The following is a 144,179-nucleotide window of genomic DNA, read 5'->3' as shown; positions in this document are numbered from 1 at the left end:
TGTCTACAGATACATTCTGTAACAGAAAAGTGCATTTTCTTTTCCTGAGTTTAGATTCAATCATTCAAGAGGTTGTGTATTTGCAAGTAATTTCAAAAAAATCAAATTAATTTCAGATTGTAATGAATGAAATAGAAAACTAGCACAGGGGATTTTTTTCCAACATCTTTATTGGAGTATAATTGCTTTACAATGGTGTGTTAGTTTCTGCTTTATAACAAAGTGAATCAACTATACATATACATATATCCACAGGGATTTTTTTCATGCATGATTTCCCCAAATGGTTATCTGACTTGGATGAATTTTAAGGGCAAAATATTTGAAACAATTAACTTTACCTCTATTTTTATTTTGGGCTAAGATGAAGATATTCAACTCAAAGTAATATTTCAAGTGTGGAGTTTTACATAATATTTACGCTTTGAAAAGTGTGTCTATGTCCCTTATTATCGATTTTCCCCATGTAGACCATGGCACTTGTTTTAAAAAGTCCCACACTTGGGAGAAAGTCTTCAAATAGTTTTGATGGCTTACACCTCCCTCTTGATTGCAACTTCACAAACAGTATAGAGTTAGCTACAGGACATTTGCATTTATACACATGCTGGCTGATTTGGGATGTCCTATTTTGGGATGTCCTATTTTGTGTAAGAGAACAGAGCAGAGGTACCTTTAAATGATGTTTTGTAGAGCTCCTTTAAACTTTATTAAATCTTTTCATCAACAGGAGGGAGACATCCTACTGTGATAATTTTTTTTCACCATCTCTCTCTCTGTCTCTCTTCTCTTAAATCTGAAAGCAACAGTATTCTGCAGAAAGCAGATGCGAACTGAAAAGGACTTTTTAAAAGCTCATACATAAATAAGAAGGAAGCTGTCATCAATGTGTAATGTTCATTCACTTAAAAATGTATATTAAGCCCCTACCACATGTCAAACACTGTGTTAGACTCCGGTGTATACAGTGGTGACAAAAGCAGTCATGATTCTTGCTTTCCAGCAGTTAAGACTAAATACAGTGGAGAATATAGCATTGATTAAAAAAAAAAAAGTCATAAATACATAAACTTGAGACCTGTCAGGGTTAGCTTCTAATATCAAGCAAGTGGCCTTTTATTTTAGAGGAATTTTGGGTATGGGAAAAGCCACAATTCCACAGAACTCTTGTTGCCGTAGCTGTTTGGAAATGCATCATTTGTTTTAAAACAATTTGTCCGGATCAAAGTTGTTGAAAGAGAATATAAATCAAAGGAATCAGTGTATAGAAAAATAATATTTGCAATTATTTTGTGCCATTAGGGTTTTGTTTAATTTTTATAATCTGAAGGAATTTTGTTAACTTTAACTTTTGGATTAAGATACAATTATACAGTTTATATGTATTTTAATATATTTACCCATTTTCCGGATCTCAAATTTATCATTCATTTCATCATTTATCATTCATTATGTTTGCTGTATATGTTGCTGGTATTAATGAATTTTAAAACTTTTATCTCTGACAAAATTATATTGTATGAACACAATTTTATAATTGGTAGAAATTTTGACATTTTAAAAATCTGAATAAAGTCAAAATTTTTTTTTTTTCACACACACACACTGTATTTTATTTTTACAAGAGATAAATAGACTGACACCAAGCATTGTACATGGATGACCACAACAAAAGCAACAATGATTGCAATTACCAAACATGAAACACACTCATACTATGTCATAATATTGACATTCAGTCCAGTAATCCTCCACTGTAACAGCTCCTTTACTTTGCAGTGAAAATTGATTTGTATATTCTTTGCCTCTGAGTCCTTGTGGGATTATATATATATATATTTTTTTTTTAATTCAGACAGAAAGTCACAAAAATTATACTCATCCTCATCAGTTCACTCAGTCCCATGTAATTAATTTTTTTTTCATCTTGATCTTTTGTTAGCACTTTTATGAGTTCATCAGTTTTTCATTAGAGTTCTGAAAATGCTTATTCATTCAGTTCAGCAGTACAGTCAGTTACCAGAAACCTGTACTTGTCAGAGTCTTTTCCATGAATTTCTTGAAGATGAAACCCTTTTATAGGAACATATTTGCAAAATCCTCAGAGTACACCCAGAACTGTCTGTAAATGACAAAAGACTTAAAAATGACCATGGTTAAAGATTTGATGAAAGTTCATAATAATGCAGTTGACAAGAAAATTAGTTATTTCTGAGATATACATTTTAAAGTAATAACTAGGATTATTACTTATAACATTATACCAGAACATATAAGATTTTTAGAAATTTCATGTAATGTCTGAAACATTTATATTAACATATTTCCATACATATTTCCATATAAATACAAATATAAGATTTTTAGAAATTTCATGTAATGTCTGAAACATTTATATTAACATATTTCCATACATATTTCCATACAAATACAAATATAAGATTTTTAGAAATTTCATGTAATGTCTGAAACATTTATATTAACATATTTCCATACAAATAACCCAATGAAAGTTTAGTATTAGTTGTTTTGTTTGTTTTTTTATACTGCAGGTTCTTATTAGGCATCAGTTTTATACACATCAGTGTATACATGTCAATCCCAATCGCCCAATTCAGCACACCACCATCCCCACCTCACCGCAGTTTTCCCCCCTTGGTGTCCATATGTCCATTCTCTATATCTGTGTCTCAACTTCTGCCCTGCAAACTGGCTCATCTGTACCATTTTTCTAGGTTCCGCATACATGCATTAATATACGATATTTGTTTTTCTCTTTCTGACTTACTTCACTCTGTATGACAGTCTCTAGATCCATCCACGTCTCAACAAATGACTCAATTTCGTTCCTTTTTATGGCTGAGTAATATTCCATTGTATATATGTACCACCTCTTCTTTATCCATTCGTCTGTTGATGGGCATTTAGGTTGCTTCCATGACCTGGCTATTGTAAATAGTGCTGCAATGAACATTCGGGTGCATGTGTCTTTTTGAATTACGGTTTTCTCTGGGTATATGCCCAGTAGTGGGATTGCTGGGTCATATGGTAATTCTATTTTTAGTTTTTTAAGGAACCTCCATATTGTTCTCCATAGTGGCTGTATCAATTTACATTCCCACCAACAGTGCAAGAGGGTTCCCTTTCCTCCACACCCTCTCCAGCATTTGTTGTTTGTAGATTTTCTGATGATGCCCATTCTAACAGGAGTGAGGTGATACCTCATTGTAGTTTTGATTTGCATTTCTCTAGTAATTAGTGATGTTGAGCATCTTTTCATGTGCTTCGTGACCGTCTGTATGTCTTCTTTGGAGAAATGTCTATTTAGGTCTTCTGCCCATTTTTGGATTGGGGTGTTTGTTTCTTTGATATTGAGCTGAATGAGCTGTTTATATATTTTGGAGATTAATCCTTTGTCCGTTGATTCATTTGCAAATATTTTCTCCCATTCTGAGGGTTGTCTTTTCGTCTTGTTTATGGTTTCCTTTGCTGTGCAAAAGCTTTGAAGTGTCATTAGGTCCCACTTGTTTATTTTTGTTTTTATTTCCATTACTCTAGGAGGTAGATCAAAAAAGATCTTGCTGTGATTTATGTCAAAGAGTGTTCTTCCTATGTTTTCCTCTAAGAGTTTTATAGTGTCCAGTCTTATATTTAGGTCTCTAATCCATTTTGAGTTTATTTTTGTGTATGGTGTTAGGGAGTATTCTAATTTCATTCTTTTACATGTAGCTGTCCAGTTTTCCCAGCACCACTTATTGAAGAGACTGTCTTTTCTCCATTGTATATCTTTGCCTCCTTTGTCATACATTAGTTGACCATAGGTGCGTGGGTTAATCTCTGGGCTTTCTATCTTGTTCCATTGATCTATGTTTCTGTTTTTGTGCCAGTACCATATTGTCTTGATTACTGTAGCTTTGTAGTATAGTCTGAAGTCAGGGAGTCTGATTCCTCCAGCTCCATTTTTTTGCCTCAAGACTGCTTTGGCTATTCGGGGTCTTTTGTGTCTCCATACAAATTTTAAGATGATTTGTTCTAGCTCCGTAAAAAATGCCATTGGTAATTTGATAGGGATTGCATTGAATCTGTAGATTGCTTTGGGTAGCATAGTCATTTTCACAATATTGATTCTTCCAGTCCAAGAACATGGTATATCTCTCCATCTGTTTGAGTCATCTTTGATTTCTTGCATCAGTGTCTTATAGTTTTCTGAGTACAGGTCTTTTACCTACTTAAGGTAGGTTTATTCCTAGGTATTTTATTCTTTTTGTTGCAATGGTAAATGGGAGTGTTTCCATAAATTCTCTTTCAGATTTTTCATCATTAGTGTATAGGAATGCAAGAGATTTCTGTGCATTAATTTTGTATCCTGCAACTTTACCATATTCATTAATTAGCTCTAGCAGTTTTCTGGTGGCAGTTTTAGGATTCTCTATGTATAGTATCATGTCATCCACAAACAGTGACAGTTTTACTTCTTCTTTTCCAATTTGTATTCCTTTTATTTCTCTTTCTTCTCTGATTGCCGTGGCTAGGACTTCCAGAACTATGTTGAATAATAGTGGTGAGAGTGGACATCCTTGTCTCGTTCTTGATCTTAGAGGAAATGCTTTCAGTTTTTCACCATTGAGAATGATGTTTGCTGTGGGTCTGTCATATATGGCCTTTATTATGTTGAGGTAGGTTCCCTCTATGCCCACTTTCTGGAGAGTTTTTATCAGAAATGGGTGTTGAATTTTGTCAAAAGCTTTTTCTGCATCTATTGAGATGATCATATGGTTTTTATTCTTCAATTTGTTAATATGGTGTATCACATTGATTGATTTGCGTATATTGAAGAATCCTTGCATCCCTGGGATAAATCCCACTTGATCGTGGTGTATGATCCTTTTAATGTGTTGCTGGATTCTGTTTGCTAGTATTTTGTTGAGGATTTTTGCATCTATATTCATCAGTGATATTGGTCTGTAATTTTCTTTTTTTGTAGTGTCTTTGTCTGGTTTTGGTATCAGGGTGATGGTGGCCTCATAGAATGAGTTTGGGAGTGTTCCTTCCTCTGCAATTTTTTGGAAGAGTTTGAGAAGGATGGGTGTTAGCTCTTCTCTAAATGTTTGATAGAATTCACCTGTGAAGCCATCTGGTCCTGGACTTTTGTTTGTTGGAAGATTTTTAATCACAGTTTCAATTTCATTACTTGTGATTGGTCTGTTCATATTTTCTGTTTCTTCCTGATTCAGTCTGGGAAGGTTATACCTTTCTAAGAATTTGTCCATTTCTTCCAGGTTGTCCATTTTATTGGCATAAAGTTGCTTGTAGTAGTCTCTTAGGATGCTTTGTATTTCTGTGGTGTCTGTTGTAACTTCTCCTTTTTCATTTCTGATTTTATTGATTTGAGTCCTCTCCCTCTTTTTCTTGATGAGTCTGGCTAATGGCTTATCAATTTTGTTTATCTTCTCAAAGAACCAACTTTTAGTTTTATTGATCTTTGCTATTGTTTTCTTTGTTTCTATTTCATTTATTTCTGCTCTGATCTTTATGATTTCTTTCCTTCTGCTAACTTTGGGTTTTGTTTGTTCTTCTTTCTCTAGTTTCTTTAGGTGTAAGGTTAGATTGTTTACTTGAGATTTTTCTTGTTTCTTGAGGTAGGCTTGTATAGCTATAAACTTCCCTCTTAACCGCTTTTGCTGCATCCCATAGGTTTTGGGTCGTCGTGTTTTCATTGTCATTTGTCTCTAGGTATTTTTTGATTTCCTCTTTGAGTTCTTCAGTGATCTCTTGGTTATTTAGTAACGTATTGTTTAGCCTCCATGTGTTTGTCCTTTTTATGTTTTTTTCCCTGTAATTCATTTCTAATCTCATAGCGTTGTGGTCAGAAAAGATGCTTGATATGATTTCAATTTTCTTAAATTTACTGAGGCTTGATTTGTGACCCAAGATGTGATCTATCCTGGAGAATGTTCCGTGCGCACTTGAGAAGAACGTGTAATCTGCTGTTTTTGGATGGAATGTCCTATATATATCAATTAAATCTATCTGGTCTATTGTGTCATTTAAAGCTTCTGTTTCCTTATTTATTTTCATTTTGGATGATCTGTCCATTGGTGTAAGTGAAGTGTTAAAGTCCCCCACTATTATTGTGTTACTGTCGATTTCCTCTTTTATAGCTGTTAGCAGTTGCCTTATGTATTGAGGTGCTCCTATGTTGGGTGCATATATATTTATAATTGTTATATCTTCTTCTTGGATTGATCCCTGGATCATTATGTAGTGTCCTTCCTTGTCTCTTGTAACATTCTTTATTTTATGGTCTATTTTATCTGATATGAGTATAGCTACTCCAGCTTTCTTTTGATTTCCATTTGCATGGAATATCTTTTTCCATCCCCTCACTTTCAGTCTGTATGTGTCCCTAGGTCTAAAGTGGGTCTCTTGTAGACAGCATATATATGGGTCTTGTTTTTGTATCCATTCAGCCAGTCTAAGTCTTTTGGTTGGGGCATTTAATCCATTCACGTTTAAGGTAATTATCGATATGTATGTTCCTATGACCATTTTCTTAATTGTTTTGGGTTTGTTTTTGTAGGTCCTTTTCTTCTCTTGTGTTTCCCACTTAGAGAAGTTCTTTTAGCATTTGTTGTAGAGCTGGTTTGGTGGTGCTGAATTCTCTTAGCTTTTGCTTGTCTGCAAAGCTTTTGATTTCTCCATCAAATCTAAATGAGATCCTTGCCGGGTAGAGTAATCTTGGTTGTAGGTTCTTCCCTTTCATCACTTTAAGTATATCATGCCACTCCCTTCTGGCTTGCAGAGTTTCTGCTGAGAAATCAGCTGTTAACCTTATGGGAGTTCCCTTGTATGTTATTTGTCGTTTTTCCCTTGCTGCTTTCAATAATTTTTCTTTGTCTTTAATTTTTGCCACTTTGATTACTTTGTGTCTCGGCGTGTTTCTCCTTGGGTTTTTTCTGTATGGGACTCTCTGCACTTCCTGGACTTGGGTGGCTATTTCCTTTCCCATGTTCGGGAAGTTTTCGACTATAATCTCTTCAAATATTTTCTCTGGTCCTTTCTCTCTCTCTTCTCCTTCTGGGACCCCTATAATGCGAATGTTGTTGCGTTTAATGTTGTCCCAGAGGTCTCTTAGGCTGTCTTCATTTCTTTTCATTCTTTTTTCTTTTGTCTGTTCCGCAGCAGTGAATTCCACCATTCTGTCTTCCAGGTCACTTATCCGTTCTTCTGCCTCAGTTATTCTGCTATTGATTCCTTCTAATGTAGTTTTCATTTCAGTTATTGTATTGGTCATCTCTGTTTGTTTGTTCTTTAATTCTTCTAGGTCTTTGTTAATCATTTCTTGCATCTTCTCAATCTTTGCCTCCATTCTTATTCCGAGGTCCTGGATCATCTTCACTATCATTATTCTGAATTCTTTTTCTGGAAGGTTGCCTATCTCCACCTCATTTAGTTGTTTTTCTGGGGTTTTTTCTTGTTCCTTCATCTGGTACATAGCCCTCTGCCTTTTCATCTTCTCTATCTTTCTGTAACTGTGGTTTTTGGTCCACAGGCTGCAGGATTGTAGTTTTTCTTGCTTCTGTTTTCTGCCCTCTGGTGGTTGAGGCTATCTAAGAGGCTTGATGGGAGGCTCTGGTGGTGGGTAGAGCTGACTGTTGCTTTGGCGGTCAGAGCTCTGTCTCAAAATATTTTTTTAAAAACAGATGTCTTCAAGAATAAATATAAATAAATCTCCCAAATCAAAAATCTTAAAAAAGGATAAATTCTTCTTGAAAATACTAAACAAGTTATAAAATTGTTTTATTTTATATAAAAATTAGACCAAAACCCTTACAATTTAATAAAAACACTGAAAAGTTTATTTAAAACTTTCAAGAATGATTGATAGGACGTCTGGTCTCTGGTTCCACATGTAAGTCACCACTCTGTCTTAACAACAAATAAAAAAGCTTGAACAGATTGAAAAATCTACAACTCTTCTTGAATGCATAAGACGGAGGACATAGGGCATTGAAAAATAATCAAGGAATACTACTGAACAATTCTATACTAAAAATTTTATAACCTTGTTGGAATGGACCTACTCCTTGAAAAGCACAACCTATCAGAACTTACACAAAAAATAGAAATTTGAATAAGCCTATACCTCTTGAAGAAATTGAATCAATAATTAATAACACTCCAAAACAGAAAGCACCATTCCCAGATGGGTTCACTGGTGAATTCTATTATATCAAACATTTCAGGAAGAAATTACACCACTTCTCTATAATCTCTTTCAGAGGATAGAAGCAGTGGGAATACTTTGTAAGTCACCTTATGAGGCTAGCATTACCTTATTACCAAAACCAAAGGCATTACAAGAAAAGAAAACTACAGACCAATATCTCTCGTTGCACATAAATGCAAAAATTCTCAACAAAATATTAGCAAATTAAATCCAACAGTATATAGAAAGAATTATATCCCATGACCAAGTGGTTTTTATTCCAGGTACGCAATGTCCTAGTTCAACATTCAAAAATCAATTAACGCAATCCAACACACTGATAGACTAAAAAAGAAAAATCACACGATCCTATCAATAGCTATAGAAAAAGCACTGACAAAATCTAACACCTATTCATGATAAAAACTGTCAGTAAACTAGGAATAGAAAGAAACTCCCTCAACTTGATAAAAAATAACTTAAAAAAAAAAAAGAGAAAAAACACCACTAACATACTTAATAATGAGAAACTCAAAGCTTTCCCCCTGAGATAGGTAAAAGGCAAGGAAGTCCCCTCTCACCACTTCTTTTTAACATCATATTAGAAGTACTAGCTAATGCAATAAAACAAAGAATAGAAATAACATGTATACAGATTGAGAAGGAAGACATAAAACTGTCTTTGTTCACAGATGACATGGTTGTCTATGTAGAAAATCTTAAAGAACTGATCAAAACACTCCTATAACTAATAAGCAGTTATGGCAAGGTTGCAGGACATAAGGTTAATATACAAAAGTCAATCATTTTCCTATATGCCAGTAATGAACAAGTGGAATTTGAAATTAAAATCACAATACCATTTACATTAACTCCCTCAAAATGAAACACTTATAAATCTAACAAAATATGTGTAATATCTATATAGGAAAACTACAAAACTCTGCTGAATGAAATCAAAGAAGAATTAAATAAATGGAGAGATATTCCATGTTCATGGAAAGGAAGACTCAATATTGTTTAGATATTAGTTCTTCCCAAATTGATCTATAGATTCAATGCAGTCTCAATCAAAACCCAGCAAGTTATGTTGTGGGCATCAACAAAATCATTCTAAAGTTTATACGGAGAAGCAAATACCCAAATAGCCAACACAGTATTGAAGAAGAGCAAAGTTGGAGGACTGACACTACCCAATTTCAATACTTAGTATAGAGCAACAGCAATCAAGACAGTGTGGTATTGGCAAAAGAAAAGGCAAATAGAACAATGGAACGTAGTAGAGAGCCCTGAAATAGACCTCGATGAATATTGTCACCTGATCTTTGGCAAAGGAATAAAGACAATACAATGGAGCAAAGATAGACTTCTACAAATGGTGCTGGAACAACTGGACATAAAAAAAATTAAGCTAGATACACACCTAACACCCTTTAAAAATTTACTCAAAATGAATCACAGTAATAAATGTCAAATCCAAAAGTATAAAACTCCTAGAAGATAACACATGAGAAAAACTAGATGACCTTGGGTATGGTGGTGCCCTATTAATATAACACCAAAGACACAATTCATGAAACAAATAATTGATAATCTGGACTCCATTAAAATTAAAAACTTCTGCTCTTGTGTGAAAGACAATGTCAAGTGAATGAGAAGACAGGCCACAGACTGGGAAAGGATATTCGCAAAAGACACATCTAACAAAGGATTATTATCCAGAATATACAAAGTACTTATAAAACCCAAGAGTCAGAAAGCAAACTACTTGATTAAAAAATGGGCCAAAGCCCTTAACAGACACCTCACCAAAGAATATACGCAGATAACAAATAAACATATGAAAAGATGATCCACATCACATGCCATCAGGGAAATGCATATTGAGATACCACTACAATGAGATACCACTACACACCTATGAGAATGGCCAAAATTCAAAACACTGACAATACCAAATACTGGTGAAGATGTGAAGCCACAGGAAGTGCGATTGCAAAATGGTACAGACACTTTGGAAGACAATTTGGCCATTTCTTATAAAACTAAATATACTCTTACCATTTGATCCAAAAAATGTGCTCCTTTGTATTTACCCAAAGAAATTGAAAACTTACCTCCACTCAAAAATATGCACATGGATATTTATAGCAGCTTTATTCATAACTGCCAAACTTGGAAGCACCAAAGATGTCCTTCAGCTGCCAAATGGATAAATAAAGTAGTACACCTAGACAATGAAATGTTATTCAGTGCTAAAAAGAAATGAGTTATCAAGCTATAAAAAGAAATGGAGGAATCTTAAATGCATATTACTAAGTGAAAGAAGCAAATCTGAAAAGCATTCTGGAAAAGGCAAAATCATAGCAATAGTAAAAACATCAGTGGTTGCCAAGAATTGGACACAAGAGATGAATAGGCGAAGCAAAGAGGAATTTTAGGGCGGTAAAAATACTCTGGATGATACCACAATGATGGATACATGTCATCATACATTTGTCCAAAACCCATAGAAGGTACAGTGCCAAGAGTGAATCTTAATGTAAACTATGGACTTTGGATGATTATGATGTGTCAATATAGGTTTATCATTTATAAAAAATGTACCATTCTGGTAGGGGATGTTGATAATAGTGAAGGTCTATGCATGTATAGGGGCAGGGGTATATGGGAAGTCTCTGTACTTTCCCTCAATTTTGCTGTGAACCTAACACTGCTTAAAAAATAAAGTTCTAATAAAATGAGGAAAACAATAAAGAGCAAAGAATTTATAAATTCATGAAAAATGTATCTTTTCAGTAAATATACTTGGAATTGGCCACAGTTGCCAATGGATTTGCCAATGGGCAATTGTTTCTTCGATTGCCAAAAAAAAAAAAAAAAAAAATCCAAGTGTAGTGGACATCTTTCTCTCATAAGTCACTGTCATAGTTGGCTTGCTCTCAAAATATATTGGGAGTCATTGCTCCTTTTGCCAGCACCCCTTACTTAACAACTCAAACAGCAGCAACTTCCAGGTAAGTATATTGCTTTTCTTAGAATCTTAATATTATTTAGTTCCATATGCATTTCACCTAACCTAGAAAAATTCTTCAATTTTTGTGGCGTATGTGTGACATCTTTTTTTGTTTGTTTCTACTTCTAAATTCACATGTTTCTTCCTTAATTGTGTTTTCTGTTAGTCCTTTCCTTAGCTTTCAGTTAATGGTGACTGGGGATGGGAAGGGCAGGGGCCAGGAATAATGCCTGTGCTTACATCATGCCCTGAAGACTCTTGTTTATGTCCTTCATGGAGAATATTATATCAAATTGAAGAGCCAACAGAGTGCAAAAGACAAATCAGTGTGATATTGAGAATGTCAGTCTAAATTTGATTCTTTAAGTATCATATCTTTAGAAAGCCTCCCTAAAGTTTGCAGCTGGGTTAAGTACGCTTTATATGTTTGCACACAATATTGTGTGTGAATGTGTGTGTTTGTATACTTATATACATATGTATGTGTATGTGTGTGTATACATATATACGTGGGAATAATTTAATTTACTACATTGCATTATAATTATCCCTTATTAGACTGTGAACACTCTGGAGGCAGGGAATATATGTTAGTAATATTAAAATCCCCAAGACCTGATATAATACCTGAACGTAGAAAAATTTCAAATGTATATTAGTTGAATTAAGTATGGCGTCTTTTACACATACAAGTATGAATAAGTATTCTATATTGTTATGAAGTATTACCACTTATACACTTATTCTAAATTTATTTCCTATTTACGTAACTGTCCATGTTTTTGCCTGATTGTTTAGTGTGATTATAATCAGTGAGAGGACATTACGTGTGAGATACAACATGAATTTACCACCTTTTCAGTGTACTTTGGAACTATATTTTGATAAGGGGCATCAGTACATTGTTATTTAACATTAGTATTTAGTTTTAAAATTGCTTATGTTTATCTACCATTGCTTACATATAATAATTGTCTATATTTGACACTTGTTTTATAATCAGAGGTTAATGGTACTAACTACCATTTATAACCTTGCTGAGTAATCTCTGACTTCAAAGATAGATTTGAATGTTATATTTAAAATACCTCATGTTGATGATTAATGTGTAGTAATGTATATAGGAAATTAATTATATAATTATGTTTCCAAATGCTGAAGTCATGCTAAAATTATAATGACACTAACTAGAAATGGCTTCCTAGGTTATTTTCACGTATTATTAAGTAAGAAGATCAGGGGAAGTTTTTAATTGGTTTAGTAGCTTACAATTCAGCTTGAATTTAATCTGACACCCACAACCGATATAAAATTGGATTTGTTCATTTTCGAATATGATACCAAAAACAATCTTAAAATATCCATGAAAAAAACTATGACACTGGTGATGAAGGATTCAATGTGTACCAGAGTGTGCATAGAAGTAGTCTCTGTACATCTGCTAAGTTTTCCTAAAAATTAATGCGTAAGGTGCAGAAAAATGGATTAGAATGGGGGTAATAAGGTATAATGTATAACTACAATAAATAAGGCCTATTCACATCATAGAAGTTGTCAAAATGGCCTTTCTTATGCTGCTAGTTCAGGCCTTATAGTACACACAGCTTCAGTGGCAAAGAAATAACTGAATTCTGATGGATCAAATCCACCCCTCCTCCCACCTGATATGTTTTCTACTATTTGTGAGAACAGATATAGTTACAGCAGCAACCTCAAATATTTCTTGACTAGCCACTGTTTAGAACAACCTCTGGTAGTGATTTAAGATGTAAAAAACTTAGAATCTGTAGGGAAAACCAAGCACACATAAAATATAAGTGGTAATAAGAGCTCAGGATTGGTAGAAATTGTGCTTCAGTCAGATTGATAATAATGTTAGAGAACTTTATTGAGGCCATAACAATCTCTTCCTAAGCTTTGGATAGGCTTTGTTATAGGAATTAAATAATAAAAGTAATGTATGCTATTATTTAGTATCATGATACTTTCTAGTATTGTTAAACATCTACCCTATGAAGTGGCTCTTATTATTCCCATTTTACCCCTAGAAAAACCAAATAATTTGTACAGGAGGCACACAGTTGAAAAGTGTTAGAATTGGAATATGAATTCAGGAATCACTGATTCTAAATCCCAAGCCCTTTCCATTATACCATGCTGACTGCTAATATCACCTCAAACTCTATTTTCCCTATTCAAACAGCATACTTTCATTTGGAAAATAGTAACACAACCTTCAGGTAATATGGAATTGTGACAAAAGAGACAAAAGATCAGAGCTGAAGGATGAAGAGGTCAACTTCCTAGACATATCATTCCAGACATTGCTTAGATGACCTTTTTTTCATTGAGCACCAGGTGGCCCTAGACAGAAAAGACAATGTATCAGCTTGGAATTGCATTTGGCTGCAAGTGGCAAAGAACAGAAATAACAGTTGCTTCAATATGAGAGAGGTTTATTTCTCTCTTACAGAGTAAAAGTAGAAATATGTAGTCCAGAGCTATTTTTTTTCTTTTTTTTTTAAACATCTTTATTGGGGTATAACTGCTTTACAATGGCGTGTTAGTTTCTGCTTTATAAGAAAGTGAATCAGCTATATGTATACATATATCCCCATATCTCCTCCCTCTTGCTTCTCCCTCCCATCCTCCCTGTCCCACCCTCTAGGTGGTCATAAAGCATTGAGCTGATCTCCCTGTGCTATGCGGCTGCTTCCCACTAGCTATTTTACATTTGGTAGTGTATATATGTCCATGCCACTCTCTCCCTTCGTCCCAGCTTACCCTTCCCACTCCCCGTGTCCTCAAGTCCATTCTGTAAGTCTGCGTCTTTATTCCTGTCCTGCCCCTAGGTTCTTCAGAACCATTTTTTTTTTTTTTAGATTCCATATATATGTGTTAGCAAACGGTATTTGTTTTTCTCTTTCTGACTTTCTTCACTCTGTATAGTCCAGAGCTATTTTGACTGCTATGTGGTGATTCAATCAAGGACCTACCTTTTTTTCCCCTCTCTTTCCATTTCATCATTCTTTGCAAAGTCTTCCACCTTTAGAATCACCTCCAGATCCAAAATGGCTGATGGAGTGAACACTCTTCATCATAACCTGCATTTCAGAGAAGCAGCAGGAATAAAGGGGAGGGCATATGCCAGCTCTGTCTGCTTCTAAAAGAGCTTTCCCCCAATTCTACCTACCAGCTTCCACTTATTTCTCATTAGTCAACTCCGGCTTCATGGAAGATTGGAAATGTAGTTATTTAGCTCGGAAAATTGTTGCCTAGAATAATACCTGGATTTTGTTACTAAGGAAGAGGGGAGAATGGATACTGAGTAGCAGTCTGGGCCCCAAGCACTAAGGAAACAAAATAGTGAACACATTCCAGACATGCACTACCCAAGCAATTTGAGTAGCTTGGCTCTCTTGTTAAGGTGAATTGGGAGTTTGTGGAATCCCCATTGCGAGAATTTCAAAGGGAAAACTGAGTGATCAGGTAATTTATGCAGCTCAAATCAGGTGAAAAATTCAGTTAAACTCTTATGATGGGCTCTGCGTCACAAAGCTTTCTGTCTGCTTACATTTTCTCTCAGCCCATCAGCAGGAATTAACTTAATCAGCAGTACAAGATCAAACTATTATGTACGCAACTCTATATTCTAAGCAACTTTCCATCAATCTAGAAGCCAATTACATGATAGATCATCAAAATCCTGTCTATATTTTCATGGTCAATTTTTAAATTTTCATAATTCACATTCATAAATATATAATATATAACATTCACATGCCCTGATCATATTCAGATATTATATCCTCCAGGAAACATTTCAAATGATGCAATTCACAACATGGAGAAAAATTCTAAGTCAAGTTTAAGATTGCTTCTATATTTTTCTTAGATCTAAAGTAAATTAATTCCTTAGTTGGAAAAAAATAAGGAACAGGGAAGCAGTGTAGCACTGCAGAATGAGCATGGACTTTGGACTTGAATAAATCTCAGTTTCAATGCCGTCTCAGACCATAATTCTCTTGATATTTGACTTTGCACAAGCTGTGTAAACTCCTTGAGCCTCATCTTGAATTGTAAAATTGTGATTCTGGTACATAGCTAGGCCTGAGAACCTCTGTAGTACAGAGTATTTAAGAAATGTCTATTTATTCTCTAATCATCAGCCTACTGAAAAGTCAGCCTTCCTTGGTTAACACAAGGTAGACCAAATTCCAAGAACTGGGCGCCTGCTTCCTAAGTCACCAGTTCAGAGATGGAACATGGGTAGCAAATGTGTGGGACCGCATGGCTGAGCATATTTTATGGGATGGAGTCAGCAGGTTGAGTTTTTGTTACTAATTCTTGTTGTCCTGAGGGGGGACAGGCAGTCTGGACACAGTCCATTGTCTGTGAACTGAATTTGTCCTCAGGCCAGCCCTTTAAGTCCTAGGAAAAGAACAGGCTGTGAGGAAAAATAAAAAACAAAAGTAAAAAAGCCAAGCAAAAAACTGTGCTACTACATCTTGGAACACAGAAGCTCCTGCTTTGAGATCTGTTGAAAACATTGTAACCCAATGGGGAGAAATGCACTTTCTCAGTTTTGCTGTAAACTCCAGTTGCATCTTTTGCTTCCCAAATGCTGACTTGAATACCTGGAAGTTGATGTGGAATAGCTGTAATACTCACTGTAAAAATAGGATAACAGAACAAAGCAGGTGACCATCCCCCAGAACAGAACAGTGCAGTACAGTGGATATGCTCACCATGCTCAGCCCAGCGGACATGGCTCCTGGCAGGGAGCTGCTCAGGGGACTGTTTAGGAGGAACTGGGGTTCCTGATACTTGAGTGTGGAAACATTGGGAATGGAGTACCTGTAAGTCATCCTTCCAGAGCCTCCCAGAAATACATACAGAGGACAAGTAGTACAAAGGAGTAAGAATCCTGAAGTTAAGCAGATGGAGATATGAGTCAACAAAATGTGGTTATATACGCTATAGTAACTAATTCATTTATGTTTAAGCTTGTATTCGGAGTCTAGCAGCCTGTTCTCTGTCTTATTCACAATGTATGATCTCGTTTGTTAATGGGCAGAAGCTGAGTGGAGGTAAATCCTGATTATTTGTACTCTGGGACAGAAAGGAGAGTAAGGTTACCCTAAGGAGCAGCAGTGATGTGTTGGGACCCAGGACTAGATACCACGAGGTTAAAACAGGTGAACCCAGAGTGTGCATCAGGAAACGCACATAAAGAACGGGCTGCCAATTACGGTATGGTCAACAGATGAGCTAAAATACTCAGGAAATCAGCACTGAGTTCACAAATTCAAGAACTCTTGTGGACAAGAGAAACTACACTTTGGGTTGAAAGTAGGAGGTTGAGAGACGATGTGGTAAACAAATAAGAAAAATGAAGTTATCCGTTATAGGACAGCAGATAAATGTACAGATATGGCTTTTGTTTGGTTCCTCTGACCATAGTAGGAACAAATGTCAAAAGGCATGACTGGATTTGTAAACAGCATGTGAGCATGAGCCTCGAATCTACTTAGAATCTTGCTTCTTTTTAGTTGGGGACCCTATATGACTATGGCCAATCCTTTAGGATGCTGGAGTTCTGTAACTTGGGCCCCAGTCCCATTTACCCTAATAATTAATTGCCATAGATGTCCTTATTTAATGATAACCATCTCTCACCTGTCTGATACGTCCTTCTTCCAGATTCTACTTTGGTTTCTTTCACGTATCTAAAACCATCCTCATATAACCCATGCTGAAAATCTCTGAAGATAACAAAGACTTGCCTGAATCTCTACCTAGTACCATACTTAGATTATGCTCTATTTGCCTACTTGACTGTTGTTGACAGATGCTGAATCTGCCTTTAAATACCTATTCCTTTGTAGTAACATATAGGTTCTATGCCCCACTTCTTAATTGGTCAACTAAGAACCACTGCTGAGAGAACCTTCTCTTCCAGGTTGGTTCTTACTGCCTGTCAGGATGATGTAAACACAATTAAAACTACTAGCCCGGGACACAAAGCCTTAGCCCTAATAGAAACTTTGTTCCAAAGAGCAAGTACTATTTAAAATAAACTGGATGTCTTAGCTTAAAGGGCTTGAAAACAAAACTAAAAGGTAAGGTCGTGCGGCGTCAAAAGGATCAGGACTTGGGGTCCTACCTCAGGGTAACCAATCTGCCATCTTATTAGGTTTCTTTGTACGTGGTAGTGATTGAACAGCCCTGTTGCTCAGCCACATAACAGAATCTTTTCTCCAACCTTTGTCTGGAGTTGAACAAATCTTCTAGAGCTTTTCACCTCTTTTTAGATAGTTTTCCCAGATATAGCCTGTGTCTGTATTGGACACTCCTAGATTTTAAATTTGCATCCAAAGCTACCCTTTCCTTTTTTATTTGATTTTATCAATCACCTCACCTCCTAAAACAGGAACTATTCTAAAATTAGATTTGAAAGGTTATAGATCTCCTTTAAAGATGTTAGTTTTGGTATTACAGTCACTCCTACTCAGATAGAGAGGCTATCTTTTCATCTGGGGTTTTCTTTAGAACTCTCACTTCCGTTTTTGAATTTCAAAGTAAGTACAAACTATGTTTTATACAAAACCTCTTCTGGTAGCTCATTATGTCAGTAAAGAGGAACAGATGAGCTGGTTCAGCTGGAGTCTTCCACCAGTAATGGTGTGGGGTCACCATGGCCCAGGATCTGGTCCTTAATATTTCAGGCCGAGGAAAATACTTCTATCATTTTATAGTTTCTCAGTTTGTGAGAGATAAGCTCATAGCAATGTCATAGACCAAATGATATGCCATTAGGTGATTTGGCTCAAGAACGAGGGCTGTTCCCCTGCAAAGAGCTCTTCCCTCTGCCACTCAGGAGACTAAATTACAAATCTGAAGGTAGCAATATAAGCTTGGAACAGGACAAGGGATGCTGGCCATGTTCAAGGTATTTTTATCAAATTATGGTACATAAATGACTTATCCTGATTTATATTAAAAATGTTTATGATGAAATAAAGTTGTTCTTGTGGAATCAGTCATTAAGATTCTCTGCTGAACAACAGAAAACAAATTCTACATCTTTTAAATTTCTCATTTTAGATTTTATTTAAACTATATTAGAAATGTTATGGAAGCACAGTTCTTAACTCATGCATTTGAATATGATAGAGTTTGGGGGGTGATGCCTATGTCTTCTTGGTTAGATCCAGGGGATATTTGGGTCCCAATACATTTATAAACCTTCCCTTTGCATATGTGATCACTGCTCGTTTTACTTTCAGGATATTTGTCTGAAGTTGTCCCCAATTCCTGAAAATTAACATTATAATCCTTATCACACAGATAACATACTATACTCTCTAAAGAAGGACAAGCTCTATGTGATGGCCACTTTCAAGGTTATCTATCCATTGCTCATATATTTAGTTTTTACTTTAAAAAGTATAGTAGCTTGCCTTGAAGTTTCAAGTGTATTGGCCTCCCTTCTGAAAAAGAAAATGCAGTGCCCTGGCAGAATAAAAATGTCCTTGCCTCTGTGGCTTAACACATGGTAAACTCTGAAGCTGAATATTTTAATCCAAGCTCTGGGTCATTCTTTTAAAAGTACATAGTCTATGTACATAATCTTAAATTTTATTATTGGATAAATTAGAATTAATATAAAAATTCTCAGACAACAAAGCATTAGAATAACAAAGACCCTGTTAATAATAACTTGACTTACAGAAAGACTCATTGCTGAGCATAATATGACTCTGCACAATGCTGTGTCATAGCATGTGCTCCAACTGTATATGAGAGACATAAAAGCTATCTTACTTAAGTACATTTTTAAAAAATGTCATTTATTTTTCCAATCCATGGGTGGCCATTTAGATGTATTTTAAGCATATGAATTTTTTCTAGTTAGATTACATTCATTGAGATGAAAATGTTGGCAGCTTGTAAGTAAACAATTTAGATATGCCAGGTGCACTGATATTTTATCATGAAGTAGAGATGTTTTGTACCTTTGCTGCAATTATTTTTTTATGAGATTTGGAAAAATATGGAGTATTTAGTATTAAACATAAATTAAATCTGAGCATTTTCTGTAATCTTTTTCATTCTTACACAGTTTTGATGATTGGCCTTATTTTAATACCAACCACCTGGGGAACAGTAGTGCACATGTATCTTGACAAACACAATCTGAAGCCTTATTTCATTAGTCCCACCTGTCCTTAAGCACTAAATTGCTTTCCATTTACCAAAGACAGTCTGAATTAATTTATATGAGTTTTCTCTAAGGTGCTTTTTACATTTGTGTGCATTATTCTTGTAATCCTGGTTATATTCCTAAATCAGAGGAAGGAATAGATAGCATTCACTCATACACTTGATTATTTGTTTATTAATACCTAGTACTTGTCAAGAGCAGAAGAGTTTGAGATTTTATCTTGCTTTAAGCTAACAGGCTATCCTGCTACAGTTTCTATACGTAGAAGCTGGATGTTGGTAGAAGACATGATACTCTTGGATCAGAGATGAAGGACTTCAATTTACAACACAGCAAGCAGCTTAAGTTTCCGATTGGCTTCAGTTCCCCTTGCCCCCAGATTCCACAGTGGCACATGAAATGCCCTTAGTGGACGTCACGCACACAGTGGTTTTGCTACAACTGAGGAGACTTAAACTTAGGCTACTCAAATGGTTTATAAAGCAAACTCTCCACACTTTCTCCTGGAGGCTCACATTAGCTTTGATGTACTCAGTTGCAAACACTTGTGCTCCCCTCTGGAGGGGGCTACTATCTATATCTTCTAAGGCTCTTCCTTATACAAATATCCTTGAAAAATAATCTGGAAAAAAAGATGTCTACGCCTCTGCTTACAAGATGTGCAGAAAACACAAGAAACTCAGGGAGAATTGCCTCCTAACCATACTTTATAGAGATATATTTTTATGGTGACGAATCTGCCAAAGACTGTTTTATTTTAGATATAACACTGAGAGACTGAATATTCAAAGGAACAATGGTCAGACCATTATATGAAAATAGAGCTCTCTCTGGCTCCCAACCTCTGCAGCAACCAGCCCTAGAAGCCAAATCACAACCTCTGTATAAACCAGACCCAAATGGACAGAACTTGGTCAATGACTGCCAACTTTCCTATTTTGCCTCCTGCTTCCAACTCAGGACCAAATAGAGAAAGCCAAATATGTTCCCCAGACCTATCACACAAGAGGCCCTGCTTCTAGTTAGCCATCCTCCAGCTTCCCCTGCCAACAACTTCCAATCAAGCATACCTGAAGCCTTTCCTTTTTTTTTTTTTGCTATGAAACTTTCCCACTCCTCTGCCTGCCTTGAGTCTCTGCCAAACACAGGTGATGGACTAACTCCCTTGTGATAGCAAGTTCTGAATTGCCTCTGTTTTCATTTCAGTGGCTTTCATTTATTTCCACAATATACATATTTAAACAAATATGAAAATTAGAACCGGATCCAGCAACAGTTTAATTTCTATAAAAGATACCAAATTAAGACATTACGGCTGTATGTGTGTGTGTTTTAAAAGATCTGAATAGAATTCAGGGAAAAAAATTAAATGGTTTAATCTTTGTGGATTTGTATATATTTTTGATGTAGTGTGAGTGCTTAACACTAATGAAAAAAGCAAAAATCTCAGTTTTCTTAAGTTACAGATTCAGTCTCTAGATACTTATAAAATGCCATGTAGCTAGAGATACTAAGAATAGCTTAAAAAAATCCCTCTACCATATAAATATTTAAAATCTATTAAAATTATATTGCTTTTATAACCTTACTATCCATGAAATGGTTTAGATGAGATAACCTTCCATGCTCTTCTTTAGTGCAAAGAAAGAAGGAATTTTGCAAGCAGTAGCTGGCCTTATCAACACTGGGGACATATAAAATGTGTAAACTGAAAGGTAAAAGGCACCAAAATTCTAAAATATGCCTTGCTATAAAGACCAAAGAAATGTGGTCCAGAATCTGCTGCTTTTTATATTTTGGCTGTGCCTAGCAGATATTAGGCATTCAAGCATGTTTGTTTAATACATGAGTGAGAATATTTTTAGAAGCAGAATCTCAAAGCCCTCAATTTGTCCTTGTAACCTTGACCACTGAGGGGCCAAGGAGAAGGTACATGGCTGGGGATTTGTACCTTATCTGTAGCCCCCTGACTCCAGTATGCAGTTCAGTGGAGATTTCATAGATATCAATACGATCACCTCTTTTAAGCACAAACACAGGTAATTCCATTCTGTCATCTGTAAGTGCTCTCACCCCCAAGCAAACATTTCCATGGGAAGGTAAAGCTACTAAGATAATTGGGCTGATTATTGACTCAGAATAATGACATTCTAGCTATGCATTGACTAAAAGTGGATTGTTAGAGGAAAGAGTGAGATTAGAGAGAGGACATTGGTAGAGAAATCTGACAGGAGTTGTTTCATTTGAGAAGAATTTGGGTAGCTGATTATGGGTAGCCAATGATGGAACTGGATATGGTACCTAGGAAGGGACTGAATGATTCCTCCCCTGGCTCACCTGAAAAATAACATCACATAGGGCCGCTGTTAGAGACTGTGGCCTATGGTGTAGACAAAGATGATTCTGTTTCTGTATTAAGGCAATTTTTGAAATTCACCTAAAACACCTAAAGTGAATCTAGGGTAAAGTTTGTTTTCATATAATTTTATTTTCCCTTGTTTCTGTGTTATAAAAAGAAGGAAAGCTTTATCTTGAACAAATGACAGTGTAGGAAATAGAAGATACACTTAGAAAACTAAAGAGCTAAAAAAAATTACTGATACAACATGCAGAAATAAAAATATTCATTTTTAAACTTCTAGAAGAATTCACTGCTATTTTGAAATCTTGTTCTAGAGTAATAAATGTCCAAGTGGCCAGATGAAAATGCTAATTAAATTGGCTTTTAGCTTCAGCACTGTGAGGTCTGAAATAACTGTACCATTCTCTGTCTCATCAAATGAATGAGGCTTAACCTTAAGACTATCAGAGGAAAATCAACATTCTTAGGAATTTGCTGCAGCTTCTCTTCTAATCTTTTTTAGATTAGTCATTTTCAAAGGACTTCTGTTTGTCCTCTTGCAGGATACTCAAGTTTTATTCAGTAAGTTGGCATCTGTCATTTAGTTGCTACCATTTTTTTTTTTACTTTTCTTTCTTTCATTTTTTAATTTTTATTTTAATTTTAATTTTTAGTAATGCCATTGGGCTTGGGAGGTGAGGAAGGGCAAAGACTTGTCAGTTATTTGTGATACTCTCATTGGCTCGCTTTGGTTGGTGTTGCATTTGTGTGTTTCTTGGGGCAAGTACAGGTGGATGATTTGATTTAACTACGTGGTCATTTTCACTTAGTGAAGAGTTTTAAAATTTTGAAGAAAAACTGACTGTTTTGCTGAATTGATGAAATCAAGCAGTAATTTTGGTGTCTTGGGAAAGAAGGTAAACAGGGACTCAAGTAATCTAAGAGGTTACTCAGTTACTACTTGCTTGCACCAAGATGAACTCAATGTCTTACTCTATGAAATGGATCTTATTATAATTTCATATTTTAAAAACAGTCTTGGTCTAAATCATGTCTAAAGTGTTTCTAATGCTTTATGTTTTTATATCAGTTTAAAGTTAAATTGAATTTTTTATGAGGTAGTCTCCAGAGAAATCCTTGGTTTGAATTCCTTTCTGGCAAATATTACCATTTTGGATCAGGCTTGAATACAATTGAGGGTGAACTTTTTCTTTAACACTTAATCTGCTCTCTCTAAGTTTATTTCAATTTTTATAATACCCCAACCTTTGACAGTCTCAGATACCAGTGTCCTCAAGCTGTTCTGACTAGGCAGCCTCATGACCTTTTGAGATGGCAACATCCTGAAAAACCTTAAAATAATCGCAATCTCTCTTACACAGGGCTGGTTCCTGTCTCAATCCTCAATTCTTGTGTAAATGGAAGTTACCATCAACCTATGCTTTAGATCCTAAACCACAAACTATTACTCTTAAATTTAGAATAAGACCTCAAGCATCAGTCATAATACTGAGGTGAGGCTGTATTGTTTTTGACTTTTGCACACTTTATTTGAAATCAAAGGCATAAATACTTCATCTAATAGAACTGTATCCAAATTAGGCCCAGACTTCCAAACGTCTAAAATCACTTCCTTTGATACCTCTAGGCCAGATGTTTGCTAGCAATCCCATCTTATCCCAGCAAACACACTATCTTCATAGTCAGTCTTCTTTCTCTCTCCCTCCCTCCTTTCCTTCCTTCCATCCTTCCTTCAGTTCTCTCTCTCTCTCTCTCTCACACACACGCACGCACGCACACGCACACCACTACATGTGGTGGCATTCACATGTGTGGGACATTCTCTGTGCTGTTTTTATTTTATTTATTTATTTATGGCTACGTTGGGTCTTCATTGCTGTGTGCGGGCTTTCTCTAGTTGTGGTGAGCGGGGGCTGCACTTCATTGCAGTGTGCGTACTTCTCATTTCAGTGGCTTCTCTTGTTGCGGAGCATGGGCTCTAGGCGTGCGGGCTTCAGTAGTTGTGGCACACGGCTCAGTAGTTGTGTGCTGTTTTTAGCTCCACCCCTCACTCTGTCACTTAAGAAAGCACATCAGCATTAATGTAAATGAGTGATGGTGTCAATAGGAAAACTGCAATGACTGTCTAATTTGTAAAGAACAAATTGTTTGAAAATTGTAGTGTGTATCTATTGTAATGTCTCCTGAATCATGTAAACTTCTTCACTAGGTAACAGGGTGGCTCCCCAGAGTGATACATCCAGTCACTCTAGCCCAAATCCCTGAAAGCATCCTTAATCCCTCCCATCCGTCAGCCATGCCCTTAGCAATCCCTTCAACATTTAGATTTCCACCTCCAAGGCTGCCATCGTAGTCCTTGCCACTGTATCTCTTGCCTAGGTCACTTATTTATCCTCCTCAGTAAGCTTCTCACTTCCATTCTCACTCTGCAATAGCTCAGTCTCCACACAGAAGTAAGAATGATCTTCTAAAGACTAATACTAGTTGAGACATTGCTAAATAAAACCATAGAATTAAACGCAGACATCCCCCCAACTCTGCTAAGTCTTTGCACAGCCAGTTCCTGCTTATCTCTTGAGTGCATTCTATAGCTTCTCCTCTTTGCTCACTAGGCTCAACTGCCCTGCTCTATTTTCTCTGAGAAAACATGGAGGCTTTGCTTGGCTTAGTGCTTTTGCCCTTCAGTGAGTCTGATTCATCAGGCTTGGCACATGGCTGGGCTCCTTTGCAGGCTTAGCTTACCTCCTCATCCTCCATCCACTGCTTCTCCTCATTACTTCCCATCACATAACTGTGTTTACTTTCTTTATAGCATTCAGCAGACACTGCACTTACTTTTAAAATTTATTTACTTTGTGTTCATTTCACAGTAAAATGCAAGTTTCCAAGGGCAATACCCTGCCTTTCTTTTTCACTTCTGTATCCACTGCATCCAGACTAGTACATGACCAGAAGATAATCAGTGATATTTATTGAATTGTTGATCCATGTAATCATTCACTAACAATATGAGAAATCCAAGTCCAGGTACCAAATATCCATTTTATAGTGTTCAACATGTTTTACATGTTCTATAGTCACACAATTTTACAATTACACAGCCCCTAACATACATAAAGTAGGATGACACAATGGGAAGAACATGAATTTCAGCATCAGACAAAACTAGATTTAAATTTTAGCTCTAGTCGCCATCTGAAGTGAACTTTTTTAGTTTTAGAAGTCAGGATAGTGTTTAAATTTGGGAAGAGAGAGAGGGTAGTGATTGGAAAGGGTAATGAGAGGGGTTTCTGGGAGGTTTGTAATGCTTTATTTCTTCATTTGGACAGTGGTTACACAAGTGCATTGACTGATAATTCATTGACTTGTAAGCTAATGTGATTTTCCAAATCATATTATATATATCACATAAATTATATGTATGTAATTCTGCATATATTATGTATTATGTATTATATATTATGTATTATGTATTCCTATGCATATAATTATACATAATTAATTCTATATATAATCTTTAAATTAAAATATGTATAGGGTAGTGAATTTCTGGGTCCAAGGGTTTGAAACATAGTTAAGTTCTTGATACTTATTGCCAAATTTTCCTTCAGAAATTATCATTGGTGTGCATGCCCATCATCTTCTCATTCATTTACTCAACAAATGTTTACTATTTACTTACCAGTCACCATTATTGACGGACCCTTGACAACTCAGAATCCTCTCATAAAAGTATATCTTTATTACTTAATAGCGAAATATGTAACATGTTTTGCTTTTTTATAATTAGTGAAGTGGCATGATTTTTAATATTTTTCCACTGAAATTTGTTGCCTTGTTAATTATCCATTCACACTGTGCTAAGTTTTATTTTGAGGTTGCAGGTTCTTTAAGTATTAATTAATAATTAATTCTGGTATTAAGTATCATTCCTAATTTTCCTTTTTATGATAGGATGAGGACTCTGGAGAAAGGCTGTGGATCCATAAAACTGCCACTAAATTTCTCCTGTCCCTCTCCCAATTACACTGTCATTTTATATAGCAAAAGATTGGAACGGGGTGTACTAAAATACTGCTGGAAACATGACGGTACAAATACAGATAATTTGAATTTTCTTCTTCATATATATATAGTGTTTTTTGTTTTTTTTACTTTTCCAAATTTAACATGTATAGGGTTTTAATTTTAAAAATAAATAAAACCTAAGACAGTTAATACAGAATTTGGTACATAGAATATGTTCTTTTTTTCTACATATCACTCTTATTTTCTTCTTTTATTACTCTTTCTTTCCTTGCTAAATCTTTTCCATGCTATAAAAAATCTAGGATGCCTATAGTATATACTTTCTTTGAAATTTCTTTATGGGGAATGTGTGTTCATCTTAGAAGATAAATGTAGAAATCTAATAGAATGATGACCATAAATCCTTGGTGGCTTAGTAGTAGTAGGAATAACATTAACAGTACTAATAGAACTGCATGCCCTTTGAGAAGCTGTTGATGGACATTTTTAAACTGTAAATTGATGATGGTGACTGTTGTTGAGATGGTTGAAAATATTTATTGACTAATTGGTGTCAGTCAATCTTCTAAGCACTGTATGTGCTTCATCTCATTTAATACAACGTACCTACATTGTAGATTTTAATGTTATCCCCATTTTACATAAAAGGAAATAAGGCTTTGTATAGTTTGTGTAATTTGATCTAAGACACCCAGGTAGTAAATGGTGAACCTGGGATTCAAACCTGACTGAAATCTGATCCCAGGTACAAGCATTTATGAGGGACAAGTACAAGGAATGATTGTGCCATTTACAATGAGCATGGCAGGCCCAGGGGTGGATGAAAAGTTCCTGCCCTCAAGGACCTCACAGTCTCCTAGTGGTACCAGATGAACATGATAGTCATTTTAACACAGTTTGATGAACGCTATTCCATAGGGAAGCATAACACTGTGAGAGCATATAGGGGCACATCTACTCCATGTTAATGCTGAGTATTTTTTCTTACCCGTCCCCAAAAAGTGCCTTTTCTCATTACAAAAGCAATCTAGATTCAATGAAACGTAATCCAAATAGCCATATAGATAAACTGAAGACAAATTTAAAACAAATAAACAAAAAGTTTATAAAGCTATCACTTAGGATAGTATTTATTATCCTTTCAGACCTTTATCAACATAATTTTACAAAACTGGGATCACAGAGCACACACTCTGTGGTAACCAAGGCTTCATGGCTAAGCTTTACCACATGTTGCTTCCTTAGCCTAGAAGATTCTTCCTTTTAAACATCACCAGTCGAATTTCTATTGCTTCTATGCTGTTACTTATCCTCAAAATTAATTTCTCTGTTAAGTTCATTTATACTATAGTCAATATTTTTCATCTTTGTATTTATTATAATTTTATAATTAGATTAAAGGTACATATTTAAGCAGAGATTTTTGTATTTATTTCTAACTCTCCCTTAATGAGTAATTTCGTTCATAGTATGTCATAGTGACACATGTTGAAAAAGTGATCACATATTAATAGCCTCATAACACTGAGTGTTTTAAGTTCAATGATGGGAGATTTTCCTGAAGATAATCCATAAAGAACCACTTGATAAATATTAGTTGAACTAATGATACATTATAAACATAATTTATTTTTCCAACCTCATCTTTTAAAAAGTCTGAAAAGTATTTATTGTATGTTTATACCATAAATTATTCATTAATCCCTTACAGTTTAACAGCTGCCTTGTTGATATTTTTACATGATCATTCATGCTGCAGCAATAAAAGCATCATACTTTTTACCCCCCAAAATAAGTGCCTAGAAATAGAATTGTTATATATAAAAAATTTACCTTTGTAAGACTACTGACAAATAAAACAATAATAGAACATAATAGAATAACTCTCAGAGATAAATATAATATTCAGGACAGGCCATTTATTCAATCATTTGTGTTTGTTTGGTCCCCTGAAAAAGCAGTCATCTCTAATTGTATTTTTATCAGGTATTTTTCCCTGTTTTTTTTCTGTTTTTGTTGTTGATGTCCCACTTTGGTCAAAAGTACATAGATTATCCAAAGTCAGTTAGTTCAAAAGTGGGAAGAGTGGTAAAGAAATAGACTCAGTTATTCATGATGATTTATTTAAAACATGACATATTAGGGCCATCCTTATGTTTTGAAAGTATAATCTAACTTTTCTTATACCACATTATTTGGAGCCCATCTATAAATCTTGAGTGCTTGGTATTGATTTTATTTAGCATTAGGATAGTGTTTTGGCATATGTGACAACTTAAAAGCAGAGGTTTGAGTACAGTTATGAATTATTATAATTCAATTATCATAAATTAAATGGTGTCACTTACTATTTATCTTGCTTTATTATTAACTCATGCTATGGTTGTACAACTATAAATATAATTCAGGAACACTTTTATCCATGCCACCTAATTTTATACCTAAAGCATTCTTCAAGACTTAATCATTTTAGAAGTGTAATTATGTGGTAGAGGTTGCTAATTGACTCTCAGAATTCCAACATTCTTTTCCTCTTTAGTAATAAAACTGTAATATTATTTGGGATGACAACGAGCCCTGTTAAGAGACTAGATTTCTATAGCTTCCTGGAACTTAGGTGTAGCTATATAACTAAATTTTGTCATATTAAATGTAAGGAAAAGCATTGTCTATGACTACTGATAATTCTCCCTTTCCCTTTATTTCTACCACTTGTTTGCCTTGAGCTAAAGCAGTCACCTTTGATAATGAGAGGATGTTTAAAGTGCTTGTGAGCTCGCCAACAATGGAGCCCACAAACCAGCCCTGAACTGTCTACATCTGGATTTGTTTTTATAAGAAAGTATAATCCTTTGTTTTTGAGCCAATTTTATTTGGTATGTTTTATGCATACAGCCAGATCTAATCCCAAATACAATATATTGATATTTATCCCAAGTATTCAGACTATACTCAGAAACCAGATTGACAATTTTACTGTTCATTGTCTATGGAGTGTCTGTGAGCTTCTCAACTGAAAATCCTAAAGTAGAGGAGACAAAATCTGTCTGTTGCCTAGGATGGCAGTTCTGATAGGAGATCCCAACAAAGTCAATGTTTTTCTTTCACTAAGTAGTCCTTGTTTTAATTATTTATTACTGTGTAACAAATTACCACCAACCCTTGGATTAATAAAACATGTTTATTATCTCACAGTTTCTGTAGGTCAGGAGTTGGGCATGGCTTTGATGGGTTCTCTGCTTCAATATCTCATCTGAAAGCTGCAATCAAGGTGCTGGCCATGGCTGCAGTCTAACTTAAGTTAAACTGGGGAGGGAATGCTTCCAGGCTGAGTGAGGGCTTAGCTCTTTGTTGGCTATCAGCCAAGGTCTGCCCTCATTTTATGGCTGGTTGTTGACCCAAGGCCACCCTTGCTCCCTTACCACGTGGACTTCCCCAATATGGCCACTGACTTTATCATAGCCAGCAAGAGAGAGCATCTCTAGTAAGACAGATGTTAAAATCTTATGTAGCATAATCACTGATGTGACATCCTGTCACTGCACCTTTGCCATATTCTGTTGTTAGAAGTGAGTCACATGTCCCACACACAAGAAACAGGAGGGGATTGCACAAAGGTGTTGGTACTAGGAGGCAGGGATAAATGGGATAGTCTGTATGCCACAATCCTCTGAAACACTTAAAAAAAAAATCTATGCCATATTTCTACTTACCTTTAATACTTATCAATCTAAGGTCTTTTGCAGAATCTTATTTTGCAATAATTTCTGTGAATTGGTATTATTTCCCAAGGAATCATAGAACCTCACCTGGCTTTGGAACAATCTGCAAAATATAAAATATACTTTTCAATTCGTTCGGCCAAACCACCACAGATCTTAAGTCATTCTGATCTGAGTATGTATCTCTGTTGTTTACCATTGAATCAGCTCAAGGTAAAGAGAAAATCCCCCTTAAATTGATTGTATCCATTTTAAGACAAATAGTAAATGTTTATAGTGTGCTGTATGATAAAATTAATATACACATTTTCCTGCTTTATTTTTGTACAATGAAATTAAGTATAAACTATATGAGAAGAGAAATACTTTGCAAAAAAGGTTACAACTATACACTGAAGTTAATAGTGGGAGTCAAATAGAAGTTTACTTTTGTTCCTGGATGAACACTAAACATTTAAATCAGGGCATGAAATATTATATAAGTGAAGAAATATGTATTTTCTAGCACAGTTCCCAGATTTTGAATCCTGGTTTCTGAATATCCCTTGGCATGTTTTAAATTTATGAAACTGTTACCCCATTTAGAAAATTGGTGATAATTAGAAAAAAAAAAGGATTAGGGTTGTATAAAAAATTGGCAGGGTAGAAATAGAGAGGTTTGCAATGCAGCTTTGAGAGAGATAAGGAAGGCTGAGCCAAAGATACTGCGGATTTAGGACTGCATTCCTCACTATTATAGGGGAGGGAGCTGATCGGTCCCTGAACTTTATTGCTGGAATCTGCTAAGATCTGTCAGGAGGCAATATATTATAGTGTTTACAAGGGCACATTCTGTGAATCACTGAGTTCAAATTTTCACTATAAATTTACTTGCTGAATGACCATGGCAGGATCATTTATTATATTTGAGCCTCAATTTTTTCAACTGTAAATTGAGATTAAAATTGATATCTCTCAGGGGTGTTGAGTATTCAATGAGATAGTATTGATAAAGTGTCAAATGAGTTCCATAAATGATGTATAATTGTAAAGCTAAAAGAGATAACTAAGTGTATGTTTTTATGTATATGTGTTTATTTGTGTGTGTGTGTGTGTGTGTGTGTGTGTGTGTGTGTGTGTGTGTGTGTGTTTTGGATAGGTATGGATGGTAAATGGAAAATCATCCCAGAGTATTACTCCTATAGTTAACTGGTAACATACTTAGCAAGTTTATTTTCTTGTTAATGTTGAAGTTCATTATCCTGTATCCCTAAAGCTGATAAGAGACCAGAAACAAGAGTTTGCCAATTGGATATTGTATTTGAAGTGTCCAGCACATTTATTGGCTCATAGTAGGCCCTCAATAAATACAAATTCCCTTCTTAACTATCCCGAGTCCGTTACTGAAATCCAATAAAATATCTCTGTATACAAATGCTTTTAATTTTATAAAGTAAAACTTTTTTTGTCCTCAAAATGCACTTTTTCCTTGGGAGAATCACAGTCTACTTTACTCTTATAGTAAAGCTTGCTTATGGATGAAAATATGAGATGATGTTCTTTGTGGGAAGAATGTTTGAAATTAAATTTTATAGAAAAACCCATAAATCTATGAATGATGAAACTTGTAACTTGAATATTAGGTGACATTCTACTTTCCAAATTCTTCTAAGAACATTTTAAAGTATATTTATTAGAAGCATTTGAATTATTTTAAATGACACTTTGCATTGCCTTATCCCAATTGCTAAAAATGAACCTCAAATTTTATAGAAACCAGAATCTGATTAAACCTCCTCCTGAAAGCTGTTTTCTACATTGTAAAATTTCATTAGCATTTTAGACTTTGAAAACTCATTCAGTGGTGTACATTTATTCTTATCTTTCTGGTCTTTGCGTGTTATCAAGTATATTATTTTAAAAGCATTTTATACTGCGATTAAATTATTTCTGTCTTAGTTCATTTGTAACAAGGATGGTATAATCTTTGAATTTTATGAGTATGTATTATCCATTAACTGCAAATATCAGTAATAACAAAGAATGTGTCTATTTGGAATTAAAAATAAAATTGGAGCTGCTTTCTAGCATGTTTATTTTCTATCAATATTTATATAGAATATACCTGAGAACAAACTTTCAACCCGGATGCCGAGGTATGGAAGAGCTATGCTAACTATATGTGCTTGGAAAATTAGCAATATCTGTTGCATACAGTGGATGTGGTAGCATATGATAATAAATATGTGAAGTGATTGTAGTATTTGAAGAATGACATAAGAAACATGAGAAATCTACTCTCATTTAACTAAATCTTGAAAAATATTGGGAAAAAATAAAGCCATACCTGAAGAAATAATTAAGATAACCAAGAATTCTCTTAGGTAGCTATGCATGTGGAAATTGCACTAAATTTGTAATCAGTAGTCATGAGCTGCATCCCTGATTTTCTTCTTTCTACCTGAGTGAAAGTAGCAAATCACTGAACACCTCCAAGTCACAATTTCTTTAGCAGCAAGGTAGGATATTAATATTTCACATAGTTGTTATAAGGCTTAAATTAGACAATGTGAAACCCCATTGTAAATTGCTGGACAAATGTTACTCATTACTAAAATGTATATGAAAGTACTTTGTCAAATATGAAGCACCATATTATTATTGAAATGCAGCATACAGATTTTTTTCTATAATAGTATTATTGGAATATATATTTTAAGTTTACTTATTCATCAAACAGTAGTCTTCATAAGACATATCTGTTTTGCAGTCGTAAAAAGGTACTAGTAATTCTTAGATATTTCTATCTATTGTTTATTATTCTTATTAACTGTGATACTAAGAATATAATTGACATAGGTGAGGTCTATACAGATGCTATTTATGGCAGGGAAATTTGGATGGAATTTGGCCAACTACAAAATATGAAAAATGATGAGTAAACCGAGGTCTTCTAAATAGTGGTTAGATTCTTTAAGTGTATTTGTTTTCAGGTGATTACTTTCTCTTGCTGAAGGATTATTAGCTTGCTTCCATCTGGTTGTTGTTATTACTAATTCTTGTAGTAAGCAAGTTCTTCAATTGCTCTCTTCAAGTTTCAATTAGTTCCAGGTTGGAAGACTTTATTTCTCTTAGCCTAATTGCCAGTAGAGAAATGGTAGAAGTTAGCTGGAACTAACCAGATGGAGAGACAGTATACAAGATATGTATGGGGAAAAGGGCAAGAGAAATATTAATAAATGTTTCTCATTCTTTTCTTAATGACCCATAGTTAACATAGGAATATGCATAATTTTCCCATTTTGCCTGTTTTTTCCCCTAATTTTAAAAAATTAATCTCTATTACTTGTATGTTTGTATGTGGAGTGTATTGAGTGAAAGACTTTAGATTCAAATACTGATTCAGACACTGGAAACATGAGCAAGATGTAACTACTTTGAATTTGTTCTACAATAATTAAATGGGAAGAAGTAATATTTACTGTAAATTTTGTTTTGAGTATTCATTGAGATACTCTAGTCATTTTTTAAATAAACACTCCCCACCATTCTATGAAAATGTCTCATGCCAAGGACACTAATAATCTCTATGTCTCTTCAGCTAAAGGATGTATTTTAGTGTTCTTCTGAAGTTTGACCTCTTATCAGCATTTGATTGAACCGATCATTCCTTTCTTCACAAAACACTCTTCTATTAGCATTTATAACACAATGCTTTTCCTATTTTTCCTCTGTTTCTTAAGTCACCTCATCTCATTCTCAGGAGTCATTAAAATTAACCCAAAGAATAAACAGAGTTTCTAAGGTTTCTCTTTCTTTCCACTCTGTTGCCTCTCCTGAGGCAATTTCATCCTTTTCCTTGTTTTCATTTATCATCCATGTAATAATGACTCATCAATGTATATCACCAGACCAGGTCTATCCTTTGAACGCCAAACCTATATATGTATATATCCAACTACCTACTCAAAATTCCCTTTCCTCTAGGATGTTTCAGTCTCATTTCAAATTCAGTATGTCCCAAGACCAAACCCCTGATCTTATAAATACTCTCTCCCATATAAAGAATTAGGCAATAATCAAGCATGATTTCTTGTTTCTAAGCTAACATTTCCCATCTTGGTGAGTTTTACCACCTTCCATGTAGGCACAAAAGTCCGAGCCTAAAAATGATCAATACTGGCTTCTCTCACCTTACATAGTTTTTCCATTATCCAGTTCTAACAATTTTACATCTTCAACACATTTCCTATTTATCTACTTCTCCATCGTCACGCCCCTAGTTCAAGCTTCTATTTTCACCTGTCCAGTCTATAGCAATATCCCACGACCAGGTCTCCTAGTGTCCAACCTGTTCTTCAGACTGAAACTGCTGTTCTAGTCTCAGAATACAAATCTGATACTGTCACACTCCTTAACAAATTGATTGAAATCCCTTTATTGCTTCCCCATTGTTCTTAGAAAAAAGTCTAAAGTGCTGTACTTAGTGATGCAGAATCCTTGCCCTGCTGCCACTCCTCTCTGGTGTCACTCTCTCTTGGTGTCTCACTGCTCTCCAGTCTTAAAGGTTTTCTTTTATTTTCTCCTGCCACAGGGCCTTTACACATATTGTATTTAGCCTTCAGAATGCTCACCAACCTCCCCCTCTCCTGCTTGTATCTTATTCATCCCTTCAGAACTGGCTCAAGTACCTTTTTTTCAGGAAAGCTTGACCTGATACTCCTGTCTCTTCTGGTTAGTTGAAACTATCATATACAATACCCCCTTCCCTCTTTAGACTCTACTCAGTCTCAGTTTGTAATTGTGCCCCTTTTTCTGTGATTACTTGAGTAATGTCTGTCTCTATACGCAGAACTTAAGCTCCTTGAGAAGAGTAACCATTTCTATTCTCACTCTGTAGTACTCCGAGCATGATAGCCTAAATAAATATTTTAATCACATTGTTGCTAAAGGTAAAGAGCTCTACAGTGTCTAGACTTATTATAAAACTGTTATTTTAGGCCTGTGCACCTATTTGTTTTTGTCCACATCTACTTTCTCAATTTACATCAAGTTGATTGAGAAGTTATTTTGTGAGGTATGTTTTAATAATAATGATAGTTTATATGCGCTTCCTTGGAGAAGCACTCATGCACCTCAGATAAATATGATTTATATGTAATTCTTTTCTATATCTTCAATTCACCTTACTTTAAAAGAAGACATTGAAAAGCAAAAGTACCTTGACTTGCATTACACCCATAATGTTAAATGGAAATGAAGTACCATTACGCTGCCTTGTCCTTTAGGGTCTATTGGAGCATGAAATCAATACCACCATTAGCTCAAGTACAACCAAATATTCTTTCCAATTTCTGCCACTAGCTGTCACCTGCATTTGCAATTTCATGACATTTTTATTTCACACACTTTCTTTTTGCACATTTCTGCAAAATTCACACTACCATCTAGAATTATCAAAGGGTCACTGCCGAGGTGAGTAAGATTAAACTTAGAATAAAAGATATGACTTAACGTAATGGGAGCATGATTATCTCTCTTTCCTTTTTGACTCTGCCTATGAGAACATTCTGTTCTCATAGGAAAACAGGGTAATGGAATTGCAAATATTCCAGTGTGTTCAGCAGGATTCACTGTTGTGAGGAATGATCAGTTATTGACAGAGGCTGGAAAGACTTGGAAATGCTGGTTGCTGAAATATACTGACCTTCTGGAACAGGGTGAACATGAATAGTGAGGAGACACTGAGCAGTCTGGGAAAGGCCCAAGGGAATGAGAAGAGAAAGAAAGCACTGAGGAACAAATCGGTGAACTGAAATAGTGAGCTCAGATGAGAAAAATAAAAGGAAATTCAGAGGCACAGAATAATTCAGATGGACCAGTATTCATCAAAAGAGAGGATTTTTAAAATAATCAGAAGAATGGAAGGGAGGAAACATTAAAACATAAAAAAAAATAAACTCTCACAGCCTGAGATAAAGCCAACATCCTTAGATTGACAGGCTCTACCAAGGACTGAATAGGATGAATTTAAAAGAGATTCATCTCTAGACATATGTTGGAGCAGACGTCAGAGTACTGAGTATTGAGGGTGAACTCCTAAACCCCTTCCAGTGGGAATGAATAGATTTACTTTAAATAATGAAAACTAGATTATCATCAGACATCTTATTGGTATTACCAGATAGATGAGGAAAGTAGAGAAACATAGTGAAAATTCTGAGGGAAAACCTTACAGCCCAGTTTCTAGAGCACATACTTGAGCAAAATTAAAGAAAAAAAAAAAAAAAAAGCTCAGGAATGTGATATAGGAAGTAATCTAAAACAGATTTTAATTTATTATTTTAACAAATTGAAACTTAATAGCAACTTGGAAATAAAATATCAGAAGATCTCAATGACAAGGAGGTTGCTGGAACTCTAGGGTGTGGAACATTCAAGAAGGAGGAGAAGGCAGGTAAAAGAACACTAATATTTCTTATTTAGGGAGAGAAACTTTAGGATGGAGAGAAAATGTGGCTGTGAGTTGTGTTAAAATTTTGTAAAGCTTAATATACACATAAAATAAAATGGAAGGACACTACCAAATGTAAAATAGATAGCTAGTGGGAAGCAGCCGCATAGCACAGGGAGATCAGCTCGGTGCTTTGTGACCACCTAGAGGGGTGGGATGGGGAGGGTGGGAGGGAGGGAGATGCAAGAGGGAAGAGAAATGGGAACATATTGTATATGTATAACTGATTCACTTTGTTATAAAGCAGAAGCTAACACACTATTGTAAGGCAATTATACTTCAATAAAGATGTTTAAAAAAAAAAATAATAAATAAAGATGTGCATAGGTTAAAAAAATAAATAAATAAATAAATAAATAAAATGGAAGGGATTAAGTCTAAGCAGATGAATATTCATAATATGTCAGAGCAACTTAACCTATTAATGGCTTCTGAGAACAGTTTTAAAACAATTAGCTAGATGTTGTTTCCAAAGAAAGGTGTTGAAAAAAATATTTTATATAGGAAGTTTGGGAAAAGAGATGTGGGGGATGAGGTATGGGTGCTTAAAGAGAAATAGACAAAGTTAATTGCATAACTTTTTAAAAATTGGTAAAATAAAGTACTCCATAAATACAATTAAAGAGCAAATAAAACTATGTGAGGAAGATGGTTATAATACTTACAACAGAAAATTGACTAATATTTGAATGTAATATTTTTATCGACTGTCAAGTGAGATTAAAAATTGGTAAATGTTTTGGAGGATGATTTGGCACTAATAAATGTATCATTTAACCCATCATTCATTGAAATGATGAGGAGATCCATCACAGGCTATGTGAAGTAGAGTAGAGCCCCATCAAGGAATATTAAGCAGAGATAAAAAGCAAAAGATAGATCTATATATACTGATGTGAAGAGCTCTAAGATATTAAATAAAAAACAACTAAGGGCCGAACAATATCTACAGTATGACACCACTAATATAAAATACACTAACACACACAAGCTATATTTTCTATTTTCTATGGGTACAATATAGGCATGTAAAACATTTTAAAAATTCTGGAAGGACACACAGCAAAATGATGTTAATGGTTACACCTAGGGGAAGGACTGAATTGGAATGAGCTGGTAATCAAAGAGAATTTTTACTACGACTGTATTGTTTAAATACTTTATTATGTGTGTTAATAAATATTAATATTTTATAATTATAAATTAAAGCAAAATAGGTAAGATTAAAAATAGAAAGCCAAAAACTGAGTTAAATTTAGGGCATGAGTCATCAGTGGTATTCTAATTGCTTTAACTCTAGAGAGAAAAAAAATGTCCCTAATATTTGCAGCTAAGAATACAAAGAAGTTGTTGACATTATAAAAAATTTAATGCTCTGTTTAGTCTTGAAAAAGAAGAATTTGTATACACCTATTCAAAGAAGAAATTAACTGTTAACACACTCACATATAATTCCAGTCAGTTTTGTTGCATTATCCCTGACGTCAGTTACTGTTATCATATTCTTATAGATGGTATTGGGTGCAAGAGAGGTTGAAACATTCAGAATCCCAGGCTAGAAATAGATACATAGGGAAACTCGAATGCAGCCTCAATACGGAGCATTATGTTGTAGAAGTAAATTTTTCAATATAAAGTTAAATGTTTTAACATTGACCTACTACTGCATTTATAGTCTAGAATCATGCTTATACAAGCATTTGATGTGGATGTATTATACCAACAGAACAACTTCTTTATCTCTGAGAGTAGAGACTTTCATTTTGAATAAAATTATTTTCCAAAAGCCTGAATATGACAGATAATATCTAACCATTTATAAATATTATCTATAGCACATTACCATAGATACATATATAGGTATATCTCTGGTATATGCTATAAGTATTAAAAAAGATGATGGATGTGAATATGTATCTTAATATAAGTATTTGAGTAATTATTCATCAGTTCAACAAATATTTACAAAGTATCAGGCACTGGACTATGGTTTCAAGATACAGAGATGATTATGTCACAAACCCTGCCCTTTCAGGATTTACAGTTTAATTACGAAGTCAAGTATGTATGCAGATGGATTATAATACAATACAGTAGATGCTGAAAATATATTATGATAGACATCACCAGGCCAACTACATATTTCTGTTTTCTGAGACTTCTTTGAGGAGGTAATTTACAAGCTAAGTCTTAAAGAATGAGTAAGGTGAGGAAAAAGATACCATAAGTAGAAATTAGCAAGTACAGAGGCTACTCTCTTTTTTTATGCACTGTCAGAATTTCCTGCTCTTTTCTACTTTTGAGGCTTTGATCATACTGTTTCCTCTATTTGAGAAAGTCTTCCCTTCCTTGCCATTTCAACCCCTGCTTGACAGTCCCATACAGTCACTCAGAATTAATTCACTTGGGAGGTCTTCATGATAACATCCCAGGATCATGATTCTCCCTTACCCCATTTTATTACTCCTTTAAATATTATAGTTTCTCCTTAATGTATAATCTGTGCGTATGTCACATTCTTTTTTGGCTGACCATCTCCTTGAAAGCAGGGATGATGTTTAGTTATCTTCATATCACAAACAAATCCTTTCCTAGTTCTTGGCTAAAAAGCCAAAAAATATTTACTGGGTTAAAAAATATTTACTGGGTTAAATTTTCCTCATTTAATGACCTAGACTTAGAACATGATCAGGTCCAGTACATGACAGGCATGTGTGGTGGTAAAAGGTATGACTTGGGGGTGGGGGGGGGCTCTAGTGGGAAGGGAGTCACTGCGGATATATATAGACGTAGATTTTATCAATGTCACATCAATTAAAAATAAAAAGTAAGATATTGGTGTCTCTTTCCTCTGGAGTTTCCAGTGTTCTCTGTATACTAAGTGTAAGTGTTAGGAGGGACAAGATACAAGACAGTCTAAAGGTTTTTAGTGGAAAGTTACTTTTTCACTCCACAGAGTTATAGAGACCATGTCAGTGTCTTATCCAAGCCCATTAACCATTGCTTCAGGTGGTATTTCAGAGGTTTCCCATTGACATTTCCATTTAATCACTTCAGGATCTAAACTGAACAGCTTCTACTAGCAGGATTATTTTTATCTGCAAGTGATCTAAACTCTTTGGTTTAATAATCACTGAATACTTTTTTGCCTTATTATGAGGTAAAATATATTTTTAGCAAATTGTTATTCTTCAGAGTTGAGACTTTCTAGTTCTTAGATCTCTCAAATACCTAAAGTTTATAATGTTATTTCTAATTTTGGAAAGATGTCCAGATACCTCTCAATAAAAAATTTGCAATTGCTGGGGTCACGTTTTTGGACTGAGCAATTCAATATAATAATGCCCTGAATAGAAAAAAAATGATCAGGACATTGTGTACTTCTCTTAAATTTTGTATAGTCTAATACAAAGATATCAAATTATTCATTAATTCAAGGACTACATCTTATCAGAATAAAAAAAATAATGCCCAAGAAAATGCTTTCAAAATTTCACAAAGCACTTAATGTACCTTAAATAAAGTCTATGCTAGAAACAGAAGTATGGAATTTATTCTCACTTGTTAAAGAAAAATCTAGGTAATTAATTCTTCATAAACCTTTTAAACAGCGAAGAAAAACTGCATAGCATTTTGTCTTCAAAAGAAACTTAGGAAAGTAGGCTTTAAATCAATTTGTTTTTGAAAGTTGAGCTAAATGAATTCTATTCTAAACTTCAGCTGTGCTGCGGGTAAGAAAGAAAAGCTGCTATCTGAAATGAGGTCAAGTTCATAGCTGGCCCAAAGGCCACTGTTCTCAAGTATTTGAGAGTTTCATTTCTGCACCTGCAATATGATAGTGCCAGAATTGCTGACTCAACTGCCCAGCTGTCCCGTCTGCCAGATGCCTAGACTCAGCTTGTTAATACAGCACATCTAATAAGTAGCCCAAGACAATGAAGGGAGTACATTACATATTTGATCTTGGTTCGCATCACTGTTTGCCCACCAGTGCAATGTATTATATTTCAACAGCTATGGTATGAAAAAGGGATGATTCTGGAGCATATAATGCATATGAAGATAGTTCATGATCACATGGCTTTGTAATGCCCTCTACATTTAGCAGCACTCAGGAGTTCTTCAGAAGGGCATGTGCTGTCTTTGACAATTGATTTTTTGTGGATTCTCAGAAACAAATTTAGGCAACTAAGCAACTAAGTCATTCATCTTGTGAAAATGAAGTATGGTGTTTTTATTACTCGAATTACTATGAAAGACTGATAGAAATATCAGAGTCCTAGCAGTATCTGAATGTGTCTGCATTGTGAATATTCACAGGATTTACTTGTCAGGGATGAATGACTAGTAGTGACCCCTGCCGTCCTAAAAGGTACGTGCTCCTCTGATCCTGCCCTCTCTTGTGTCAGAGACATATCATCCTGGTTCATTTCTTACTTTATTGATTACCTTGCTCTCTCTTCTTCACTAATTTTTCTCCCTCTTTCTCCAAGAATTGGGGGAATCCAAGAAATGGGAACATCCTTCAAGCTTCAGTATATCTCTCCTCCATCATTAAGACTTCTTTCCTGATAATGTCAGTTAGTAAAATTGCTTAAAAGGGCTCAAACTCTTCCATTCCCCATGTCCATTTGTGACAAATGGCAGTTTCCTTGTATTGTTTTCTCCAGAAATTGCAGAAAATGTTTCTTTGACATGTAATTAGTCAAACATCTGAATTTAGTTAAGTGGAGATTCTTCAGCATTATTTTTGTTTCTGGCTTTTTTTCATCTCTAATGACTCCAATCCATGAGATGCTGGGATTTAAGATGCTTCATTTTCCTATGATACATTTTCCAAAGAATGTCTGCTTCCTGAGACCTGGGAAATGCCTTCTCTCAGTGTTTGTTCTGTGCTCAGCTCTGGCTGTTCTCTTTGGCTCTGATTTCTGTCTATACCTCACTAGCTATACTCCTATAGTAGTGGTGATGGCACAGAAGGGGGAGAAAAGAGGAGAAAGAGGCTGTTTTGGTGGAAGTGAAGGTAGTGGTATAAAGTGAGATTGCAGTACAAATCTGCAGCTGTGATAACAAAACTATTTCCAGTTTATACACTGAATAAAAACATGTTTTCATGTAATTCTAGCTTTCAGAAGGAGGGTCTGTCCAGTTTGAACACTGCTTGAAAACTGTTTTTTTTTTTTTTTTTTCACTGTGCATAAATTTCAGAGCCTCTGACGTTTCCTGTGCAGTATTTTTAAGCACACCCTCTTCATCCGCACCTAGCAGCCAAGGATTTTGTTGTAAGTCAGTTTATTACCTTCACATCTAGGCCGCACTGGCACAAGATACATTCACAACGTTTGTGTAGATCGAATGACTACAATAAGTTAATAAAAAATTATTCGCCTCCCTAATACTACAGAAGCCCTAAATTTTACTGTATTCACTGATTCACTCTATTAAAATGAGCACAAGCAGAAAGAAATGCTGTGGTTTGTTTTACTCATCAGAAAGAAATCAGAAACTTCATGCTAATGGAGCTTGTTAAATAGAAATTGCTGGAGCGAACGTTAACAACCTGCTTTGCCTCCCATGGAGTGTCATATTACTGTATTATTTTACTAAAAAAATTGCATATAAATTGTTCAAAGTTGTATAGTGGATGATTATTTAGTAGGTCTATCTTAGACAAAAGATTCCAGAATAATCTTTTGGTATTTGTGTGTATGCACACACAGACATGCAGACACACACATACACACATCTTCCTAAGACTTCTGCCAAAAATGAAAAAGCAAAGTGCTCTTACATAAAGCCCAGTGGATGTAAAGTCTCTCTCTTCAATTTCAGTGTGCTTAATTAACCCTACTAACTTTTTCTCTTGAGGAGAGCTGCCAATACATACCTGAATGAATTGATACAATGTCAATAATCAGGCTCTTGGAACTCCTTTCTGTATCTGAAAGACCATGAGGGACTTTCATAGCTGACTAGAAAGGTTAGATTTCTCCCTATTCATTATCTCAAAAAACATTTATTTTTCTTTAAATCTCAGATGATCAAGTAAACTTTTAAATACACTCTAATTTACGTAACTACTGAAATATTTAAGACTTTAATCTTATCCCAGCAGAGCCTTGATTTACAGTGGCCTTAGTTGTAAGGTTTAATTAACACACACAATTAATTAGGTTAGTTAGTTAATTAGGTTTAATTAACATGCACAAACTTTGAAAAATATGGAAATGATATACTTTCGTATGCAGTTCAGCATGGAAAACATGAGTTGTTATTTGAACAACAATAGTTTATTTACCTTTGAAGAACACCAGGTCCCTTGTGGGACTGTGGGCCATCTTTCATGGTCTGATCAGGGTGCAGTGATTCTTCCACCCTTCTCCATATTCCATATTTGGGCACTCTTCCTTGCAGTTGGAACCATCTTCTTTACACAAATATATATTACTTTGAAATTGATGATGTTAATCTTTCTTGGAAGACATACTAGTAGAGATTGACTTCTGAAATCCAGATACATAAGGTTAGGAAGACTTTATAATTCCTAGAAAATAAATGATCAGAACCAGCACACCCTTCATAAATGACAGTAATTAACAACATTTATGTCATTGTGCCAAAACACTCATAGACTGACCATGGTCTAATGTTGTAGGCAAGCAGAGGTACCATGTTCCTTACCTCTCATTTATCTACCATTATGATGTGAATGTGGAAACATGTGCTGTGTTAGAGTCCATAATTTAGTTTTAAAACCAACATCGATACACCATGTCATGTTAAAAAAGATCAAAGCATGTGTAAAAAAGAATGTTGAGATCAACTACTTATTTAATTAGAGGGCACAACTTCTCTAAATTAGCAGGAAAATACTTCTGGTTCCAAAGATTCTGGTTTACTAAACTGTTAAATCACTGAGTTTTGAGATTTTTCACTGTTTGAATATATTTGAAAAATACCACTTTTTTCCAGGTATTTTAAGTTGACCTTAATGATATCAGCAGTTTGTAATAAAATACTTTAGGAAACACTTATTTAGGTCTTGTTTTCTTTGGCTGTTAAAATTAAGAACAGGAAAATTTTTGGAACTTCTTGTTTTGTAACTGGTAGCTGGTTACTTGTTTCTCCAAAGAAATATTATTTGCAAATTCCATGACATCTACAACTAAATAAAAACCACAGAAACACTTCAGATCCTTTACTAAGGAAATTCAGATTAATAAAATAAAAAAGTAAAAACTAGAATAATTAATTTAAAGGGAGAATTTTACACTCAAAAATGTTCCTGAGAACTGGTTTTTGCACCCATATTATGTAGAAGGAAATATAAGATTTGAGATGGAGAGTTGAAATGATATATTGATAACATTTATACTGGTTACAACTAAACCAGACTCAGATCATTATTGAAAAATTAAGTGACAGTCTTCACACACACACACACACACACACACACACACACGCACACACTTAGGACAGTGACTGTCTCCCCAGAATTCCTCATTTTAATCTTACCATTGTGTAGTAGCTGTTTATTTTGATTATATTAACCTAACTCCAGTTGCTAGACTGGCACTGATTCACCTAAGCTAATCACCTATCAGCTAAGGTGGCCTCACTGGCCTCACTAATTGGTTCGGGGAAGGGATCATCGCCTGTGTCTGCCCAATCAGAGTAAAGCTCAAAAATGTCATTCAGTGGTGGTGGTAGTGGTGAGTGGTGCTTCTGTCTTCTCGTAAAAAGCATATTATGTAGATGTAGAACTAAAGCTGCCTCAAGTACTTTGCTTCCTTTGAAGCAAAGCTTGAAGAGGAAGCTGATAAACAGGAAAGATCAGAATAAATGAAATTGCCAAAAAGTGGATCTAATGTCCGATCAAAACATGCTTGGACCCAGAGATAAACCCACTCATATATGGTCACCTTATCTTTGATAAAGGAGGCAAGAATACACAATGGAGAAAAGACAGTCTCTTCAATAAGTGGTGCTGGGAAAACTGGACAGCTACATGTAAAAGAATGAAATGAGAACACTCCCTAACACCATACACAAAAATAAACTCAAAATGGATTAAAGACCTAAATGTAAGGCCAGACACTATAAAACTCTTAGAGGAAAACATAGGCAGAACACTCTATGACAAAAATCACAGCAAGATCCTTTTTGACCCACCTCCTAGAGAAATGGAAATAAAAACAAAAATAAACAAATGGGACCTAATGAAACTTAAAAGCTTTTGCACAGCAAAGGAAACCATAAACAAGACGAAAACACAGCCCTCAGAATGGGAGAAAATATTTGCAAATGAAGCAACTGACAAAGGATTAATCTCCAAAATTTACAAGCAGCTCATGCAGTTCAATATCAAAACAACAAACAACCCAATCCAAAAATGGGCAGAAGACCTAAATAGACATTTCTCCAAAGAAGATATACAGATTGCCAACAAACACATGAAAGGATGCCAAACATCACTAATCATTAGAGAAATGCAAATCAAAACTACAATGAGGTATCACCTCACACCAGTCAAAATGGTCATCATCAAAAAAATCTACAAACAAATGCTGGAGAGGGTATGGAGAAAAGGGAACCCTCTTGCACTGTTAGTGGGAATGTAAATTGATAACAGTCACTATGGAGAACAGTATGGAAGTTCCTTAAAGAACTAAAAATAGAACCACCATATGACCCAGCAATCCCACTACTGGGCATATACCCTGAGAAAACCATAATTCAAAAAGGGTCATGAACCACAATATTCACTGCAGCTCTATTTGCAATAACCAGGACATGGAAGCAACCTAAGTGTCCATCGACAGATGAATGGATAAAGAAGATGTGGCACATATATACAATGGAATATTACTCAGCCATAAAAAGAAATGAAATTGAGTTATTTGTAGTGAGGTGGATGGACCTAGAGTCTGTCATACAGAGTGAAGTAAGTCAGAAAGAGAAAAACAAATACCGTATGCTAACACATACATATGGAATTAAAAAAAAGATGGTTCTGAAAAGCCTAGGGGCAGGACAAGATTACAGACGCAGATGTAGAGAATGGACTTGAGGACACGGGGAGGGGGAAGAGTAAGCTGGAACGAAGTGAGAGAGTGGAGTGGACATAAATACACTACCAAATGTAAAATAGCTAGTGAGAAGCAGCTGCATACCACAGGGAGATCAGCTCAGGTGCTTTGTGTCCACCTAGAGGGGTGGGACAGGGAGGGTGGGGGGGAGACACAAGAGGAAGGAGGTATGGAGATATATGTATATGTATAGGTGATTCACTTTGTTATAAAGCAGAAACACACCATTGTAAAGCAATTGTACTTCAATAGAGGTGTTAAAAAAAAAAAAAAAAAAGAACATGCTTCAAGCTTAACCTCTAGACTGAGGACCCTAGATTACTTAAGCCAGGTTGAGTTGGATATTCTGTTACTTGCTAGTGAAAGTATCTTAAATTATAAAATGATTGAAAATTCTTAAAATGGTCCTCAGTAAATTTTCATGAAAATAAATATGTGAAAGGGAAGCATCTGAGTAAATAAAATGCATGACTTTTGAATCTAAAAGAATTTGGTCTGGGACTTCCCTGGTGGCACAGTGGTTAAGAATCCACCTGCCAATGCAGGAGACATGGGTTCGAGCCCTGATCTGGGAAGATCCCACATGCTGTGGAGCAACAAAGCCCATGCACCACAAACACTGAGCCTGTGCTCTGGAACCCACAAGCCACAACTACTGAGACCATGTGCCACAACTACTGAAGCCCACGCGCCTAGAGCCCATGCTCTGCAACAAGAGAAACCACCTCAATGAGAAGCCTGCGCACGCAACGGAGTATCCCCCCCTCGCCGTAACTAGAGAAATCCCGCGCACAGCAACGAAGACCCAATGCAGCTAAAAATTAATTAATTAATTAATTTAAAAAAAGACTGATTCCAGAACTGTAGACTGAACAGACATTCTAACTGTTAGTACATTAGAGAATAAACATAAATGGCAATCACTGAGAGGTCCCCTCAAAGGGAAAAAAAATACACACATACAAATACCGCAAACAATTTTTGATTTACATGTGAAGATATCTCTGATAGGTAGTGTGGATTCTATCATTGTCTCTTAAATTTGGAAATGAAACTGAATGTTAATTAATACAGTGGAGTGCTTGGTGTAGCTTAGGACTTTACCATTTTGAAAGAAACAAGCAGTTTCCATTCCTTGGTCTTGAAATTTTTACATTTGGGGGAAATCGTTCTTAGCATGATATAAGTTCTTTAATGTGTCTTTTATTTTCACATGTATAAGGCAAAATGTAACTACTTGGTGGAAATTTTCACTCAAGACCTGACTCTGTTATAACACAAATGTAGTAACTTCAGATTGAGATGTGGTGTATGTGGAACATATTGTGTAGGAATCTGAATTTCGTGTGTCTTTAGCACAATTATGCACAATAAACATAGAAAATGTCTTTCCCTCTTTCACATCTAGATTTAGAATGGCTTTGACTTAAAAAATGTTTTTCGTCTTCAGATATTTGAGTGCTTGTGTCACCTCTTGTTCACAGGAGGTTAAGAGTGAAGATCATGTGGCAGTACAGATTGCATGCAGGCTAGAGTATCTTCATCTCTTGCCAATGTAAAGAGTGGAAAACAACTGCCCTGAACTTGGCACAGTGCTACCTGGAGCCCTTTGTTGCTGAGCCACATATGGTCTCATTTGAGACTTAATAATCCAGAATCTTGGAAGCATATGGTCAACTAATCTGATTAGATTTATCCCGAGGGCCATGGACTTGATAACTCTTTATGTGAGTGGGTTGAGTTTCACTTGAACCCATTGTCAAATCTTGGAAAAGGGTCAATTGTGGGAGGAAATGAAGTAACTCTTAAAATAAGTAAGGAAAAATACTTCTTTTTCTGGACCTGTGGGCAAACTGTGCCTGGGATCAAAAACATGGAAATGTTTTGAAAATTCTGATATTGGAAGTATGTGATGTCTGCCACATGAAGGCTGACCAGGGGCTGGACAGGTTATCATGGCAAGTCTTATTCAATTCATCACCCAGTATTTCTCTTCTACCAACATATAGCTTATGATTGCATCTACTTTCTCAATTCTCACTGCAATGAAAATCATCCAGGAAACTATCATTTTTCAAATGTGTGTTATTTCAGTGCCTCTATCCACACTGGTCTTATTGCCTCTCAGCTTCAATTCTTACAGCCACCCTTATTCAGAAGGAAGAAACTTTCTAAAACACTGGCTTATTAGTGTCACCCTTCTTCCTAAAATTTTTCAATGACTCCTCATTACTTTGTCACAAAGTGGTCTTTGAAAGGTTTGTTGACTGAATAAAAAGTAGTCTTGACAAAGACCATTCCAAAGACCCTTCCTCCAACATTTTAGATATATCTTCCCAAGCAAACCACATGCATAAGAAACAGCTTAAGGAGCATTTTTCATGAAAAATGAAAAGATAACAGATAAGTAATTAAAGAAAAATATATTTAAAATCTTATAATACACAGAATAATATTAGGTAAGATCAGACAGCTAATTTTTTTAGTGAAAATCATGAAGTTTTGTACCTGTATATTTTTCTCATGGATTCTGTCAGTCCAAAAAACGAGGCAGGTTTATTCAGTTATTATTACATATCACTATAAAAACAGACAAGCTAAAAAGTTGAGAGTTTGAGAAACGAGGTAATCAGATGAACATATTCAGTTGAAAGGTAATAAAAAAAAAAAAAAAACAGTGTATTGTAGTTCTTAGAAGCAATGCTTTAGAAGCTAATTCTTCCAGGAACTATATTAAATATTAGAAACCATGATTTGCTGGTACTCTGGTGTTATTCACTAATCTCTAATTTCTCTTGTTAATATTAAATCAAAGCTGAAAAATACTTACCCCTTCAATATATTATGGTATAATCATTTTACCATGTGATATAAAAAATGTGGATTTGTATTACAGTAAATTTTTGTCACTTAAAAGATCCTGTATTTCAATCTAAATTAGACAAACCATCAGAAGAATACACATCCACCTCCCTACCACAAAACATGTACTCTTTCACAAGCAGACACCTTCAGCACACATTTGGGAGATGTACCTGTGCTCTTTTGATTACCTAGGATTCTTTGCTTTAGTAAACAGGCTTTTGAAACCAACTAAAGGGGTTTACAAAGGAATTTGGGGCAAGTTTTAATTAAAATGAAGAACTGATTTCACAGTTATATTATACATTTAATCTGCTTAACCTCAACTCCATTGACGCACCCTCAACCCTAGGCCATTTCAGCCAAATTAAAAATTCATCTACTCTTCCACCTTGCTAGCTGTTGTATGAACAACTGAAGGAGAAGCTGTCAGTTTGGTCAGTGGAGACAGGGGCCACTTGGAGAGGCATCCTTATTTTTTGCAGTAATTAGAATATTGAGATGCTCAAAGTAATATATTTAGATTGGCAGGATCAGTTTATAGATACATTTATTAATACATTCTTTTATTCATAATTTTAGTTAAGAATTTAGTGAATGGTTACTATATTCTTAACGCCTTGTGTATAAAGCAGTAGGAGACAGATAAAGCATTAAATAAGCAAACAGATGTAAGCTCTACAGAGAAAAATGACAGTTAATAAGAAGAAATAGAGAATATTGGTGTTTGCAATTTCTAATTTACATTAAACAGAATCAGAGAAGGTCTTGCTGATTAGGTGGCATCTGAGGAATGTTCAGGGGCCTAAGGGTGGGTCTGGAGACCAGCACTCAAGGTAAAGGGAGCATTAAGCACAATGGCATCAAATACATTCAGTTTGTTTGAGGAATGTAAGGAGGTCAGTATGTGGGGTTGAGAGTCTAAAGGGGAGAATGGCAGGAATTCAGGTCAAAGAGGTGAGAGTGAGTCAGATCATAAGGCCTTGGGATCTTTGTCACAAATGGTTTCTTTACCAAAATGCATTCCTCTTCTGAGGGGGCATAAAGAACATTTCCCAGTTTTCTTTGGATCAGATGTAGTCATTTGATTGACTTACATCCAGTAGAACAGTAAGTGAGGTGATGTATTCCATTTCCAGCCCTGGCCTATAAAAATCTCTCAGGTTTGATCGTCATGCTGTTTCTTCATTCACTGACATGAGACAGGTAAGCATAGTCACCATGGAAGCCACATGCTTAAGAGGGTGGAGACATGAGATTGAATTTATGGCCTTGAACTGCCATGGGCAAGGGAAATACCTTCTAATTAGAAATGTTTGTTTTAAGACTTATGAGAATCAAAAGTTAACATTTATTACATTTAAACCCTTATACATCTCTGACTCTGTTTGTTATGGCAGCTAGCATTACCTTAACTAACGTTGGGCCATTGGAAAAAAAAATGCCTTTTACTCTGAGACAGATAGGGAAAGGATTTTTTGCAATTAAAATTATTATTTTCCTTTCTGATGTTTTGTGCAGAAGAGTGGCATGATCAGATTGATAGTTTAAAACGGATGACTCTGCTCACAGCATAGAAAATAGTTTACAATGGGGAAAGGATGGAAGGAGGGGGATTGGTTAGAGGCTATGTTTTCCAGTCTAGAGATAATGTTGATTTAACTGGATTGGTAGCAGTTGAAGTGGTAGGGATTGGTTAGGTTCTGGAAAAAAAAATATCTGTAGAGTTAACAATACTGCTAACAGCCTGGAAGTGAAATGCATGAGAAGGAAAGGAATCGAGAATGATAACGATTTTTTTTTTTGTCGGAGCAATTGAAAAAAATGATGCTGGCTTTTACTGGCTTTTACTTTGACAGAAAGTAGCAGAATTCGAGGATGATCAGGACCTCAATTAGAAATGCCTTTAGACACCAAGTATTGATGTTGAATAGACATTTTAAACATGGATCTGGAGTCCAGAGGAGAGATGGACACTGAAGATATAATTTTGAGTACTGAGATAGTATTTAACGCCTTGAGACTACATTAGATATCTAGGGAGTAAGTGAAGCTACAAAAGAGAAGAGGGGCAAAATTGCCACCTGTTGCACTCCAGCATTAAGAGGGCAGGGAGAATAGGAGAAACCAAAAATGGAGTCTGTAAAGCAGTGGCCAGAGAAGTAGAATATAAAAATATCTCAATGTGGTTTTTAAAAGCCACGTGAAGAAGTTTATTTCAAAAATGAATGAATGAGAAACTATGCCCAATATGGCTGTTACATTAAGTAACATGAAGATGGAGAACTAGTCAAGTGGGATTCAAGAGTGATTCTGTCAATAGCTGTTTCAATCAAGTAAGTACCACAGAAGTTTTACTGGGGTACACTCAACAGAAAAAAAATTAGGAGAAATTGGAAGCGTGAGTATATAAAAGTCATTCAGAAAGTTTTATTCTGAATAGGAGTAAATAAATATGGTGGTAGCTGGGGGAGCTGTTGGATCAAGAGAAAATTTTTCACTAAGATGGGGAATGTTAGAGTACATTTGGAATTATACATTAGAAGAAAAAATGATAATTCAGAAGAGAAAATAAGCAACTTCTGAGGCAATTGAGCTGGCAAGAGATTATGGGATCTAGCGCATACATGATCATTTAAGTAGGAATATGGAAATTTTATCAGAAAAGAAAACAAAACTAATTGTCATTTGTGTAGGCAAGAGGGTAAATGTGGTGGGAACTTTTAGAAGCACTGATTGTTTTGTATTTTCTCAATTAAATAGAAAGTAGGATCAATAGTTGACACTGAGAATGTGGGGGAGAGGAGTTGGAGGTCTGATGGGAAATGAGGCATAATAGTCATCTAAAAGATGGGGGACTAGAGCCTCCCATCAAGCCTCTTAGATAGCCTCAACCACCAGAGGGCGGACAGCAGAAGCAAGAAAAACTACAATCCTGCAGCCTGTGGACCAAAAACCACAGTTACAGAAAGATAGACAAGATGAAAAGGCAGAGGGCTATGTACCAGATGAAGGAACAAGAAAAAACCCCAGAAAAACAACTAAATGAAGTGGAGATAGGCAAGCTTCCAGAAAAAGAATTCAGAATAATGATAGTGAAGATGATCCAGGACCTCGGAATAAGATTGGAGGCAAAGATTGAGAAGATGCAAGAAATGATTAACAAAGACCTAGAAGAATTAAAGAACAAACAAACAGAGATGACCAATACAATAACTGAAATGAAAACTACACTAGAAGGAATCAATAGCAGAATAACTGAGGCAGAAGAACAGATAAGTGACCTGGAAGACAGAATGGTGGAATGCACTGCTGAGGAACAGAATAAAGAAAAAAGAATGAAAAGAAATGAAGATAGTCTAAGAGACCTCTGGGACAACATTAAACGCAACAACATTCGCATTATAGGGGTCCCAGAAGGAGAAGAGAGAGAGAAAGGACCAGAGAAAATATTTGAAGAGATTATAGTCGAAAACTTCCCTAACATGGGAAAGGAAATAGCCACCCAAGTCCAGGAAGCGCAGAGAATCCCATACAGGATAAACCCAAGGAGAAACACGCCGAGACACATAGTAATCAAAGTGGCAAAAATTAAAGACAAAGAAAAATTATTGAGAGCAGCAAGGGAAAAACGACAAATAACATACAAGGGAACTCCCATAAGGTTAACAGCTGATTTCTCAGCAGAAACTCTACAAGCCAGAAGGGAGAGGCATGATATACTTAAAGTGATGAAAGGGAAGAACCTACAACTAAGATTACTCTACCCAGCAAGGATCTCATTTAGATTTGATGGAGAAATCAAAAGCTTTGCAGACAAGCAAAAGCTAAGAGAATTCAGCACCACCAAACCAGCTCTACAACAAATGCTAAAGGAACTTCTCTAAGTGGGAAACACAAGAGAAGAAAAGGACCTACAAAAACAAACCCAAAACAATTAAGAAAATGGTCATAGGAACATACATATCGATAATTACCTTAAACGTGAATGGATTAAATGCCCCAACCAAGAGACATAGACTGGCTGAATGGATACAAAAACAAGACCCATATATATGCTGTCTACAAGAGACCCACTTTAGACCTAGGGACACATACAGACTGAAAGTGAGGGGATGGAAAAAGATATTCCATGCAAATGGAAATCAAAAGAAAGCTGGAGTAGCTATACTCATATCAGATAAAATAGACTTTAAAATAAAGAATGTTACAAGAGACAAGGAAGGACGCTACATAATGATCAAGGGATCAATCCAAGAAGAAGATATAACAATTATAAATATATATGCACCCAACATAGGAGCACCTCAATACATAAGGCAACTGCTAACAGCTATAAAAGAGGAAATGGACAGTAACACAATCATAGTGGGGGACTTTAACACCTCACTTACACCAATGGACAGATCGTCCAAAATGAAAATAAATAAGGAAACAGAAGCTTTAACTGACACAATAGACCAGATAGATTTAATTGATATATATAGGACATTCCATCCAAAAACAGCAGATTACACGTTCTTCTCAAGTGCGCACGGAACATTCTCCAGGATAGATCACATCTTGGGTCACAAATCAAGCCTCAGTAAATTTAAGAAAATTGAAATCATATCAAGCATCTTTTCTGACCACAATGCTATGAGATTAGAAATGAATTACAGGGAAAAAAACATAAAAAGGACAAACACATGGAGGCTAAACAATACGTTACTAAATAACCAAGAGATCACTGAAGAAATCAAAGAGGAAATCAAAAAATACTTAGAGACAAATGACAATGAAAACACGACGACCCAAAACCTATGAGATGTAGCAAAAGCAGTTCTAAGAGGGAAGTTTATAGCTATACAAGCCTACCTAAAGAAACAAGAAAAATCTCAAGTAAACAATCTAACCTTACACCTAAAGAAACTAGAGAAAGAAGAACAAACAAAACCCAAAGTTAGCAGAAGGAAAGAAATCATAAAGATCAGAGCAGAAATAAATGAAATAGAAACAAAGAAAACAATAGCAAAGATCAATAAAACTAAAAGTTGGTTCTTTGAGAAGATAAACAAAATTGATAAGCCAGGCTCATCAAGAAAAAGAGGGAGAGGACTCAAATCAATAAAATCAGAAATGAAAAAGCAGAAGTTACGACAGACACCGCAGAAATACAAAGCATCCTAAGAGACTACTACAAGCAACTCTATGCCAATAAAATGGACAACCTGGAAGAAATGGACAAATTCTTACAAAGGTATAACCTTCCAAGACTGAACCTGGAAGAAACAGAAAATATGAACAGACCAATCACAAGTAATGAAATTGAAACTGTGATTAAAAATCTTCCAACAAACAAAAGTCCAGGACCAGATGGCTTCACCGGTGAATTCTATCAAACATTTAGAGAAGAGCTAACACCTATCCTTCTCAAAATCTTCCAAAAAATTGCAGAGGAAGGAACACTCCCAAACTCATTCTATGAGGCCACCATCACCCTGATACCAAAACCAGACAAAGACACTACAAAAAAAGAAAATTACAGACCAATATCACTGATGAATATAGATGCAAAAATCCTCAACAAAATACTAGCAAACAGAATCCAACAACACATTAAAAGGATCATACACCACGATCAAGTGGGATTTATCCCAGGGATGCAAGGATTCTTCAGTATACGCAAATCAATCAATGTGATACACCATATTAACAAATTGAAGAATAAAAACCATATGATCATCTCAATAGATGCAGAAAAAGCTTTTGACAAAATTCAACACCCATTTATGATAAAAACTCTCCAGAAAGTGGGCATAGAGGGAACCTACCTCAACATAATAAAGGCCATATATGACAAAGCCACAGCAAACATCATTCTCAATGGTGAAAAACTGAAAGCATTTCCTCTAAGATCAGGAACGAGACAAGGATGTCCACTCTCACCAGTATTATTCAACATAGTTCTGGAAGTTCTAGCCATGGCAATCAGAGAAGAAAAAGAAATAAAAGGAATACAAATTGGAAAAGAAGAAGTAAAACTGTCACTGTTTGCGGATGACATGATACTATACATAGAGAATCCTAAAACTGCCACCAGAAAACTGCTAGAGCTAATTAATGAATATGGTAAAGTTGCAGGATACAAAATTAATGCACAGAAATCTCTTGCATTCCTATACACTAATGATGAAAAATCTGAAAGAGAAATTATGGAAACACTCCCATTTACCATTGCAACAAAAAGAATAAAATACCTAGGAATAAACCTACCTAGGGAGACAAAAGACCTGTATGCAGAAAACTATAAGACACTGATGAAAGAAATTAAAGATGATACAAATAGATGGAGAGATATACCATGTTTTTGGATTGGAAGAATCAACATTGTGAAAATGAGTATACTACCCAAATCAATCTACAGATTATCAAATTACCAATGGCATTTTTTACGGAGCTAGAACAAATCATCTTAAAATTTGTATGGAGACACAAAAGACCCTGAATAGCCAAAGCAGTCTTGAGGGGAAAAAATGGAGCTGGAGGAATCAGACTCCCTGACTTCAGACTATACTACCAAGCTACAGTAATCAAGACAATATGGTACTGGCACAAAAACAGAAACATAGATCAATGGAACAAGATAGAAAGCCCAGAGATTAACCCACGCACCTATGGTCAACTAATCTATGACAAAGGAGGCAAAGATATACAATGGAGAAAAGACAGTCTTTTCAATAAGTGGTGCTGGGAAAACTGGACAGCTACATGTAAAAGAATGAAATTAGAATACTCCCTAACACCATACACAAAAATAAACTCAAAATGGATTAGAGACCTAAATATAAGACTGGACACTATAAAACTCTTAGAGGAAAACATAGGAAGAACACTGTTTGACATAAATCACAGCAAGATCTTTTTTGATCCACCTCCTAGAGTAATGGAAATAAAAACAAAAATAAACGAATGGGACCTAATGAAACTTCAAAGCTTTTGCACAGCAAAGGAAACCGTAAACAAGATGAAAAGACAACCCTCAGAATGGGAGAAAATATTTGCAAACGAATCAACGGACAAAGGATTAATCTCCAAAATATATAAACAGCTCATTCAGCACAATATTAAAGAAACAAACACCCCAATCCAAAAATGGGCAGAAGACCTAAATAGACATTTCTCCAAAGAAGACATACAGACGGCCACGAAGCACATGAAAAGATGCTCAACATCACTAATTATTAGAGAAATGCAAATCAAAACTACAATGAGGTATCACCTCACTCCTGTTAGAATGGGCATCATCAGAAAATCTACAAACAACAAATGCTGGAGAGGGTGTGGAGGAAAGGGAACCCTCTTGCACTGTTGGTGGGAATGTAAATTGATACAGCCACTATGGAGAACAATATGGAGGTTCCTTAAAAAACTAAAAATAGAATTACCATATGACCCAGCAATCCCACTACTGGGCATATACCCAGAGAAAACCGTAATTCAAAAAGACACATGCACCCGAATGTTCATTGCAGCACTATTTACAATAGCCAGGTCATGGAAGCAACCTAAATGCCCATCAACAGACGAATGGATAAAGAAGAGGTGGTACATATATACAATGGAATATTACTCAGCCATAAAAAAGAACGAAATTGAGTCATTTGTTGAGAAGTGGATGGATCTAGAGACTGTCATACAGAGTGAAATAAGTCAGAAAGAGAAAAACAAATATCGTATATTAATGCATGTATGCGGAACCTAGAAAAATGGTACAGATGAGCCAGTTTGCAGGGCAGAAGTTGAGACACAGATGTAGAGAATGGACATATGGACACCAAGGGCGGAAAACTGCGGTGGTGTGGGGTTGGTGGTGTGCTGAATTGGGCTATTGGGATTGACATGTATACACTGATGTGTATAAAATTGATGCCTAATAAGAACCTGCAGTATAAAAAAAACAAAACAACTAATACTAAACTTTCATTGGGTTATTTGTATGGAAATATGTTAATATAAATGTTTCAGACATTACATGAAATTCCTAAAAATCTTATTTGTTCTGGTACAATGTTATCAGTAATAATCCTAGTTATTACTTTAAAATGTATATCTCAGAAATAACTAATTTTCTTGTCAACTGCATTATTATGAACTTTCATCAAATCTTTAACCATGGTCATTTTTAAGTCTTTTGTCATTTACAGACAGTTCTGGGTGTACTCTGATGCTTTTGCAAATATGTTCCTATAAAAGGGTTTCATCTTCAAGAAATTCATGGAAAAGACTCTGACAAGTACAGGTTTCTGGTAACTGACTGTACTGCTGAACTGAATGAATAAGCATTTTCAGAACTCTAATGAAAAACTGATGAAGTCATAAAAGTGCTAACAGAAGATCAAGATGAAAAAAAAAATTAATTACATGGGACTGAGTGAACTGATGAGGATGAGTATAATTTTTGTGACTTTCTGTCTGAATTAAAAAAAAAAAAATCCCACAAGGACTCAGAGGCAAAGAATATACAAATCAATTTTCACTGCAAAGTAAAGGAGCTGTTACAGTGGAGGATTACTGGACTGATTGTCAATATTATGACATAGTATGAGTGTGTTTAATGTTTGGTAATTGCAATCATTGTTGCTTTTGTTGTGGTCATCCATGTACAATGCTTGGTGTCAGTCTATTTATCTCTTGTAAAAATAAAATACAGTGTGTGTGTGTGAAAAAATAATACAACTTTAAAACATGAAAAAAAAAATGAAAAAAAATAAATAAATAAAAGATGGGGGACTGAATGTATTCTAGAAAGCCATAGGATTGTTGGACATTATGATAGTTCCACTTCTGGTTAATAATCATTATATGATGGGACAAGTTTACAAGGTTAAATGGTTTTCTCCAGTTGTTAGCTTCCCAGGAACATACAAAGAGTTGGCTTTAAACAGAATGGCTGTTGTGTTAGTATAGTACCATAAAATGAATGGAAGGTAAGAGACTTAAGGGCACATCAAAAGATTGATATTGATTGAGGATTTAATTTAATCCATGAAAAGAGGCATTTGTAAAAAATTTAGTAAAACAGTAAACAAAACAGTAAAATTGTGATAAGATCAGTGGACTTCCAATTCTAGTGGAAGTAAAAAAAATTAAAATCATGGTATTGGAAGGTGTCTTGGGGTTATGTTGTAGATGTGGATCAAAGAGCATGACAATTGAAATTAAGATTATGGAGAGCATCTTCTCATGTTCCTGCTGGCCCTGTGCAATTCCTCTTTGGAAAAATGTCTATTCATTTCTTCTATTTTTTTTAAATTAATTAATTAATTTATTTATGGCTATGTTGGGTCTTCGTTTCTGTGCGAGGGCTTTCTTCCAGTTGTGGCAAGTGGGGGCCACTCTTCATCGTGGTGCGCGGGCCTCTCACCATCGCGGCCTCTCTTGCTACGGAGCACGGGCTCCAGACGCGCAGGCTCAGTAATTGTGGCTCATGGGCCCAGCTGCTCCGCGGCATGTGGGATCTTCCCAGACCAGGGCTCGAACCCGTGTCCCCTGCATTGGCAGGCAGATTCTCAACCACTGCGCCACCAGGGAAGCCCTCTTCTGTCTATTTTTAATTGGGTTGTTTGTTTTTTCTTTGATGTTGAGTTATATGAGCTGCTTATATATCGGTCATATAATTTGAAAATATTTTCTCCCGTTTAGTAGGTTGTCTTTCTGTTTTGTTTATGGTTTCCTTTGCTGTGCAAAAGTTTTTACATTTAGTTGGTCCCGTTTGTTTATTTTTGCTTTTATTTCCTTTGCTTTAGGAGACGGATCCAAAAAATATTGATGCAATTTATGTCAAAGAGTGTTCTGCCTATGTTTTCCTCTAGGAGTTTTATAGTATCTGGCCTTACATTTAGGCCTTTATTCCATCTTGAGTTTATTTTTGTATATTGTGTTAGAGAATATTCTACTTTCATTCTTTTACATGTAGCTGTCCAGTATTCCCAGCACCACTTATTGAAGAGACTGTCTTTTCTCCATTGTATATTCTTGCCTTCTTTGTCATAGATTAGTTGACCATAAGTGCATGGGTTTATTTCTGAGCTCTCTATCCTCTTCCATTGATCTATCTGTCTATTTTTGTGCCAGTACCATACTGTTTTGGTTACTGTAGCTTTGTAGTATAGTCTGAAGTCAGGAAGCATGATTCCTCCAGCTCTGTTCTTCTTTCTCAAGATGATTTTGGCTATTTGGGGTCTTTTGTGTTTCATACAAAAAATTTGTTTTTGATTTCTAGTTATTTTTTATTTTTTTAAAATTTTTATTGGAGTATAGTTGCTTTACAATGTTGTGTTAGTTTCTACTGTACAGCAAAGTGAATCAGGTATATGTATACATATATACCCTCTTTTTGGATTTCCTTCCCATTTAGGTCACCACAGAGCATTGACTAGAGTTCCCTGTGCTATACAGTAGGTTCTCATTAATTATCTACTTTATACATAGTATCAATGGTGTATATATGTCAATCCCAATCTTCCAATTCATTCCACCCCCTCATTCCCCCTTAGTATCTATATGTTTGTTCTCTATGTCTGTGTCTCTATTTCTGCTTTACAAATCATACAAATTTTTAAATCATATGTTCTAGTTCTGTGAAAAATGCCATTGGTAATTTGATAGGGATTTCATTGAATCTGTCAATTGCCTCAGGTAGTATGATCATTTTAACAGTATTAATTCTTCCAATCCAAGAACATGGTATATCTTTCTATCTGTTTGTGTCCTCTTCAATTTCTTTCATCAGTGCTTTATAGAGTTTTCGGAGTACAGATCTTTTGCCTCCTCAGGTAGGTGTATTCCTAGGTATTACATTCTTTTTGATGTGATGGTAAATGGGATTATTTTCTCAATTTCTCTTTCTGATAGTTTGCTGTTAGTGTATAGAACTGCAACAGATTTCTGTATATTGATGAAAAGATGTCAACGTCGCCAATCATCAGGGAAATGCAAATCAAAACCACAATGAGATACCACCTCACACCTGTCAGAATGGCTATCATCAGAAAGAACACAAATAACAAATGTTGGAAAGGATGTGGAGAAAAGGGGACTCTTGTACACTGTTGGTAGGAGTGTAAACTCGTGCAGCCACTATGGAAAACAGTATAGCATTTTCTCAAAAAAACTAAAAATAGAACTACCATATGATCTAGTAATTCCACTCCTGGGTATATATCTGAAAAAAAAAAACAACACTAATTTGAAAATATTTATGCACCCCAATGTTTATAGCATTATTTACAATTGCCAAGATATGGAAGCAACCTAAATGTCCATCAACAGACGAATGGATAAAGAAGATGTGGTATGTATGTGTGTAAATATATATATATATACGTATACACACACACACACACAATGGAATACTACTGAGCCATAAAAAAGAATGGGATTTTGGCATCTGCAGCAACATGGATGGACTTGGAGGGCATTATGGTAAGTGAAATAAGTCAGACAGAGAAAGACTAATACTGTATGCTATCACTTATATGTGAAATCTAGAAAATACAACAAACTAGTGAATACAACAAAGAAGAAACAAACTCACAGATATAGAGAACAAACTAGTGGTTACTAGTGGGTGGGGAGGGGCACTATAGGGGTAGGGGAGTGGGATGTACAAACTTTTGGGTATAAGTTAGGCTACAACAATGTATTGTACAACACAGTAGAAACAGCCAATATTTTGTAATAACTGTGAATGGAGTATAACCTTTTAAATTTATATTAAAAAATTTATAAATAAAAAAGATTACGGAGAGTATATAGTTATTGAGAGTGACAAAGTCTAAGTCTATGTAAAATGAATAACTGAAATAGGGGGATGGAGAAGATAATTAGGAGGAAGGGATCTAGGTTATTAAAAAGTTCTCTGTAGGGGCTTCCCTCGTGGCACAGTGGCTGAGAGTCTGCCTGCCAATGCACGGGACACGGGTTCGAGCCCTGGTCTGGGAGGATCCCACATGCTGCGGAGCAACTGGACCCATGAGCCACAGCTGCTGAGCCTGCGCATCTGGAGCCTGTTCTCTGCAACAAGGGAGGCCGCGACAGTGAGAGGTCTGCACACCGCGATGAAGAGTGGCCCCCGCTTGCCGCAACTAGAGAAAGCCCTCGCACAGAAACGGAGACCCAACACAGCCAAAAATAAATAAATAAATAAAATTAAAAAGTTCTCTGTAGATATTGGAATTATAAGTAATATGGCAGGAATTGTTTTGGAGAGATAGAGACTGAGGCAAATATGAAGATCTTCAAGGAACGAACAGGTGACCAAAGAGATCTGTCCATGACTGTAACAAGGATAGGTTGTACTAGCTTCAAAGTTGGAAGCTTTTTTTTAGAGAGAAGGAAGCAACTGAGAGTAGGACACTATCCCACTGCAGGCCTAGTGGAAGTGGTTTGTTAAAAATGAATGGTCACCCCTTGAGTGTGATTCCAGGGGAAACGTGATCAGATGAGAACCAGGTTTAAGTTAGAGAGGAAATGGATGAAAAGAAGGTTTTAATATTTGCTGCATAGTAAGATCACTTGAAATTTTTTCACACCTATGTTCATTCCCTACCACTGACTCATTATTCTAGTTATGGCCCATTCCCCTTTTCTTTTTTTTTTGTGTGTGTGTGTATCCTAGGTAAATTTTCAGTCCTCTGTATTATTTTATTCTTAAGGTTTAATACTTGCTATTTCCTCCTCTAAGCACTGACATTAAGGAAAAAAAACCTACTAATATCTTTTTCCCTGGAAATGGGTACATGCCCAACAAATTTGGGGTGGCTTTTCCTCTGGGGAGAAAAAGCCAAATGCAGTCAGTTTTCCAGACATTTCTGTTTCTAAACCTCCCTGATCACGTATGAACATAGGTAAGTGTCTGGGTACCTGTGCACACACACATGAGCTGACGGTTTTCTGCTCTTTGTCCCAGGTGTCTGCTCTATCCAGTCCCGGGAAAATGGAGAACCTAATCTTCATGGAACTGAAGTACCAACTCCATGAGGTCGGCTCCGTGAAGTGGGCAGCGAGCACCTTTGGACCCCTGCAGAAGAGCCGGCTGGGGGAGCATGAATTAGAGACTCTCAGGAAATTACTGGAAAACCCGGTGAGTCTCCTGCCATTGTCCTTCCATGCCAGTCTGTTGAGGCTTAGCACCCTGGAACCAGTCAGTACAAGGCATTAGGTGGGCATGAGAACTGTTGTATCACTGTTCAGTTGTTAAAGCCTCATTGATTGGCAACTTTAAATTTATGGTCATTCTAATAGTAGTTGAGTTTTCTTTGTGTGTGTATGCTTTTTATTTAAAAAATTGAGGTATTATTGATATATAACATTATATTAGCTTCAGGTTGTCAACAAAAATAATCAATAACCAATCTATAATAAGAATAGAAAAGAGTTTTATTTGAGCCAAACTGAGGACTGTAGCCCAGGAGACACAGATTCAGGAAATACTTGTAGTCCACTGGACTACAAAATGGGCTTATAAAGGCAAAAAGCACAACATTACATAAGCTGTTGTCAAGAATTAGGACTGGAACTGACAAGAAGTAAGGGTGTTTGTTAAGTAAGGATTGTTTGGGGTTTGAAATGGTTGCATAATTACAAGGGGAGACCTTGAGACAATAAGGTTGTAACTGGTAGCTCCTAGCAGATATTGTTTTGAGAATGGCTGGTGGTATCCTTGAGTCTGATACAGTTCAGAAAATTCAGGTTATCAGTAATGCAAAAACATGTCTGAAACCAAATCCAAAATGGCCACTCTGCTCCATACTGGATGCTTGAACCACAGTCACTCCATCTTAATTTTTAAAATGCATTCTTTTCTGTAATGATCAAAGCATGTGTATACTGCATGTGTGACAGGGCACAATACAGGCTGTTCTAGTTAGCATAAAGTTCAGCTTAAATCATGTATAAGCCAGAATGACTTCCCCTAACCTCAATTTGTGAAAATTTCTTCCATCAAGGTGTACAAATATACATAATGATTTGATACTTGTATATATTGTGAAATGATCACTACAATAAATTTAGTTAACATCCATCAACAACACTTTTAAAATTTTTTTCCTTGTGATGAGATCTTTTAAGATCTGGTCTCTTAGCAACTTTCAAATATACAATACAGTATTAATAACTATAGTCACCATGCTGTATATTACATCCTTGGGACTTATAACTGGAAGTCTGTACCTTTTGAGCCCCTATACCCAGATGAATATGTGATATACTTCTTTACTTTATCCATTTAATCATTGATGGACACTTAGGTTGATTCTGTATTTTGGCTATTATGAATAATGCTGCAGTGAACATGGGGTTGCATATATCTTTTCCAGTTAGTGTTTTTGTTTTTGGATAAATATCCAGAAACGGAGTTGCTAGGTCATATGGTAGTTCTATTTTTAATATTTTGAGGACCCTCCATACTATTTTCCGTAGTAGCTGCAGCAATTTACATTCCTAACAACAGTACACAAGGGTTCCCTTTTCTCTACATTTTTGCCAACACTTGTTATCTCTTGTCCTTTTATAACAGCCATTCTAACAGGTGTGAGGTGATATCTCATTGTGGTTTTGATTTGTATTTCCCTGACGATTAGCAATCTCGAGCACCTTTTCATGTACCTGTTGACCATCTGTCTATCTTTGGAAAAATGCCTCAGGATACTCTGCCCATATTTTAATTGAATTGTTTGTTTTTTAGCTATTGAGTTGTATGAGTTCTTTATATATTTTTCATATTAATTCCTTATTAGATGTATGATTTGCAAATATTTTCTCAATCTTTAGATTGCCTTTTCATTTTGTTGATGACTTCCTTTGCTGTTAAGAAGCTTTGATGTAGTCATGCTTGTTTACTTTTGCTTTACTTGCTTGTGCTTTTGATGTCAAATCCAAAAAAATCATTGCCAAGACTGATGTCAAGGAGCTTCCTGCCTGTGTTTTCTTCTAGGAGTTTTATGGTTTCAGGTCTTATGTTCAAGTATTTAATCAATTTTGAGTTAATTTTTGTGTATGGTGTAAGATAGTGGTCATTTCATTTTTTTGCATGTGGCTGTCCAGTTTTCCAACACCATTTTTTGAAGAGACTATCTTCATAATTCTAGTTGTGGGATATTTACCTTTTAAAAAAAATTATCCCCAAGTGATTATATTGTACAGTCGGCATTGAGAAATATGCCTGAATCATCAGACACTGTAGTAACAAACCAAGCAAAGGTAAGAATGCATAAACCAGAAGGAATAAATAACTCCTTTCTTTCTGTTGATACCATTTGTTATAGCTTTATTATAGCACTTATCCTTTTGTAGTACAGTAAATTTTACATGTCACTGGGTCTCTGACTAGACTTTGAGTTCCTTAAATTAAGACTCACATCTGATTCATGTTTGCGCCATGTTGAGCTTAACACAATGACTTTCCCAGACAGGTTTGTTTTATTATTACATGACAGCTATGCCATCATTGAGAATATAGAAAATTGGTTTTACTTAATAAAGAAAACCTTCAAATAGGTACCATACATCCAGTACTTCTATTTTATCAGCTCTTTCCAGGTGATATTGTCTTCTAAATTATTTAATGTCACTATTTTCTATAAACAATGTATTATAACTATAATAATTAAATATTGCTATACAATATTTCTGTTTCTCATGTAGAACATCAAGCATTTTAAATTATTTTGGACTCCTCAGTAGGAACTCAAATTTTGTCATCTAGGTAGGGATTACATTTTTTAAAAAATATATTGAATTCTAAATTTGATAAGGCTGATGGCATCTTGGCTATTCGGGGTGAGTTATTTCATCCACTTGTATCTTCTTCAAGGAAATTGTGAATGCAAGTTTTCACTGATAACCAGATGCTGTGTTGGTGCTAATGTACACTATTAATCAGGCAGTAAACTTGCAACACAGCAAAAATAGAAGGTGAAAGAAACAACAGAAAAAGCAATACAAATTCCACAGTCTTCAGAAATTGTTATTCGGACTTCCCCCAGTTCAGAGTCTACCATTTGACCTTAAGGTCAATGAAAATGATATACAAAGCACACCACTAAAGAGGAATTATTTTATTATTTTTATTCTGAGAATATAGAACCAGTGGAGTCGTTATTTTTTAAGTATTTTATTTTCTTCATCCTTTTGCATTCTCATTTGGTAGAAAGGTTTGACACCTATTTTAAGCCAAGTCCACAATTTGGTGTAAGTACCACTCTTGGAAAAATATTTTTTTAAATTAATGCCTAGTGAATATTTTTACAGAGTGATTGATCATTACTACCTCTAAATTGGTTTGGGCTCAGCAACTAATCTTGACAGAGGATATAAAACAGTATTAATATGTGTTTTTTCTACCTGGCGCTGCGTTGATAAAATCTGGATTAAAAAAAAACAAACAACTTTTCATGTTATCCTTGAACTCAATTTATTGTTTTCTTTCTAAAGTGCACCTCATCCTCTCTGTCTGCATTCCTACTGCTTTACTTCAAACTCCCATAAACTTTCACATAGACTCTTAACTCCTTCTCTCTTACTTCTCCCAACTCCAATTTCTCTTTTACAGATACCATTTAAATTCAAAAGTGACTTTGATGGTAAACATGCTTGTCATCCTCCTGCTTAAAAAGAAAACAAAGAAAAAATTAACGCCAAAATGCTTAATAAAGAAACGCAGATGGCTTTTGAGGCTGTTTATGTTCAGATACTTACTGGCAGATTTTCAGAGGTATGAATGAGTTAATGTCAGCTGTAGAAGTCTGGTTACTCAGGTGAGACCGTTAGTGATAGGTTGGTCCAAGGAATCCATTCATGGGAATGAATCCATGTCTGATTGTCTATAAATAAATAAATAAGTAAAATGAGGTGCTGTTATCTGATTGATTGGTGTCCAGAGGCTTGTTCACTGAGAAAAAAAAAACCCGTCACTGGTTAAATAGAAATACACACTGGATTTTGGTTGTTCTATAACTATAGAACTATAATTCATTGATTAAATGTGTCTAAACAGTTCTAGTGGCTACTTATTTTCATGGCTAAAGAACAGTTGGTTTCCCCAGGGATATGGGGACTTGTTTTTAATCTCACCCCTTCCTTTTTCATTTTTTTCAGCCAAGGCTGCAGGAGAGACTATCAAGGATTAACTAGATTTTAATCATTGTTGTTAATTTTCTTTGAGCATGAGGATTTTTGGCTTTGTCTTTTGGTGAAGGACTGATTTTATGCTCTAGTATCAATTAGCTTAATTTCATTCTGTTTTTGTCTTTTAATTATTTTTTGACCTATCTCTGAATGGTGGATATATAAATGTATTTAAGATTCTGTATATATACATTGAGCAACTGTGAGACAAGAAAACTAAAAGTAATAAAAGGTGGCACTGGATGTCTCTATATAAATATTACCCACAAATGTTCAAGAAGATAAGTCCCAGTATTGTCTTAAGTCTGTCTATCTGAAATAAGCAAGTTGGCTTTTCTTTTAACTTAGATATGGATTGTTTAATTTTACCTTTAGTGTTAAGCCAGATAACACATGAAATATTACCAGTTGTGTAGATTTCCTATGTTTGACCAAAAGAAAAAGCCAAAGCTATTTTGTTTTTCATCTGAGAAATTGAAATTTGATTTGGGGACCAGAAAGCATGAATTGAATTATTAGCTATGTTAAACAAAATAAGACACACATTTTTTATGACCATCTTAGGTTTTCCAGCTTCTATGGATGAAAGCACTATCCGCAAGAGTCTTTCAACTGACAATTATTATTTTTTTCCAGGAAGGGTTTTATCTCTTTGGACTATTTTAAAGAAGACTTAATAAATAGAGGATGATAAAAAGTCATGTTCTTCAAATAATCTGTTCATCTTACAGAACATATTCAATAATTATTTAAAATGTTTGTCTTAGGAATAACTTGGGAGTGTTGAAATATAGATTTAGAGTGGTAATTGCCCTTAATAAATCTTAAAGGGAAATTATGCACACACATACACATGTACACACACATAAAGAAGAAATATATGACCAAATTAACAAAGTTGAGTGTGAAAAGCAATAATTTCAGGTGTCCCTTTGGTCTTAGGTAGAAACTATCTACTTAAGGAAGGCATCAACTTGTTTTGAGGATCTTGAGTCATTAGACAGCTTCTGTTGATCTTCATTTTCTGGAGGTTCTATCTAGAATCACAGTTAAAGGTATCAAATATTACAAATTTCAATTTCCTATAAAGTTCTTTCCATTTTTCCAGAGATTAAAGATAATAAAAAGAGTCAAGTTCTTGAGCAAAAGACCAGCCTTGCATAATTCATAATAATTATCTCAGTAAAATGTGTTCCTTTACTGTTGGACAGATAATATGGAATACCTTAGATAAGAAATATGATATCTATAGTTGTGGGGCTTTTCCCACTATAAGTGCTGTGGTTTTGACAATATAATGTTTCAAGTCCATTCAAAAATATGAATTCTATTAATAGAATATTTTTATAACTAATAGAGAGAAGCAATTGTATAAGCTACTTACAGATGTTCAAAGTATTCTTCAGGATATGGTTCTATTCTATGCACCACCATTACAGTTTTTATATAATTAAAGTTACAGCATACTATGACTACATCTTATATTATTCCAAGAAAAATTTTGCTAATTACTATTTTATATGATGATCAATTTGTACTGATTGTGACAGATTGTCTCATGGAGAATTTTTAGCAAATGTCAACTTGAAGTTATATCTGGTGCTGCTAGGCAGCCATTCTGGCTGTGCCAGATCTTATTCTCATGAACCTAACAACTCAATTATTTTCAAATTTTTACTGAATTGAGGCCACATATTGTGTGTACATAATGATATCTCTAAATTTCTAAATGGGTTTTTCTTTCTTTTACATAAACATAACTTTAGTCATATATACCAGTTTAACATGATTATCTGTTAAAGTATTTTCTCTACATACTGTGATCCTCTAAACTTATTGCAACAATTTATTTGGTAGCATGAAAGCATCAAGTAATAATCATTCCATAATATACTATATACATACTTACACTTTTATTTTTAGTAATTTGACATGCTCTTAAAATGCCATAATTATGGCTTTTGGAGTTGATTGACTTCTGGTGAAGATTGGATATTATAGATTAGCTATTGCATCACCAGACTGTCATTGTCACTTTTAATTTTTAAAGGAAGACATAAAAACAAAAAATAATACTTCAGAATTTGTTAACAGAGTGTCCAAAATATCAGAATCTATACATGAATACATCTTAAGCCTCAGAAAGAAAATTATGAATTCCTCCTTCTTTGGTTAAGAATGATAGAGGTGATGAATTGAGAGTGTTTTACTATAGAAGGAAAAGAAAGCAAAAATTTTTCATAATCAGTTTGTCAATTAACTAAAACATATTGAATGTTTTCCATTAGCAATAGGAATTATTCTGCATAAGGTACCATCAGATTTAATGGTTATCTAGTATAAGTGCTGAAGAATCTGTAGTTAATTTTCCCAAGGCCGAAATTGCTCTGAAGCAAGGAGAGTAAGACTTGACTACTATATCAAGAGATAGGCTATGATAGGCAACAGGTCATTGACGTGCGCCATGCTGTTAATAATCCCAGAGCATAGCCTAACATTTCATGCATATGAAAAGATTATGATAATCTTGGAAGAATTAATCTGTACTCCTGTGTGTATTGTTCCACATATTTTGTTTGTATCATGGAGTCTTTTTCCCTTAGGGATTCTAGAACCATAGATGATTCTTCAGATTTTTCCTTTTTTTTTTTGAATCATACATAGTACATGTATATTAATGTTAAGATCAGCAGTAATCTTATCATATTTAAGAAAACTTTTTCAAAAAACTAAATAATCTTTCTATAGTATATTACTGGAAAGGTTGATTTTCGAAGTAGATTCTACCTATTACATTTTAGGGGTTATAACACAAGATGTAAGAAGTATCTTTTTGATTAGTCACCAAATGAGTTACAGGTTGGACTTGGGAAAGGATTTAGAAAAGTTGGCAATTCCATCTACTTGAGGGGTTCTAGCAAACGAAGGCAAATAGTTCATTTCCTTGTCAAGCTTTCTACAATTTACTATCTACTTCAAGATTGTCTTTTACCTTATTCTTTCATATTTTGGCCCAATCAGTCATTTTTTATTTAAATGAAATTTCTTTTTTGCTTTCACTCTTAAAGCTGGTTAATTAACCTCCCTTTTTTCTATGAAAATCCCTTTAATATTAACTCTGAAGATCTGATGGCCTATGGAGGTGGCACTCTGTCAACAAGAAAGCTGAATTATTGTCTACCTATATTTATAAATATAAATAAAGTTCTCTTGGAAATTTAGAGAAAAATAGAGAAATTTTCAATGCTAACATTGCCCTCAGAGCATAATTGGGCAAATTCTGTACAGTTGCCTTTTTGTTTCTTATGGGTCATGGGGCACTGCTTCTTCTAATGGGCCTTTGTTTGCAGCATCTACTGAGGTCCTTACCCATAGGCTCTGAACTCTGAAAGAACAGAAGACTTTTTGATCTTGTTTTTATTTCTGAAACCAGTTGTTTTATCTAGTACACCATAAGTTTGTTTTAATTTCTAGCTTGTTTATTTTCAAAGCCTTCTTTAAAAATATTCAGCTACATATTGGTGTTTTGGGTTCTTTTCTTTTTTTTTAAACATCTTTATTGGAGTATAGTTGCTTTACAATGGTATGTTACTTTCTGCTTTATAACAAAGTGAATCAGCTGTACATATACATATATCCCCATATCTGGCAATTCTATATTTTGATTTTCCTCTTTTACTCCCCTATTTCTGAAAACAGAGTCTAAAGTTCCCTTTACTTCAGCTATTAAATCCATACCAGAATACACCAGAGCACTATTTGGAAGTTTCCTGTAGTCAGTTTCTTATCTTAATTTTCTTTACAATTTTCAATTTTTGTGGAATATGCCCATAAGTGAAAAGCTTTTAAAGTGGACTTGAATAGTATATTTCCTTCTCAATTTAAAAAAAAATTTTAAGTATATAATTAGATTAGATATTTATAATCTTTGTGTACCCTGATAATTTTAAGCATTTCTTTTTATTTCTCTCTGTCTCTCATGAAAGACTATTAATTAAGTGATCTAATTTGGTAACATCTCATAGTCCAGGACACTGTGCATCTAATACAATCCTGATTTCTTCAGTTTCTGAAGTTTAAGGAAATCCTTAGTTGAAGCACTCCACTCACGTCTAGAACAGGGTTTAAAGCCAGCGTCCAAAGATTTGTCTTAAGATATACGAATTTTATAAATGATTGTTATTTTCTTGAAGATACCTGAAGAAAGGATAAGCACGTTTGGAGGTCAGATGAAGAAGCATAAGCAAAAGAAGGCATATAGGTGCGTTGGGCTGATAAAGTTGAGAGAGAAAGCAGTGAAAGGAGATTAGGTTTTAGAAGATTAAAAAGAGAATGGTTGAGAGAGACTATTTTGGAATTAGATTTTTCTTTGGATTTGATTAAGGAGGCTGACTATTTTGCATCTTAACTTCTAATTTTCCTAGAGCTCCCTCTTCAATGTATTAGTTAGTTGATTTTTCACATGTCAAAAATTTCCCATAATGGCCACTCTTATTTTAAGACAAAATTTTTACCTTTCACCAAGCTAATTTCAAAAGTTTTGATTACAGTATGAGCTTATAAAAGGAACCAGAATTTCTTCTAGATATTTTGGATAGTGACAAGTTCATGATAAACAAGAACGAGACCATCACAACTGGTAAAAATGTGTGGTTATGAATGATCCTCAGTTTACTAGGCAGGGGTAGAAAAGGATCCTACAATCAACAGTTCATCAACCTTTACCACAAAATATTGTCTAAAGAAAAAGAACTTTCTTTCACAAATTGACAGCGGCACTTTTATGAAGACTTTGTAGGGGTCAGGAGTTAGACCAGTTGCCAATTTGTCCATACTGACTACCTTAATATTGAACTTCTGGACTCCAGAATTGTGAGATGATAAATTTGTTTTCTAAACCACTACATTTGTGGTAATTTGTTATAGCAGCCACAGGGAACTAACACAATTACTTTATGCAAAGACTTATTTGGTTATATGTCCTAGGATTATAGAATAAATTCAGAAACATGTACTCAGTGAAACAGTTAGAGGTCAAACCATTGTTGATCATTGCTCAACTGACAGAAAATCTAAAGGACAAACAGAATAAAAAATGTCATTTATAGATTAAGCAGTTTTTAAATCAGTTCTGGTGACTACTTGTTATCATGGTCATAGAACAATTAGTCTTTTCCTAAGAGTGTGAGGATTTCTTTATATTCTCATGAGGGATCATGTCTTACTCATTTTTATATACCTGAATAAATGATTTTTAAATTAGTCTCTGAATAAATTTATTTTTTAATTAATATTTATGGTCAAGAAAAAAGTGTTCTTTTGTCGGAATGGCAATTTGTTTTTTTGCTAATAAAATATTGCATAGAGCTCTTTTGGGTGGCCAGCAGAGAATTTAAATATTTAAAATCAACTGCTTATAGGTGCAGCTTGAACCCTTCAATGTCTTGTACTCCACTAGTACCTGTGTATTGTCTTAGATCACGCAATTTTATATATATCCATTAAATGTGTAGCTTCTGAAAGCATGAAAGTTGGCAACAACTTTTAGAGGATCATCAGTTGTCAGTTTGTTTGTTTTCCTGTTGGCCACAAACACTCAGTAGTTTATATGAATAGATATGCACATAGACATTATGGTTGAATCCAGGGTTATTCACTATTCCCAGGTAATCTTCCTGTAACCTTGCCTCTTTCTCTTCCACCCAAGAGATCATGTATATGAAATATCCTCATATTTCCTCCTCAGGAGCTATTTGCTAACTGAAAACAAAAGGTTAGTAGCAACTCACTCTACTTTCCAGAGGATTAATGTCCCTGGGAGTAAAGAAAAGAAATGGTCATGCCAAATCTATGAAGATATTTGATATCAGAAAGATAATGAAGAGTCTTTATCTATGGAATACATCTAAGAGGAGTTTCTGGGCTCTGAAAATTGCTTATGGTAAATAAATCTAGAATTTATGGATTTTTTTTTTTTAACCACTTGGTAAAAGACCTGCTAGGAATGTCATATCTTCTCTATAATAATTAGAGTATAAAATAGAGTTGTTTCGTGGCTGAAGTATCTCCTTTTCTGCAAGCCATGTCTCATATGAATCATTTTGCACTTCCTATGTTAAATATGGACCAGAGTCAGTCCTAATGTGGTGAAAAACTATATGGCGAGCTAGTCGATACTTTAAACCTTCTCTGTGCTTTGACCTGTATCTTATTATCAGTGTTATTTGAATTTTTAGTAAAGTTTAACACTGAGAAATATCTCTGTTCATTTGAATTTAATTTGCTAATCTGAACCTTTGTGTTATCAGTCAAACCTTGATCCTTTAATTTTCAATTTGTTACTAATTTTTCAATATACCCTTATGTTTATATACATCATGGTTGATAATCATAGCTATAAAGAATTCAGTCTAACAGTATTGGAGTTCATTTGGAGGACTGCTAGTAAAAAGAACTTAATAAGCAAGGTATGCACAGCATAGAGAGTCTAAAAAGTTAGAATGTGATTTTGAGATTTGCTATCAATGGCAGTGTTTTTGGTACGTTGGTCCTTACCATTGGTATAAGCAATATTTTAGGAGATTAGTTTTGTTACTCTGAGAAAAGAGGCCCATTAGTAAATTTAGGTAAAGGACTGTTGTAGTCATCCAGACATTTAGGAGACAACAGGTTGACTTAGAGTGTAAACAGTGGAAATAAAGTGAAAATACAGAATTTTTTTAAAATTTAAAGAAAGAATCAACAACACTTAGCAACGGATTGAGTACATAGAATATAGTCAGGAACTATCAAAGATGGCTACAAAATTTCTACCTATTATCTGAGAAGACTTCTATACTATTCTCCACCAAAAAAGTGCTCACTGCTCTGGCATGGATTAGGGGGTCTTAAGTAGATTTTTGCTCCCAAAGGTAAAATTTAAATCAGACATTTTGTGGGCTGACTGAGGTTGCTGTTGATAAAGCACGTAAAACATGATGTGAATAGCAACATTAGAGATATTGTGTAGCTGATATTTTCAACATATAGAAGGAGAGCCCCACCACTTTTATAATAATATTGAATTCATAAAATTATACATATTACTTCCAGCTTCACTCCCTTAAGTTTTTATTGATGCCTCCTACGATTTTAATCTTATATCACATTAATTAATTCATTCATTTAAAATTGATCATTCTTTAAGCATGATGATGAACAATGGGAATTGGTATGGCTATTAAGACCACACATCAGGTATATCAGATTCAAATATATTAAGCCATTTCTGAAGTGTTGTGTTGCAAAAAGGAAGGAGGCCCATAATCACCATCCAGTGTGCTTTGCAACCCCAAAACTCAATTTCTTAACACATAAAAATTACGTGATTTCTTTTACAGAGAGGTACAGTCTTTGGCCCATTGCAAAAACTGCCTTGTGGTTAGCAAGGAAAAAGTGCCACCATGGTACTTAGAAGGGGATGGGAGATTTGATTTTGCAGTTGTAAATTAGCAAGCTTACAAGTTAATTTGAAAGTGGTACTAAAGTCACTAATAAAATCTTTTTTAAAGATATCAAAGTGTTTACCCCATAAAATAGGTGGGAAACATAATTTGGTTGATGTTTGCTTTCTTTCTTTGGCTATATCAGGTAGTATTGTTTTATTGAAGAGAGGCTGATATAAAAAATAGTCTCTTTCAGATCTCAGAGATGTTTAAAAAAAATCTAAGATATGTTTTCTTTTTATTATATGATGCCATTGCTAATTTAAGAAAATCTAGGTAGATGTGTGTGTGAGACAGAGAATGTATGTATTGCATTTTAACCATTTAATGTCACACTGCAGTTCACTGTGCTTGTGAAGGACAGAATTTGACTGCATTTCAAACAAATATGTGCATTTAATAATGATTTTATACCATTTCATGTTGTGGAATAACGACTTAGGAATTGTTTCCTTTTTATCCAGTTCAGGGGTAAGGTATCTATTTTAAATTAGTAAAATTTTAATACTAGGCAGGATTATCAACAAGTCTGCAAACCTTGAAAGAATGATATGCAAAATGCTAGTATCCCTTGAGAAGCACTTGTTCTTAAAGTCATTCACTGTGCATTTTAGGAAATATTTTGACTTAAAACATACAGTCAAAAGTATGAGTCATAATTGGTATACTATAGTTTCCTGATTGACAGAGCTCTGAAAATGTCACTGGCTCTAAGCTGCTCACTGAGGGATGTGGAAACCATAGTTGTATTTCTAAAGGCAAAATAGTCCCTAGGGCAGGGTTTCCCAAGCATCTCACATCATAGGCCACAGAGAAAATGATAAAATGTATGTGGTACTTGGGTGTAAATGGGTCAAACTGTTCATGGATGGCAGTTACTGTTCTGGCCATTAGAGTCCCCACAAAGCTTTCTTAAAGTCTGAGGACTTCTATACCTTAAGATTGTCTAATTCAGTCATTTAGTAATAAGTAAAATATCACATTCTTATGATGGAAAGACAAATATTACGTCACAAAGAGTAATCGTCAATGCCATGCTCTTATGTCAAGGAAAGAAGCAAAATATTAGTGGAAAAAAGGTATATGATCCATTTTTTGCCTTTGTTCAAAGTGGCAGGAATTCGATGTATTGATTGATATTCTAATTTTTGAATAAGCAATATCTAAAAGATTAGTAGTAATCTAGAAATTATGATGTTAACATATTTTTCCACATAGTGTTTTACCAGCAACACCCATACCTATTCCATTATGTATTTCTATTCCTAAAACCAATACCCATACTTATGTTTCTGTCCACTGGATTGTAAAAGCAAAATACATTTAAAATAATAAATTAGAGAATAGCATGATTGTGGGGACGTTTCTTCCAGTATTTACTTTCCTTTCCAAGCAATTTCCTCCTCCGAAATCTTCTATAGCTTTACATTTCCTAAAGAAGAAACTTTTTAACCAGCTCTCATGGCACCTTATGATCTGAATTTCAGTTATCTTTCCAAGAATTTCTTTCACTAGTTTTCTTTGTGCACCCACACTCCAGCTGTTTTCTATGGTTCGGTAAGAAATCATCACAAACTTAGTGGCTTAAAACAACACCCATTTATGATCTCACCCTTCGGTAAGGCAGAAGTCTGGTGAGCTCTGCTGGGTTCTCTGCTCAGGGTCTTACAATCCTGAGATGTTGGCTGAGCTGACTCAGAGTCCTCCTCCAAGCTCATGTGGTATTTACACAATTCATTCCCTTGCAGCATAAGTTCAGGAAGCCTGAATATTCACAGTTGTCAGGAAAATGCATCTCTGAGTTTGAATCTCCCTTTGAGGCATCATCTGATTAGGTCAGACCCACCCAGGACAATCTTTTTTTGATTAGAGACTTTAGTTACATCTATAAAAATCCTGTTTGCTAGAGAAAGTAGTAGAATCATGGGAATAATATGCCCTAATAGTCACAGGTTCTGCTGCACTCAAGAACAGCATATTACACAAAGTATGTATATCAGGATGCAGGAATCTTAGGGGTCATCTTAGAATTTTGCTTATTACACCAGCCAAATTGAACTACTTGCTCTTACTTATTCATGCCTCACATATTTTCTCAATTCTTTTATGTATGCTCTTCCTTCTGTCTGGAATGATTCCTTTTCCTCAAGTTTACATGTGTGAATATTAGACAGTTTTTTGTTCAACATTAACATAATACTATCTCATTGAAGAAGCTGATTCTCCAAGTAGTTCAGTGTTTTCAAACTGTGTGCTGATTATCACTGTGTTGTGTGAGTAGCATAATAAGTGAACACCCAGTATTAAACAAAAAGAATAGAACAGAATAGAATAACAATATATTAACAATAACAATAGTATAGAAATAGTATAGAACAATAGTATAGAAAATATTAGAATAAAGATAAAATAGAATACAAAATAGATACATAGAATATGTATTCTTATACATAGAATAAAGATAAAATATTGTTCTGTGACACATTTGTTTCCATTTTATGTACATGACAGTGGAAAATACATTTACTACTGTGGATTGAAGTAAAAAGAAGTTTGAGAAGCACTGATTCAGTAAATCTCTAAAGCCAATTGTCATTTTCTACCTTGAATTACAATATTTCTATTTCATATCTGTCCTGTATAATTCATTCTTTCAAGGAGGAACTATGTCTCATTTATCTTTCCGTCTCCCATAAGAGCTAATATAGTACCTTGTACATAGTATGAATCCAATAAAAATGTGTAGAATGAACAAAAGTAAAGTTTGTTTTATATTTTCAATTTTGTTTTCCAACAAATAAACAAGTTAAAAGTAAATCATTTTTTCCTTGAATTTTCCTGATTCTATATAAAAATTCCTTATTCTTTAAACACAGGGAGTACTTTTATCAATAATAAATCACTGTAGATTTCAGGTGTTGGCAGTATATAGACATCCAAGTGATTGATTAAAATATTTCCTCTATTAAATTATTAGATTTCTGGAAAAAAATTACATTTTATTTCAACAAACATTTATTAAATGTCAGTGAGTTCTGGGCACCAGAGATATAATAGAACATAGAATGGTAAGGTCCTTGACATTGGGGAGCCTGCAGTCTACTGGGAGATGTGGGCAAAACATAAATAGAAGGATTACACTGAGACTACCGTCATCAAAGGCAGAGTTTTGCAATAGAGCATTGCTGAGAGGACCTACGACAGAAAGGCAGTCAATAAAGTCTTCTCTGAGGAAGAGAAGGTCAAGAACTTAAGAACTTGGAAATTGTGAAATGTTTTAATTCAGGACCAGAAATACACAACATTCACAAGTAATTTACTGTGGAATCATGTGATTATGTCTTGGCAGAAATATTAATTATTCACTAGCAGTTCTCATATTATTCAAGGGTATATAATCATTCAGTGAATATTATGTTATATGCAAGTTTGTGTATTTTTGCCTTTGTTAAAAGCCAAAAATGTATTTAGCCCTTACTTAAAAATTCAAAATTCTCCCTCTCTCTTTATATATATATATATTTCTCAATATTTATATACATACATATATATACAGTTTGAACTATGTATGTTTATCTTTCAATATTTTGCTCACAATTGAATAATAAAATGCCTACTTGATTTTTCTCCTGTAAATTTGACAATAGAAGCATAGTTATATTTTATTTAACTGACATCAGGTATTTGACCTAGTAATTTTAATTTGGAAGACACAAGCTCTAAGCTGATATTTTGCTTTTAATACCTTCCTCAGTTCTTTGTGTTCTAACTGAAAGTTTGCTCTTGTCAAAAATCCTGAAATGGCAACATTAAAACCACGAAATCAGTAAATAATATTTAGTAAGAGTTTATTGTGCGTATAAGGATGGTTTGAGAACAGGGAACTTTCAAATTCAAAAACTAATACAAAACTCAGGGGCATGAAGTTATAGGATGGCTTACAAAGTAAAAATGAGAAAGTTGTTTACCCTTTCCAATGATTGGTTATTACAATGGAGGGTTTCAGGCAGCAGAGGCTTGGTTAAAAATGATTACCTCATACTATTTTTAGTAAGATGACTTAAGTCTCTTTCATGATTGTCAGAGGCATTTATAGGAAATAACCTAAGTTAGGTTTTGCTTATGTTTATGAAATGAGATTGATTTAGTTTTGCTTATGTGGCCTAAATGGTTTTGCCTGCTCAGAGAATTCTCAAGTCCATTCTCAAGTCTCCATTTTGTATTTAATTTTAATACTTTGGGGAGGCAGAATTAATACAATTATTTTTTTAATTTTTATTAAAATAATTATTTATGTATTTATTTTTGGCTGCGTTGGGTCTTCATTGCTGCGCAGAGGCTTTCTCTAGTTGTGGCGAGCGGGGGCTACTCTTCATTGCTGTGCACGGGCTTCTCATTGCGGTGGCTTCTCTTGTTGCGGAGCACGGGCTCTAGGCGTGCTGGCTTCACTAGTTGTGGCTCGCGGGCTCTAGAGCGCAGGCTCAGTTGTTGTGGCGCACGGGCTTAGCTGCTCCGTGGCATGTGGGATCTTCCCGGACCAGGGCTCGAACCGGTGTCCCCTGCATTGGCAGGCAGATTCCTAACCACTGTGCCACCAGGGAAGTCCCAATAAAATTATTTTTTAAAACTTGGATTTTCAAAAATGGAGTATTTGATATTAGTGGATATATGCTTTGTTAGTCATATCTTTTGCCATAAATTATTCAATAATTTAAAGATTACCTCTCCAATTACTTTCCTCATATTTTTTTTCTGAAGTAAAAAATCTGTTCTCTCTGAAGTTATAACTCAAATTCAGAAATTGCAAATATTCAGAAACCTAAACAAATATTGTCATATACTTCAGAAACATACACGTCCTCCTCTTGGCTAGAATGTCCTGGTAAATGCATTAAAGTATGTTTCCAGTAAAAATAATTTTAAAGCAATACATATGTGGCACAACCTTAATATGCTTACTTGTGTACTTCTCTGGTTCTATCCAGATTTTCACTGTAAGATTGGAAGGATCATTGGAGTGGCAAGATAATTAGTTTTTGGTTTCTACTGTCTTTTAGAGTTTGGAGCTTGCTAGTTCCATATTTAAAGACTTTTAGTGCCTACGGAATTGATGTAAACAAGTCAGTGTGGGGTCTGAGGATCTTCAGATGTGATTATGGCATACTATTTCAGCCGATTTGCCAACCACCCCCTGCATAGAGCCTGCATTTTATCCAAACAGAAATTCTTCTTGCTCTTTTCTAAGCATGGTCCCTCAATTCCGGTGTCTGTGACTTTGCTCATAAAACTTCCTACCTTTCTAAATGTTTTAATTTAACCCATTCCTCAAAGTCCAGCACAAACGCAGTCATTTCTGGGAAGACTGTGGGTTCCTTAGAAAGAGCATAGTCTCTTCCTCTTTCAGGCTCTGTAGAAATCTATTCTGGACTCTGTTATGGTAACTGTCATTCTCTGACTTGTGCTATTATTTTTGAATATTTATTATTCCTCCACTACTAGACTGTAAGTTCACTGTTTCTTCATATTTACAGCCAAAATATGCTCAGTGAATATCCTCTGAAAGTTGTTCTTCAACAGCAGCTCTGGAAAATGTCATAATTTATGCTTTGATTTGTAAGCTTTAGAATGTGTTTAAAGCACCATTTTCTCATGGATTTTTTAAACTCAAACTTGTGCCTAAAGGAATGATTCAGATTTCAGACAATTATTTTGAAATTTTATATTCTTAACTTTTGCTCAAAAGTCCTTTGGCAGATTGTTCTCTTGTGCTCTCTTGTTATTGCTTTGCTTTAGACAAATTTACAAAGCCAAAATGTTACATGAAGGGATAGTTCTGTCTGTGTTATTCTTAACCATTTTTTCCTCCAACGAAACAGATTTTTTTAACCTTTGTTTAGAAAATCGTTGGTGTGAAGGAATATTTTTTTTCTTAATATTTATTTTCTTTATTTTTGGCTGCGTCGGGTCTTCATTGCAGCAGGCGGGATCTTCGTTGAGGCATTCAGGCTCTTCGTTGTGGCGCGTGGGCTTCTCTCTAGTTGTGCCATATGGGTTTCCTCTTCTCTAGTTGTAGCACATGTTTTTTTTTTCTTCTCTAGTTGTGGCGGGCGGGCTCCAAGGCACGTGGGCTCTGTATTTGTGGCGTGCGGGCTTAGTTGCCCTGTGGCATAGTGGGTTCTTAGTTCCCCAACCAGGGATCGAACCTGTGTCCCCTGCGTTGGAAGGTGGATTCTTTATCACTGGACCACCAGGGAAGTCCTGGTGTGAATGAATATTTATTTAATGAGTCAGTAAGCTGACTTAGTTTTAAGGTCTAAGACTGTTGTTCTAAGTAGATGAGAATTTGTTTGATGCCATATTCTTTGCATTTTTATAATTTTGTGTTTTTTAAATATAAAGAATAACTAAAGCTAGAGTGAATTAGTGTTAACTGATTTTAAAGCAGTTGCCATAAGGAAATTATGTTTCTGTCTTTATATATCAAGTGAGTAAACATGCCTCGTTGTTACACTTTAATAAGATTAGGAGCATACTAGAAGGTATGAACAAAACATTCTTTTGTATATGTGTGAGGACTACACTAAGAACACTTTAGTCTGGGGAATTGGATTAGATTGAACTACACAGCCTGAGACAGAAATGATAAAATTCATTTTCATTAATTAAACTCATCAGGGTTTGGGGCCTTTACTTGGAACCATGCCTTCTGCTGCCAACATACATTTTTACTGCTTTCTTCTGAGTATGACTTTTGAAATTATATATTTAATTAAAGAGTACATGACAGCAGCCTAAATAAGATGAGGTAAGAACTGCAGAAAACTAACCAAAATGTAACCCTAAGCAAATGTAAAAAAGGCTGTCCATATGCCTGAGTTTAAGAGCCTGGTATTTTTCTGGATGAAACATAAAACAAAAATCCTCTCATCTGAAGTTCTAGCTGTAGATGTTAGAGTAGCTGTATGGAGAAATGTGATTTATTATTCTATTTTACATACAGGCTTTAGGTACCACACTATTTCAATTTCTCAGTGACATAGGCTTGCTTATTCAGATAATAATGAATACTTACTGATATATTACTAGAGGCCCTAAAACTTTGATTTTTTTATAGAAAGAATTTGATTAATCTTTCTGACAACCAACTGGTGTTCAAGCACCTGAACCTGAATAAAAGGCTCTTAATAAATGGCTAGACATGTTTGTAACTTGTAATTCCAATGGCATGGAAAACACATTTGTTTGAATGAAAGTTTTTCTCAGCAGAAAATCTGCATTTGAAATTAATTATCATAATTCATTATAATTTGCATAACATTTGATGGGAAAACATTGTCTTGGAAAGTCTTAGGATTATAGTCTGCAGAAAGCTATCTAGCAATCGCATTAGTTTATGTGCCATGTAACCATTCATCAATTTTGCCAAATATGAGGCATGCAGAATTTTTCTTTTCTTTGTAAGGGAGGAAGATTATACATAAACATTGTTTCTTTCACAAGGTGACCCTGATTCAGAAGGATGGCTTCTGCATGGAATGTAATGTCTAGTACAGGGAAATTTATCATGGGAACCATAAGATTTTTGAGAAAGCATTTCTTTCTGAAATTGCTTTAAGTTATTCTGCATATGACCAATGCGCCTGGTTGACACTTGGGAAATTTTGACTTAAGTACAAATTTCTGGTAGTGCTTCCACTAAAACAAAACAAAACAAAAAACAAAAACGACTGTATTCTCTATTCCAGCTTCTGTTTTTTTCACCACTACGCTAACATCTCACACTCCTTTACCAAACTTATCATCCCTACAAGGACAAGATATTTTCCCTTGGCAGAGAATAGAAGACTTCATGAAGGAGGTCAACCTCTGAACAGAATCTTGAACAACAAAAGGGGTTGGACTTCTTAACATAAAAATGTTATATACATACACTTACTTATACCTCTCCACGTGATAAATTACTAGTACAATTATGATAATTTGCAAATTTCTTTTTCTACTAAATACTCTCTCCACATTCATTGTTTCATTCATTTATTCATTTCATACTAACTACATATTTTGTGCAAAGGGCATGGAAAGATAGATATGTAAGGAACTAATTATAACAAAAGAATAAAATAATGCATTTTTAAAATCAGAGCTGAATTAAAGTCTATGAGAGCATAATGGGAGAACTGAGCTATCTTCACAGTGGAACTGACATTTGAACAATTGTGGTTAGAGCGTAAATAAGGGGGAAGAAGACATAGGGAATTGCATAAGCACCTTTGAGAAAAATAAGATGTATTTGGTAAGGTGTAAGAAGAATAAAGAGAAAAAAGCTTTTGAAAAGGGAGAAGGAATGCAGACTGTGGCTGGCTTTGGATGTCACCCTAAATTAGAATCTTCAAGAGCCAGCCAGGAGCTGCCTATAGCCATCCCTGGTCCATAATTCATTGAAGAAAGTCCTCTAGGAATTCTTGTTTACTCTCAATGGCACTGATGTTGACTGTGGCCCATGGAAGGTCTATGGGCTAGGGCACAGAAGTCCTGGGGAAGAACTTGTGTGTGTTTTATTTGTTTTTATTTTTTCATTTTTTTTTTTTGAATTAGATATTTCTTTTTATGCAGTTAATAGACTAGAATAATTTGTAATCCAATCAAAGTGACCAAGTCAGGTAATCTGGGGAAAAATATAAGAGAAAGTTGCGATCCAATAAAGGACATCATGCAATATGACTAAAGCAGTGGCCTGATTTAAAAAGTGAGTTGCGGGGCTTCCCAGGTGGCGTAGTGGTTCAGAGTCTGCCTGCCAATGCAGGGGACACGGGTTCGAGCCCTGGTCTGGGAAGGTCCCACATGCCGCGGAGCAAGTAGGCCTGTGAGCCACAACTACTGAGCCTGCGCGTCTGGAGCCTGTGCTCCGCAACAAGAGAGGCCGCGATAGTGAGAGACCCGCGCACCGCGATGAAGAGTGGCCCCCACTTGCCGCAACTAAAGAAAGCCCTCGCACAGAAACAAAGACCCAACACAGCCAAAATAAATAAATAAATAAAAAACAAAAACAAATAAAAAGTGAGTTGCCAAAGATGAATACTTTTCTGCATATCTCCAGCAGTGAAGAGGCGGCAGAGACAGTTTTGAATGACCAAGAAAATAAACTGGTCCTAATTAGCAAGTAGCAAGTGTTTACATATATCTGTTAGAATATTTATTTGGGATTTGGAAACAGATGAAAGGGAGTACTGGGTCCTCTTTTACAAAAGCTTGACTTTTTACTGACCAGACAGTTTTCACATCCAAAAGGGCAGGGCAGAAGTCAAATTGTAGAGTTTTGTCAAGTAAAGATGCAAATAATTTCTGTGCAGTGCAACAGATTGAACAATGAAGATTACAGTTTATGGCTCCGTTAGATATTTACCACTTTAAAATACTGTAACGTAGCAATTTTATCTTATTGTTATTTTGATAACTTGCCCATATACACCTAGTTTCTCAAATGATCTTTAAACGGGTTTAAACATCTAACTGGTGGTTTAATTAATAAGCAGAATAAAATCTCTGACATGGCTTCATTTTACATTTGCATGAGAGTCGTGATTTTCTTAAAAATTATAATTCAATATATTCTCATAATGGAGAGGACATTAGGCTATCATTATTTCCCATTAGAGTTTTCAGTTGCTCTTTAGTTTTATTTTCTGCTTTACAAGCACATTTTGATAATAGTTTAATACCTACCTTAATGTGAGAATTGTGTCCTGCTGCCATGTGTGTTACTTTATGCTGGGAAACTGTAATCACAGTGATTGGGATCTCATTCCCATTTCTTCCATATATTAGTTTCATGACACAGGCAACAACTGAATTTCTCTGATTTTCCCATCTCATTGATAAAATGAAAGACCTGTTGCATAGTGCTATCACGAGAATTTAAAAGGACTATTTCATTGTGAGTGCCTAGCAGGTGTAGAACATTGAAGGAACACACACATTCTAATAGTCTTATTTGTATTGAAGTTAATACCTGTTTTTGCTTTTTCATGTAAGAATTCATGATTAGTTTTCTCTGTCACATTTACTTAACACATCTATACCTCAAAAATTGACTTTTTGTTATCGTAAGGCTTGCATTTTTTCTATTTTTATTGGAAAATCCTTCTTCCCCACTCTAGATGTTTCTATTATTCATTTCCAACTTCTCCATTCCAGGGTTTATAGAGTGATTTTTTTTTTTTCTCATCAGTATGTTTGGGAGGAGTAAATCTGCATGCTAGGCTCAGCCCTAACCTCCCTCCTTCCCAGGAGCCAACAGAGTACTGGAAGCCTTCTATTGATGGTTCTTTAAAGGAGGTAATGAGTACCCTCTCCTAATTCAGGAGGAGGTGGGGTACATATCTATGCCTGGATTTGTAAAGCAGCCTAATTCTGGATTAGTTAACAAATTTATTTTGCTTCACACTCAGTTATATCTCCACGTTTGTTGGTTGGTTTATCGCTCACAAAGGTAATCTTTTGGTGTCCCCTGCCACTGCCTTGCATTATTTCTTAATTTGTTCATGGCAGGTGTTGGGAAGTAAGGTGCTTTTGTGGGAGTACCTAAGATACCCAATACCTATCTCAATTTCTTCCTTTTCTTTTCAGACATTTTCTTTCACTTTCCCTAATTTCCTGACACTTTTTCTCCTGTGTTGGACCATAGATAGTCCATGGCTGTCTAAGGCATTCATCTTTGCTTGGGCATTACCAACTCTAAAGTAACTTAGGTATTCCTTTACTGTTGATGTTACAAAATTTTACCTAGAAAATGAACACCCTAAAACAGGTGGGTAGAGGTTTATTATTGCTTATTTATATGTATACTTAATAATGTGACCAAGCATTGTCACATAAAATTTACAATAAAATTATTTCCATTTTAGAGAAGAGAAAAAATTGAGTCACAGAGTAGTGAAGTGATTAGCCCAAATCAACACAGCTAGAGAAGTCCAGCAGGCTCAGAGCAGGAATCCAAACAGTTTGACTTCAAGAACTTTTAAATTCTTCACTATCATGTCTCTCTATGTATGAGAAAGCAGAAGCAAAGAGGGGCTAGGGGCTTGTCCTTGATTCAGAAGATTTGCTTATCTGAGCCCCAAAGTTTACTAACTATATAACCTTGAGAAAATTTCTGTAACATCTTAGAGCCTCAAGTTTCTCATGTGTTCAATGGAAATACTAATACCTCCCCTGCATTCTTGCCAGACTTATTGGGAAGGTAACATTTTTTAAACTCTTACTTATTTCATATGTTGTATCATGCCTTGTTCCAAAAAGGATTTAAGGCAGTGTGAACATGCATATGAAAACTCTTTCCAAGTGTTAAATGTTAAACAGCTGAATGTAGTCATTGTCTATAAATGTAAACCCTAGCAGAGGTAAGTGCATACCTGCTCCAGGAAGAGAAACCTGCTCTGTCATGGCAAGTCTTTCACCTACTGGGTGAGGAATATTTTGTGGAAACACCCATCATGATTGTTGAGAGGAAGTAGGGATTTCTAATGCATTGATTGTCACCATGCCTTTTGTGATCATCATGATTTAGAAGATAATGGCTAAATAAAAGTAAAACACATGATTTCAGAATTTTGAAAGATAGAAGCTGAAAACTCTGAATCATAGAAGATGGGAAGGGATAGCAACAACCACATAATTCATGGAGGGATATGGAAGAGCCTCGTTTTAAGGACAGATAAACAGAATTTGTGCAACAGATATGAGAGAGAAAGTGCTGAGAGAGTTTAGATAATAAATAAATAAATAATAATTTAAGACTGTTGTGTTTAAAAGCGACATAGCTTTCTGTACATTTCTCCAAAACTGCTGTATTTTCTTCTACGGTTAATTTGCAGAAATGCGTAGAGTTCAACAATACGTGTAAAAAATTATTCTCAGGGAATAAATGACCCATTTGTATTCAAACCACTGATGTTAGTCATGTGCAAAGTAAGTGAATCATACCAGCTAGTGGGTACTTGGAAACCAATTTAGCCACAAGTATTACAATATAGGGAACAGATGCTACTTTTAAAAGCACAGGAAAGGGTTTGATTCTGGAAATTAATATTCCATTGTTTCATACTGTAATATTTTATCAGAATACAAAGTAGAATGAAATCAGGAGACATTTCCCTATATTTTTTAGATTGCATCTCAAAATGTAATTATATATGATTGTATATTTTTAGATGAAGTGCATTTCAAACTAATTTCCAATTTCTATATTGAGATAACATTAAAATAGAGAAATAAAAACATAAGGATAATAAAATGAAAATTTTACATTTTGCCACTAGAGAATAAGAAAACTTTGGCTGTTAAAAGCATGGGCTTCTGAGTCATCAGACTTGGATTTAAATCTGTGATCTACCACTACTTCCTAGCTGTGGGCCCTTGTATAAATTACTGAAATCACCCATAGCTTAGTTTTCCTATCTGTAATATTAATTTCAATTAATAAGAATCATAGATCTGTAAGACTATATGAGATAATGTATGGGGAACAGATTGCATGGTGTCTGACTCATAAAACTCAATAGATGGTATGTATTCTTCCAGTAATTCTGAATGTTATTGGTAAAATTCTAATATTTCTCTTTATGGGTATTAGACTGTTACAGTGAAGACCTGGCACCTCTTTATAAAGAGAAAGCAAAATAAAAACCAGATGGTAATAAATCTGTTAAAGCTACAGAATCTCAGTAGGCTCATTTATTATGCATAGAAGATGACTCATACAGGTTTTCAGGAGATACATTTATGAGAAAGAAGGAAACTGGCATTTTTCTTGCATCTACTATATGTGCTTTGTATATAGTATATTGTGCTTTGTTTCCAGTAATACTGTGAGATTGATATTATTATCCATATTTTATAGAAAGATCACGGATAGTTTGGTTAATAAAGTTGGTCTCCCAGTCTATGCAAAGGCAAGATAACTGGTAGTGGTTAAGAGTATGAATTCTAGAGTCATACCACTTAGACTCAAGTCAGGTTCAAAATCATTAAATGAAATAATGTATTTAGAGTGCCTGTGACACAGTAAACACTCAATGAACAATAGCTGTATTATTACCTTACTATCCTATTATACTTATCAATGTTATTGTTGGAAAGAAAGTTAGATTCACAGTCTTCACCTGAAACAACATTCAAGTAGCTGTCTGCTTAATGCTTTTGGTAATCAGAGGGAATCTTCCATCTATGAGTGATGTTCAGCAGGTACTGGTCAGCATCCTGCCTTGTTCTGACCAGACTGTTTGTGAAAGGTGTTGAATATCACCTATACTTCTAACCATTTGACATCTAGCAGTGTAATCAATATTGCTATGTGTATTGTATGACATATGAGGGAGACTGAGTTGGTGGATATTTCTTTTCTGCTCTTCTTTTATGCAACTGGATATGCTGTAGTAATAAAGAAGATGTGATGTATCAGGTGTGTGAGCATGAAGCTGAGCACAAATGAGATCATGCATGGAAAATTTGACAATTTTCAAAAACTGTTTTTAGGAATTAAAAAGAAAGCCTTGTTATGGAATTATATTAACAGGTTACACAAAGATATTTCTCCTTTTCTCTGGTTAAATTAGATATTTCCAAGGGCGACCAAGATTATAGCAGTGATCATCGCCCATCTGACAGTCAAAAAAAGAAAAACAAAGAAAACTATTCACTCTGATATAAAACTTTTGCTGAGAAAGTCATCTTAAACAAATATATATCACAAATATATATTTGTGAATATTTGTTACATTATATTTTTTCTAATTCTCTTTTTAATGAAGTGGTAATGCCATATGGAAATCTGCCTTTATAAATGTGATTTGAGATTTTGACGTGGGGTGAAATATAATATTGGAATTACAGAGAAATCCTCACTTAATTGAGTAACGAAGTCTAATGGGAAGGGAGGGGAATTCATCCAAATGAAGTTAATATGTATTTAATTTTACAACTGTCTTTAATTTAAAAATCCCCAAATGCTTGCTAAGGAAGTGAATGTTCTTCCATATATTTAATAGGCCATGGTGCTGTAAGAATTTCATATTAATTGATCCATTTTGTCAGGAGGAGAATCGATACAGGAACATCAAGATATAGAAACGCTTTCATTTTATGGGTATTTTAAGATTATTTCTAAGTAATCTTAGAATATTCTTTTTCTTTTTTTTCCCTTTTGCTTTTTTTATTTTTAATAGATCTTTATTGGAGTATAATTGCTTCACAATACTGTGTTAGTCTCTGTTGTGCAATAAAGTGAATCAACCATATGCATACATATGTCACCATATCCCCTCCCTCTTGAGCCTCCCTCCCATCCTCCCTATCCCACCCCTCTAGGCCATCACAAAGCACCGAGCTGATCTCCCTGTGCTATGTTGCTGCTTCCCACTAGCTAACTATTTTACATTTGGTAGTGTATATATGTCGATGCTACTCTCACTTCGTCCCAGCTTCCCCCTTCCACACCGTGACTTCAAGTCCATTCTCTGTGTCTACATCTTTATTCCTGCCCTGCCACTAGGTTCATCCGTACCTTTTTTTTTTTTAGATTCCATATATATGCATTAGCATATGGTATTTGTTTTTCTCTTTCTGACTTAATTTACTCTGTATGACAGACTCTAGGTCCATCCACTTCACTACAAATAACTCAATTTCATTTCTTTTTATGCCTGAGTAATATTCCATTGTATATATATGCCACATCTTCTTTATCCATTCATCTGTTGATAGACATTTAGGTTGGTTCCATGTCCTGGCTATTGTAAATAGTGCTGCAATGAACATTGCGGTACATGTCTCTTTTTGAATTATGGTTTTCTCAGGGTATATGCCCAGCAGTGGGATTGCTGGGTCATATGGTAGTTCTATAGGTTGCAGGATACAAAATTAATGCACAGAAATCTCTGGCATTCCTATACACCAACAATGAAAATCAGAAAGAGAAATTAAAGAAACACTCTCATTTGCCTTTGCAACAAAAAGAATAAAATACCTAGGAATAAACCTGCCTAAGTAGGTGAAAGACTTGTACTCAGAAAACTATAAAACACTAATGAAAGAAATCAAAGATGACATAAACATATGGAGAAATATACCATGTTCTTGGATTGGAAGAATCAATATTGTGAAAATGACTATACTACCCAAAGCAATCTACAGATTCAGTGCAATCCCTATCAAACTACCAATGGCATTCTTCACAGAATTAGAACAAAAAGTTTTACAATTTGTATGGAAACACAAAAGACTCTGAATAGCCAAAGCAATCTTGAGAAAGAAAAACGGAGTTGGAGGAATCAGGCTCCCCAACTTCAAACTATACCACAAAGCTACAGTAATCAAGACAGTATGGTACTGGCACAAAAACAGAAATATAGATCAATGGTACAGGATAGAATGCCCAGAGATAAACCCACGCACATATGGGCACCTAATTTATGACGAAGGAGGCAAGGACATACAATGGAGAAAAGACAGCCTCTTCAATAAGTGATGCTGGGAAAACTGGACAGCTACATGTAAAAGAATGAAATTAGGACACTCCCTAACACCATACACAAAAATAAACTCCAAATGGATTAAAGTCTTAAATGTAAGATGAGACACTATAAAACTCTTAGAGGAAAACATAGGAAAAACACTCTGACATAAACCACAGCAAGATCTTTTTTGATCCACCTACTAGAGTAATGGAAATAAAAACAAAAATAAACAAATGGGACTTAATGAAACTTAAAAGCTTTTGCACAGCAAAGGAAACCATAAACAAGACAAAAACAACCCTCTTAGAATATTTTTAATTCAATATTTTTAACTCAAGAGATGGGAAACATTTAAGACAATTCTATAGTCACACTTTTTAAAAATTAGAGTGATGAACAGAAGAATCCCAGTATTTCACAATAGTTTCTGTATTTGCATATGTATATGAATTTACAGACACACACACATACACACAAAAGAAATGTATGCACAATTTCATTTTGTTTCTCATTGAAATTGCATACTATTAGGGTATATTAGAAATAAAAAATAGTAAATAGGCATACTCTTGGTGACTGTACATACTTCTTACTAAAACTTTTTCACATAAATAGGTGAATTTCATTCGCTTGATATTCATGTTTCCTCTTTTGATTAATACCACGTAGGAATAGTTGTCTCGTTTTTATAAACCTTTTTAAAATTCAGAAAATGCTGCACATCTATACAAGTTAAAGTCATGAAATATTCGTTACTCTGAAAAGGTCTATGATTTTGTAAGTCAAGCTTAGAATTGCTGATTGAGTCTCTTTGGTAGTCAAATAATTTGTTAGTAAATAACATTCATAAAAGAATATTCATGAGATCAAAGTACCATTTAAGCTCCAGGGGAATATTTAATCAAGCTGTATTTTTATCATAAATAGGTTATAGGCTCTTTTTAATGTTATAAATCATTATCACCACCATATTAATTTGGACATCTACCCTGAGTCATCTATTCAAAATGAAGATAGTAACATGTTTCAACATAAGACATTCTGCTTATGACAATTTTTATATACTTTCAAATACACCATCATCTTGTTCCATATCATTGGAGAATGTATGACTTACTGTTTGTCTTCATATTTTGTTAAAGCATCAGAGTGTCTGTGTCAGTCTGTTTAGGCAGGTATGTGGAGTACTTATAGATCTGAACACTGATTATCAGAACTACTATTAGAATGTTTACTTTTGTTTTTTCCCTCCTCTTTCTTCTTTCCTTTTTAAAAACATTTTAATTGAGAAAAAAGCACTGCTTTGGTGGAGCATACACATTAAGAAAACTATATAGTAAATTAGAAGGTAATGAATGGTCTAAGGAAAAAAATGGTGGTCAGGATACAGGAAATCGAGACTTCTGGGGATGAGGCTGGGGTCGAATTTTTAAATAATGCAACTAGGCTACATCTCAATGAGAAGGTGAGATGCGAGCAAAGAATTGAAAAGGTGAAGGATTTAACCAAATGGATATATAGAAGGAGAACACCAGGCAGAGAAAACAGCCCAAAGATCCTAAGGCAAATTTAAGTCTGTTGTAATCTCGGAATAACAGGAAGCCTCTAGAGTTTGAGCAAAATGAATGAGGGGAGGAATAGTAGGAAATGACATCACAGAGACAAGGAGGGTTCAGATAATCTATGACAGGAGTCAGCAAACTATGACAGTCTATGAGCAAATGTGGCCTGTAGGCTATTTTGTAAATAAAATTACTGAGACACAGGACAATTTGATTACATACTGTCTACGGCTACTTTAGTGCTACAACAATGGCAGTTGAGTAGTTGGGACAGAGACTTGCAAAGCAAAAAATATTTACTATCTAGCCTTTTATAGAAAGATATAAAAAAATATTATCACTCCCTGATCTATGGCCAATGTAGAGATTTTCATATATTTTTTGGGAAAATTGTGAGTCATTGGGGGGATTTGAGCAGAGTGGTCACATAATTTAATAATGTTTAAAACAATTATTTTGGTTTCTATTTTGTGAACAAAATGGGGGGGGGCATGAGTAGAAGGAGACACTTGAGGAGCTAGTGCTGAAATCTAGGTTAGGGATTGTGGTGGCTCAGACAGTGTGGTAGTTGTGGAAGCGCTGAAAGAGAAAGCTTTGAGCAGTCTGGTTAGAGAACTCTGGACTTTAAGGACCATGCTGGTTAGGGCTCAAAAGGAAATGAGGAACATGTTAACGTGTTACAGTGGAAACCAACACACCCCTCTGGCTGGAACACTGCAGTTCTATCCTGAGACCATACATGACCCAAGTGAAGGCACCACCATCAATCACAGATATTACATACCATTAATACATTTTAATTTCCATTTAAAATTAATTATGAATTATTTCCATCACACCAAAGAATATCTAAAACACACATACATAGTACATACACACACATATGCACACATATATAAAACAACTTTTAAGAACGTATGTGTATATATATATATACACACATATATATATATGTGTATATATATCTATCTATCTATATATATATATATATATATATATATTTCTGCCTCCTCACATTTCCCTTTTTCTTCACCATATGTAACCGTTATCTTGCTTTTCTGGGGTATCATTTTATAATTTAAATAAATATAAGTAAACAATACATTACTTAGATTTTCATCTTTCTTTAAATAGAATTTTGCTGATTTTCGACTTTTGTAACTTGCTTCTTTTGTTTGATAGCCCGTGTTTACTGTGTCTCTGTAAGTCTTGCTAGATGAATTCCTATCCAGTTTTACTAAGATGTATGCAGAGAAGGCTCCTGGCTCTTCAAGATATCAGTGATGGAATACAGAAGTCAAAAAAGTGACAGTGAAATTAGTATTGTCTGTTACTTCTTTTTATATTGATTTTAATACAGATTTATCTATTATTTATTTGGAATGTTTAAGAAACATAGGAAAATCTGTATTTCGATAAGGGAAAGAATTTTCCTTACAGTTATTTAAAATGTTACCATAAGAATTTATAAAGACTCTATTAACATATAAAAGTATTCCTCTATGACACCTATCAGAAATTATACCAGATTTTTAAAAAGACTGAAACTTCTTTTTTTTTCTAAATGTACTTGACTACTTCTTAGGATACCATTGGCTTTCATAATAATCAAACTGTCATTGAATCTTGACATAATGTATTTTGCAGATTGTATTTTTCAAGATAAGAAGTTCTGCCAGCTTATTCTTTTTATCAACTGTAGTTGGACAGACTTGAAATTTGAAGTTCAGTCTGTTGCAACATTTGTAATATCTAACACAACTTGTTATGATATATCATTATGATGAAATGAAAACAAGAAATGCTCTCATTAAATCGTGAAGCATTTTATGACATGTCATTAAGTGGTACTCAGGTGGTTGAATTCAGTATACTTTCCAAAGATGTGTATATCCTACTAATAGTAGATTATAATAGTAGATTATAATGGATAAACTATGTAACACAATTTAATAGGGGTTGTATTTGGGCATCAGAAAACCTGAAATAGTTGGTTACAAATAAGTTATATCTAGGAATTTCTTGAGTCAGAGTGATGTAACAGCTAACTAAATGAATGATATATACTGTAATCTGACTTATTCATATTAGATTTATTTCCTACACTAATGGGTTCACAAAAAGTTAAAAAATCATATAGACATAAATTTTAAAGAAGTAAGATAAAGAGAAGTAAATGTTATAGAAAGCAAAGAAACCATGGTGAATTTTGAACAAAATTAAGTATTATTCTTATTCATGGCTCAAGTTTATTTTATTTCCCAAAGATTAAAAAAAAAGATGACAAATTAAACTTTTCCTTAAATCCCTGTTTAATTTTAATCTTATGTTGGAATCTCTTTTCACATAAGTAGCCATCATTTGTGTGGTTATAAAAGTCAATTGCATGAAAAGAGAATACTAGATCTGAACATCAAAAAAGTCAAACATCTTCAGGAAATATATCTGTTCACACATACATAATTTGACCTTTGATAGCATATTTTATAGGAACAAATAATTCCCATAGGTAGTGGGTTTCTTGCTGCTAGGTGTATTTTAAAAAAGTGGAGTTCTTCAACTGGGCACCTATAAATTTATACACTTGACTTTGTTAACTTTGGCCTAGCCATCTTAGAACTCACCTTAAATAAGGGCACATATATCAGAACTTTATCAGAAAACTATTCTACCATAATAAGAGATATCACTTGAAAGCTTTCCAAAATGGTAATTAGTGTAGAGAAGACACATAAAACTGTCTGGGTGGAAGACTTATTGGTGCTGATGCTCCTTGTCAAGATGGGAATGCTGTTTATCTGCAGACATTAATTACGGATGGCTTTTTCCAAGTAGGTTAACAGATAATTTTCATTGACTGTCTTGTGTAACAGAGCTCAAGAGCCATCACAATGAATGGGCCACTAGGTCTAAGAGTATTTGCATTTCAGGTGGGGCAAGGTAACCTCAAGATCTTAACATATGGCAAATTTGACACGACATGAAATTACTCTCAGTGGATATACTTTGCAATTGTACTTCTGGTTCTATCAGTACAACAGCTCTGTAATATTTTATGCTCAGTAGACCATCTTTGTTTTTTTATTTTAACTATTACATATTGGACCTATTGTAAACTTTAAAAGACAAAATAAGACTTCACACACTATTTGTTAAATTGGTCACGTCAGTCAAACTGTAAACATTCCATTTTTGACAAGTGATTTTATATAGTTTTTGAAGAAAATGTTTTTGTAAGATATTATAACTTTAGAAATTAACACTCTCTTTAGAGGTGAATTTTAGAGAGTAAATGAGGGTAGATATATACATATATATAAATGAGATGGCAATTTATAATGGCCAGTGTATTTGACTTAAAGTTGGATCCTTTCAAAACTCCCTGTGTGGCTTAATATTAGCATGAAATAACTATTAGATTATCATGAGGAACTTTCACCGGGGATCATTATCACCTATTAAATTCAATTTAATTTACCCACATCCATTATCACTTAAGCCAAATATGTTGATAAATCAGATGAATTTTATTTGAGTAAAACGGAGGTTATATTTCAGTAACACACACACAGACAAATGCTTCACATAAAGTGAATATTTGTGCCTCAAACATAAGTTTAGATGTTGGGATTTAAGATGCTTGGAAAATTAATTTTGAGAAGTGGTTCTTCCAAGTTTTCTCTTTTTTTTGGAGGGTAATCTGAATACTATGCTTTAATAGATATTATTCAGTGTGTTTAATTATGCAAGCAGCTTATATTATGGATATATATACATACTATGTATGTATGATTGAGCATTATTTTTTAAAATGAGAGGCAGTGACCTAAAGAAAACATAAGTAGCCAACCCAGCTTCTCATGTACTAGTCTTCATAATGAAACTATGTCAAAAAATGTAACTATTGCTTAAATACAAAGACCATCCTAGACTCCATTAATGGATACAGGTAAGAAATTTCTGATTCCCTGAAACATACTTAGACTAGAGCTATTTTTAAAAATCACCTGTTTTGAACCAGAGTCTGTTGGGCCAACGTGGAATTTGTTGTTTCTGAAATAGAAATCAAATGAGAATGTAAAAACATCAATCTGTCTCTCTATCTACCTATCTATCTATCTATCTATCCTATGTGCAGATGACCACTCAGCTTCCTCTCGTACTGCTATATTTTTATAGAGATCATTTTTTATTTATTTATTGTGAAATGTAACAATATCAACTTATTTTATGATTCCAATTCCCTCACAAAATATTTTTTATTAATCTGAAGGATTTTTAAATCAAAACTATTTTTATCACATTTCTGCTTCAATAAAAATTATTTTAAGTCTTCTTAAGGAATATCAAATCCCTTTAGCCTTCTAAGAAGCATTATATATTTATTATTTCTTTAGTTACAAAGTTATATGCGCTCAAAGTAATAAGTTAAAAAATACAAAAATATAAAGAAAGATGAGCATAAATTAATTGTGCTTCTTTCAGTATGTTTCCTGTTTTCCCAATCCTTTATCCTGAAATAAGTCAAGGTTGACAGTATGGCATGTATTTTCCATAATTTTCGCATACTGACATCAACATACATGCAGAGTATTGAGTTTTTTGGTTTAAATATGGAATTGCATTATGAAAATTATGAATTTTTAAATTATGAGCTCATCATGAATATCTTTCTAGATACATAGAAGATCTAATTATTTGCACAGCTTTGGAAAGTTGATAGAATGTATGTACTGTAATTTTTTCTTATTCCTCTATTAAGCGACATTCAGGCTGTTTCCCATTTTATGTCATAAATAATGCCATTATAGGTGTTTACTTAGCTACTTGTTTCTTTTTACTTTAGACGCTGATGCTTTTATTTCTACAGGATCAATTTGTAGAGGCAGAGTTGCTATGTCATGTAAACTGCTCTGATGGATACTGACAATGACCTTCTAAAGGTTACTGTAATTCATTGTCAAACCAGCAATGTACCTGAAGGCCCTCCTTCCTAATGCCTTGTCTGCAACAACATTGGTCTTCCCACCTTCTGATAAATTAGGATTGAATTGTTTTTTTTTTTAATTTTGCACTGATTGGAGTTTTCCTAAACACCATCGATTCTGATGATATTTTTATGCATTTATTGTTCGTTTTGAGACCCAACAAAAACAAATAGTTAAGACTATGGATTGTAAAGACAAATGCTTCTATTTGAATCCTGGCACCTGTAGTTAGTACTTTTGTAACCACGGGCAAATGCCTAAGGTCTCTGTAACTCAGTTTCCTCATCTATAAAATGAGATAGCAACAGTTTCCAACTCAGAGCAGAGATGCCTGGGCAAATTCAGCTTCTCCTTGCTCTCTTCCACTTCATGTCCATTGACTGCTAGCACTGCCATCCAACAGTGGCATCCACTACCAGGTATTTGTCCCCAGAACCACAGAGGCAGTAATTCTACAGTGGCAACAGCTTCCCTTAAACCTCTTCATAAATTTTGCCTTCATGATCACACTTTGCATTTCTCTGCAAGCTATGGAGAAAGAGAAAAGAGCCCTTGACATTTAAGAGTTGGCCTGGAATAGCAGGGTCTTGGTATTCTCCTGTTCAAAATAAATAATTTCAGAAACATTGATAACAGACAAGATCACTCTCTCTGACCACAGTGGATCAAAAGAAAAACAAGACCACCCCGTATTCATGTCTGAACATAAACAGAACAAGAACATTATCCAATGCACAAAAATGACCACATATGCCCTAATCTTAGCTAATATGAATAATTGTGCTTCTCTGCCAATTATAATTATAGCATTGGACTAGTCTTCTCTCCTTCTAGATAAGATTTTTTAAGATATCGAATCATTGAATTATCCTTGTTTCCAGAGTCAATACCTGCCTGCATAAACCTACCCCCAAATCACCTAACACAAACCTAAATCTTACAGTAATTCCTTTCAAACACACTCTTACTAAGACATTCCCATCGTGTGTATCTCCCTTGCTGCAATGAATAATAAACCCAACTTATTCAGCTTGTTCAGATATGTTCCTGGTGGTCTTGGCTGGAGGGCATCAACACTACAAACTGTTAACCCACACAAGTGCTTCAGATGAAATAATAACCAATTTAGCAACTTCTCTGATTATCAGAAATCCTCTTTCAGAATTTACTTTCCCAGCTCTTCCCACTTTTGTGTAAGGTCTAATCCTTATAATATTCTCTGCTTTGCTGACTAAACTCCAATGCACTCTTAATAGCATACATTTGGCATACTTATATTTTTCTCAGTTCTATCAAATTTTCTGTTCATGCTTTCCTACTATCTTATAATGCTCACTTTTTAATATTAATATATTATTTGTTTGGAATCATTCTGAAGTTTTGTTTGGAATAATGTATATTTTAAATAAAAATCTTTTTCTTTCACCATGTGATAGCCCTTTGAATTGACACAAGCATATTTCTAATTCTTAAGCTATTTTATAAATGTGGAATCATATCAGTCACTCATCTGACTTACTTTATTCTGATTTATGTCTCGTTCTGATACATTGGCAGGGCAAATTTACGATTCTGTGATAGAGACCATTGACTTCATGATATTTTCATAATGGGGAGATCAAAAGAGATCATCTATAAGGTGTCATGGCACACTAGTATGTGAGCATGCTTTAGAGGTAGAAAGAGCCCTGTTCAAACTGTTCTTATACCACTTTCTAGCAGTGCATGATCATGGAAAACTTAATTACACTTTTGCAGTTTCAGTTTTCCCATTCATAAAATGGAGGGAATACATGAATTACACTACTTTTGTGATTGAAATAAGTGTGTAATGCCCAGCACAATATCTGGTACCTAGTAGGGTTATCATAATAATGGGCATGTCCACCACTAACTAAATTAATTTGTTCAGTTATTCATATGCTCATTAAGCAATAATTTATTGAAGGGGTTCTCTATGCCTCGTGTCAAATGGAAGGAGAAAATAGAAGAGATAAAAAGAATTCCAGCCTCTAGAGTTCAAATTCTACTGAAAAAAACAGATGAAAACCATTTATTAAAAAGAAAAAGAAAAAGGAGGAGGAAGGAGGAAGGGAAAAGAAAAGAACTTCAATTCAGCTTGACATTATTTCTTTCCAGTGTGAATGTTATTCAGTATTGCGTTGTTATTTTAACTTGTCCATACATAGTTCAAAATCATCTCAAAACATCTGAGTAAATACATAGCATATAAACTACACAGAATCTAAAGGAAATTCCACAGTGTTGGATAAGAGTCACTCTAAGAGATTTAATACTGGTTTGTCACAAATGTGACATTTGATATGTAGTTTAACCTCTCTTCCATCTTCATAAGTTTGTCCTGAAAATTCAGTGAGAAAAGACTTAAAAAGTACCTAGAACCTAAGTACATACACAGTAATTATTATGTTTTATGTTTCACTGTCCTTTAATCTATCACTAAATCTTCTCTCTTTATCCTTGTTATTATTTTATGCTGTGGTCAAAGTTATTTATCTGGTATTCCAGAAAATGACACACAGTTTTGTGGTGCCTTTGTCTTCCAAAGCCAGTCCCCACCCCATGTTAACTCACACACATAGAACACTAGGTTTAGAAAGATACAGGGAGAGTGTCACTACCCTGTAAACAGGAGTCCTATTTTTAGGTTAAAGAGAAAGAGGAAGCAGTAGCAACACTTGGTCGAGTCTCCCGGAAGTAGCTTTTTGCCACATGACATGGATAAAGAACCTGTTAAATAAAACAAACACCTAAAAGTTTAAATAACTCCAAGCTTAGGTATAAAAGTTTGCATAACTCTAAACTTGGAAATAGAAAATAAAATATAAATTATTTAAAATAATAGTAGGTCATCTTAGAATAGACTAGCTAGAGCCAAGAATGACGTGGGATTTAGAGGATGATTTAAAACCTGGTAGAAGGTCTGTATGAGGCCAGATCTTGGACTTTTCTGCCTAATTCAGGGGTGGAGGGTTGGGAGGTATAGTTTATAGCAGAATTTTTCCTTATAACTCAATAGCATATTATATCTCGGTAGGATTTTAATTAATTTAAAATGAAATACCATGTAATTCTTATTCATCCTGCCCCTAAGGAAATGATTGGTGAGATACTTTGGAGAGAATTAGAGTTTCTCTTGCTCGGTAGTTTTGTCTTTTTAACCTAATTTCCCCCGAATTATTTTTAATTTAAGAATTTTAATTGATTGAGTGGCTAGATCAAGAACTTAAATCTCTAGTATATGTGAATTGGATTGGAATTTACAGAATATATTTTAATACCTATAGAAACCTTAGGTTCATAAATGTATATGACTTTTCTCAGTATCTTATGAACTCATTTTGTCAGAATTTTTAGGGAAAAAAAGACCCCCAATTCTTCTGTACTTTGTTTTTCAAATTTCCAAATTATTAACACTCATAGTTTGATGAATGATATTTTTGCTTATGTTAATTTTTTATCTTAAACATTACTGACCATGACTAAATTATTTTATTTGCTAAATATTGGCAAATTTAGGATATAGAGGCAAAGTTATTGAAGACATGAAATTGAGATTGTCACAGAAAATTTGAATATCTGTCTGTATCTGTGTCCAATGATGTTTCATAAGTAAATAATTCTATTTTAATAAATGAGACACAGGTGAATATATTCTTCTCTAGACATTGACAATAAAATTGAGTGACTTTACTATTAAAGGGGTAAATTTTTACTTTTTCCTATTTTTTATCCTAAATCATTTTTCAAACTTACTAGCTATATTTGCCTGTGATTCATACAAAATTTTCCAAGGACAGGGTTTAAATAGGTATTATATGTACAGACATAGACTTTAAAACAGCAAGACTTACACACAACAAAAAAGCAGAAACAATGGTTTATGCTCTGCTGTTGTTGCTCAGACTAAAACTATCTTCCCAAATGAATTTTCATACGAATATTTAGTTAAAAAGGCCGTTTGGTTTCAGAGCATACATAGAATTCTGTAAAAAATCACCACCTAATTGTTAATTGCCTATATGCTCAATTTCAGTACATTTGGGATATTATCATTGCAGGCACATTTAATATCTCTTAAGAATGATCTTTTATGAAAGTTAACTGAACAGGATCTTGTGCTTATTTTAAAAGTTATATCCAACAGCTCCTTGAAGTGTAGACTTTATTAATTCATGACTGAATCATAGGGCAATAAGATAAAAATTACAAGAGCCTGCAGACACTAATGCATTTGTTTATGAAAAATTGAACTTCCGACAGTTGACAACTTCGATCCCTTCTCCTCATAACTGAAGCTGCTTTCAGGTATGTTACAGCTATATTTTAAGAAGGAGCTTCTAGGATAGTCTTCCAAAACATGCTTTTTTTTTCTATTTCTCAGGACTCCAAAATTTCCCTGTTACTCACATTTCCACTCCCTTTGGACAAAAGCTTAAAAAAAAATGTCTGGCTGAGGTGACATAGGAAGACTTAATAATTCTGTGCTGAATGTTACCGCTGGATTCCTGGTATGCCTGACAGCTTAAGGAATAGGTGACATTCTCTCTAGAGATATAAGGTCACTGTTGTTGTATGACTAACTGTCCTGATGTGGTTTTGTTCTTATAGAATCAGTGCTGGCAAATTATATGCTGTTTGTATGCTTCAGTTTTAACAGGAACTTAAAAGGAGATGTTGATAACTTAAAATGCATTACACATATATATATTTGTGTTATTGTTAATTTTTATACAATTAAAAGTTTCAAAATCCCCATGTAATAGTCACATGATATATATCATCAGTTAATTTATCTTCTTAAGAGAGAAGGTATATATCACAGTAATATGTGATAGAGAGGCTTATGTACTTTACTTGCCCAGTCCTATGATCCCTCCTATTTTTCCTTGTGTCCACTCAAATATATACACTGTAAAATCATTTATAATAATAACACCTAGAATTTACTGAATTTCTACACTTTACATATTTTGTATATTTTGGAACCCACAACGACTCCCTCACGTGTAAAATTATCCTCATTTTATAGATGAGACTCCTGAGGCTCAAGTGAGTTAAGGTCACTGCGTTAGTAAGCATAAGGACTTGGATTGCACCCAAGATCTGGCTAACCCCAAATTATACACACTCTTCATTATACTGTACTGACTATTTATACATTGTTTTATTTATTTCTTTACCAGTGTGTATGGACCCAATACAAATAGGTACATTTTAGCCCAAATCCTGAATCACTAAACCATATAAAATAATAGGAGGGAAGGGTAGAAGCTCATGGTAGGCTCCTGACTAAAACACATAGAGACAGTTTTCTAAATTTGGTACTCAAACTGAGGTCACTTTAGAATTTTGTTACTAGTATGTACAAGCATATTTGGGTAGTCTGTAGCAAAAGTTTGTTTTAGATTTTTTTGTAGGAATGACTGGGATATTTGGGATAAAAATTCATATTAAGGGAATAGAATGTGTGTAAAATACAAGTTCATGGACAATTGGCTTGGGTTAGAGAGCAAGACCATTTTGTCATTCAGATTATCTTCTATTTTCCTAATGCACATTTGACTAAACCCTCCAGAGAAGGGGCTGCAAATATAAAGCAAAACCAAAGACAAACAAACAAATCCCTGTTTTATTACACTTCCTTTAGGGCAATGGTACAAATGCTGGCGTTGACAGATGTAGCAGTTTTGGCAGACGTTCTTTAATAATCAGTTACAGAGGTTAGAGATCGGTCAGAGGCCTCGAACAGTGCTCTGGCCAGTTGAAATCATCACAAAAAGTCAGGGTAAGGAAAAAAGGAAACATCAGCTATCACATGTGAGGGTAGGTTGTGATTCTGAACACAATTGAGATACTTCTTTAAGTTCTAAAAGAGAGATTTGCAAGACAATGTTCCCAACACTGAGGGTAGAACCAGAGGAAAACGGTGATGGCTGTTTTTTTTGTTTGTTTTTTTTCCCTGAAATGACAGGCATTTATTTATTGTTTTTATTGGAGTATAATTGCTTTACAATGTTGTGTTAGTTTCTGCTGTACAACGAAGAATCAGCTATGTGTATACATATATCCCCTCCCTCTTGGACCTCCCTCCCACCCCCCACCATCCCGCCCATCTAGGTCATCACAGAGCAAGGAGCTGAGCTCCGTGAGCTATACAGCAGGTTCCCACTAGCTGTCTGTTTTACACATGGTAGTGTATTTATGTCAAACCTAATTTCCCAATTCATCCCATCCTCCTCTCCCCCTGCTGTGTTCACACGTCCGTTCCCTACCTCTGCTTTTCTATTCCTACCCTGGAAATAGGTTCATCTCTACCGTTTTTCTAGATTCCACATACATGCGTTAATATTACGATATTTGTTTTGGTACCCACATTTTAACTCCAAGCTGGTGTGACCTAGGAAGCAAAGATATATGAATAAGTAGATCATGATTATCAGATGAGAATTTAGAGAGCCTATGTTTCAGCTTTGTAATTACACGCAGAAAAAAAAAAGTGAGTTTCTGAGTGGTGAGACGACTTACCTAAGGACCCCTAGCTAGTTATTGGCAGAGACTGAGAAAGAAGCAAGACCTTCAAATTCTCGCTTCAGTCCCTTTGCACTAAGCTGTGTCTTAACTTTAGAGCACAACTGTATATGTTGGAGATATTATTAGTTTAGTATCTCAGAGCATACAGTTCTGGGTCAGATAGATATAGATTCCATCCAACTCCTTTGCCTACAAGGTTCTGGGCAAATCACAAATCACTTTGTGCTTCAGTGTCCTCATTGAGAATATCCAAATAATGACAATATCAGCCTCAAATGCTTGTTTTAAGCATTAATTAGTAATCTAAGCATGGAGTCTAACTTTATAAATACTCAACAAAGAAGACTTATTTTATTCATTTATACCATATTAGAGGTTGATTCCAAAGTATTTTTCTCCAGATGTCAACATATTTTCATGTAGTTTTAAATAAATCTTGGAAATAAGAGGGATATTCATTTTCTGTGTTAAGAAAGAAGGTTCTGTGGATATAGTATTATGCACAAGTCATTTGTGTGAAGCTTCCATTTCAAAAAATATTCACTAGGGTTAAATCTTTACAGTAACACCCTGTTATTCTAATTTCACATGTAATAATGAGCTGATGGATACATTAGAGCCAAGTAGCTGAAAACGTGGATTGATAAAGCAATAAAATGAATGAATCCTTTATCACAGATCCTGGAATATGTATATCTACAATTACGAGAACTCTATAGTAAAAATGAGACTATCTTGCTTTTTGAATAGTAAAGTGATTTTTAAGGAATGTGCATGAGTCTAAGAAGAAAGCCACTTATTTAATTCTCAAATTTTGATTTAAATGCTTAGATAAAAGTGTAATTTTAACAAAAGAGATAATGATTACTGTTTATGGATCACGGTAGATAGTATTGAAAGGAGAACCATACATACTAAAATTCCAGTCAGTTTACCCGCCATATCTTGTTTAACATATCTGAAGCAATGTTTGTTAGATGCTATTAGTTACTTGTGGTTTACAACTTAAAAAACAAAGGCTTAGACAGTTAGGTCAATTGATCAAAATGAAAAAATCAGTTAATAAGTGGAGGAACCAGGACATAAATTCATATCTAAAGAATCTAAAACCTTGCTCAATTCATAAAGTCAAACTGTATATTCATAGAGATTGTCTTACTATTGATAGAGTATGATATTTGTTGTGACCCATTTTTGATACATAGGTGGTTATTTATACCAACTAAATTTAGCAAAGACAAATATTAATCTATATTATTTGTACACAATACTAAAACATATGTTTCAAAATCTGAGTAAACTAGATTAAATTGAGACTGCTTATTTTGGGAATAATTTAAATCTTGTTTAATGTTTAAAAGAATTAGAAGCATCCTAAGCAAGGAAAAATAAAGTTAACATTAAACTCAGTATTATGCTTCCTAGCAACCAAGGTGAAAGAGGAAATGGCTGAATAATATCATCCACATTATCTATTATGAGGAAGCACAGCTTATCAGGAAAGAAATATAAATGGATAAGAAAAGAAAACAAAATACACCTAGCATTTACTAGCAGATGCTATGTATAAGACATGCTGAACACTGTAATAGATGATGACTGTAACATTATATGACCTTTTTCTTAGGTTAACCAATTATAAACCTTAAGACAAAATGTTAAATCCCAGTTCAATGAAAGTGTTTCTATGAAGAACAGAATAATAGAGTTCAGTTACCTGGCTTGCTCAATTGTCAAGCTTTGACAGCAGCTGTATGAGACCAAATTTCAAGTTGAGAACTCTGACAAGTAAGTGAAAGGTGTTCTGAGTTTTTGATTGAAAGAATCCTCATGCTTTGGAGACCTGGGATATAAGTTATAAAGTTCACATTTTGAAATGAAAATTAAACAGTATGACTAAATCCAATCAGTGTGCATTTCATGAAATAATGACTATTTGTAGTTAAATGAAAAAGTCATTAAGATGATAAGATCATTCTTATCAAATAAAATTTAGTATTTAAAATTTAGGACTGCACTACGAGACCTGTTTTTATTATTTCTCTTCATTTTCTCCAATTTGGAAAAGTCGTATTTATTTGTTAGCACACATTTACCTTTTCTTATGCCTATGTCTGTGTTACCTCTGATATTTTCACACCTAATTCATAGTATAATTCCATTATGTTATATAAATAAATTTAGAAATCAAGTACTTATGTTAAAAAAAGTCATTTTGAGTCCCTAAAGCCAGAATCTTCGAGTTATGTAAAATAAGTCTTTTGGTGACATGAGGACATGAATCATTCTCTCACTGGTGTTCAACATCTATTCTTCAATTATTTTTTGTAAAATTTTCCTCATGAGTCTTATATTGTGTCTGATATGTGTTAAGCACCATAATAAGCTATGATAAGTTGTTTTCAAGGGCTACTTATTTATGATTTCCTCTCTTCAACTCTCTCCTATTTTGGAAATGCATATATTATTGATCAATTCAACCGAAATGTTCTAGCTAATGTGGTGAGAAGCTCATACTTATTGATGAAATGGCAAGCTGAGATGCACTGTTTTGGTGCAAAACCATAGTTTATGCATCCTACCAATTAAAACTAGAGTCATTAACTAGTTTATAAAGAAAGATGGTTGCAGTCTTTAGTTTTGACACCCATCGCTATTCATATGACTGGTTAGAACTGATGGTAACCATTTTAAATTAATTTGAGGGTCTTCTGCATGCATTATTATATTGGGCAATGTGAGGGATACAAAGATTCACATTACCCATTCACTCAGCAAATATTTATTTAGTCACTACTGTATGACAACTACTGTTCTAGGTACAAGGAATTCAGCAGTGAAACAAGACGACAAAAAGAGAAAGCAGTGAACAAAACATAAAGATACATTAGTCACAGCCTTTTCTTAGAAGAAGAGAGAAAAATATGGATATCTAGACTGTATGGACAAGAGAAATTTCTGAGAACAATACCAAGAACTTGTTAAAAAGCAACATTCTTTGAAAGTTAAAAGCAAAAACTTGAGTTGATCTTTTGAGTCTTGTCTTACTCTTTACAAATACCAGATGCATTTTGTTTTTTAAACCTAATAATCAGCAAATATCCTCTGGGTAGAATGAAGAGAAAACAGCATGAGACCCAAAGTGACTATTTTCATTCCCTGATTATATAGTCCACAGTACTTAGGGTTATTATAAGCCATTTGAAACAACTTTCAAATGATGCATTTAGACAATGGTCTACCAATGACCATTTGGAATGATGCCGTTTTCCACAGAAATATCTCACAATGAATACTGATTTAAATAGAAACTGTTAGATTAAAAGACTTTTTTTTTTCTTATAAAGGTACTTCTGTAAATTATCTAATCCCTTAAAAGGATATTCTGTCTCCTTTGTATTTCTGTAATAACTGATAAATAACACAAGGCTGTGTGTGCACATGTCTGTTTCTACCAGAGGAGGGTGCTGCTGGAGGACAAGGGTGGGACTTTAGTCACTCTTTCTCTCTGGGGCACTTAGCCTCACACCTAAGTGTGCTTCAAACAAATGCTGAACTGATTGAATTTTAATCCTAATAAAACGGGGAGTCAAAGGCAAAAAAGAAAGAAAAAAAGAAAAAGAAAGACTCCCAAAGCATTCAGAGTAGAATGAGTCTTCGGAGAACTTTCTCTTGAGAAGGGAGGTGGAGAAAAAGGATTGACAGCGCTCCTCACGCTCTTGCTTCTCTACCAAAGTCCCTCTTATATCGACGCAGCTGCTTATTCTCTTTCTTGCTCCTTCCCTTTTTCCTCCACTTTGCAAATTCCCAAAAGGATCCACAGTGTTCAAGCCGTTGCTGTTTTCTTACCCTTTCACCTTCGTAGATTTTTCTACCTCGATTTCGCCACATAGCCTTTCCGAAGCATCCTAGTCTCTTTTAGTTTCTCACTGTTCTCACCATCTCCCCTCCTCCAGGCAAAACCAGGTCCTATTAATACCACACAACAGAAACGTTCCTACTCTTTAGGCAACTGGAGAAAACAGGGATTGCAAATGCTCAGGGTAGGTTTTGGTTCGCTTATTTGGTTTTTGTTGTTGTTTTCATTCATCTCTATCACAGGCAAAAGACGTGTGGGTTGAAAATGTCTGCCTGTTAAAATCTTTGAGGAAAAAAAAACAAGCAAAGACATTTAGTAAACACAGCGATGTTCAGCAACTACAGACCTCTGTAGTTGGAACAGGAGGAGGCGGGGATCCATCACGTTACACTGCCGTAAGTAAAAGGTCCTGGAGAAACTGGATTACACAAAGAAAAATCAACAAGCACAAAGAGATACAATCTAGCCAGTGTTTAGGTGGGCTCCTGATACTCTGGTCAGTTCTTAGGAGAGATTAAAATCAAACAATCGAAAAAGAATTAGTAGGATGCTCCACATTTAGGGATTAAGATGTCTCTCATGGTCTGAATACATCTGCTCCCCGGATTCTTAGCCTTCCCTTTATAGCCAAGCAGGAGATATCCTGATTCCTTCAGTGGCCAACACCTCCAATGGAACTACAGGTCCTACTCACTCTCACCTTTCCAAAGCTTTTGATCTGGCACTTATCCTCTCTAATACTATCTATGTCCCCTTCTCCACTGGATCCTTTTCATCAATATACACATATATTTTAACATTTTCTGTCTTATAAAAAAACGCTGCTTAATCCCACATTTACCCTATACTACTGCCCCATTTCTCTGTTTTCTTCACTTAGAAAAATGACTAAAAATTTTGACACCCTCTGTCACTCTTCTTGAAACCACCCATCCTTTGGCTTTCATGACAACACACATTAGGTGATGTGCTTCTTTCCTCACTAGAATTCTGTTCTAAGTCTCCTTGGCTGGTGCCTCCTCCTTGACTATAAAGGTCGAAAAAAATGAGAGATTTATCCTGGGCTCATTTCTCTTTGCCATTTATCTACATAATGTATGTAGGTTATATTATCTATATCTACATCTATCTATCTGTCTGTCTGTCTATCTGTCTATCTATCTATCTATCTACCTATCACAACATCCTTGTGCAAAATGCTCCCTGAAATCCTACAGTCGTATACCAGACTGTCTCCTTGCCATCTGTACGTGATTGTCTAAATGACATCTTGAACATATGTTGGACAGTATGGAACTCGGGATTTTTCTCATAAATTTGTTCTACCTCATTCTATTCTATTTGAATAAAGAGCACAACTCTCTTCTCAGAAATGTCCTCCTAATTCATCTCCCTACTCCAACCTTTGATCTCTTTGCAATAAAATTTCCATCAAGCAGACAAGGTAATATTTTCAAATGTAAATCAGATCAGGTCACTCTGCTCTAGCAATTCCAGTGGCTTCCTTGTAAAGTTAGAACAAAATCTAAACTCACTATCCTTGTTGACAAAGCTCTAAATGATCTATCTGTTGCAGGAAGGGGGACCCCTTCCGGGGCCCGAGAGTGGGTTCTTGTCTAATGCTTGCAAATGAATTGTCCGAGGAGACACATGTGATGACAAAGCAAGAGACTTTATTGAGAAGGGGCGCCCGGGTGTAGAGCAGCAGGGTAACAGAACCCAGGAGAACTGCTGTGTCACATGGCTCGCAGTCTCAGGTTTTATGGGGAATGAAGTTAGTTTCCGGATTGTCTCTGGCCAATCATTCTGACTCAGGGTCCTTCCTGGTGGCACTTGCTTTGCTCAGCCAAGATGGATTCCAGAGAGGATTCTGGAAATTTGGTAGGACGTGTGGACTGGCGTCTCCTCTTTCCTTTTGACCTTTCCTGAATTCTTTCGGTTGGTGGTAGCTTGTTAGTTCCACCTTCCTTACCAGGACCTCCTGTTGTAAGATAACTCATGCAAGTGGTTACTATATTGTCTGGCCGGGGTGGGCGGTTTCAGTCAATGGTTCCCCTAACATATCCCTTATCTGCCTCTTTGCTTTGAAACTCAAGCCTCTGACCTACCTAGCCCAGCATACTTTTGTGAGTGGAGCTCTCTTTAGATTTTTTCAAAGTTGCTGAGCTGAGGTCTGTTTAGGGATTTTGCACAAGCTGTTCCATCCATATTTGCTCATATGAGCATTTTCTCAAAAATATCAGTAGCAATGTTTAAATTACAAGCATCATCAGAAAGCCTCATGAATTTCAAATTCTGATGATGCTTATTTACTAAGCAAGGTTGACTCACACCTATACACAGGTCCTCACTGTGACCTTCAAGTGGCTGGCTCCTCATTATTCATGTGCTGACGTAAATGTCACCTCTTCAGGTGACTATTAGATGCCACTCAGTCACTCTCTATTACATCACCCATTTAAATTTTTCTGTATATCACTCAGCACTAGGCTGAGATTGTGTTTTTGTCTATTTGTTTATCATCTTTCTGTCTCTTCCAACTAGAATATACTCTCTCTGTGAACAGAGACTTTGACCCTTTGTTCCTTGTTGTGTTCCCAGGACCCATGCCTGGCCCAGAGCAGGCACTCAGGAAATATTCATTATGTTGTGCTGCATCCTTATGCCCCTCGCATAGTACTTGAATCATATTTTAAATTTAACAATAGCTTCCAAATTTTTTCCAAACAATAGCTTTCATATTTTTCTGAGTCAAATTTTGTACCCTTTATAATTCCATTGTCACCAACCCTCAAATATTTAGACTGTTCCCTGCTCCCCCCAATTTTTGTTGTGAAAAATAAAGCTATAGAGATGGAACACATAAGAGTTCCTTTAATAGGAATTAACAAAGAGAATTGTCAGGGAGGAAGAAATTTTCCTCTACCCTTTTAGGTTCTTCTGGCTTGTCTAAGTTTTAAATTGACATGAAACAGATGAACAGGAAAAGATTAAACAAATTTTTGATTATATGTATACAAGGGAGAGCTCCAGGAAGACTAAGTAACTTGCCAAAATGGCTGAAATCCTCCCCTTAAATACCATCTTCAGCTAAAGACAAATGAGGATGTTGAGGGTAGTGATTTGGGACTTCAAAGGGGAGGAAGGCAAGTCACATGGAGATGGAAAAGCAAATGCCTGGTAAACAGATGTTTGCTGGGCCACACAAAGACAGTGGAACACAGAGAAGAATCTTAACAGACTGCTAGGTTCCTCCCTGTTTGCACACCTAGCTGATACTAGTTATCTATGGTGATAGTAAAAACTGAGCAGGACCCTGTGGTTGCTCCTGGGCACGAGAGCCTTTCTGTTCAGCCTCCGTGACATTCCCTGAGTTCCAAGGGCAGATTTGAACAGTTGCTAATCAAGGAATGGAAAGGATGCAGAATCAAGGAGGAACAGCCATGACACAATAGTACAGCCTTGTGGCAGGGTCCAGGGCCCTGCTTCAAGGGATACATATAACAATGTCTTTAAGCCCTTTTATAGAATTAAAACCCAACAAATGGAAGATGTCAGCATTCTCCATACCAGAGAAGACCACCTGAGGGCAGACTAAAGGAAAGAGAGAAGCTCATCAAGAAGATTACCTGAGATGATGGGAATTCCCTGGCGATCCAGTGGTTAAGACTCTGCACTTTCACTGCTGAAGGCATGGGTTCAATCCCTGGTCTGGGAACTAAGATCCCACAAGCTGTGCCCTGTGGCATAAATAAGTAAATAAATAAATACAGCTGTGCCGTGTGGCATAAATAAGTAATTAAATAAATAAATAAAATAAAAGGAATGGAGAATATCATTTAAAAAGAAAAAAAAGAAAAGAAAAAATAATTACCTGAGATGAGATTAAAGGAGTGCAGGCCTTGCACACACCCTAATCTTATCAGCAACCCCACCTTTGAACAGTTGCCATAAAACTCCTCACCAAACTCCCCTGGGTTGGGACATACAGTTTTCCAGGGCTGGAGCCCACTGTGTCCTCTTTTGCCTGGCAAATCAATAAAGCTATTCTTTTATACTTCACCCAAAACTCTGTCTCTCAGTTTTGATTTGGCACCGGTGTACAGAGAGGCTGAGCTTTCAGCATCAATAGCACCCTTTCTCAAACAGGTTCTCTATCTACATTGTTTCAGGTAGTTAGATGGAAGATCAAAGTTTCTTCCTGAGTCTTTCAGTCCTTGATTGTTTTCAGCTCAAAATAATCTGCATAGCAAAGAGACACATTTTGGGATGGCAAATTTTGCTACCCTACAAAATTCTGTGGTATGTCTAGAAAAAGGAGCAAAAAAAAGAAAAAAAAAATCTTCAGGCAATTTACATCTTACAAAAAAAAAAATATGGTCAATGCCCCTAGTTGGACAAGTATTATACATACTATAAAGATTTTCTTCAATTATGTATTGCCAAAATGTAATAGCAAACAAAAAGTGTGTGAGTGTAACAGGGAAGAACAAAATCTGACTCCATGTTGAATCTGTTTCTTTTACTTTGACCTTTGCTTTCCATTGCTTTTGTTCTGTTCTATCTATAGCTATAGACGTACATAATGGCCTACCTTGGGGAACCCTGCCCCTCTGCCTGAATGTTAAACTAAAGTGCCTTTGTTTAGCTCACAGTGAAACACCCTGACCCAACCCACCTGTGAATGGCTGCAGAAAAGAAGAAATGAACACATCCCCTCCCGGAGGCTGGGCAAAACCAGGAGATATTTTGCAAGACGTGTGGCCTTTTTACTTTAATTCCTCACCTCCTCCCCCTCTCTGTTCTATAAAAGAAACTAGCATCCAGACCCCGATAAGATGGCACTCGAGGATGCTAGTCTACCATCTTCTCAGATGCCTGGTTTCTGAATAAAGTTGCTATTCCTTGCCTCAACACCTCATCTCCCAATTTATTGGCCTGTCATGTAGCCAGCAGAGTGAGCTTGGACTCAGTAACATGAGTAGTGATTCTACCTTTCCATGTGTAGAATGCCAGGTTCATGTATCTTCAAAGGTATTCCCTTTTTCATCATTATATTTCCTATTTCTTTCTACTTTCTACTTGTAATTTTGCATTACTTTCAAGAATCACTATATACTGATGAAAATGATAGGAAATGTGTAGATGATTTAGTTATTATTTTTAACTGGTTTCATTCTCTATACTCATATACCTTATTTTTTTAACTTAATATACTATCAGAAATTAAGTTAATTACATCCTAAGCATTTTAACAAATAATGAAAATCTAAATTCAATTCTATACTCCATGATGACTGCATAATTTCTATAGAGAAGGTGTAAAGGAGCACTCAAATTGCAAGTAATGCCTAAGTTATTTGTCTTGAAATTACATTTATATAACAAACACAATACTTTTCTTTGGTTGTTGTTTTTATTTGGGGTGTTTGCGTTACAGTAAGGAGAATATTGAAGAAGACTAAAACTCTTTTTCACTTTCTCGGTTCCATCACAATACTCTTGTCTGATATTTTTAGAGAGGGTTTTGTTTCCATGATGTTTCTTTCTTTTTTAAATTTAAGAGTAAAGGTCAAAATAGCACCTTGCTTAGAAAACTTGAATCAAATTTATAATAAATCATATTTTTAATCCCCTAAATAACTGGAAGTAACTTCTTTCTTTGATCATGTAAGCTTTTTCTTATAAAATATCTGTGATTAATGTTTACATTACTATAATTATCAGAAAGCCTAATGCATTTACAATTCAGAATAAGCTCATTTACTGAGCAAAATTGACTTACAAATTTGTTCCCCTTTTCATACTATTGTATGTTAAATGTCAACCAGCATATAGTGAAATTGAAGTGCCAAGTGTCAAATGTCTGAAAAACAACTTTCTAAGTAGTCAGTAGACCAAGTCAGTTTTTCTCACAAGGAAATACATTTGACAGTCCTTGCTAAAAGGTGACATTACAGCATGAAAGAGGAGAAAGGATAAACCCTAATGAATACGCACAGAATATGGGTAATAGATGATTTTATGGTATAGCGCAAACATGCAGCAGTTTGATGAGTTTTAGAATCTTACATTCTTACTGAGGATTGTCAAACAATAATCAATATTGAGGCTGCAAAGAACAAAAGAGCTTTCTTTTGGGTTTTAAGAATTGCAATTTGGGAGACACAGATTTGGTTAAAACCAAGAAAGTATTTTGAGGAAGAAAAAAGAGGGGCTTATAAAGGCAAAAGCCATGGGGCTGTACTCTTACACAAGAAAAGAAATATTTGTCCTAAAGGGAGAGTCTGTCATGAGTTGTTTTAGGTTAAGGGTCTGATAAGTATCTTGAGTTTCTGGCAGATGTTCTGGATGCCTTTGTTAGGACAGTAGTGGTCAAAAGGTCAGATTCCATCCACACTGAGACATGCATAAGTCACATGTCCTCTATGGCCTCCTGGCTCCATTTTGGAGAGCTCTCTTAGCAATACCGACTCTGTTTTGCTTTTCCTTTCACAGGATGATTCCCTTAAAAGTATCACTTTGAGAGAAAAGGCTTTAAGTGAAAACACATTGCCCTTCAAAATAATGATAAAGGTGAGAGCTAGGGTTGAATTTTTTTTTTTTAATCAGTTTATCTGCTCTGATACCAGGAAACAGTTTTGCTAAAATATTCCCAGGAAAACCAGGAAAATTTTACACCAAGAAAGAGTTCATCCTAAGAGAGCTCTTTGTCATGAAGATAAGGGAAAAGTAGTTAGTTGGTTAAATTCTCCTAATGTATGCTAAAATAATCACATTTTAATAACATCTTTTGTTTTAACATATGTACTTTAAAGGAGCATGTGCTGTTATAAACATACAAATACATGAGCAGAGATAGTGCCCTAAGGAAACAGCCTCTCTGATTTTAAGAGAACTCAAGTTTTCACTGGCAAGACGTGTGAATAATCATTTTCACTTAGAAGTGAATTTTACTCCTTCATATGAAGCCTCCCATTTTGGGATGCCTTCTCTCAAAAGTTAAATTGTCTTTTGGTTAATTAACATTTCACTTTTAAATGATGTCCCATTGTAGTTCCTGTAACAGGATAATTGGGACATTAATCAGAATTTCAACATTATTTTATTTTATCTCAATTCTGTATCTTAAAATGTTGGATTGGGTACATGAAAGTTAGTCTTCTGTGATGTATTCAAGTATACTTTAAAGAAATTGAGTGTTTTCTCATGTATTTTAGGTAAAATGATCTCTTAAAAACTTGATAGTTTGAAGATGCACATTTTAATAAAGTAATAGGCTCCGTGATTACAACTGTCAGTTTGGTTTGGATGAAAAAAGTCAATGCCTCAGCACAAGTGCCTTTCACGGTGGTAAGCACACATGAGGATTTTTCACTGATTTATGAGCCTTGCCTCTGTGTGGGGCCTGTGACCCCTGACACCATGACGCTTAGACTGCATCTGACCACAGCATGTACTCTGTGAGCTGCCTACTCTTACACCTGTGTCAGGCCCTGCTGTCCAAGGTGATGCTTTGCCTGTAGTTCAGGACTAGGCCCCATGCTTAGTGCTTAAAGGGATTTTCCACTACCTGTGGTTGTCATTACTCTATGGGAGTTCCTTATTTACCAAGATCATGGATATTCTTAAACCAGATGCTCCACCATGTGCAATTCAGCATCACAGTTTTTCTGTGAGTCTCACCACTGTTCTGAAACAACGACTAAGCACAGAACAAGGATTTTTAAATAGCTTGGTGTTGGGTACCAAAAGATAGAGAGCGTCACGTCACTTCTGACTCTATGCTGATGAATATCTTTCACACTGAATATGATAGTTTAGTTGTGCACTAGAACAGAGGCTGCAGCACTTGGCTGCAAAATACCTCTTATGAAATTAAATTGATATTTCATGTTGTTTATGTTCATCTTACTATTTAAAATGTGCAAGTGAGCCCTTTGTTAAAAATATATTATTTCCCCATCTTTCTTGTTTATTATAGCATCATAAATATGTTGACAGTTCTCTCTACAGGCTTGTCAACTGTTGAGAAATCTAATGCCATCTTAATGTGATTTAAATGTAATCAATAATTTGGTTTTTCTGCTTACTTTTCATTTCTTTGATCAGGATACTTTGATATGCCCTTCCATCTGTTTTTAAGTCATTGGTTCATGAACATAAAGAAGAATCCACTTGGTAGGACCCTGAATCCATAGGTATTTTTAATTGTAAAATTTTAACTAAGGTTCTGGGAGTTTGGCTGTTATGTTGCATTTCAAGTTCTCTCTTGGAATCCTTTAAACTTGTCACTTTCAGATGCTTTTTTTTTTTTTTTTTTTTGACATTTCCAGCTGAGCAGTAAAATATTTTCACCTTACTGACTGCTCTAAGGGTATCCCATGGCATATGTAAAAATAAAAGTCTGAATTTCAGCGAGCTCAAAAATAGATTTTTATTTTCCCTTTTGTGAAAATAACAAACTCAGAGTCAATGTATCTGTACTTTATTATGCTGTTTTTCTACATTCGATTTGACTTTGGATTTATGAGAAGAAATAAAAAAGTCTAGTCAATGTAGAAAAAAATTTCAATAGTGAGACTCATAAGTATTCTAAAAGAAGTTCCCCAAATTTGTGAAAAGACAGGGGTAGAATCCCTAATTAATTTTTAATTGAGACTGATGACCATTGTCCTGTGTGTTTTTCTAAAAGCATGACATATTTGAATTAAAAAAAATGTATTTAGGGGGAAAATTGGCTTAAAATAAAAGTAAGGAGAACAGTGAACAAGATCCTGGTAAGGGTGGAAACTAGGAACTAACCATATAGATCACATAGATATCATATATTTGAAATTTTGAAACACTAACTCAGAAATTACATATATATATATATGGTGTCTTTGCTTTCTTTTCCTTGGGTCATTTAGCTAAATAAGAATGACTTTTTTTGGTAAGAATTGTTTTCCTCTTTTTTATATGCAATTTAAAAAATTAAAGCTTCCCAAGGCAGACTTCTTCTGGGCAGCAAGGCAAACTAGTTCTCCTGCCACAAAACGCCTAGAAGTTGGACAAACTACAACAAACATATTTCTAAATGATTTGCAAAACTCTGCAAACTCTGAAGGTGGCACCAGAAATTCCCAAGAATTTCCCTCTGCCTGCACCCCAACTCCCCCTACAAACACACACACACACACACACACACACACACACACACACACACACACAAATTTGAAAGCAAATTGATAAGCAAACCTGGGAGCTGAAATTGCCCTGAGGGAAGCTGACAAACACAGGAAACTAAATTTTGGATGTTAACAGCATGTTATGATATGAGAATGGGTCTTAGCCTAATAGAATAAGAAAGATAACCTGAAATCCCTAAGTAGAACTGAGACTCTGAAAAGATATACCTTAAATTAAAAGTGTGATCTTAAAAGTACATATCTTAAAACACATACACATATGTATGATGTAACATGTAGATATAGAGATAGATAGATGATAGATAGATAGATAGGTAGATAGATATATGATAGATTTTTTTTTTAAAGCAAAGTGACTGCCAAGCTTACCAGTACTTCACAAGGTTCCCCTCAGCAATTATCTACATTTCTCTTCCTCCCTAAGAAATAACCGCCAACCTGAATTTTAGATCACACATTCCCATGCAGTCTTTAGAGTTTTACTACCTATATATCTATTCCAAGCAAAACATTTGTTTAGTTTTTTTCTGTTTTTGAACATGGACTCAAACTATACATGATGCTGTATTCTCCACACTCATTTTGCCTGTAGTTTGGACAAAAGTACCCATTCAGTCAGACCAGTATCATTATTAGCAGCCTGCAGATCCAAGAACAAGCAGTAAATTAGATAAAAAGTGATAATCAAGAGTTAGTACTCAGAGAGGTTTGGCCAAGATGCAGAGGAGGAAGCCCCTGGTCTCACTTCCTCCCAAGGGCACACCAAAATTACAACTACAGTAATCCCCTACATACGAACCTTCAAGTTGCGAACTTTCAAAGATGTGAACGTGTGTTCCATCAAAGTCAGGTGTGAGTGAAATTGCATCTTGCCCTCCGTCTCCTATTGCTCACGATCCTTCAGCTCTACCATCTCCCACCTCCAGTCAGTAACTCTTCTTGCCTGTTCGCTTGATACCAGCCCCTGTATGCCAGCTGTTATGCTGTACTACTGTAATTTTCAAGGTACTGTACTGTAAGATTAAACATGTTTTCTTTATTTTTTGTGTTGTTTGTTTTTTATGTATTATTTGTGTAAAAAGTATTACAAACCTATTACAGTACAGTACTATATAGCCGATTATGTCAGTTGGGTACCCAGGCTAACTTTGTTGGACTTATGAACAAATTGGACTTATGAAGGCACTCTCAGAATGGAACTCATTCGTATGTAAGGGACTTACTGTTTTTAAAGAACAACTGTAGTCTAGCAGGTGGCATCCATTTTGGGGAGGTCATTTCACCATGTGGACACTGGTGCTGACAGGAGCAATTTTGGAATTCTCCCTCTAGCTTATTAGCCCTGGGACCCAGATTCATCTACCAGTCTCTCAGCAATAGGACTGGGATGCCTCAGTCCAAGCAGCTAGCCTGGTGGAGACTCAGCCCCCATAGCAGCAGGCCAGTTGCCATAGGGCCCTCTGAACCCCTAGCAACCCTGGGACCTGGCCTCACCCACCAAAGGCCAGCACTAGCCTTAAAACCCCCTGAACCCTGGCATTGACCACTAGTGGGCCAACACAGTCTACAGGACGTCCAGAGACTTACATTCAAAGACCCTGGGACCTGGCTCTGTCTACCAGTGAGCTGGCACTAGCGTCAGGACCTGATCTTACCCACCAGTGGGCCAGCATCAGCCCCAGAACCATTGCAGCCCTGTAACCAGCCCACATACCAGCAGGCATGTACCTGCCCTGAGACCCTCTGATCCCCAGCCCTGCCCACCAGCAGGCCAAAAGCAACTATGTGGACCCCTGGGCCCAGCAACCAGAGCCCCAGGATGTGGCCCCACCCACCAATAGGCCAACAATAGCCCTGGGGCCCCCTGGGCTCCAGTCTTCCATGCCAGCAGGCTGATACCAGCTCTGAGACACCTTGGACCCCACAGCCAGCCTCCCTGGGGTCAGGTACCACTCACCAGGAGGCTGATACCAGCTTAGAGACACCCTGGACCCCACAGCCAGCCATGTCATGAACTGGACCCAACCAGGAGACTGACACTAGATTTAGGATCCCTAGCCTCACAACCATCCACTCTGGAACCCAGCACCATCTACCAGTGAGCCAGCACTACCTCCAGGACCCTAGGGACTCCATAGTAAGCTACCTTTTGACTTGACTCCACACACCAATGGCACAGGACCTGGCAACAAATCAGACTGGGAGTCAGCCATGCCTACCAGACTGCCCACAGTAGCCAGCCCACTACAGCAGAAGGGCCCATGCAGCCCACATAGGAGAGACCTCTAGAGCATATAGCTCTAGTGACCAGAAGAGATTGTGCTGCTGGGACACAAAAGATGTCTCCAACAAAGGGCCATGTCTCCTAGATCAGGAAACATAACCAACCTACAAAATACATAGACAGAAAACAGCAAACTAGGCAAAATTAAGTGATAGATAAATATGTTCCAAACAAAGGAACAAGATAAAACCCCAGAAGAAGACCTAAGTGAAGCAGAGATAAGCAATCCACATGGTAAAGAGTTCAAGTTAATGACCATAAAGATGCTCAAAAAGACTCAAGAGAAAAGTGAATGAACAGAGAAGTTAGAAATTTTTAACAAAGATTTAGAAAATATAAAGAAGAACTAAACAGATCTGAAGAATATGATAACTGAAGTGAAAAATGCACTAGAAGGTATCAACAGTAGATTAGATGACACAGAGCAATGGATCAGTGAACTGGAAGGCAGAGTAGTGGAAATCACTGAAGCTGAAAAGAAAAAAGAATTTGAAAATTGAGGACAAGTTAAGAGATGTCTGAAACAACATCAAGCATACTAACTTTTGCATTATTGGGATCCCAGAAGGAGAAAAGAGAGAAAGGGACAGAGAACATATTTGAAGACATAATAGCTGAAAACTTCCCTAACCTGGGAAAGGAAAACGACATCCAAGTCCAGGCAGTACAGAGATTTCCAAACAGGATCAACCCAAAGAGGACCACACCAAGACACATAGTCATTAAAATGACAAAAATTAAAGATAAAGAGAGAATATTAAAAGCAACAAGGGAAAAGCAACAAGAGAACTCCCATAAGGCTATGAGCTGACTTTTCAACAGAAACTCTGCAGGCCAGGAGGGAGTGGCACAATATATTTAAAGTGATAAAAGGGTAAAACCTAAAACAAAGAATACTCTTCCAAGCAAGTCTTTCATTCAGATTTGAAGGAGAGATCAAAAGTTTTACAGACAAGCAAAAGCTAAAAGAGTTTAGGAGGATGAAACCAGATTTACAAGAAATGTTAAAGGGACTTCTCTAAGTGGAAAAGAAAAGGCCTCAATTAGAAATATGAAAAGTATGAAAGGAAAAATCACATTGGTAAAGGCAAACATACTGTAAAGGTAGTAAGTCAACCATGTATAAAGCTAGTAGGAAGGTTAAAAGCTGAAAGTAGTAAAATCATCTATATCCACAGTAGGTAGGTAAGGGATACACAAACCAGAAAGGAATAAAATACGATGTCAAAAACAGTAAAGGGGAGGAAAGTAAAAATGAAGGATTGCTAAAATGCATTTGAAATTAAGAGCTCAGCAACTTAAAATTGTATATATATATACATATATTTATGTATATATATATACACGCACACCTAATGGTAACCACAAACCAAAAATCTATAATAGAAACACACACACAAAAAGAGTAAGGAATTCAAACATAGCACTAAAGATAGTCAAAGCACAAGGGAAGAGAGCAAAAGAAGAAAGGAACAAAAAATAACTACAGAAACAATGCAAAAACAATTATGAAAATGGCAATAAGTACATATCAATAATTAAATGTCAATGGATTAAGTGCTCCAATTAAAAGACATAAAGTGGCTGAATGGATACAAAAACAAGAACCATATATATGATTCCTGTAAAAAAATCACTTCAGAGCTTAAAGACACACAGACTGAAAGTGAGGGGATGGAAAAAGGTGTTTCATGCAAATGGAAATAGACTTTCCAAGAAAAAAATAGAGAGAGACCAAATCAATAAAATCAGAAATGAAACATAAAAAATTACAACCAGCACCACAGAAATATAAAATCTTCTAAGAATGAACCAGGAAGAAATAGTAAATATGAACAGACCAATTACCAGTAATGAAAGTGAATCAGTAATATTAAAACTCCCAACAAACAAAAATCCAGGAAAAGCTGACTTCATAGGTGAATTCTACCAAACATTTAGAGAAAAGTTAGCATCTATCATTCTCAAGCTTTCCAAAAAATTGCAGAGGAAGAACTGCTTCCAAACTCCTTCTACAAGGCCAGCATCACCTTGATACCAAAACCAGACAAAGATGCCACAAGAGAAGAAGATTATAGGCCAAAATCACTGAGAACATAGATGCAAAACTTGTCAACAAAATATTGGTAAACCAAATTTAACAATGCAGTATTAGGAACATACACCATGATCAAGAGGGATTTATCCCAGGGATGCAAGGATAGTTTAAAATCTGCAAGTCAATCAATGTGATACACCACATTACAAATTGAAGACTGAAAATCATATGATTATTTCAATACATGCAGAAAAAGCTTTTGACAAAATTCAACACCCATTTATGATAAATACACTGGACAATGTGGGTAGAGAGGGAACATACCTCAACATAATAAAGGCCATATATGACAAGCCCACAGCTAACATACTCAACAATGAAAAGCTGAAAGCATTTCCTTTAAGATCAGGAACAAGACAAGGATGCCCACTCTCACCACTCTTATTAAACATAGTATTGGACGTCTTAGCCACAGCAATGAGAAAAGAAAAAGAAAAGAAATTCAGGGGACTTCCGTGGTGGTCCAGTGGTTAAGACACCATGTTTCCTATGCAGGGGGCACAGGTTAGATCCCTGGTCAGGGAACTAAGATCCCATATGCTGTGCTGTGTGGCAAAAAAAAAAAAAAAAGAAAAGAAAAAAAATCAAATTGGAAAGGAAAAGTAAAACTGACCCTGCAGATGACATGATACTTTACATAGAAAATCTTCAAGATGCCACCAAAAAACTACTAGAGTTCATCAATGAATTTGTTAAAGTTGCAGTATATACAAATAATATATAGAAATTTTTTGCATTTCTGTACACTAACAATGAAGTATCAGAAAGAGAAATTAAGAAAAAAATTCCATTTACAATCACATCAAAAAGAATAAAATAGGAATAAATCTAACCAAGGAGATAAAAGCCTTATACTTGGAAAACTATAACACATCGATGAAAGAAATTGAAGATGACTCAAACAAATGGAAATTTACTGTGCTCATGGATTGAAAAAATTAACATTGTTAAAAGGAACATACTAAACAAGACAATCTACAGATTGAATGCAATCCCTGTCAAAATACCAGTGGATTATTTCACAGAAATAGAACAAATATTCTAAAATTCATATGAAAACACAAAACACCCTGAACAGCCAAAAACATTTTGATATAGAACACCAAACTGGAGGTATGACATTCTCTAATTGCAAACTGCACTCCAAAGCTACAGTAATAAAAGAAGTATGTTTCTGGCAAAAAACTGGCACATAGACCAATGGAACAGAATGGGCAGCTCAGAAATAAACCCACATTTACATAGGTAATTAATCTACAACAAAGGTGTCAAGAATACACAATGAGGAAAAGAAAGCCTCTTCAATAAATGGTGTTGGGAAAACTGGACAGCTGCATGCAAAAGAATCAGACTGGACTACTCTCTCACACCATACATGAAAATACATTCGAAATGGATTAAAGATATAAATATAAGACATGAAACCACAAAACTTCTAGAAGAAAACATGGGTAGTAAATTCTCTGACATCCTTCTCAGTAATATTTTTTGGATTTGTCTTCTCAGGAGGGGGAATCAAAAGTAAAAATAAACAAATAAGACTACATCAAACTAAAAAGCTTTTGCACAGTGAAGGAAACTATCAACAAAACAAAAAGTCCACCTACTGAATGGGAGAAGATATTTTCAAACAACATATCCAATAAGTGGTTAATATCCAAAATATACAAGGATCTCATACAACTGAACATCAAAAACAAAAACAAAAAAAATGGGCAGAGGATCTGAAAAGACATTTTTCTAAAGAAGATATACAGATGGCCAAGAGGCACATGAAAAGATCCTCAACATCACTAATCATTGGAGAAATACAAATCAAAACCACGAGATAATCACCTCACACCCGCAAGAATGGCTATTATCAAAAAGATAATAAATAGCAAGTTTTGGCGAGAATGTGGTGAAAAGGGAATCCTTGTGCATTGTTGGTGGGAATGTAAAGAGTGCAGCTGCTGTGGAAAACAATACTGAGGAACCTCAGAAAACTAAAAATAGAACTACTGTATGATCCACCAATCCCATTCCTGGGTACAAATCTGGAGGAAACAAAAACACTATTTCAAAAAGATACATGCACCTCAATTTTCATAGCAGCACAATAGCCAAGATATGGAAGCCACCCAAGTTTCCATCTACAGAAAAATGGGTAAAGAAAATGTGATATGCATATAGAGTGGAATGTTACTCAGCCATTATAATGAAATTCTGCCGTTTGCAACAACATGGATGGACCTAGAGGATATTATATTAAGTGAAATAATTCAGATAAAGACAAATACTATACAGTGCATGAATTATCCCCAGTTTTAATATTCTAACTTCATTATTCCCATTGCTTGTTTATCCCTGGATAGACATGGTTTTTAACATCTCCTTCAACTCTGCATCCATGCAAATTTAATAAAATTCCACAAGAGATTTAATTCACTATATCTACTTGTTTCCATTGAATTTTTAAAAACAATAGTATTTTTTATTTTTACTTTTTTAAAAAACATCTTTATTGGAGTATAATTGCTTTACAATGGTGTGTTAGTTTCTGCTTTATAACAAAGTGAATCAGCTATACATATATATATATCCCAATATTTCCTCCCTGTTGCATCTCCCTCCCACCCTCCCTATCCCACCCCTCTAGGTGGTCACAAAGCACCGAGCTCATCTCCTTGTGCTATGCGGCTGCTTCCCACTAGCTATCTATTTTACATTTGGTAGTGTATATATGTCAATGCCACTCTCCCACTTCGTCCCAGCTTACCCTTCCCCCTCCCCGTGTCTTCAAGTCCACTCTCTACATTTGTGTCTTTACTCCTGTCCTGCCCCTAGGTTCTTCAGAACCATTTTTTTTTTTTTTTTTTTAGATTCCATATATATGCGTTAGCATATGATATTTGTTTTTCTCTTTCTGACTTACTTCACTCTGTTTGACAGACTCTAGGTCCATCCACCTCACTACAAATAACTCAGTTTCATTTTTTTTAATGGCTGAGTAATATTCCACTGTATATATAGGCCACATCTTCTTTATCCATTCATCTGTCAATGGACGCTTAGGTTGCTTCCATGTCCTGGCTATTGTAAAGAGAGCTGCAGTGAACATTGTGGTACATGACTCTTTTTGAATTATGGTTTCTCAGGGTATATGCCCAGTAGTGGGATTGCTGGGGCATATGGTAGTTCTATTTTTAGTTTGTCAAAGAACCTCCATACTGTTCTCCATAGTGGCTGTATCAATTTACATTCCCACCAACAGTGCAAGAGGGTTAACTTTTCTCCACACCCTCTCCAGCATTTACTGTTTGTAGATTTTTTGTTGATGGCCATTCTGACTGGTGTGAGGTGATACCTCATGGTACTTTTGCATTTCTCTAATGATTAGTGATGTTGAGCATCCTTTCATGTTTTTGTTGGCAGTCTGTATATCTTCTTTGGAGAAATGTCTATTTAGGCCTTCTGCCCATTTTTGGATTGGGTTGTTTGCTTTTTTGATATTGAGCTGCATGAGTTGCTTGTAAATTTTGGAGATTAATCCTTTGTCAGTTGCTTCATTTGCAAATATTTTCTCCCATTCTGAGGATTGTCTTTCTGTCTTGTTTATGTTTTCCTTTGCTGTGCAAAAGCTTTGAAGTTTCATTAGGTCCCATTTGTTTATTTTTGTTTTTATTTCCATTTCTCTAGGAGGTGGGCCAAAAAGGATCTTACTGTGATTTATGTCATAGAGTGTTCTGCCTATGTTTTCCTCTAAGAGTTTGATGGTGTCTGGCCTTACATTTAGGTCTTTAATCCATTTTGAGTTTATTTTTGTGTATGGTGGTAGGGAGTGTTCTAATTTCATTCTTTTACATGTTGCTGTCCAGTTTTCCCAGCACCACTTATTGAAGAGGCTGTCTTTTCTCCATTGTATATTCTTGCCTCCTTTATCAAAGATAAGGTGACCATATGTGTGTAGGTTTACCTCTGGGCTTTCTATCCTGTTCCATTGATCTATATTTCTGTTTTTGTTCCAGTACCATACTGGCTTGATTACTGTAGCTTTGCAGTACAGTCTGAAGTCAGGAAGCCTGATTCCTCCAGCTCTGCTTTTCATTCTCAAGAGTGCTTTGGCTATTTGGGGTCTTTTGTGTTTCCATACAAATTGTGAATTTTTTTGTTCTAGTTCTGTGAAGAATGCCATTGGTAGTTTGATAGGGATTGCATTGAATCTGTAGATTGCTTTGGGTAGTATAGTCATTTTCACAATGTTAATTCTTCCAATCCAAGAACATGGTATATCTCTCCATCTGTTTGTATCATCTTTAATTTCTTTCATCAGTGTCTTATGATTTTCTGTGTACAGTTCTTTTGTCTCCTTAGGTAGGTTTATCCCTAGGTATTTTATTCTTTTTGTTGCAGTGGTAAATGGGAGTGTTTCCTTAATTTCTCTTTCAGATTTTTCATCATTAGTGTATAGGAATGCAAGAGATTTCTGTGCATTAATTTTGTATCCTGCAACTTTACCAGATTCATTGATTAACTCTAGTAGTTTTCTGGTGGCATCTTTAGGATTCTCTATGTATAGTATCATGTCATCTGCAAACAGTGACAGTGTTACTTCTTCTTTTCTGATTTGTATTCCTTTTATTTCTTTTTCTTCTCTGATTGCTGTGGCTAGGACTTCCAAAACTTTGTTGAATAATAGTGGCAAGAGTGGACATCCTTGTCTTGTTCCTGGTCATAGAGGAAATGCTTTCAGTTTTTCACCGTTGAGAATGATGTTTGCTGTGGGTTTGTCATATATGGCCTTTATTATGTTGAGATAGTTTCCCTCTATGCCCACTTTCTGGAGAGCTTTTGTCCTAAATGGGTTTTGAATTTTGTCAAAAGCTTTTTCTGCATCTATTGAGATGATCATATGGTTTTTATTCTTCAGTTTATTAATATGGTGTATCACATTGATTGATTTGCATATATTGAAGAATCCTTGCATTCCTGGGATAAATCCCACTTTATCATGGTGCATGATCCTTTTAATGTGTTGTTGGATTCTTTTTGCTAGTATTTTGTTGAGGATTTCGCATATATATTCATCAGTGATATTGGTCTGTAATTTTTTTTTTTTTTTTTGTAGTATTTCTGTCTGGTTTTGGTATCAGGGTGATGGTGGCCTCATAGAATGAGTTTGGGAGTGTTTGTTCCTCTGCAATTTTTTGGAAGAGTTTGAGAAGGATGAGTGTTAGCTCTTCTCTAAATGTTGGATAGAATTCACCTGTGGAGCCATCTGGTCCTGGACTGTTGTTTGTTGGAAGATTTTTAATCACAGTTTCAATTTCATTACTTGTGATTGGTCTGTTCATATTTTCTATTTCTTCCTGGTTCAGTCTTGGAAGGTTATACCTTTGTAAGAATTTGTCCATTTCTTCCAGGTTGTCCATTTTATTGGCATAGAGTTGCTTGTAATATTCTCTTATGATGCTTTGTATTTCTGTGGTGTCCATTGTAACTTCTCCTTTTCCATTTCTAATTTTATTGATTTGAGTCCTCCCTCTTTTTCTTGATGAGTCTGGCTGAAGGTTTATCAATTTTTTTTTTCTTTTCAAAGACCCAGCTTTTAGTTTTATTTATCTTTGCTATTGTTTTCTTTGTTTTCATTTCTTTTATTTCTGCTCTGATCTTTATGATTTCTTTCCTTCTGCTAACTTTGGGCTTTGTTTGTTCTTCTTTCTCTGTTTCCTTTAGGTATAAGGTAAGACTGTGTATTTGAGATTTTTCTTGTTTCTTGAGGTAGGCTTGTATTTCTGTAAACTTCCCTCCTAGAACTGCTTTTGCTACATCCCATCAGTTTTGGATTGTCGCATTTTCATTATCATTTGTTTCTAGGTATTTTTTGATTTCCTCTTTGCTTTCTTCAGTGAACCCTTGGTTTGTTAGTAACATATTGTTCAGCCTCCATGTGTTGGTGTTTTTTACCTTTTTTTCCCTGTAATTTATTTCTAATCTCATAGCGTTGTGTTCGGAAAAAGATGCTTGATATGATTTCAACTTTCTTAAATTTACCACGGCTTGATTTGTGGCCTAAGATGTGATCTATCCTGGAGAATGTTCCATGTGCACTTGAGAAGAAAGTGTAATCTGCTGTTTTTGAATGGAATGTCCTATAAATATCAATTAAATCTATCTAGTCTATTGTGTCATTTGAAGCTTGTGCTTCCTTATTTATTTTCATTTTGGATGATTTGTCTATTGGTTAAGTGAGGTGTTAAAGTCCCCCACTATTACTGTGTTACTGTCGATTTCCTCTTTTATAGCTGTTAGTAGTTGACTTATGTATTGAGGTTCTCCTATGTTGGGTGCATATATATTTATAATTTTTATATCTCCTTCTTGGATTGATCTCTTGATCATTATGTAGTGTCCTTCCTTGTCTCTTGTAACATTCTTTATTTTAAAGTCTATTTGATCTGATATGAGTATTGCTACTCCAGCTTTCTTTTGATTTCCATTTGCATGGAATATCTTTTTCCATCCCCTCACTTTCAGTCTGTATGTGTCCCTAGGTCTGAAGTGGGTTTCTTGTAGATAGCATATATATGGGTCTTGTTTTTGTATCCATTCAGTAAGCCTGTGTCTTTTGGTTGGAGCATTTAATCCATTCATGTTTAAGGTAATTATTAATATGTATGTTCCTATTAACATTTTCTTAATTGTTATGGGTTTGCTTTTGTAGGTCCTTTTCTTCTCTTGTGTTTCCCACTTACAGAAGTTCCTTTAGCATTTGTTGTAGGGCTGGTTTGTTGTGAAGTCTCTTAACTTCTGCTTGTCTGTAAAGCTTTTGGTTTCTCCGTCAAATCTGTATGAGATACTTGATGGGTAGAGTAATCTTGGTTGTAGGTTCTTCCCTTTCATCACTTTAAGTATATTGTGCCACTCTCTTCTGGCTTGTAGATTTCCTGCTGAGAAATCAGCTGTTAACCTTATGGGAGTTCCCTTGTATGTTATTTGTGCTTTTTCCCTTGTTGCTTTCAATAATTTTTCTTTGTATTTAGTTTTTGTCAATTTGATTATTATGTGTCTTGGCGTGTTTCTCCTTGGGTTTATCCTGCCTGAGAGTCTCTGTGCTTCCTGGACTTGGGTGGCTATTTCCTTTCCCATGTTAGGGAAGTTTTCGACTATAAACTCTTCAAATATTTTCTTGGGTCCTTTCTCTCTCTCTTCTTCTGGGACCCCTATAATGCGAATGTTGTTGCATTTAATGTTGTCCCAGAGATCTCTTAGGCTGTCTTTATTTGTTTTCATTCTTTATTGTTTTTTCTGTTCTGTGGCAGTGAATTCCACCATTCTGTCTCCAGGTCACTTATCCGTTCTTCTGCCTGAGTTATTCTGATATTGATTCCTTCTAGTGTATTTTTCATTTCAGTTATTGTATTGTTCATTTCTGTTTGTTTGTTCTTTCATTCTTCTAGGTGTTTGTTCTTTAATTCTTCTATATCTTTGTTAAACATTTCTTGCATCTTTCTGATCTTTGCCTCCATTCTTTTTCTGAGGTCCTGAATCATCTTCACTATCATTATTCTGAATTCTTTTTCTGGAAGGTTGCCTATCTCCACTTTATTCAGTTGTTTTTCTCGGGTTTTATCTTGTTCCTTCATCTGGTACAAAGTCCTCTGCATTTTCATTTTGTCTGTCTTTCTGTTAATGTGCTTTTCCTTCAACCGGCTGCAGAATTGTAGTTCTTCTTGCTTGTGCTGTCTACCCCCTGGTGGATGAGGCTCTCTAAGAGGCTTGTGCGAGCTTCCTGATGGGAGGGACTGGTGGTGGGTAGAGCTGGGTGTTGTTCTGGTGGGCACAGTTCAGTAAAACTTTAATCCACTTGTCTGCTGATATGTGGGGCTGGGTTCCCTCCCTGTTGGTTGTTTGGCCTGAGGTGACCTAGCACTGGAGCCTACCCGACTCTTTGGTGGGGCTAATGGACTCTGGGAGGGCTCTCACCAAGGAGTACTTCCCAGAACTTCTGCTGCCAGTGTCCTTGTCCCCATGGTGAGCCACAGCCACACCCCACCTCTGCAGGAGACCCTCCAACACTAGCAGGTAGTTCTGGTTCAGTCTCCTGTAGGGTCACTGCTCCTTCCCCTGGGTCCTGATGGGCACACTGCTTTGTGTGTGCCCTGCAAGAGTGGAGTCTCTGTTTCCCCCAGTCCTGTTGAAGTCCTGCAATCAAATCCTGCTAGCCTTCAAAGTCTGATTCTCTAGGAGTTCCTCTTCCCATTGCTGGACCACCAGGTTGGGAAGCCTGACCTGGGGCTCAGAACCTTCACTCCAGTGGGTGGACTTCTGTGGTATAAGTGTTCTCCTCTTTGTGAATCACCACGTAGCAGTTATGGGATTTGATTTTATTGTGATTGCGCCCCTCCTACCATGTCTTTGCAGCTTCTCCTTTGTCTTTGGATGTGGGGTACCCTTTTTGTGAGTTCTAGTGTCTTCGTGTCGATGATTGTTCAGCAGTTAGTTGTTATTCTGGTGCTCTCACAAGAGGGAGGGAGCACACGTCCTTCTACTCTGCCAGCTTGAACCAATTTCTGAAAAGTCTTTGAATGGTTTGATTTTAATTTTTTCTTCATTACCTATTCACTGTGGGACACTGGGCAATTTCTCTACAGCTCATTTTCTTCATGTGTAACATGGAGATAGTAATAGTATATACTTCAAAGGATTTTCTTGAAAATTAATTAGTGCATGTAAGTCACTAATAACAATACCTGACACATAGTAAACTCTCAATAAATGTTTTAAGTTATGGGAGTTTCTAAGGTCAAGCAATAATAATCTGAGTAGTTCTGACTTAACCCATTATATTTGTTGATTTCTTAACAGGAAATCTAGGAAGAGGTAGTTCTAGCGTTTATTTTGCAGCTCAATGATATCAGAGCAAAAGTCTGACATCTCAGTGATTTTTCTCTCTTATGGGACACAAAATGATTCTTTTTGTTCCAAATATTACATTTTCATAGCAGTTATTGTATATATGGAGGAAGAAAGGAAGAGATGGCAAAAGTAAGCCACCTTTGCAATCCTGTCCCTTTTGCCAAAAAGCAAAAATTTTTTCCTGACACCCTCCAAGTAGGCCTTCCTTCATGTGCTAATTGGCCACGACCTTGTCACATGGCCACCATTAATTCCTAGTGAGTGTATTCTTCAGGGAAGGGAATAATGATGAACCAATTGTGAGTCATGTTTTGGGGTTGGCCATTATGCTACCTGTATTAAAGTGAAGATATCTTCATAAGGCAGAAGGGGGGAAGTAGCTAGTAAATGATAAACTTTTAAAAACATCCAGCCTTGGAAATTTCATATTAATTTTGCCTTTTATTTTTATTTTATACTTTTGCATTACAAACGCATTGTAATAATACAATGCAACATTTTATTCAATTCCAGTTGCAAAAAAAAAAAGTGTTGCTTTTAATGTTGATGAAAATTGGTTTCAAAAAATATGGAAATTGGCTTAGGGTGTGATTGAAAATCTGATTGTTTTTATTTTTTATGCAATTACTGCTTTCCTTGCTGCAAACTCTATTTGAACAGAATCACCCTTGGTGAGAAAAATCTTCATTGAATCACAGGCAGCTACAAACCTGATGATTAACTGATGTTTCTCTGAATATTTGGAGCCTTGTCACATGAATAACTTTAGATGAAAAATGTTACACATGAATTACCATGTTTTGCTTCAAAAGACAGCCCTTTTTTACAGCATTAAGTGTATCATTTCTTGGTTTTTGCAATCTCTCTGACTCAAATAGCAAAACATAATCACTACCATAATCTTCATAGACATCTCATTTTTTAAAAAAAATTCTGTCATACTTGTGGGGACATTATAATTAAAAATTACACAAATACATATGTAGATATAGATATACAAAAATCAGCTTCTATTCATTTATTTATTCAAAAACATATTTATAGACTAGCTTCTATTTCTCAATGTCAGTTCCATGGTGAAAAACAAACTCTTCTTGCTCATAGAAATCTTATATTTTAGATACACACTAGACTAGTGTGACAGTGAAAGATCTCCAGTAACTATTATACCACTCTTCCTTAGTTAGAACACTGATTTTTAGCTAGGCACATTGCCACCAACCTTAAAAGCTACATTTCCCAACCTCCATTGTAGGAGAGTAATGAGGGTCAGATTCCCCAGGAAGAACACTAGGGGATGAAGATTTACATGAAGGAATTTTACTGAGGAATACTTTCAGTATCAATACCAGCAGAAAAATGAGAAAGTGAGATTGGTAAGTATTGCCAGGCAGACACAACAAAGGATTTAGCCAATCCTAAGGGGAACTTTGGAGCTGGAATGGCCAAAAGTTTTCCCATTTGGGGATAAGTTACCAGGTGTAAGCCCTTTTTATCACCAATATTTGGAAGGGAAGGGGACATGACCTAGAAAAAGCTCTCTTTACCTGTTGACAATCATACAGTCATGGGGGGAGAAGGCAGAGGTGGAAGAGCAGTGCAAACTCAGCTGAAAACTTAAAGCCATTAACACTCCCACAGCTGTTAGAAAATGAATGCTTCCATCCTGAAAAGATAGGATACCACTGGGTATCATCACTAAGCTGGCACCTGAACTGTGCCCTCAGCTGATCAATCACGCTTACAGGCTGACCATTTCTGGAAGGTATGGCATGTGATAGTACCAGGGTATCCCATTGTCATGAATCACTGCTGTACTTCCTTGATTGTAAAGTAGGTCTCCTGGTTCATTGAGAAGCTAAACAGAATCCAAGCTGATGGGTCAAACACTCCGTATAAGTTCTTGGATATTAGTGCTGGTTGAAGTACTAGTAGCTGAAAGGCAAAACTACATTTGGAATATGAGTCAAATCTAGTCAAGATGTATCATGGTGACTTTTGGGTTGGAAAGGGTCCAATATAAGGAACTTGACACCAAGCCAAACTTGTCCCTCTAAGGAAAATGGATGATTCTGGTCAATAGTAATTTAATGCCCGGTACCTCTAATTGAGTATTACAAAATGATAACAATAGTAATGACAATAATAGCAATAATCAGTGACAGACTGATTCCTTTAGGGGGAATGGGTCTCTTGAAGAGCTGGCCTTCTAAAAGGAGTTGAGCAGGGCTGAACACTTCACTTAAATTTGGGGTCACAAATGAAGCTGCTACTATGCATATTTTGATTTGTCAGGTGGGAAGGTTGAACTCAGAGGAAAGCAGGTCTGGCTCTTCAGAATTCCTGTTTTCTGGGAAAGATGACATGCAGGGTTAGGGCTGTGAGTGACTAAGGTGCAGTTGGAGTGCAAACAATGGAAATGGAGCTGAGGGTACTGGGTGACCATTCAGTGAGATGCTGAAGATCCTCTGACTGTGCCTGAGCTTGGTAATGGTTAAGGAGTAAAGGAAGACAAAGAAATCTCCAATACATGAGGGGAACAAAAGGGAGAGAGCAGGTGAACTAAAAGTAAGGAGACAGAGAGTGGTAAAAAATGATCTGCTTTTGGGAGAAGTAATACATCTGCTTTTGGGAGGAGAAGTAATAACTTAGTGCATGACTCTTGTTTACATGGGATGGAAAATAATAAACAGCATCTACTTAAAAGAGCTGAAGGAGACATGTACCCTCAGAGAAGATCAGGGTCTTTAGGAGAGATCCTGGAGTGATATAAGAAAATAAGGGAGTTTACAGTGTTGATGATAAAGGAAGAGTGATGGGATCTTTGATACAGAATGGGATTTCATGGGGCATCAAAAACAGATGTGTGTGAATAGGGTTCGATGGGAGTATGAGTGAGTAAAAGGAAATGTAGGCTTGTATACAAGATTCAGTAAGAGCAGATAGCTGGCCCAAAATATTTACATTTTGGATATCGACAGAACATGATATGAGTGTGAATTAAGTGGACTGTTCTAGGCAACACATCTTTCTTTTTTTTAATAAATTTATTTATTTATTTATTTATTTTTGGCTCTGTTGGGTCTTCGTTTCTGTACGAGGGCTTTCTCTAGTTGCGGCAAGCGGGGGCCACTCTTCATCGCGGTGCGCGGGCCTCTCACTGTCGTGGCCTCTCTTGTTGCGGAGCACAGGCTCCAAAAGCGCAGGCTCAGTAGTTGTGGCTCACGGGCCCAGTTGCTCCGCGGCATGTGGGGGTCTTCCCAGACCAGGGCTCGAACCCGTGTCCCCTGCATTGGCAGGCAGACTCTCAACCACTGCGCCAACAGGGAAGCCCCCCACATCTTTCTTTATTTGATAAAAAGGCCTTATATCAGTTTTCATCATACTTTTCTTTCTTACCCCTGAATGTTCATTTTGATCCTGTTTTCCCTAAATAGTATTTTGGGGGTGTTCCAAAATGCGATATGTACCTTTCTATCAAACATGGTACTGTCATAAGCGGAACCTACCATTTGTGGTCCATAGAATCTAGACTCTTAGGATTAATATAGCTCAAAGTAATTGATATTGCCCATTAGAAAATAGGCTGGGGGAGGGGGCACTAAACAAAACCCATAATCTCAGAATAATTAGAAATTACAGAAACCTTTTGTTCAGATCACCTATAGAATTGATGCATTGTGTTAAATTTGGTTTCATCCAGTCAGAAGGCTCAGTTACCTTTGGTCAGTAAATCAGAGAGACATTTACCGCAGGTGCCATTATTCTAAAAGCTACAATACTATTTCAGGAAAATACTGTACAGACACTACCAGGAATCTTTTGAAAAAGTTGACAAGTAATTAAAATATGTTTTTCAGCCAAATAGACATTTTATCTGCATGTGTTTAACATTATAAAAATGTAATTTTAAGTTAAATAGTACCTAAATTGACTAATCAGCTCATTCATTTTTACAGGCTTTAAAATAAAATTTATACAAGTGTCAACAACTACATAACTTTATATAACAAACAAAAAATTTACTCCAAACATCCTCTGTTAGATGTGGGTTTGGTAGGCCAGGCTATTAGGGAAACATCTTTTTTATTGAGTAAATAAATTGCCTTTTCAATCCATGTTTTATTTTTTCATATGTGGGTCTTTGTGGTATTATCAGGTTTTTTTATGGAGATGCTCACTTGCTTGATTCATTTAGTTGCAGTTTGCTGGAATCCTGTGGCACCCAGGGAAAGAGGGCTTTGGCTAAGGCAAACCCTGGGATTAGTCTCAGTTGCTATCTAGTGTGAGAGAGACAGAAGTGTCATGAGTGCCTGGAGGCTAACTTTTAAAGCTGGGTACAGGCCACACAGGTACAGGGGTACACACAAAAGAGCACTTCAAATGAATAAAGCCCTGAACTAAATCAAGGAGACTGTACCTAAGGCCTGTGCTGAGGGCCAAGCAAGGATTTTCTAAGGCACACAGAAAATTCTCTATCCATTTCCCTAAAATAAATTGTTTCACAAAATAGAACAAAAAGTCCATCAATCTTCTCTTGCCTTTTAAAATTAAATAAAAAGCTTATAAATGTGCATATTTAGAATGACACTAATTGTATTGAACACTAATTTGAGGGTTGTTTCAGAATTGCCAATTAAGTGATTTTCCTACACAGTATGCAAAATCTGAAGGTGAGACCAGCCATGTTTGTGCCTTAATGTGCATCACACTGTTTTAACGATGCCTTAAAAACATTGCAGAATAGTGATGTAAATAAAGATTACTTTTCTTTAAATTCTTTATTATAAAACATATTATTTTTCCATCTGGACTATTATGGATAGTATCACATACAGCGATTCCAAGGAGTAGTTATTTGAGTCCAAATTGTCAATTAATATATAAGGTTGATTTAAAACACTCTGCCAAACAAAACTCACTATCCCAGCTTTTATAGGAAGTAATATTTCTGAATATTTACCTTTGCCCAGTAAAAATAGTAAACCAAGTAAGGTCAGATTATTCCTTTCAGAAAAGAAAATTTATGATTCACCTACAAAATCAAATTGCTATGAAATTTTAATGAGAATTTGCAAGAGAGGTAAAATAAATGGAAAGAAGAAGATCTTTAATTATGTTTTTTTCTTACAATTTCTTTCACTTCACCATATGCCGTACAACAAGCAATTTAGCAGTTCATAAAAGCCTCGATGACCAGTGGACAGGAAAATGAGAGCCATACAATGGAAGAAATATACAAATGTGGTTGTAGAGAAAACAGTTTTTAAAAAGCATTTTCTGACTGTTGATTTTTTACTTGACTTGGCTTTATGAGTATTGGTTAATTTGGTTAATTTGTGTTTTAACCACTATGCTATATGTATCCAGAACCCTTTCTTAAAGACTTTGCTTGTTAACTATATAAAGGTCAAGCAAAGCCAATCTAAATTTCTAGATTTACCGCTTATTACAATTCAGTAATGTCATGCTATTTTAGGTACTGATTGCCCCATGAGGCCTGAGATTTAGAAATATGAAGCATTAATGATATTAAAGTGATGGAATTGATAAAGCAATGTTTTCCTTATTTAAATCGTATTAAAGAATGACAGGTAGTATATTAGATATTAGGTATTTAAAGAATGTTTTGGTTAAGTTTGATTGCCTTCATTCTTCAGTTTTGTTTAGAAGGACCATCTTAGAATCTCGGACTATTATCAAAGACACATAATCCCATTCCTCAGTCTTTGTTATATTTTTCTGCCCACATTTATTTTCAACTACTTGGGATAACTTATTGGTAATCAGATGTGCCACTATTGTGATCCTCCACATTTAAGAAACTCATTCCAAAAAAAAAAAATTCTCTACTTCAAAGACAAGTATGAGCTCTAATGAGTCATGCATCCTTACTGATTTCTCCAGTGATGTGTTGTACTAATACATCATTTCTGAAACTGTCTCTTTAATGATGTATTAATATAATACATCATCAGGCTGAGGCAGAAGAAAGATGGATTGCTTAAAATATGATGCCTTCAATGGAACAAAAGATTTTTGGAGCAGATTAATTTTAATTATAATAGAAAGGGAGTCTACTTCTGAGCAAATTACATCAGCTCTTCCCAGTTGGCGTCTGCATTTCTTCAACTAAATATAAAGATGCTGTTTAATTTGACTCTTTTATTTTGAAGCAAAAGAAAAAAATTTATGTACAGCTTCTTCTTTTTGTTACTCAGATTTGAAATATAGCTTTTGGTTACTTTTCAGTTATAATATCCAAATAGATTCTCCTCAATTACAATATTTTTAAAGACCTTTACTATATATAGGGATATTGTGATTATATGTTATTTTTAAGGGCTCTTCTTTATGTATAATAAATTATAATAAATCCATGTTATGTGAAAGATGCTCACCTACACAAGAATGTTCTATATATGATTGACTATCAAGATAGAAGGCCAGTCAACTTGGTGACAAATTACTTGTCCTTGAATATTCACCTTTGTAAAGGGATTCTGTCATGTTTTTGTCTTTTGTGTGAATTCAGTAAGTCATTTAATCCCTCTAAACCTCAATTCCTTTATCTATAAAAGAAATTATGAATACTAGATGCATTTCCAATTCAAACTCTGTATATATGTCTTTGACTATATGCCTGTATAAGCTACTGCTATAGAATAAATGTTTGTGTCCCTCTAAAATGTATATGTTGAAGCTTAACCCCCAATGTTATCTGGAGGTGGGGCCTTTGGGAAGTGATTAGGTACTGAGGGCAGAGCCCTCATGAATGAGATTTGTGCCATTCTTGAGTGAAGGAGAAAGCTTCCTTTCCCTTTCTTTGCTCACCTTTAAAATGATTCTACCTTGGACAGATGCATACTGCCAAGAAGCTGCTAAAAATATTTATTTTCAATCCAATTCACTAGTAAGATCATTCTAATTGTCTCAATAGAACTTTTCTTAGATTAAATTTTAAACTAAGAATCAATTTTCACTAAAAATGGTGTCATCAACATTTCTCTCAACATTAAGTACACAAATATTTGCTTTTTTCCTAATTGTCTAATCTTAAAAACTATAGACTTCTTGAATGATATTTACATTTGAATAAATTGAGTTCTATACTTATGAATTTCTGTATATTACCAGATTTTATACTCTATACAGTCTGGCAGGATTCTTTAGCTTAAAAAATCAGAGACTGAAACAGTGCATTGCTATGTCCACAGTGTAGTATTTAAGCTAAATTTGGCTGAAAAGCTTTTAGAGTTAATTTAAGAGGTGAGAAAATTAACCGACTTATACTTTTTAAAAAATATTAACTAATAGAAATGTAAAAAGAATTACAGTGATTTAATCTCAGCAGAGTATTTACTAGTCAGATTATGAAAATATCCAAATACAGTTTAATATTTTATGGAGATTGCTTATGGGAGGGTAGCATTTTAAACGATATGAAAGCCAAAATTATACCCACAAGAGAGATTAACATAAGACCCAAAAGAAAATACTTATAGAAGATAGAAATACAATAGAAAATACAAATATTTTCTCTATGTAGTGGAAATACTATAATGATTTAAACTTGTTGAAAAAGTTTATGAAACTTTATTTGTTGAAAGTATGAGGACTTGCTACCTAGGGTGAACTGGATGGCGCTCGACCAGAAACAGTAATTGATGAAGATGAATTATGCCTTTTTCTTAAATGTCTTTGTATACTGACTTTAGTAATTTAAATTTCTCTATATTAAAATTTATCAGTAAAAAGAAATGGACATAGTAATAAGAGCTCTGACACCTAAAGAGCTTGGAAATCATCACACCCATCCTCATAAGAAAGAAATTAACAAACTGAAACCAATGACTTTTTCTAGATACATCAGAGAATTGAGGTCACAGGTAAAACCAGCATCTCAAAACCAACATTCTCAAAATATCACAGTCAATATCAGCTTACACGATCAGTACTGATAGGAACATTTAGTTGGTAATTTTGATGAATGCTGGTGGCTGAGTGTGGGTTGGTATAAGAGTTGAAAATTCCTGGGAACTGAGTCTTGAAAGGACCCCCATAATTACATGGGTTTTGCCTCCAGCCATTCTATTAAGTTCTCACTATAAAGATTGGAAAACATTTCCATCCTGATTCTGACCATGGAAGGAAAAAGTAACCATTTTGTAATACCCCAGTGTGTTCTTCATAACAGAAGCCTACCCTCTAAGGGAATCCACTTTAACAAAGTTACCCCTGGGAAGGACAGTTAGCCAACTCAAGCCCTTTCTAGACTTTGTCTCATATAATGGTAGAAAAAAGGGGGGAGGGTGCTAAGAAGTTATTCTGAAGATGACAGCCCAGAGATTCAAGACCACTAAAAATATGAAATTTAATCATACAATTATAGAATACTTCCTCTTCCCAAAACCTACCACTTTATTCAACAGGATTTCAGTATAATAGCAGCAGATTAGAACAAAGAGAGCTGCAAGACACTGACTCTATTTAAGAAGGAGATTTTAGGGAAACACAAAGATAAAGGAGGAAAATAAAAAGCAAAAGGATATTAGAGTAAACTGAAGACTTTGACATCTATAGAACTATAAATATTAAACACAGCCCTACTTCTAGACAGATTAACATAAAGTCTTGCAGTAAAGGGCTAATTGCCTCAATTCATGTTACGCAATACATCATATGTGGCTTTCAAAAAAACTGCAATGTAGGCTGAAAGGCAAGAAAAAAATAGACTGAAAAGGCAAGGCAAACATTAGGACCTGATACAGATGACACAAATCTTGAAATCACCAGATAGTGGAATTAAAGTAGATGTGATTACTATGTTAAGGGTTCTAATGGGATAAAAATTAGGTAACATAAAAAACAGAGAGTTAATGTAAGCAGAGAAGTGGAAACTCTAAGGAAGAAACAAAAAGAAATGCTAAAAATCAAAAGCACCATGACAAATGAAGAAAGCCTTTGATTTACTTACTCACTGGGCATGGCTAAGCTGAGTTGGTGAGCTTAAAGATAGGGTGATAGAAACTTCCTAAACTTAAAAGCAAAGAAAAACAGAGAATGAAAAAAGAAAAGAATATCCAATATCTTCAGAATAATTACACAACATGAACTATATGCATAATTGAAATGCCAGAAAAAGAAGAAAGAAAGGAGCAGAAGAAATATTTTTTTAAATTAATTTATTTATTTTATTTACTTATTTTGGCTGCATTGGGTCTTTGCTGCTGCACGCGGTCTTTCTCTAATTGCAGCAAGCGGGGGCTACTCTTCATTGCAGTGCGTGGGCTTCTCATTGCGGTGGCCTCTCTTGCTGCAGAGCACAGGCTCTAGGTGCGTGGGCTTCAGTAGTTGCAGCATGTGGGCTCAGTAGTTGTGGCTCACGGGCTCTAGAGCACAGGCTCAGTAGTTGTGGTGCACTGGCTTAGTTGCTCCACGGCACGTGGGATCTTCCTGGACCAGGGATCAAACCCGTGTTCCCTGCACTGGCAGGTGGATTCTCAACCACTGCGCCACCAGTGAAGCCCCCAGAAGAAATATTTGAAGTAACAATGGCTCAGAATTTTCCAGAATGTATGACAGATATCAAAGCACAGACCCAGGAATACAGAAAACACCAAGAAGGATAAATACCAATAAATTTACACCTCTGTAATATAAATTTACACATAATATTGGAACTGAAGAAAAACAAAAACAGAGAAAATCTTGACAGAAGTCAAAGGAGGGGGGCAACTTACCTAGAGAAGTACAAGGATAAGTATTACATAAGATTCTTGTCAGAAAACAATACAAACAAGAAGAGAATGGAGTGAACATTTAAAGTTCTGAAAGGAAAAATTCCCACAAGTGTAGACGGTCAGAAAATCAGATCTGCATAAAGAAGTGAAGAGTATCAGAGAAGAAATAAATGAAGGTAAAATAAAATGTTTTATTGTTTTTATTCTTAATTGATCTAATAGCTAACTATTTGTTAAAAGCAATAAGAGCAACAGTGTATTGGGTCTTTATAGAGAATAGATACGTGAAATGAATGACAGCAATATTATATGAGACACAGGGAGGGGTTGTGAATATTCTGTTATAAGGGACCAGGATTACCCAGGAAGTGGTACAGTGCTATTTGAAAGAGAACTTAGTTTAGTTTAAATCACTTTTTTTAAAAGAAGTATAATTGATATATTGAGAGGAGGGAGAAAATGTTATCATATAAAATTCTCACGTAAAACAAGAGAAGGCAGATAAAGATGTGAAGATTAAAAAAGGAAACAAAGAGCAAGACTGCTAAATAGAAAACAATTAAAATTATGAATGATGCTCATCTTACCATACCAATAATCACTTTAAATATGACTGGTCTAACTGCAACAATTAAAACACAGAGATTGCCAAAGCAGATAAAAGATAGCCAATATATGTTGTCTACAAGAAATCAGCTTTGAGCAAAAAGATACAGTTAGATTAAAGGTAAAAGAATGGATAAAGATATACAATTCTAACACTAATCAAAAGGAAACTACAGGCATACATCAGAGATAGCAAGCCATACAAATTTTTTTTTGGTTTCCCAGTGCATATAAGTTATGTTTACATTGTACTGTAGGCTACTAAGTGTGCAATAGCATTATATCCATAAAAAACCACAATGTACATACCTTAATTTAAAAGTACTTTATTGCTAAAAAATGGTAACCATCATCTGAGCCTTCAGCAAACTGTAATCTTTGCTCGTGGAGGGTCTTACCTTGACGTCGATGGCAGCTGACTGACCAGGGTGGTGGTTGCTGAAGGCTGGGATGGCTGTGGCGAGTTTTAAAAATAAGACAACAATAAAATTTGCCACATTAGTTGACTTTTCCTTTCACAAACAATTTCTCTGTAGCATGCAGTGCTGTTTGATAGCATTTTATCTGCAGAACTTCTTTCAAAATTGGAGTCAATCCTCTCAAAGCCTCCTGCTGCATTATTAACTAAGTTTATGTTACATTCAAAATCCTTTCTTTTCATTTCAACAATCTCCACACAGCATCTTCACCAGGAGTAGATTCCATCTCAGGAAACCACTTTCTTTGCTCATCCATAAGAAGCAACACCTCATTTGTTAAAGTTTTGTCATAAGATTTCAGTAATCCAGTCACATACTAAGGCTCCATTTCTGATTCTAGTTTTCTTGCTATTTCTACCACGTGTGCAGTTACTTCCTCCACTGAAGTCTTGAATCCCTCAAAGCCATCCATGAGGATTGAAGTTAATCTCTTCCAAAGTCCTGTTTATGTTGAAAGTTTGAACTCTTCCTATGAATCATGAATGTTTTTAATGGCATCTAGAATGGTGAATCCTTTCCAGAAAGTTTTCAATTGACTTTGCCCAGACCCATCAGTGGAATCACTATCTATGCAAGCTATAGCCTTACAAAATGTATTTCTTAAATAATAAGACTTGAAAGTCATAAATATTCTTTGGACCATGAGCTGTGGAATGGATATGGTGTTAGTGGGCATGAAAACAACCTCAATCTCATTGTTCATCTCCATGAGAGCTCTTGGGTGACCAGGTGCATTGTCAATAAGCAGTCATATTTTGAAAGGAATCTTTTTCTCAGCAGAAGTTCTCAACACTGGGCTTAAAATATTCAGCAAACCATGCTATAAAAGTGTACCATCATCCAGACTTTGTTATTACATTTATAGAGAACTTGCAGAGTAGATTTAGCATAATTCTTAAGAGACCTAGGATATTTAGAATGGTAAATGAACATTGAATTCAACTTAAAGTTCCCAGCTGCATTAGCCCCTAACAAGACAGACAACCTGTCTTTGAAGCCAGGCATTGACTTCTCCTCTCTAGTTATGAAAGTCCTAGATGGCATCTTCTTGCAATAGAAGGCTGTTTGATTACCTTGAAAATCTGTTGTTTAGTGTAGTCACTTTCATGAATTATCTTAGCTAGATATTCTGGATAACTTGATGCAGCTTCTACATCAGCACTTGCTGCTTCCCCTTATACTTTAAGGTATGGAGACAGGTTCTCCTCTTAAACTTCATGAACCAACCTCTGCTAGCCTCAGACTTTTCTTTTGCAGCTTCTTGCCTCTCTCAGCCTTCGTAGAATTGGAGAGAGTTGTGGCCTTTCTCTGGATTAGGATTTGGCTTAGAGAATGTTGTAGCTGGTTTGATCTTCCATGGAGACCATTAAAACTTTTTCCATATCAGCAATAAGGCTGCTTTGCCTTTTTATCATTGGTGTGTTCACTGGTGTAGCACTTTTAATTTCCTTCAAGAACTTTTCCTTTGTATTCGCAACTTAGCTAACTGGCACAAGAAGCCTAGCTTTTGGACTATCTCAGCTTTTGACATGCCTTCCTCACTAAGCTTAATCACGTCTAGCTTTTGATTTATAATGAGAGATATGCAGCTCTTCCTTTTACTTGAACACTTAGAGGCCACTGAAGGGTTATTCACTGGCCTAATTTTAAGATCTTTTTGTCTCAGGGAATTGGGAGTAATGAGGAATGAGAGAAAGGCAGGAGAACAGTTGGTCAACAAAATACTGTAGAGGAAGACCAATTTCAGATGACTGATACTACCAGACTTCAAAACTTACTATAATGCCATACTAATAAATACAACATGGTATTATTAAACATAGACAAATAGACCAATGGAATAGAAAGAGCCAAGAGACAAACCCTTACAAATCTAGTCAACTCATCTTTGATAAAGAAACAAAAGCAACTAAATAGAAAAACAAAATTATTTCCAACAAATAGTGCTAGAGCAATTTGATATCCATATGCTAAAATTAATTAAAAAGGATCATAAACCTAAATGTAAAATGCAAACTATAAAATTTCTAGAAAATAACATAGAAGAAAGTCTAGGTGACTTTGTGATTAGCAACGACTTTTTAGATATAACACCAAAAGTGTGATCTATGAAAGAAAAAAATTGGTAAGTTGGACTTTATTAAAACTAAAAATTTTTCTGTGGCTGACGTTATTAAGAGAATGAAAAGAGGAGTCACAGACAGACTGGGAGAAAATATTTGCAGAACATATATGTAATAAAGGAGTTATATCCAAAATATACCAAAAAAATCCCCAAAATCAGCATTTAAAAAACAGCCAAATTAAACAATAGACAAAAGATCTGAATAGACACCTGACCAAAGAAGATATATAGATGGTAAATAAGCTTGTCAAAAGATGCTCATAATATGTCATTAAGGAGTTGGAAATGAACACATTGAGACTCGGCCATATACCTATTAGAATGGCTATAATTCAAAAACTGTCAATACCGGGTACTGTCAAGGAGGCAGAGCAAAAGAACTGTCATTCATTGCTAGTAGGAATACAGAATGGTACAGCCACTTTGCAGGACAGTTTGGCAGTTTCTTACAAAGTTAAGCATCGTATTATCGTATAATTCACTCATCATATTCCCAGATGTCTACCCAATTAACTGGAAAACTTATGTCTCCACACAAATTTGCACATTAATGTTCATAGAAGCTTTGTTCATAATTGTCAAAACTGGAAACAACTAAGATGTTCCTCAATAGGTGAGTGGATAAACAAACTGTAGTACCTCCATACAATGGGATATTATTCAGAAGTAAAAAGAAATAAGCTATCAAACCACAAGAAAAATGGAGGAACTTTAAATTCAAAATAAATTTCATACATGAAATTTATTTGTATATTTCAGTGAAAGAAACTAGTTTGAAGAGGCTACTTACTTTATGATTCTAACTGTATGAAGAAAGCAAATTATAGAGATAGTGAAAAGATCACTGGCAGACAAGGGTTGGAGGGGATAAGGAATGAACAGGTGAAGCATCTGGTTACAGTAATAACCAGTCTTAACCAGTTATAATAACCAGTCATAACCAGTATGCAGTAGTCTGCATACTACTGGAATGGTGGATATATGATAATATGTATTTCTCAAAACTCATTGACCCGTGTAACACAAAGAGCAACCCTTCATGTAAACTATGGACTTTAGTTAATAATGTATCAATACTGGTTCATTTATTGTAACAAATGTATCATGTATCGCTCTAATGTAAGATGTTAATAATAGAGGAAACTGTATGTGGAGGATGGTTGCTACATGGGAACTCTCTGTTCAAGCTGCTATTTTTTTTTTGTAAATCTAAAACTGTTCTAAAAATGGGGGAGGGGGCAGTTAGGAAAGAGATTGGATCTGGGAAACCTGGGTTCAAGTTATTCTTCTTCCAGGTCAAATGACTGTAGGAAGAAATATCAGAAAACCTTTTTGGGGGGTTTTATTTTCTCTTCCCCCCCCCAGTCTCTATTTTTCATAACTAGATGCAGCTTCTCTGAGACTTCAGTTCCTGTGATCCTTTCCAGGAAAGAACCATATGCATATTATGACTTTGTCTGTACTTTACTGTATTTACACCTCATGAAACTGATGTCAGCATATTGGGCCACACAAATGAGATAGTTCCTAAAGGAATTTATTATCCTAAAATAATCTTCTCACAGTTTACTGCAGTTATCTCAGTTTTCAAGTCATATATGCAAATGACCTTAACTATAAATGCAATTGTTATGCTAAAAGCAAGCCATGGGGGAATAATGAATCTAATAAAAGGACTATATTTGGAGAACCCATTGTTTTCTGGAACAAAGTACTTCATTTACACATAATAATGAGGATAATGAAGTGTGGTGTATAAACAAGTAAAAAAGCTTTTAAATTTAATTTTAAATGTTTCCCCTCTCAATTATGAATATTTCCCCTTTTGTTATTAGCATAGATGAATTAAAAGTTATATCAACAGTCTTATTCACAAAGGAAAAAAAAATAGAAGAAGAGAGGGAAAAAGAAGACTGTTTAATTGTGTTTGAGAAATGAAATAGAATCCTTATTAGTGTGGGAGGAATAAATTATTGAAGCTACCTGCACTCTCCATTTTTAATCTCTACTATTCAATTTTGTATCCATAAATGTTCTCATACAATCTCTGGTAAAGAACTAATTAGTATTTAAGAACTGATTCATTTTATGCTTGACCTTTAGCTAATTTCAGTTTTTGAATTCTTTGTGTATACAAATAGCTTGGCAAAATTGATTTCTTTCAGTTCTGAAAATCCAAAATTCAATTAAAAGACTTTTAAGTTATTTTTTTCCTGTGCTTAGTGAAGCCACATTTCATCATAGCATAAAGTGTCTTTATTAATTATTTCAGGAGTAAGAAGCATTGCTTTTAATGACAATCCAGTTTTAATATAGACTCCTTTTGAATGTTTCTTGTAGAATCGAGAAAGATTTTTAAACTGTAATTATGTTATACTATCTTTTCTTCATAATTAGAAGGTAGAGAGTGTTGTGATTATACAGATGAGGAAACTAAAACACAGGTAATTGAAACAATTTTTGCAGTTAATCAACATAGGAAAATCAGGTGGGGGGAGTTATTATATCCTGTATCTTGCTTACCTTTATTCAATAAGAGAAGCATTCAATAATACCACAGGAAGCATTTACTAAATTCCTGAGTGGTACAACTCTGTATATCATAAAAACGCAAAGTTCACACTTGTCCTTATTTTTATCCATGTTCTAACTTTAATCAAGCAGTACCTGTCTGCTTTATATGTGGGTTCCATTCAGGCTGAACCTTTGGCTTGAATCCCTTCCATGAGAGAGTGTATCCCTTCCATGAGAGAGTGTACAATAAAATATCTCAATGAAAAAGACACCTGCTTAAAACCTGAGGACTTCTTGTAAGTGCCTTCTACCTCCCAGTCATTTGTTTATTGCTTTTCCTTGTGTCAACTGTCAACTCCCAAAAAGCCTATTGGAAAAAACTGTTGATCAAGCAAAGCCAAGTGTATTAGATACATTTCAGGAAGGGAGAACACCGCCTTGACAGAACTTTGATCATGTTTCAGAGAGAGAATTCAGGGGGGGACATTGTAGCATTTCAGAGTCTAGACTGGATGGTTTTCAGGTATGTCTTGCAAAGAAGGAAACTAGTTTATGATTGAACAAAGTTTAAGGTATACTAACCTTGGGTTGGAGAGCACAGCAAGGAAAAAGTCTTGATTCATAATGAGTAAGTTTTGATAAGCTCTTTAGTTGGTTCACAGTCTTATCTTTCAAGAGAAAATATTTCTTGGAAAAAAAAGCTAGGTTATTTTCACTATTGTTTAACAAAAATAGGGGAGAGGATTTCCAGTACTGATTAACACAGGAATAGGGACTATGCTCGTTTCATTTTTTATTTTGTGTTTATCAATTTGTAGCTATCAATTGGGGTCTGGAACAGAAATATTTTGTCAGCTTAGATCTAACTCCCAACTTCCCAGGTTAGTGGACAAGTCAGATTGTTACTGAATTTGTTGACTGGACCCATCCCGGGGTCCTCGTCTGGGCAGAGACCCCTTGTCTCAGCCAGGAAGGTTCTTTTTCTGATAGGATTCATCCTCCCAGTAATGAAACCAATGCTGAGACTGGAACAGCACAAACTTTATTCAATGGCCAAAGAATGGAGAAGCAGGAACCTAGTTCGCAAATCAACTTCTCAA

This window comes from Balaenoptera borealis (assembly GCF_965194805.1).
Source record: "Balaenoptera borealis genome assembly, chromosome: 5".
NCBI lineage: Eukaryota > Metazoa > Chordata > Mammalia > Artiodactyla > Balaenopteridae > Balaenoptera > Balaenoptera borealis.
Note: the sequence above shows the minus strand (reverse complement) of the source record.